This window comes from Balaenoptera acutorostrata, chromosome 1 (genome assembly GCF_949987535.1).
Source record: "Balaenoptera acutorostrata chromosome 1, mBalAcu1.1, whole genome shotgun sequence".
NCBI lineage: Eukaryota > Metazoa > Chordata > Mammalia > Artiodactyla > Balaenopteridae > Balaenoptera > Balaenoptera acutorostrata.
In genome coordinates, this window is record NC_080064.1 from 19,347,682 (window position 1) to 19,450,181 (window position 102,500).

A 102,500-nucleotide genomic window follows, 5' to 3' on the forward strand; every position below is an offset into this window, starting at 1 on the left:
GTTGAACTGAGTTTTCTTAGTAGTATTTTCAATAAGTATCACATTTAGGTAATAACACAAAAGGCAGAAAAGTGAAATATTACGTTTGATTCTTTAACTAGATCCCAGCTGGACATTAGTGCTGTGTTTGTGCCCAAGTTAAAGGTGGTGACTCACCGCTGACTCTGGTTTGCGTTCGTCACCAAGAAAAGTTTTTACCCTGGTTTGTTCCTCAGTTAAAAATGATTTGCTCTGGGAATTCCCTGGCGGTCCATTGGTTGGACTCTGCATTCTCACTGCCGAGGGCCTGGGTTCAATCCCTGGTCCACAAGCCAGGGGGTGTGGCCCCCCAAAAATTTGGTTTACTCTTGTTAAAGGCTTATTTTCTGTCTTGGTTAAAAAAAAAAAATTTCCAAATCAAAATGTTGAAGCTAAAAATGACTGTAGAGGTTATCTAGTACAGTGATTTTATATATATATACACACACACACCAGTTTTCAAGCTGTTGAACTCTGCTCTTTGTTCAGAAAAAGTCTTATGTAAATCCCAGTGTAAAAGTGATTACCAAAAACAAAGGTAAACAAAGCTGCTCCTTTTGAAGGGAGGCAGAGGGAGGGGAGAATGGGGACCCACAGTCCCCTCCAGCCCCTGTGAGAGCTCATGGAACAGTTCAGAGCACTCCACAGGGATCTATTTCAGCAGCCTGCACACCCCTGCCCCCATGCTCCCCACTCACACCTTTACAAGCAAACGGCCCAAGAGACATTGCCAGGTTCATACATCTGGATGGTAGGCCACCTGGGACTAAAATCTCAGTTTCTTGCCCCTGTCCCAGGTTCTTTCTACCACACTCTCCTACTCTGTTAAACTGAAATCCTTAATTTTTCAGGAGAAGACGTATCACGATTCAGAGGTTCTTAAAATTATTAGTGTTTTTCTTTGTTTTAAAAGAACTAAGCCAGAGTTGTTGGGGACGTTGCCATTGTCACACACGCTTTTGAAGCTGTGTTCTGGGGAGCGGCCTCCAGGTGGCGCTGAGCCTCCAGGTGACCGGGGCCTGGCACTCTTCACTCTAATCTGTTGCACATAATGGCCTTAAAATAAGATCTCACTGGAGCTAAGGATTCCTTGGCTGAAACAGCAAGTTGGAAAACCACTGCAAATAACCTAAAGGTAAAACATTCTTTTAATGCAGGATAGAAAATACAAGAATAAAGGTTTAAGTAATTTACCTCATAAAATTAGACTGAGATAAAAGATTTAAAAAAAGAGAAAAAATAGACTGACTTAAAAGTTAGATTCAACAATGTGTGTATCGGGGTCCTATTATCACCAAGAAACATGTTGGAACAGATATGGGGAGTGAGCAGTAACCCACTATGCTTTCATTGAACGCATCAAAATATTGTTCCAATCTAGAAAGAAAAAAGATTTAAATTCTTAAGCTCATAGGAAAGATCTCAAATCTTGCCAAACTTCCCCTGGTCTTCTGAGACATAGAAGGTATAAATATAAGTAATTCATGGATTAGGTATTTAAATAGGGTGTATCAAAATTCGTTATATATTTGGGAAAAGTTTGTGGTCTGAAATATTTGGAAAAGTTAAACAGCTTCTATATTGCAGTGCTTCTAGGAACTTCTTTTTTTCATCAAGCATGTTATTTATTTATTTATTTATTTATTTATGGCTGTGTTGGGTCTTCGTTGCTGCGCACGGGCTTTCTCTAGTTGCAGCGAGCAGGGGCTGCTCTTTGTTGCAGAGCACGGGCTTTACGCGCACAGGCTTCAGTAGTTGTGTCACGTGGGCTCAGTAGTTGTGGCTTGCGGGCTCTAGAGCGCAGGCTCAGTAGTTGTGGCACACAGGCTTAGTTGCTCCACAGCATGCGGGATCTTCCCAGACCAGGGCTTGAACCTGTGTCCCCTCACTGGCAGGCGGATTCTTAACCACTGCGCCACCGTGGAAGTCCCACTTCTAGGAACTTTTAAATTTGCACATTCTGAGTCTCCAAGAGGATAATACTGTACTTATCAAGTCTAATAAACTGTGGAGCCATTTTGCCCAGAAGTGTTTCATTGCACTGGTGTGCAAAGAACATTTAGAGAAACTTGCTACTGAAATCCTGACTTTAACTTAATCAGTTAAAGGATAGGTTTGCAAATTAAAATTTCTTTATTAATTTCTCTAAACAAGAATATTATTAGATTGGGGCATCAGAAGGAGCCTTCCTGGTTTAATGAATGGAAAAACCAATGTGATTATTAGACTCTCTAAGGAGGTACAGCAAAGTTGCCAAATGTAAGAATTACTTAGAAAAATTGGTATCATTTCCTTCCACTATCAATAGCCAAACTGTAAGCAATAAGATACCATTCGGGCCAATGCAGGGGACACGGGTTCGAACCCTGGACCGGGAAGGTCCCACATGCCGCGGAGCAACTAAGCACATGCACCACATATACTGAGCCTGAGCTCTAGAGCCCACGAGCCACAGCTATACTGAGCCCACGCGCCACAACTACTAAAGCCCGTGCGCCTAGAGCCCGTGCTCCACAACAAAGAGAAGCTACCGCAATGAGAAGCCCGCGCACCGCAAGGAAGAGTAGTCCCCACTCGCCGCAACCAGAGAAAGCCCACGCACAGCAACGAAGACCCAACGCAGCCAAAAATAAATAAATAAATAAATTTATTTTAAAAATAATAATAATAAGATGCCATTCATAATTGCAACAGAACATCAGTGGAAAAAACTTTCAAAGTCTAATAAGAATATGGTTAATTATCTAAGTAATGCTTTTAAATGGGGTAGCAATATTTTAGGAATGTCAGATTTTCTCCAAATTAACCTATAAATTTAGTGAAGTCTGTCAAAATTCCAGCTCTATTTTTATAATAAACTCATTAAGCTTATTCTAAAATGTTTATGGAAAAATAACAAAACAAATAAGACAACCTTAAAAAGAAATAAATGGAGATATGCCTTACCAAATATTAACCAAAAAGTCAAATGAGATGGGTACAAAAACTGGCAAATAAAGTTAAAAAAAAATAATGGAGACCAGCCCATGTACATATAAGAATTTAATATACAATAAAGTGCCATCATAAATTTATTTTATTTATTTATTTTTGGCTGCATTGTGTCTTCGTTGCTGTGTGCGGGCTTTCTGTAGTTGCAGCGAGCGTGTCCACCCTTTGTTGCCGTGGGTGGGCTTCTCATTGCGGTGGCTTCTCTTGCTGTGGAGCATGGACTCTAGGCGCGCAGGCTTCAGTAGTTGTGGTTCACGGACTCTAGAGCACACGCTCAGTAGTTGTGGTGCCTGGACTTTGTTGCTCCGCGGCGTGTGGAATCTTCCCGGACCAGGGCTCGAACCCATGTCCCCTGCATTGGCAGGCGGATTCTTAACCACTGCGCCACCAGGGAAGCCCCTAAAGTGCCATCATAAAAAAAAAAAAATGGAGAAAGACTGGATTGTCTAGTAAATGGTGTTGGGGAAACTGGCTTAGCATATGTAGGTAAATAAAAATTGGTTCCCATCAAACACCACATACAAAGATGGATTCCAGGTGAACTTAAGACCTAAATGTAGAATGTAAAACTATAAATGTAACAACAAATTGTAGGAGAATGCCATTGTGACCCAGAGACTGGAAAAGACTTCATAAAACTTTAAAAGCATTGCTGTAATGTAAGTATAATTTGACTACATTGACATGAATGATTTAGGTTCAGTGAAGACTGCCATGGCCAATGTTGACAGACAATAGGGAGAAGATATTTGCAATCCTAACATGGGATTAATAAAAATTTGGAAATCAAAAGGAAAAGCAGCCCAATAGGAAAACTGGCTAAAGGATACAAACAGCATTGACAAAAACGGAAAAAGTGAGCCTATGAAGAGATACTCCAACCCAGTAATAAGTGTAAATTAAAACAAGATCCCACTTTACACCTATTGGATTCTCAAAAATGTGAAAAGCAAATAACGCCAAGTCTAGCCAGAGGGTGGGGATATAGGAAACCTGATATAATACTGGTGGGAATGGAGACTGTTATTCTGAAGAACTAGCTGGTAGTACTTTGTCATATCAGTAAGAATAAAGCTCTGGGGACTTCCCTGCCGGTCCAGTGGTTAGGACTCTGTGCTCCCACTGCAGGGGCCTGGGTTCAATTCCTGATTGGGGAATTAAGATCCCGCAAGCCATGTGGTATGGCCAAAAAAAAAAAGAATAAAGTCTCTGACTCAGCAGTTCTTCTGGAGATATATATCCCAAGAGTATCCCAAAGATGTTCTCATGCAGGTCCGTAAGGAGACGTCTTGAAAATGTTCATTGTGCCATTATTTATGGAGGCAAGCTGGTGTCCCCAACTGGGAAATTGACACTGTGGAGAACTACACATTAAGAGAGTACCCATGTACACAACAGCATGGATGGGTCTTAAAAACAGAGCTGAATGACAAAAGTGAGAGTCAGTGAGATGTATATAACAGTTACATTACATAAATTAAAATACAAAGACAGTAATCACTATGCAAGAATATATACAAATAAAAAGACATTAAACACATATATACATACATAAGAGGCATCCTGCATGGATCAATGATGATAATGTGCTGGGAACTGAGAAGTCTGATTTACTATTAGACTTTACATAACCTTTTTTTTTTTTTGTCAGTGTTTTTAAATGCCACTTTTTATTGACAGCCATTGAGTGGGGATGAGGTGTGTTTTATGACACTTGGCCGAGGTGATGGTTGGCCCATATTATTTCATATTTTAAAAAAATTTTTATTGGAATATAGTTGATTTACAATGTTGTGTTAGTTTCAGGTGCACAACAAAGTGACTCTGTTACACATATACATATATCCACTCTTTTTTAGATTCTTTTCCCATATAGGCCATTACAGAGTATTGAGTAGAGTTCCCTGTGCTATACAGTAGGTCCTTATTAGTTATCTGTTTTATATATAGTAGTGTATATATGTCAATACCAATCTTCCAACTTATCCCTCCTCCCACCCTTACCCCCTGGTAACGGTAAGTTTATTTTCTACATCTGTAACTCTGTTTCTGTTTTGTAGATAAGTTCATTTGTACCCTTTTTTTTAGATTCCACATAAAAGCAATATCACATGATATTTGTCTTTCTCTGTCTGACTTCACTCAGTATGACAATCTCTGGGTCCATCCATGTTGCTGCAAATGGCATTATTTCATACATAACCTTTATATAGACTTTAAGAAACTACTAATACATACCTCAGTCTCTTTCCTCCCTTGATTCTACATTAAGTTTAAAATTTGTATGTTAATTTTTCTTTATTATTGCTCTAGAAGAAAATATTTTGCTGTGATTTGTTTAGGTGAAATGCAGATTTTATTGGAGGTATTTGCCTTTTAGGATAAATATTTCAGAAAAATGTCAGGAATGCCTATTCTGATGCTAGATGTGTATATATTAATGCTTTCTCCAAGTAAGTTACATAGATTCTTTATTAACTGTACTCCCATATGGATGGAAAAAGATGTACCCACCGTTCATGGTTCTCTGAGCTACAGATAAGCATTGCATGTGGTTTGACTCTAGATTCACCATTTCCTTTTGCTTCAAAGAAGTAATCAAGTTATTTCTTGGCCTGGTGCTGCCTTTCTTCCATGTGTTTTGAATAATTGAGATCTTTAATGGAAAATTACACAGTCTCCTGTCCTGAGAGATCTGAGTAGGCCCCCTGGCCCCAGAGCGGGTAATTAGACCACAAATGATTTCTCAGAGGTTGCCTGGGTAAGTCCTGTGAATAAAAGGTCTTTAATGGGCCACATTTACAAGTCTTCTATTTCTTATTTCCTTGATAACTTGAGTCATTTCCTAGACTATTTATTAGAAATTTCTAACAACTGTTGCAAAGTCTAGAATGGAGATTTGTCTCCTTTCCAAATGAGAAGCAGCCCTTGGGCACTGATTGACCAGTGCCACCTGCTAATTCTAATGAATTAGTGGTTTCCTTTGTGAAAGAGACAGAGCTGCCCTCCAACTCGGTTCCAGTCTTCAGTTTCCCTTCACCATGCATACAGGAATGGAGCACCTTAAAATGTGTTTTCCTGGAGAGGGGCTTATGAATTGTTCATGCTGGAATAAAATTAAACTGCAGGCTTAATAAAAACCCATTGAGGAGCACATTAGTTATCTACTACTGCATAATAAATTACTGCAGAATTTAGCATCTTAAAACAACAGAGCATTTATTTATTATCTCACAGTCTCTGAGAGTCAGGAGTCTGGGGCTGTCTGAAGGTGAAGGCTCAGGGTCTCTCAGAAGTTTCCATCGAGTAGTCAGCCTGGGCTGCAGTCACCTGACGGGACTGCAAGACCCGCCTCCGGGCTCACCACAGGGCTGTTGGCCGGAGGCTTTGGTTCCTCACCACAGGGCCTCCCCGTAAGTGCACACAGGGCATGGAAGCTGGCTTTCCCCAGAGTTGAGGGATCAGAGAAAGCACCCAATATGGAGTCTTTTTTTTTATAAAGTATTTTTATTTTTATTTTATAAATTTATTTATTTTACGGATTTATTTTTTGGCTTTATTGGGTCTTCATTGCTGCTCACGGGCTTTCTCTAGTTGCGGCGAGCGGGAGCTACTCTTCGTTGCGGTGCGCGGGCTTCTCGTTGCGGTGCGCGGGCTTCTCGTTGCGGTGCGCGGGCTTCTCGTTGCGGTGCGCAAGCTTCTCATTGCGGTGGCTTCTCTTGTTGCGGAGCACGGGCTCTAGGGTGCGCATGCTCACTAGCTGTGGCGCACGGGCTTAGTTGCTCCGAGGCATCAGGTATCTTACAGGACCAGGGCTCGAACCTGTGTCCCCTGCATTGGCAGGCAGATTCCTAACCACTGTGCCACCAGGGGAAGCCCCTGGAGTCTTTTTATAACCTAAACTCAGAAGTGCTATCCCATCACTTCTGCCGTATGCTGTTGGTCACACAGACCAAGCCTGGTACCAAATGGGAGGAGAGAAAGGGTGCTCAAGCAATCCTGAGAGGGAAATGTAAAGCTCTAAACACCTAGGTTAAGAGAAGGGTAAAGAATTAGATCTTTCCCTTCATCTCTCAGCTCTCCTTATTCTCTCCTTAGTGGTCACTTCATCCCCTCTTATGGCAAAAAGGACTTTCCCCTCAGAGTAGAGAACAAGGCAGTGAACAATTCAGGTAGAAGGAGAACTTTCTAGAGTCCCAACCTAGGGGAGGATTCTTATTGGCTAGGTTGGGTGACATGCCCATACCTGTGGCCAGGTGGTCAAGTTCTTTACCCCAGAAAGGGAAACAGAAGAAGGGCAGACAAAAACACCATGTATGTACTTCAACATACTGATGAGTGTTATAAAGCCTAAAAGGTGACAGCATTTTACCGATTGGTGAATTGGTCAGATTTTAGCAATCTAACAGATAAGCAGTGTTTGTTTTTTAATCTGGTATTTATGTTTTACCATCCAACTGATTCCAGGCAAGATATGAAGAGTAAGTTTTAAGTGAGTCTTTTTTTTTTTTTAATTAATTAATTTATTTATTTATTTTTGGCTGTGTTGGGTCTTCGTTTCTGTGCATGGGCTTTCTCTAGTTGCGGCGAGCGGGGGCCACTCTTCATCGTGGTGCGCGGGCCTCTCACTATCGCGGCTCTCTTGTTGCGGAGCACAGGCTCCAGACTGAGTGCAGGCTCAGTAGTTGTGGCTCACGGGCCCAGCTGCTCCACGGCATGTGGGATCTTCCCAGACCAGGGCTCGAACCCGTGTCCCCTGCATTGGCAGGCAGGTTCTCAACCACTGCGCCACCAGGGAAGCCCTTAAGTGAGTCTTATAAACGTACCCAAAATAACTTGTGATACAGAGGTTTCTGACACAGATCTTCCATGATAATTTACCACAGAACTTCCTTAGGATCTTGACGTCAAGTGACAGGCAACACCAGTACCACAGTCTTCCATGTTACACTGAGAGACATGTACTCAGAATCCATGAAGAACGTTATTTTATCACTACTCTAAATTTTTGATAGGGTAAGTCACTTTATATTATTTCACCTATTAAATACTTAAAGATCCAGAGAAGGAAACATCACAGCTGTTTTTTGTTTGTTTGTTTGTTTTTAATTTATTTATTTATTTATTTTTCGCTGAGTTGGGTCTTTGTTGCTGCACACGGGCTTTCTCTAGTTGCGGCGAGCGGGGGCTATTCTTTGCTGCAGTGCATGGGCTTCTCATTGTGGTGGCTTCTGTTGTGTCAGAGCATGAGCTCTAGGCACGCGGGCTTCAGTAGTTGAGGCATGCGGGCTCTAGAGCGCAGGCTCAGTAGTTGTGGCACCCGGGCTTATTTGCTCCAAGGCATGTGGGATCTTCCTGGACCAGGGTTCGAACCCGTGTCCCCTGCATTGGCAGGTGGATTCTTAACCACTGTGCCACCAGGGAAGCCCTCACAGCTTGTTTTTATTTAGATTTTCTGACTGTATAAAATTTTACTCTCACACTGTATCCTTCCATTCTTTTTTCTCAGTGTAATTTTTATTTACAAGTTTGCAAAACTATTACCAGCATCTAATTCCAGAATGTTTTCATCACCTCTAAAAGAAACCCTGCACCCATAAGTAGTCACTACCCATTCTCTCCTGCCCCCAGCTCTTGGCAACCACTAATTTATTTTCTGTCTTATAGATTTGCCTATTCTGGACATTTCTTATAAATGGAGTCATACAATATGTGGTCTTTTGTGTCTGGCTTGTTTCACTTAGCATGTTTTCAAGGTTCATCCATGTCATAGAATGAATTCTTCATTCCTGTTTGTGGCTGAAAATATTCCATTTAATGGATATAGTACATTTTGTTTATTCATTCACCAGTTGGTGGATTTGAGATATTCCCACTTTTTAGTTATCTATAATGCTCTCATGTACATCCTATTCAAGTTTTTGTGGGGACATATGTTTTTGATTCTCTTGGATAGATATACCTGGGAGTGGAATTGCTGGGCCATGTGGTAACTCTGTGTTTAACTTTTCGAGCAAATGCCAGACTGTTTTCCAAAGGTGCACCATTCTACATTCACCCCAGCAGTGTATGAGGGTTCCAATTCTCACCAACACTCTTTATTAGCTGTCTTTTTTTTTTTTTTTTTTTTTGGCTGAGCTGTGCAGCATGTGGGATCTTAGTTCCCCACCCAGGGATCGAACCCATGCCCCCTGTACTGGAAGCTCAGAGTCCCAACCACTGGACCACCAGGGAAGTCCCTTTAGCTGTCTTTTTGATTTTAGCAATCTGAGTGGGTGTAAAGTGGTGTCTCATTGTGGTTTTGATTTGCATTTCCCTGATGACTAGTGATGTTGAGCACCTTTTCATGTACCTATCATAAGCTATTCGTATATCTTCTTTAGAGAAGTGTCTATTCAGCTCTATAATGGATTGAGTAGTGTCCCCCCAAAATTCATGTCCACCTGGAACCTTATGTGGAAATAGGGTCTTTGCAGATGTAATTAAGTCAATGTGAGGTCATACTGGATTAGGGTGGGCTCTGAGTCCAGTTTGACAGGTGTTCTTATAAGAGGAGGGAAATTTGGTCATGGACACACACAAAGAGAATGACATGTGGAGACAGGCAAAGAGACTGGAATGACGTTCCACAAGCCAAGCAATGCCAAGGATTGCCAGCAACCACCAGAAGCTAGGAGAGAGACGTGGATCAGGTTCTCCCTCAGAGCCCCAGTAGGAACCAGCCCTGTCAACACCTTGATTTCAGACTTCTAAAGCTGCTAAAAGAGTGAAAGAATGCATTTCTGTTGTCTTAAGCTATGCCGTTTGTGGAAATTTGTTACAGCCACTGTAGGAAACTAATGCAAGCTCCTTTGCCTATTTTTAAATTGGGTTATTTGTGTTTTTATTCACAACTTCAACTTATAACCAGAACATACTACATAGGACTTAATTCTTTCCTTACAGTTAAAGTTTTTAACAAGAGTCTGATTTATATCACTAGCTTTAAAAGCAAATTTTTGTATTTTGGTTTTAAAAGGACTATATTTGTGCTTATCTCTTTATGTTTATTTTTTTCCCACTTGTCCTCCTGATACTGACCAAGGTTCTTGGCCTTCCCCAATCAATAGAAATTGAGTAGAGGCCAGACAAGAAATTCAGACAAGGCTTTACTGGGCCTCCTGAAGCTGCAGGAAGGAGTGAAAACAAGTAACAGGTTCCCTTGCTCGCTCCCTGAGTGGGGGCAAGCTGGTCCCTTATGGGGTGAGGGTAAGCTGGTTCCTTATGGGGTGAGGGTAGGGGTGTGACCAGGGCTCTGGCTGGAGGGGTAACTTAGGTGGTTTGCCCACCCCTTTGGTGGTGTTGTGTGCAGGGGGCATGCACAGTACTCTGCTTTTGCTCCCAACACCCCGTTTCGGTTCCTAGCTCTTCAGAAGTGGCAGTTGGGTTTTTTGGTCTTTCTGTATCTTTTTGTCCATAATCTGCCCCAACTGTGCATGCATGCAGTTATTTTTGGTCCCTTATAGTTTCTTTGTATTTTGTTGCTTGAGGAGAGGTGCATTCAGGTGCAAGCACTGCAGCAAAGGGTCCCAGCTCCCAGCCTGCCTCACTCCTATCCTAAGAATGACTTTAAACACGTGTTATTATATTTGTTAGGAAAAGTCACACAATTTGTAACGAAATGTAAGAGAGAAGAGAGAGAGAGGATGAATGTGGCTGAGCTCCTTTGAGTAAATGCCTGACTCTGTTCTTGGCTCCCATTCATTCTTCATTCATTCATTCATTCATACAACAAGAATCTATCATATGTCTTCTCAATAGATGACTGAGGCATCTGTTTTGCCCCTGAGCATGCGTTCTAGTGGGGGAAACACTAGAATGCAGACACATAAACAGATATTCACCGTCATTCACAGAGTTAGTTACTGTTATAGACTGAATGTTCATGTCCCTTCAAAATTCATATGTTTAACTACCAAATGTAAAATAGATAGCTAGTGGGAAGCAGCCGCATAGCACAGGGAGATCAGCTCAGTGCTTTGTGTCCACCTAGAGGGGTGGGATAGGGAGGGTGCGAGGGAGATGCAAGAGGGAGGACATATGGGGATATATGTATACATATAGCTGATTCACTTTGTTATACAGCAGCAACTAACACAACATTGTAAAGCAATTATACTCCAATAAAGATGTTTAAAAAAAAATTCATATATTTAAATCCTACCCCCCAACACAATGGTATTAAGAGGTGGGTGGGGCCTTTGGGAGGGAATTAGGTCGGGAGGGTGGAGCCCTCATGAATGGGATCAGTGCCCTTATAAAAGAGACCCTAGAGGGCACCCTAATCTCTTTCACCATGTGAAGTTACAGCAGAAAGATGGCTGTCTATGAACTAGAAAGCTAGTTTTCACCAGACACCAAAGATTTATGGAATCTGAGTCTTGCTTCAGGGAAAGCAGGATATTTAACCATTATGTATTTTGTGATTATATTTTGATCATAAAAAAGAATGTAGTTAAGAAGTAAAAATAAAAACCATTCCAACAAAAATAATTTTCACTGGAGGGAAATCTTTAAAAGTGTGGCTTTCATGTAACCAGTTTAGGACAGGAAAACCGTTCTCACATATCACCCACAGTGGAAGTACCACTGTGGGTGATAAAATGTTCGGAAAATACAGGTAACCTGGCAGAATAGGGGGAAGTCAGGTAAGGAAATATAAAAGAGAAAAGCATATTAATATTTTTTAAAATGTAGTATCCCAATCGCATCTACTGCATTCATGTGACCTTGAATGTGTGCCTTTGCCTAAGTCGGTTTCCTGATGTGTAAAATGCAGATGCAACATCTGCCCCATATCTCAAGATGTTGTTAGACTCAAGTGAGATGATGTATATGCATGTGCAGAAATTTTATAAATTGCAAAGTGCTGCACATATAAAAAGAATTGTTATGCCTAGATACCAACTCCTTGAAAGCAGAGGACATAGTAATCTTGTGTCTCTCATAGTACCAAACTCAGTTCCTTGCCCCTCATATACTCTCAGTGTGTGCTTACTTAAATGAATCCACATGTGGCTGAGTTAACACATGTGTCCTGGAAAAGGTGACTTCCACTCCCCATAGAATAAGTTTAACAAAAGCCAACTCTATACATCAGGAGGAACTTTCTAGAAGCAGTTTGGTAGTTTTCCAGATGCAGCCATTTCTACAGAAATTGTTTTATATTTAGAACTGTAGTCATATATAACTCTAAAGACATGCCTGTATTAGTTAAACCAACAAACTTAAACTAGGTTTAATACCAAATATTTTCCCAAATCACATGAACCTGAAATTCATTTGGGTTAGTTTCTATTATATTTCTGAGAATTTATATAAGCCCTTAATCTTCTTTAAACCAATTAAATGAAACACTTTTACAAATTAATTTTGGCAATGCCATCCAAAGGTAGAAAACATCACATCTACAAGACACATAACAGACGCAAACAGAGAACCCATAGCTCCTGTTCCAAAATTTCAGCCATGAATCAGGTACAATAACATAAACCCCACAAGTTACAAAAGAGGTTTGATTCAAATTGGATTTCTGGCAGATGGAACAAATCAAGGTCATCTGTTCAGATGGCTAAAGCCCTTTTTACTAATATTTGTGGAGGAAACTTAAGATTTGCATTTCTCCTTGACAAGTCAAGCTCCAAATGACATTTATCCCTTTTGGGGGTTTTTTTTTGATAAGTTACCTTCCTGAAATTTGCATTTTTAAATAAATGGCCTGGGGACTTCCCTGGTGGCACAGTGGTTAAGAATCCGCCTGCCAATGCAGGGGACACAGGTTCGATCCCTGGTCCGGGAAGATTCCACATGCCACAGAGCAACTAAGCCCGTGTGCCACAACTACTGAGCCTGCGCTCTAGAGCCCGCAAGACGCAACTACTGAGCCCGCACGCCACAACTATGAAGCCCACGTGCTTAGAGCCCATGCTCCGCAACAAGAGAAGCCACCGCAATGAGAAGCCTGCACACCGCAACGAAGAGTAGCCCCTGCTTGCTGCAACTAGAGAAAGCCTGCGTGCAGCAATGAAGACCCAATGCAGCAAAAACAAATAAAATTTAAAAAATAAATACAAAAATAAAGAGATGGCTTGAAAAGAGTTCCTGGAGAAGATCAGGTAGAACATTTACATCTCAAAGGCACAGGGAGAGAAATGCAAGCTCCATGTCTTTGATCCATGAAGAGGTTATTTTTGTAGGTGGTGTGACGAATGAGGACATGGAGGTGCATGATCCGTTTGGGGTTCCTGTTTGTCTGAGGTATGAAATTTAGGTCAAGGGTTTTTGGTTTGTTGTTTGCTGGCTGGCTTGCTTGCTTGTTTGGGTGTTTTGCCTGCAGATGTCCGAAGGCCCTCCTCCCACTGGAAGGAGAGGCCATCTTTTTGCTTTTGCACTTTTGCCAAACATATGGGCTTGGGCATATCTTTCTGGGTCTCCATTCTGTTCCATGGGTGGATCCACAAGTCTCTGAGTCTGCCATCATCAATACGTACAAGCCTCTTAAGATAAATAGGGGAGGTTTGAGGAGTATTTAAAAAAAAATTGGTGGGCTTTGAATTGTTTCTGGAGCCATACCTCTGGTCCTGTAAAGACAAGATTTGTAAAACAAGGACAGCTGTTTTTAATTCCTCAAAGAATTAGGTGGCTACCTAAATGATACTAAAGGACTGACGCAACCATCCACTTATGTTTTTCTTTCTCTCTGGGTACATTTAGTTCCCAGATTAAATGCTGTAGACTCTGAGAAATTTTCTGAAACCATCCAGGCAGAGCTAAATGATATGCTCTCTGGTTCTCAAAGCCTTCCTTGACCATCCGCAGAAGTCCAGGTTAGGGCCCCTCCCATTTAATCGCACTGGAGTTCTCGCCCACCAGGCTGTGAGCTCCACTGGGACAGGAATCATGTTTCTCTCATTCATCACCACATTTCCATGGTGCTTGGTACACTGACATCACTTGAAATTGGCAAGTGCTGTTGAATTGGATTGTAATTACCTGCTCATAATTCTGTAGTCAGGACTGTGTCTCTATCCCTAGTGCCTATACTGTGCCTCAGATCAGTCAGCTCTGGGTGAATGGATGGATGGATGATGGATGAATGGATGGATGCTGTGGAAATTCTGAGGGTGGAGAGATCACTGAGATGTGAACTCAGCAAGAAAGTCCTCATGAGACTAACACACCATTGTAAAGCAATCATACTCCAATAAAGATGTTTAAAAAAAAAAAAAAAGAAAATACATTCAATCTCCCTAGCATTCAAAGAAATAAAACAAAAATAACAATGAGATGTCATTTTCACCTACTAAATTGTCAATGATATTAAAAATCATTATACAAAGTATTCAGGTGACTACAGTGAAAGGGAAGCTCCCTTGATAATGGTTAGAGGTTTTCTGAGCTGATTGTAAGTACATGCCTTTTTCAGATGAGGTTTGATAGTAAAGATTTTATTGGCAGTTTGTTGTTTTTGCTGAAAGTAAAAGAAGCCAACTCTGGTAGGCTTAAGCAAAAGAAAGCATTGTTGTCAGGGGATTATGGTATCTCAAGGAATCTAAAATGGTGCCGAGAAGCCAGGACTTGATGATAGCATGAATCTGGTAGCTCTAGGAAACTGATCAATAGAGGTCTTGACAATGGGAAGAATCAAGGCAGCTCTTGGAATTTCCTCTCTCTAGAGCACTGCCAATGTCACACTGCCCAGCCATGGCAAGGTGCTTATTATGTCTATAGCTCAGCTGTTTATAGACTATACTATCGGAGCCTATATTGAAGCCTTGTCATGTGTGATGAAGTATAGTTCTAGAGAGCTGAGCTGACTCACATGTCATTTTTATGTAAACTAAAATAGAGATAGGGAAAAGAAAGGAATCCAGTGAGAATGATCCACAGTCCTGCCACTGATATTAACTCACATCATAGAGCCAACCAATCTGTATTCATTTGGTTCTTACTTTATGTTGAGAATTATGCTAGGTACTACAAGTTAATGCACCTCATCTTTCATTATGGATAGTTTACTCTTTAAGAAAATTACACCTTGAGATCTTGCTAGCTCCGTTCTTTAGACGCCTTCATGCATGCTTTTCAGTGTCATGTTTTTGTGGTGGTTCTGCATGATTTTGCTTGCAGTTTATAAATAATATCTGGCTAAGCTTTATACTCCACAAATTCTATGTTTGTAATTTTTTTTAAAGAAAAATAGTGTTTGGAGTTTTATATTTGCTTGTATATGTTAGAAAAGTTTCAAGTGCCTTCAGTAAACTTTGAAATTCCTATTTATATAAAAATGTAAATTACAAATCATTCTCTAATAAAGGAAGCCACTTGGTAGGGTTCAGTCTAAAAAAAAAAAAAAAAAAAAAAGAAAGTCCTCATGAGAGAGAAAGGATGAGTTAGGCTGTGAAGAAAGAATAAGCCTAACGTAAGTAGAGAAAAAGAGGAAAGATCCTGCAGAGAAGAGGAAGACCTAAGCAAAGGAGCAGCAAAAAGCAGTCACTGAATTGGCCTGGACTGGACTTTGTACAATAAAGGAAACAAGCCTGGGGATGTGGGGGTCAAAGTCTGATTTGCGCAGGATTTGGACTTCACCCTGAGTAAGGTTTTCAGGAAGGGTGGAAGTGAAGAAGAATTGTGCAAGGTGGGGCTGCAGGACAGTTCATCTGGCAGAAGTGGGTGGGATACCCTGAGTAAGGAGGAGGCAAGGAGCCCAGGTAGGAGCCTTCTGATGGAGTCCAGGTGGTGAGAATCTCTGCAGGGGATCATAGGACCCAGGTTTTGGAGTCAGACAGACCTGGGCTCAGATGCTGATTCACCACTGTGCAACTTAGGACAAGACTCCTAATCCTAACCTCTGTAAACCTTAGTTTCCTCACCTGCAAAATGGGAATAATAAAATACTGCAGTAAGGGTTAATGATAATGAAACAGGAGGGAAGGAGGCAGGGCACAACTTTGAAAGAAAGACATAGCCCAAGGACATGACAAACTGATTAGAACCAAATGAGTCCAAAATGGCGGACAAGTCGACTTCCACTAGACCTTGAGCCTCAGTATACGCTCACATCAGCAAGCTAAATGCGCCATGACAGTTCGAAGACAGACCAGAAGGACCAAAAAGTGGGCGGTGGCCCAATTCCTGGAAATCCCTGCCCCTGTCTAAAATAGCTGGAATACTCCTCCCACTCATTAGCCCATGAAATTACCCACTCCTATAAAAACTGACAACCCCATACTCTGGTACCTTTCTCACCTTCTGAGATGGCCCGCACTGTCTAGTGTGTTTCTCTCTAAAAAAATCCACTTCTTACCTATCACTTTGTCTCTCACTGAATTCTTTCTGTGATGAGACATCAAGAACCTGAGCTTCGGGCTTCCCTGGTGGCGCAGTGGTTAAGAATCCACCTGCCAATGCAGCGGACACGGGTTCAAGCCCTGGTCCAGGAAGATCCCACATGCTGCAGAGCAACTAAACCCATGGGCCACAACTACTGAGCCTGTGCTTTACAGCCCACGAGCCACAACTACTGAAGCCCATGCACCTAGAGCCCGTGCTCTGCAACAAGAGAAGCCGCCGCAATGAGAAGCCTGCACACCGCAACAAAGAGTAGCCCCCGCTCACCGCAACTAGAGAAAGCCCTCGTGCAGCAACGAAGACAAAACAGCCAAAAATAAAAATAAAATAAATTTATAAAAAAAAAAGAACCTGAGCTTCATTAAGTCCTGAAACCAGGTGTGTGATCTCAGTTGGAAGACTGTGGGTTTTGGCTGGGTTCGAGTCCCAGACGCGTGGGTTCAAGTCCTAATCTGAGGTGCACGATTTCAAAAACACTTGTAGATCATCTAATGTAACAGGGAGGAGCCACTTTTGACTCCATGTTGGATCTGTTTCTTTGACTTTAGCCTTTGCTTTTCGTTGCTTTTGTTATTATAATCATGCATAATGGCCTGCCTCAGGGAACCCTACCCACCTGTGAATGGCTGCGAGAAAGAAGAAATTAACACATCCCCTCCCCCGAGGCTGGCCATTCCAGGAGATGTTCTGCAAGACTGATGGCCCTTTTTACTTCCTCCCCGCCTCTCCCTCTCTATTCTGCCTTTTTACTTTCCTTCCCTCTCTGATTCTATAAAGGAAACTGGCATCCAGACCCCATAAGATGGTTTTCTTGGGGACCCTAGTCTGCCATCTTCTCGGTCTGCTGGCTTTCCGAATAAAATCGTATTCCTTGCCTCAACACCTCGCCTCCCAATTTATTGGCCTGTTGTGCAGCAGGCAGAGCGAGCTTGGACTCAGTAACACTAGCAGTGTTCTGGTATCTAATATGCTCTAAATAAGTAATAACATTATTTTGAGTATTTGGTGGCTGCCCTGGTAGGAAGAGAAAAATCAGATCAACTTCTTTACATTATTCTGACTTAAGAGGCAGGATTATTCTCTCTGCTTCTTAAGTCAGAAGAAAAAGACTCTTCCTTGAAGGCTTTATATTTCCTTACAGTACAGAAGCATTAAAGATACCCACTGGGAAAATAACATCTTTGGTTGAAATCTAAACAAAGAGCCACCAAGTTTTACAGAAGAGAAGCAAAACTTTGACCACATTCTTCCCAAGCGTATTTCTAAGAGCAGCGTCTGACCTCAAAATGCCATTCCATGATCAGTTGTGTAAAAAGAGCTCAAAGGATGCTTTACTTTATTTCCTAAGCAAGCCTCATCCTTGATTGACAGGCGTCCCTCAATTGCTGTTAATAGTTCCAGACAATATTGCCCCACAACAGATTCCACACTAGGCCGTAACACAGTCACGATGTTTTGTGTTCCAATCATTATGGGTCTAATTATTAATTACTGTAAATAATTTGACATTTGTACCTGAGAGTTTTCAAAGCATTTTCACAGTCGTTATCTCCTTTGGTCTTCACAGTAACCCAGAAGGTCAGCCAGGCATGTGTGATTACTGTTTAACAGACAAAAGCACAGTTGTTGAGCTCAACAGAAACTCAAGGAAGTGCCTGGGGAAGTCACGAAGAAAAAGAAGAACACAATGTGGATCTTGAGAAGAGGTGAGCACATAGGATAAAGAGGAGAGAGGAATGGCACTCCAGGCTTGGAGGAAAAGGGACCCAGGAGGACAAAGTCATGCTTAGGGTACCATCAACCCGTCTAAAAATGGGCTCATCTCAGAGACAGCAGTCAGCTTTGAAATAGCCTGCCTAGGGCATTCGGAAGAAGTTCACAGAGGAGATGGTATATGAACAGGAAGGGAAGATTTTAATATATATCATAAGATATATGGTAGACAAAAAAGAAATATAGATAACAAAATGTTAAATAAAAATTAAACAGCTTAATTACATATTATATGTAACATAAATATATATTGCATTACACAAAATATACCTTGTATAATAATATAATGTATCATGATATATAATTATGTGATAGATTATATAAATACATAGATTATGTGTGTATCTTTATATATAACTTTGTACCCCAAAAAGCACATTCTTTTCAAGCATATATCTAATATCACTAATGATTATCAAGTATTAGTCCACAAGGAAATTTTCAACAAATCACAAAAAGCAGAAATCTCATTGTCTTAATTTTTTCGGTCTGCTATAACAAAATACCATAGACTGGATGGCTTATAAACAACAGAAATTTATTTCTCACAGTTCTGGAGGCTAAGTCTGAGATCAAGTCACCAGCAGATTCAGTGTCTGATGAGAGGCCGCTTCCTGATTCATAGACTTCTGTCTTTTCACTGGGTCCTCACACAGTGGGAGGGGCAAGGGATCTCTCTGGGCACTCATTTATAAAGGCATGAGGGGACGTCCCTGGCGGTCCAGTGGTTAAGACTCTGTGCTTCCAATGCAGGGGCACGGGTTCCATCCCTGGTCAGGGAACTAAGATCCCACATGCTGTGTGGTAGGGCCAAAAAATATATATATATTATATATATTTGTAAAAAATATATATAAATATATATTTGTAAAATATATATAATATATATATTTGTAAAATGTATATAATATATATATTTATAAAATATATATAATATATATTTATTATATTTTATATATATATATTTATATATATATATATATATATATATATATATATATAAAGGCACCAATCCCATTCATGAGGGCTCCACCCTCATGACCTAGTCACTTCCCAAAGGCTCCACCTCCAAATGATATCACTTTAGGGATTAGATTTCTACATATGAATTTGTGGGGGAGAGGAGACACAAATATTCAATCTTACAGCACCCATGTGCCACATTCATTGACCATAATATAATAAAATTCAAAATTAACCATAAAAGCATAGAAAAACCAATCTAACCACTTGGAAATACAAAACTACCCCTCTAAATAGTTCTTTAGTTAAGAGGAAAACAAAACTGTTTTTTGGAAATGAACAGTGAGAATGCTCCCTAGTAAGACATTTGGGATGTGGCCATGGTTGTATTCAGAAGAAAATGCATAGTAGCCTTAAGTCCATGTATTAGAAAACAAAAAGAATTAAGTCTAAATAAACAACACATTCAACTCAAGAAGCTAGAAAAAAGAGCAATAAAATGAACCAGAGCTTACAGGAGAAGCAGGAATTTCACAAAGTGGGGTTGGAAGGAACGGCTATCAGGACAGAGGAAACAAAAACCTAAAGATGGTGTTCAGCATTTGGGGGAGCAAGTGTAGCTGGTTGAAGGGTTGGGTATAAATAGGTGCATAGTAGAAGGTAATGCTGGAGAGATGAGCTAAGGACAACTAAGGCAGGCCCTGAATGCTGACCTAATGACTGTTCTTGATCCTAAAAGCAACGGTGAGCTGGATGTTGGAAGGTGCTTCCATCAGCAGTGTGCTAAATGGTTTGGGAATTACTTTGATTTTGTGCCATGGCCTCTGAACTTGGCCATTATAAACTCTTCTGTGTTTTGCATTTGACAAACAGCAAAGGGCATGGTTTGAAAACAAATCTTGGTACATTTCCTGTTTGACCAATGTTATATTTGGGGCACTGCCACAGGCTTCTCAAAGCTGGCTGCTTCCCTGGGATCCCAGCAGCTGTCCTGTTGGATCGTCACTCACTACCTGCCCCAATTGGTGAAATGATTTTTCTCTGAAACAGGCTCTGGTTTCATTGGTCATGGGTTTTTACACTTGACACCTGTGTAGGAAAGAGCCAGTTGAATGCCCAGGTTCTAACCTGGACTCCTCCTGGCTCCCCAGGTGACCATAAGCAAGTCCCTTTCTCATCGGTGCAGTGGGAAGAGCTGAACTAGGTGACGCAGTCTAAGGAGACGCCTAGAAGAATAACCGGCTCCCCTTAAACTCAGTCTGATGGTATTTAATGGGATGTCAGTTAGGGGGTGGAGGAAAAGCAGGCTGGAGGATTTGTGTGCTTAAAATCTGGAAAGAAATTGGGATTCAGAGTTAAGTTGCTGTGCTTCAAGTTTTGCCTTCCTGGCATCTTGGCCACATCATTTTGTGGCCCTTTTTCTTGTGTGTAAAACAGGGGTAATGATCCTTCCTGCCTCACAGGTTAACCGTAAGAATAAGTGACCAAGGAGTGAAAAAATACTTGGCAAGTGCAGCTGGCCAGTGTCAGAGGTGCCCAAACTTGACCTGACCTGCTGAGTCTCCAGACTCTCGCTTCAGCAGAGTGAATGAGCTGTGTGAGCTGTACAAATGCCACAGAAGTAGAGGACATCGTCATTTGACCCACGCAGGCTGTTGCAGACTTGCTTCCCCTGTGCTGTGCCCCACTCAGTTCACCTTGTAGAGAGGGACAGAGAAGAAGGGTGAGGCTCAACCTGAACAATTCTCTAATCCGCCCATCCTGGGAGCAGACCCCCCCCCCCCCGGGGACACCAGTCTTTCTAGAAAATTCCATAATGTCCAGGACTGTGGGCAGCCAGGATTCTGTGATCTTTAGCACCCCTGGATGACTGGGTCCTTCCTGCCTAATTCCTCTGGGTGCCTGATAAGTAAATCCCAAAATGGTTTCCTCTCACTGGAATGTTTTGCTTTTCCATCCCAAGGCAGAGCAGTTCCAGGCAAAACGAGAAGCCATTGGCAAATCTTCGGATTGGTCCTGGATATCCTGTAGCCCTACCAAGCGTCTTCTGTCAATCCCCTGCTGGCTGCCTCTCCCTACCATGTCCACGGCTGGGAAAGGCCAAGTCCATTCAAAGGAGAGGGTGCTATAAGGCAAATGAGTTCATTTTGCAAACAAACACATTTTTAAAAATCTGTTTAACATTAAGTGCTCTGGGAGGGACTTCCCTGGCGGTCTAGTGGTTAAGACTCCGTGCTTCCAGTGCAGGGGGCACGGGTTTGATCCCCGGTCGGGGAACTAAGATCCCACGTGCTGCACGCCTCATGACACGGCCAAAAAAACCAAACCAAAACAAAACAAAAACCTAAATGCTCTGGGAAATATAAACTCAGACCTCCAAAGCCCAGAACAGAACAGGAGAGATGGGTCTGCAAATAGCCAGCTGTGGTGCAAGACAGAATCACAGGTGATGGTTTGGGGACAGACACAGTGCTAGGGCTCCCCAAGAAGGGGGGCCAGACTTTGGCTGGGGGCTTAGAGGGGCTTCATGGACGGATGTAGGATCTTGAAGGAAGGCCATTTGTGACTGGGAGGGGCAGGAGAGCATCTCTCTGGAAGGAATGGCCGGCTCTGACCCAGAGCGCAGGGCAGGTTTGAAGAGCAGAAGCCGCCCACGGGGCTGGGGAGAAGTCCAGATAAGACTGGAAAGGACAGCAGGCCCAGAGAGTGATGGCCACAGTGATGGGAGCAAGAGACGAACAAATGGTCAGATCTGGATCGTTAGTGAAATTGAGGATGGAGGGCATGTGTCCCTGAAGGTCAAGCACCATCTTAATCTCCAGACTAGACGGGCTCTTTCTGGTTCAACTCCTACTGTAGGGCTAACCTCATGGTGGGTAAGCCTGAAAGCCCTGGGGCCAGATGACCTGGGTGACCTTGGGCAAATTGTACTGACTTGTTCAAGCCTCAATTTCTTCATGTGTAAAATGCAATAAATAATAGTACCTACTTCATAGAATTGTCTAGACAATCAAATGACTTATGCATGTAACACATGCTCCCTAAACATGACCTATAATTTTAATTTTTATTATTCACTCTTACCCGATGATCCGAGAAACCCTGGCCAAAGACTGTATTTCATCTCTTGATTCATGACTTTCCTGGACATCTATTAAGTTTAGAGAATTGTGCTTGTTGCTGTGGAGGACACACAGGTGAACAGGACCCGAGAAGCTTATGGTCTATTCAGAGAGGAAGAATAACATCCACCCTGTCCATAACAGAAGCAAGTGAAGGTACATGAGATTGGGGTTATAAAAGTTCCCTGGGAACTGACAGTTGAGCTTAGTCTTAAGACTTGAAGGGTACACAAGGTTCTCAGGCTGCAAGGGAATCAAATACGCTTTCTCCTTCCAGTGCCGCAGCGGACGGGATGCCGCGTGATGTGACCAGTTACGAGGTGGTATGAGTTTGCTCGGGCTGCCAGAACAAAGTGCCAGAGACTGGGTGGCTTAAAGAACAGATATTTATTCCCTCAGAGTTCTGGAGGCTGGAAATCTAAGATCTGGGTCCGTTTCTTCTGAGAACCTCCCTCCTAGGCTTGTAGATGGCGGTCTTCTTCCTGTGTCCTCACATGGTCTTCCTTCTGCGTCTGTGTCCTAATCTGCTCTTCTTATAGGGACACCAATCACATTGGATTAGGGCCCAACCATACGACTTCATTTTACTTTAATTACCTCTTTAAAGGCCCTATCTCCAAATACAATCATATTCGAAAGTATTAGAGGTTAATACTTCCAACAGGAATTTTCTGGGGGTGGAGCGGGGAGTGAGTGGGGGTGGGGGGCGTGGGGGACAATTCAGCCCATAACAGAAATTGAAGTTGGAATGATCATCAGCCTGGCCATCACTGAGAAGTAACACAGTTTCTTAGCCTTCAGGTAAGAGGGCCATTCCGGCTTGCAGGAAGGTGGGAGGAGTGACCGAGACGCCGTGACAGCCCCGTGGGGGCTCCCAGCATGGAAGGGAATGAGGTGCTGAGTGGCACACAATGACACTGGGCCTGGGAGAGGAAAGATCTCAGGCCTGGGTACCAGCCTTTAGGCAAGTCACCCCCGTCTCTATGGTCAGATGCTGCTCTCGACCCTGATCACAGATAGCATCACAAGGGCAGCTTGTAAGAAACAACGTGAATGCCTGGCCCTGCCCCCAGAGACTCTGGTTCAAGGGAATCTGCAGTGTGACCTTGACCTCGGCAGTTTTTCAAAGCACCTGGGTGATTCCGAGGGACAGCCAGATCCCTGGGCTAGTGGATGTCCAAGTTCCCTTCCAGACCCAGGCCATGATTCAAGCTGACTTGGGTTCTCCATCCCTGGATCACCACATTCTCTGGGCCTTTAGGATCTCTGTAAATGCTTTCATTGGACAAAATGTTCATTTATATGTTATAATTATTCTTTATATTTGCACAGCCCATTACTGTTTGAGGAAGTAATTTTATGAGCATCAGCTCATTCACTCCTCATCACAACCCTTAGGGGTAGGCAGTAGGCAGCCATCACTATTCCAACTCCTTTTAATTTTTCTCCAGATCACTTACCACCTTCCGACATGCCATATCACTGGCTTATTTATTTTTATTGTTTTCCCCTCATCTCAGGATGTCAGCTTCATCAGGACAGGGATTATTGTCTCTTTTGTTCATTGCTGGTACATAGCAAGCACTCAGTAAATATTCTTTCAATGAATGAATGAATGAATGAATCATAGAAGAGTAAACTAAAGCCCAGAGAGGTTAGGAGATCTGCCTGAGGTCACACAGCAAGTAAATAGAGTAGCTTCTCTGTGTGTGTGTGTTCTTTCTACTCCTGCTCTGGGTTTCCTAGGGTGACTGTGATATTAGGGTGGACCCAGGAGGTACCAGGGGAGAGCGAATCCAGCAGCAGAGATAGCTGCAAATGGACTGACTGCTGTCAGGAATTGCTCCTAGAATCCCAGATAAAAGCACAATTTCCTTGCCAGGGTGAGGAAGGGCAGCTTCTGCTGGTGGCCAAAGGGCTTAACTTAATTTACAGCCTCTCATTTTCATTTTGGGAACAGAAGATTTTCCCTTGCAACCAGTGAAATTGAATCATGGGTTTCTTAAAAATGTAGCATAAAAATGAGGAAGCTGGGCTTCCCTGGTGGCGCAGTGGTTGAGAATCTGCCTGCCAATGCAGGGGACACGGGTTCGAGCCCTGGTCTGGGAAGATCCCACATGCCACGGAGCAACTGGGCCCGTGAGCCACAATTACTGAGCCTGCGCGTCTGGAGCCTGTGCTCCGCAACAAGAGAGGCCGCGATGGTGAGAGGCCCGCGCACCGCGATGAAGAGTGGTCCCCACTTGCCGCAACTAGAGAAAGCCCTCGCACAGAAACGAAGACTCAACACAGTCATAAATAAATAAATAAATAAATAAATAAAAGAACGTGAATAAAAAAAAAAAAAAAAAAAAAAAAAAAAAAAAAAAATGAGGAAGCTGCCAGGTAATGACCTGGGCTGGCTATTTAAAGGGGCAGTCATGACAGTCAAACTCACTGGAAGAGGCCTCAGAAACCAAACAGTCCAATCTGCCATTTTACAGATGAGAAAACAAAGGCCCCAAGAGACCAGGTGGCTTGCTGGGGGTTACAGAAGCCTGGCTCAGCCTTCGTCACTCTCTCCTGTCTTCACCCTCCATCACCCAGATTTTCTCACAGCTGAAATGGGAATTAACCCTAATGCAGGACTGCTGCTCAGCTTGTGGATCACATCTCTGGGTACCACAGGGTACACATTTATCTGGGTAGCAGTCACATGAAAAATCACACGGTGTGCTCTGTAGCTAATTAAGAACCATGGCTTCTAAGCCTTTTCCCCTTTGCTGCTCCCTCCATCCCCTTGGCTGAGAGGCAAGGAATTGATTTCAGAATCGACTGGCCTGGGTATGTTTGCTTCCTCTTTTTTCCTGGATGAATCAGTGTGGACCTGTATGTCTCTGGATTCATGATTCTCTGTGCTTCGTCTCCCCCTGAAATTGCCTTCTAGTCCTACAGGACATTTGTCTTGTTTCCCCAGCAACCATCTCAAAAGCCATGAATAGCAGATTAAGGCTTTGAGGGCAGAGGTGAGAGACTACACGGTCCCGGCCAGGAGATGAAAACCCGGGAGCTCAAAGGCTGGTTTGCAGCAACACCCTCTGCTAACAAGAAAGGGAAGGTTAGCTTGGTGCATCTGAGTATTTTCTATGTGGAAAGAGCAGTTTTTTTGTTATTTTTAAGCCTCTTGGTGCCTAAGCATCCATATGGTACATCTGAAACAGGGGTGGTTTGTTGGGTAATTTTATAAGCCATTTTCATTGACTTATAAAACTGTTTTACATAAATATCATCGTCTCTACAGAAAAAAAAGAACACGGAAAATCCCCACACTTTATTTACATTCCACCAAATTCCCTTCAAATCTTAATCAGTATATGGACATACATTTCATATAGTTGTCAGAGTTTGCACGTGCTGTTTTCATTTTCTGTTTATACACTCTTAGGTGAAAGTGTAATCTTGTGTCTCCTCTACTCTCAATACCCTGCTTTACTTCTGACACTTCTGACCATCAAATATGTGTGTCGGGGTGGAGGAGTGGGGTGGTTTTCTCAAGCGATTCTGCGACACCAGCTGGGTGTCCTACAATGTAACTCAATTCGGACTCCATCTACCTGGAGATAGCATCAGATCCCCCAGGTTAAGGGCTCAGTCCTACAAGACTGACCCTCACTTCAGATGCCAATCAAAGGTCCAGGTTATTACCTGTGCTTTTGACGACCTGGTATAAACCAGAGGTTCCTGTGACCCCCTCCTTGGGCTTGATTAATCTGTTAGAGTGGCTCACAGAACTCAGGAAAACAGTTTACTTACTAGATTACTGGCTTATTACAAAGGATATTAAAGGATACGAATGAACAGCCATATGAAAATATACATAGCACGAGGTCCAGAAGGGTCCTGACTACAGAAGCTTCTGTGCCACCCTCCCAGCACATGGATATATCCTTATTTGCCAACTGGGAGGCTCTCTGAATCCTACCTTTTTGGGTTTTTTATGGAGGTTTCCTTATATAGGGCACGATTGATTAAATCGTGGCCATTGATGATTGATTCAACCTCCAGCCCCTCTCCCCTCTCTGGATGTTGTTCAGGGAGGGCTGCACTGAAAGTTCCAACCCTCTAATCACTTGGCTGGTCCGGCAACTAGCTCCCATCCTTAGGTTACCTAGCGGCTTTCCAAAAATCACCTCATTAACATAAACTCAGGTGTGGTTGAAAGGGGTTTGTTGTGAATCACAGAAGACACTCATTTCACTTTTATCACTCTGAAGCTATCTTAGGAACTGAGGATAAAAACCAAATATTATAATTAAAGATGCCCCTATGGCTCTAATCAATTAGGAATTACAGGGTTTGGGGAGCTGTGAGCCAGAAATCTTGGATGAAGACCAAAACACATATTTCTTATGTATCTCCACAGTTGGAAACACCTGAGTATTCACATGTCTGGTGCATCTGTTATGAAGCACAATAGGCTAGGCCATTCTTTGTCGCTTGGAATTGTGGTCATTTCTAGCTTTTACATGCAGAATATCACTCGGTAATCCCTTTGCCTGGTGCGGCACCTTAGATGACCAGTTCCTGGTTTGCCCAAGGAATAAATCAAGGTCAGTGGGTCAGGCAGGCTCTGGACTGGGAGCTAGGGGACCTCTGCCTTTACCCGGGCACGTTTCCCCACCTCCCCGGGCTCACACTCTGTGGATGTAAGATCCGGGGGTCACCTGAAGGTCTCTGAGTTGCATCCAGCTCAGCAGAAGGAGGGTCAGGGATTCTGGTCATGGAAGCTTCCACTGCTCAGGGCATGAATTGACTCGGCAGCAAACAAACCACCACATGGCCTTCTTTGAACCTTCCTCTCCATCAGAAATTCCTGTCTGCCTGTCCTCCAGAATATATCGCAAATCTGATCACTTCTCTCCTTTTCCACTGCCACCCCCTGTTCCACACCTCCCTCCTACCTGGGCTCCCTTAATCTGTTCTTCTCAGCCAGCCACAGTGGTCTATTTTTTTTGGCCACACTTTGCAGCTTGCAGATTCTTAGTTCCCTGACCAGGGATTGAACCCACGTCCTCGGCAGTGAAAGCGCAGAGTCCTAACCACTGGACTGCCAGGGAACTGCCCAGAGTGGTCTGTTAAAAACATAGGTCAGATCAGGCCATTGCCTTTCTTAAACCCTCCCATGGTTTTCCGTGGTTCTTGAAATGAAATCTGAACTCCTCACTCTGACCTATAAGACCTCACAAGATCTGACCTCTGCCTGATTCTGACCTCATCCTGTCCACTCTGCCCTCTACCCCCACTCTGGTCCACCATACTGGCCTTATGGGCTTTCCCTCCATCCAGAGTGCTCCCCAGCCCCAGCCTCTCCCACACCAGCCTGCTTTTCCTTTAGATATCAGTTCTCCTGTCTTCTCCCAGCAGATGGTCCTTGCCCTTCCCTCCTTTTCTGAAGGATCCCCTACCCTCCCATGGATAATGATCAAAGACGGCATGTTATTTCCTTCGTAGAACTTTTCACAGGTTGTCTTTCTCTTGTGTTACCATCTTTTGTGCTTGGGTATCAGCTGTCCTCACAGCCCCACTGGAAGGTGAGGTCTACTGGGTGGGGCAGGGCCCCCACTGACTCTGCCCCACCTTGCAGAGTGCCTGGCCTGTAGTGAACATTCAGGAGGACTTAATGAATAAATAAACTGAGAGATGAAGGTTACCTAGAGCCTTTTTATGCTTCTGCCTCACTGAGGTTGGCTTGTGTGTCTGACCCTGGTCAACTCCTTATGGGGAAGGCTGGTGAGAGGAAGAGTTGTTACCGAACTGAACTCAGGTCTGCTCAGTTGGCACCAGCAAAGCCAATCTACTGGGTTGTGGTGAAGGAAAGTACAGTGTTTATTGCAGGGCATCAAGCAAGGAGAATGGGTGGCTAGTACTCAAAAGGCCTGAACTACCCTGGCCTTCAGGCAAGGGTTTTAAAAGTAGCATTAGGGGTAGGGCTGCAGGGTACATGATCAGCTCGTGGACATCCTTCTGATTGGCTGGTGGTGAGGTGATGTTTTTCAAATCTCAGTCATCAACCTTCTGGTTCCAAGCAGTCTGAGGTCTATGTCCCTGTGGTCAGCATGTAGTCGCCATGCTCCAGCAGGTGGGACGGGGTCTTAGTTTCTGTAGGACAACTCAAGGATATGTGTCAGATTGTTATCTATATCCCTTCAGGAGGAACTAGGGGTCCTTTGACTCTATTTTCTAATCATTAACTGCTTGAGTCTGCTCTTTGGAGCCCAGGGAAGGCCAAACAAGAAGTGGGGGACATGGAGGGACTTGTACCAGGGAAGGCCCTACAGGGTCCTGTTTGGTTTCAGAGTTTCATTCCCGAATCCCTCACGGCAGGTGTGTGCAAAGCCATTCTGACATGGCAGGTGTCCTATGGCTTGGTTGGCCTGGGTTAAGGGAGAAAGCAGAAGGTGGGGTATAGCCATGGATGACAGAAGTCTGAAGACCACTGAATTCCTCAGAGGGGAACCTAACAGAGATGCTAGGTCCCCTTTGTGTTGGCGTGTCCACCTCCCCAGCCCCTACCACTTAGCATAATAATTCTTCCATTTATCTAGACTTTTATAAGCATTGTTGCATTTTTTTTTCCACACACACACACTGTATTTTATTTTTACAAGAGATAAATAGACTGACACCAAGCATTGTACATGGATGACCACAACAAAAGCAACAATGATTGCAATTACCAAACATGAAACACACTCATACTATGTCATAATATTGACATTCAGTCCAGTAATCCTCCACTGTAACAGCTCCTTTACTTTGCAGTGAAAATTGATTTGTATATTCTTTGCCTCTGAGTCCTTGTGGGATTTTTTTTTTTTAATTCAGACAGAAAGTCACAAAAATTATACTCATCCTCATCAGTTCACTCAGTCCCATGTAACTAATTTTTTTTTCATCTTGATCTTTTGTTAGCACTTTTATGAGTTCATCAGTTTTTCATTAGAGTTCTGAAAATGCTTATTCATTCAGTTCAGCAGTACAGTCAGTTACCAGAAACCTGTACTTGTCAGAGTCTTTTCCATGAATTTCTTAAAGATGAAACCCTTTTATAGGAACATATTTGCAAGAGCATCAGAGTACACCCAGAACTGTCTGTAAATGACAAAAGACTTAAAAAAGACCACAGTTAAAGATTTGATGAAAGTTCATAATAAGTATTATCGCATTTTTAATTCTCACCACAACTATACTGAGGGAAGTATACTATCTTCATCCAACTGAAGAAACTGAGTCTCAGAGAGGTTAAAAACAACAACAACAAAAAACAAAAACCTGCTCCTGCCTTGCAATTAGTAAGCAATTGAGTCAGGATTGAAACTTGAGACCATCTGACTGCAGAGCCCTTGACCCCATGCACAGCCCAGCAAGAGCTTCTGGAAGTATCTTGAAGTGGTCTCATAGATCTCAGGTCTCAGGACCAGAGCAATCTCTCACGGGGCTCTCTCTGCCTTTTGCCTTCCTTCACAGCCCCTGCTTTGTGGACAGATCTGCCTCTCCCACCACAGAGAAGCTCTTTGAAGCCAAGGATTGTGTCTCATGTATTTGGTGAGAAGTAGAATCACAGGCTGCTCTCACTTTCCAAGACAACCTCATGCCCTGGGGCTGCTCTCGCCTTCTGAGATGGACAGCATTCTGCCTTTGGAATGTGTATCTCTCAATAAACCTGCTTTCACTTAAAAAAAAAAAAAAAAAAGTAGAATCACAGAATTACACTTCTTTTTTTAATTGAAGTATTGTTGATGTACAATATTATATAAGTTACAGGTGTACAATATAGTGAGCCACAGAATTTCACTTCTTAATCAATCCTTGTTAATAAACACCACCTGAGTTGCCTGTGAACACACAGTGGGCTCTCTCTGTTTTCAGCCAACTTGGAAGTTATCAAGGCTTTGACAGCATCTCACAGGCACCAGTGACATAGCATTAGGCCCCAAACCAAACACTTTCTAGAAATAATTTGAAAACACAATGGGGAAACCTGGCTGTACTCTTGATTCTGTCATTCCCCTGCTGTGTGATTTTGGGCAACTTATCTCTGCTTCCTGAGCCTCAGTTTCCTGTTTGTAAACGGGGAGATCCCCTAAGAGACCCCCTAAGATCTCTCCTCTCTTTTTATAAATATTAATTGAGGGCCCACTGTGTGCCCGGGATAGAGTACTGGGCTCCAGGGATCCAGCCGTAAACCAGTCTGATGCAGGAGACTGCCGGATCCTATAGGGCAGAGTTTTTGACATTTGCTAGCCCGCAAACCTCCTGGTGTAACATTCTGTGATTGTCTAGACCCCAACCTCCCCCCAAAGCCTTCAATCAAATTAGCACAATCCCACTTAATTAATTAATTTATTTATTTGGCCTCACCATGCAACTTTCGGGATCTTAGTCTCCCAACCAGGGATCGAACCCATGCCCCCTGCAGTGGAAGCGTGGAGTCCTAACCACTGGACTGCCAGGGAATTCCCAGCACAATCCCACTTTAAAGACACCTAAACAAGTACAGCCACCATGGAGAACAGAATGGAGGTTCCTTAAAAAACTAAAAATAGGACTTCCCTGGTGGTGCAGTGGTTAAGAATCCGCCTGCCAATGCAGGGGACACGGGCTCGATCCCTGGGCCGGGAAGATCCCACATTCTGCGGAGCAACTAAGCCTGTGCACCACAACTACTGAGCCTGCGCTCTAGAGCCCGCGAGCCACAACTACTGAAGCTCAAGCGCCTAGAGCCCATGCTCCACAACAAGAGAAGCCACTGCAATGAGAGGCCAGCGCACTGCAATGACTCAGCGCAACTAGAGAAAGCCGGTGCACAGCAACGAAGACCCAACGCAGACAAAAAATAAATAAAATGAAACTTTAAAACAGCTTAAAAAAAAACTAGAACTACCATATGACCCAGCAATCCCACTCCTACGCATATACCTGGAGACAACCATAATTTGAAAAGATATATGTACCCCAATGTTCATTGTAGTGCTATTTACAATAGCCAGGCCATGGAAGTAACCTAAATGTCCATCAACAGAGGAATGGATAAAGATGTGGTACATATATACAATGGAATATTATTCATCATAAAAAAGAACAAAATAATGCCATTTGCAGCAACATGGATGATCTAGAGACTGTCATACTGAGTGAAGTAAGTCAGACACGGAAGGACAAATATCATATGATAACGCTTATATGGAATCTAAAAAAGGGGTACAAATGAACTTATTTACAAAACAGAAGTAGAGTCACAGATGTAGAAAACAAACTTATAGTTACCAGGGGATGGGGGGGAGAGGGATAAATTGGGAGATTGGAATTGACATATACACACTACTATATATAAAATAGATAACTAATAACCTGCTGTATAGCACAGGGAACTCTACTCAATTCTCTGTAATGGGCTATATGGGAAAAGAATCTTAAAAAAGAGTGGCTATACGTATATGTATAACTGATTCACTTTGCTGTACACCTGAAACTAACACAACATTTTAAATCAACTATACTCAAATAAAAATGTTTTTTAAAAGGTTATAAATGGGCTTCCCTGGTGGCGCAGTGGTTAAGAATACACCTGCCAATGCAGGGGAGACGGGTTCGAGACCTGGCCTGCGAAGATCCCACATGCCGCAGAGCAACTAAGCCCGTGCGCCACAACTACTGAGCCTGCGCTCTAGAGCCCGCGAGCCACAACTACTGAGCTCGCGTGCCACAACTGCTGAAGCCCGCGCACCTAGAGCCTGTACTCCGCAACAAAGAGAAGCCACCGCAATGAGAAGCCCGCGCACCGCAGGGAAGAGTAGCCCCTGCTCACTGCAACTAGAGAAAGCCAGCGCGGCAACGAAGACCCAGTGCAGCCAAAAAAAAAAAGTCTATAAATATTATAAATTTTAAAAAAACAACAACAGACACCTACACAACCCCCCTGCAGCTCACACCCGGCCTGGTGTATTCGTTAAGGCCCCTTCTCCCCTTCTGCCCTGGCAGAAGTCTGGCCTGGGAGACGTGGCCTTGGTGGGCTGAGCGCCTGGGGGTGGGGGTGGGTGTGCCAGAACCGGAATCTCAAGAAGGACCCAGGCCAGCATTAGCGCGAGGACACTGCGGTGAGGCGCCGCCCAGCCAGCGTCCCCAGCCTGGCGCCCCCAGGATGGCCCCCGAGGCAGTGACCGAGGGGGCAACTGGGCCCCTCCCCGGGATCACCTGCGCGGGGCGGGGCGGGGCGGAGCCGGGGGCGGGATCCCGGGCGGCCGGAGCCGGAGCGGCTGCGGTGGCGCCGGCGGGAGGCGGAGCGGCCGGCGGCCGGCGCGCAGGGCTCCCCCGAGCAGGTAGGAGGCGCGGAACGCCGGGGACGCCGGGTCTGCGGGGGGCACGGGCGGCCCGGCTCAGGCGCAGCGGCTCGCTGTCCACCTGCCGCGCTCCGCGGAGGGGTGACGGGAGAGGGAGGGTGAGGGGTTCCCAGTCCCACCCCCACCTTCGTTGGAAGAGGTGCCTGGGGTCTGCGCGCGAGGGCGGTGGGCGGTGGTCCGGGTGGAGGGAGGGATATCGGTCACCTTTTGCGGGTTTTGGAAATGGGGATGGGGCATGCGTACAAGTGCCCGGAGTGCCGAGCAAGCTCGACCCTCGCGGAGAAGTGCCCCGAGCGCCAGCCTGCGTTTGGGGGGTTGATATTCCGGACATCCCGCAGGCAGGTCGTTTCCTTGTCCCACCCCCCTCACCAAGCCTCCGGCTGAGGGTCCGAGACTCCCCGGAAGAAAAGGGAGCGGACTCGGCCAGCCAGGAGGTAAAGGGATTTTGAACCACTCGGGACCTGTGTTGGCTTCATCTGTGAAATGGGCGTCTGGATGGGTGAGCCCTGTGCGGAGGCCCCTCCAGGAGGAAGATCTGCGATGAAAACCCACAGCAGGGGGAGGAAACCAGTGTTCTAGCTCAGATCAGCAAACTCAGCAGCTCCGGGGTGGCTCACTGGACTAGCTGCTCCAGAGGAAAGAGGTGGGGACACGTTCTGTGGTCTGGATATCTGGCAGGAGGAGGACATGGGTGTGTCAAATACTAGACCAGGCTTAGAGGGACCGAGGAAGCCGTCTAGTCTGGGAGGAGGATCTGGAGGGGCGCTTGGAGGAGGTGGGATTGAGTAGGGGTGGGGAAGACAGCATAGTGCTGGTGCTTTAGAATCAGTCAACCTGGGCATTGGAATCCCTGCCTTGCCCCTTAGGTGGCCAATAACTTAGTCTTGGGAAGGACCCTGCATTTCTCTACAGTTCCCTTTGCTCCGTAAGTGAAGCAATTTCTTTGACAGAGTGTCAGCTAGTCCATATAAAGTGCTTAGTACAAGGTCTGTATATTATAGGCACTCAGTAAATATAAGATGTTACTTTCCACTAGACTGTAGCTTCTTTTTTTAATATATAAATTTATTTATTTATTCATTTATTTAATTTTTGGCTGTACTGGGTCTTCGTTGCTGCACGTGGGTTTTCTCTAGTTGCTGAGAGTGGGGGCTACTCTTTGTTGCCATGGCTTCTCTGTTGCGGAGCACGGGCTCTAGGCGCGCGGGCTTCAGTAGTTGTGGCACGTGGGCTCAGTAGTTGTGGCTCGTGGGCTCTAGAGCGCAGGCTCAGTAGCTGTGGTGTGTGGGCTTAGTTGCTCCGCGGCATGGTGGGATCTTCCCGGACCAGGTCTCGAACCCGTGTCTCCTGCATTGGCAGGCGGATTCTTAACCACTGCACCACCAGGGAAGCCCTAGGCTGTAGTTTCTTGGGGGCAGGGGCCATGTCTCTTTGGTTCACCATTATATGGTGCCTGGCATATAGTAGGTCTCACTACATATTGGTTGAATGAATGAACAATGAATGAGTATGTAGTACAACAGTTGGCATGTGGTAAGTAGTCAATAAATAGCAGTGAATTTAGAGATGATCAGATCCTAACAGATGGGATGATGTAGGAGACGGTGGTTTAGGTGGATGGAGCAGTGGAACAGATTAAGATAAGCCCAGAGTAACAGATTTGGGGCACCCCCTCTTATGGGGGGCAGGGGAGTAACATGATAAGCTCATCCAGAGCACAGAGGTAGGGAGGGCACACAAAATCTTGGAATCCTGAGTCCCAGCAGCCACATGGGAGTAGATGAAGGAGCTGGAACTCTAGGTAGGTCAAATACCTTTCTCACATCCTCTAAGAGTCCACCTCCAAGTTACAGGGGTAAGGGGAGGCGGGGGGGTGGGGAGGAAGACACAGCAAAGGACTGTGGGTGCCTGATGGGAACGGAAGATGAAAAGGGAAGGGGGCTCCCATGGCCCCTTCATGGGGGTGGGACATTCCTCACCTTGTCCTGCTGTCACCTGGCTGGTGGTGAGGTAGCTGAAGGGGGCAGTGTGGTGCCAGGTGGGCCAACTACTGTGGGTGCGCTGAGCCAGGCTCACAGTGAGTTGGGCTAGGGGAACGTGTTGGGTCTTTGGGGGAATCTGCTGCAGTGGATTCAAAGCTTATCCCCGTGGCCGGTTCCCACACCCCTTATCACCCCTGTGGACAGTGGCCACTGATGCCTCAGGCTGGGAGGGAGCTATGTCCTTGAGGTGGAGCCACTCTTAGCAAAGTTAGGGACCTTCAGCCTGTCTGACGTCCTGGCAGGCAGCCTCATTGGGTTTCCATCTCCCTGTGGTGACTAGGAGTCTGTGAGAAGCAATTGAAAAGTAAATGTTTAATGGAACATTTGATGAAGGAGGAGGTGAGAATGAAGTGGAGGTGAGAGATTTGGGGGAACACATCAAGAGGAGATGGGAGCCACTGTATCCCTCAAAAGAGCCAAGTTCGAAGCTTCTCCTTTTAGCACTTTCCATAATTGCTCATAATCATTTAATGTCTGTGTTTCCCACCGACTGTAAACTCTGTGGGAACAGGGAGCAAGCCTGCCTCCTTCCTGACTGTATCCCCACCTACGACAGTGTCCCGCACGTGGTAGGCATTCGGTGAATGTCTGTGGAATGCACAAACCTGGGCTGAGGACTGGGGCTCTTGGCATTGAGAGAGGAGAGCACCTCCTGACAGAACTGAAGTAAGCACCGCCAGTTCTTTTTCCCCTGTCCAATCCCTACCCCACAGCTTGAAGGGTGCGTCCCCCTGCCACATGTTCTGTGCCTCCACCCTCTCTCCTGCCCCCATCAGCGTCTTAGGGAAGACTCCATTACCAGTAGACATTTACACCTCAGGGGGAGGCCTAGGCACTGTGCTGCCGCTCCCAGCCCTGCTGCCCTTGACAGTCAGCCCCCCGGAGCCCCCGGGGCTTTGAGAGGAGGAAAGCAACATCCAAGCTGATCCCCATCCCATTGCTCCTGGGACTCAGGGTCACAGAAGGTAGGAGCTACAGGGACCCTTAAAGGTAACAGAGGGCTCCCTCCATTTAAAGGTGAGAAAACTGGGGTCCGGAGAGGATGAGATACACTCGATCGATGGAGAGTTAGGGGAGACCTCAAGTCTCCTAATCCAAGTGCTTTGTCACTACAGTGGGCTGTGAGAGTCTCTGGGAATTGTAAATCCTGCAACATTTCTCTTTACTTTCCAATCTTCCAATAAAATGGAATGGAAGGTTAAAAAAAAGAATGGTAAAGTGGATTTTAAGTTGCCCAATAAACCCTTTTAATTAAAAACAAAAACAAAAACCTCATATGATGAAAATAGACCCCAAATTATGTATGTTCACTTTATTTTTTAAAAGATGTATGTTTGATATTGGAGATAAATAATCCAAAATAGGAACCTCTCTAACCTAGGCTAAGTATTGCTGGCCAGCAGTGCCTGTGTTAAGATGCCCCCCTGCACGTTGCCATGCGAGAGCCTCTGAAGGCAGCCCAGAAGCAGCGGCATGTTTGTTTCTCCTGGACAACCTCCAAGCGCCGAGCACACCGCCCTATTGGGTTCCCCATCTCCATCCATCCGGCCTCCTGATGCGGTCATTGACATCTGGGCTTCTGGCATCCCACTCTTTGCTTTGGGATCTGGCAGGGTGGATCCCTCTTTGCCTTCTTTCAGAGGAATTCCTTATCAGGACGATAGATCCTCGGTGGGCAGGAGGGGGCAGGAAGAGGGGAAGGGGACTGGGCCAAGGCAAGAGCCTGCCAGCAGGTCTCTGGATTCCTGAGCAGGGCTGGGTGTAGGTAGAGTTGAGGGGGTAGGGCCAGTGGCAGCTGGGCTGGAACCTCTCATGTGGTTTGAAACTCCTGGGGGTGGTGGCTGCAGTTTGGCCTAAGGAAGGAAAAGAGGGTGTGCCAGTCTCCGAGACAGAGAGGCCTGTTCTTCAGCCAGCTTCCAGGCCTCTTGTGAGGGGCCTCCTGCCTGGGCCAGATACTCCTGAGCTGTTGGGGCCCTCAGTGGGGCTGCCAGATCCTATGGTACGTCCTGGGCAGCTTCAGGAGGTGGAGGGGGCGGTCTTAGAAGCTCCTGGCATCTCAAGGACCCGTGCAGACCCTGGACCGCCAGCACGCCTCGCTGCATCCGGGGCAGCCTCAGCCAGCAGTGAGGATGGGGCACAGAGCAGGGACATAGGCCTCTGCTTTTGAGCCGTGGGACCTTGGTCAAGCCACATCGCCTCTCTGAGCCTCAGTTTCCCAATGTATTAAAGAGGATACTATCCACAGTCCTCCCTTAATAAATATTAGTTTCCCTTCCCCTTCAGAGAAGCTTGTGTCTTGGGACCTGTCGAGCCAACTTTTAGGGCCAACAAGCCTCAGGATTTTTCAATTCCTTCAGAATTCATTCATCATTCATTCATTCATTCACTCACTCATTCTCCAAGGCTAACACCTGCCTCGGGCCTGCACTGGAAATTCAGCTGTTTTTCCTGGTGTTTGTCTGGTTTCTGGCAGACGCCGCCACACATGGCCTGGCCTTGAAGCTTCCATCTGTTCCTCCACTGGGGATGATCTCTTTCAGCCTGTCGTGCAAATTAAAAAGCAGTTGTGTAACTTGTTCCTCCGCTGCTGTCCCTAATCCCCTAAACCCTCCTCCAGGTTTCCTAAGGTTTTAGCCTGCGGGTCTCAGAGGGAAATAAATGGTTAACGTCTGCTTGCTGAGAGCCTGTGTTTGCTGGTGCCCACACAGCGCTAAATGCTCCACATGCCTCAGTCCCTTTAACACCCACGGCAGCCCAGGAAGTGAGTAGTATTATTCCCTCGGTCCCTGCTAAGGTTCAGAGACCACTTGCTGGTGGTCACAGAGCTTACCAGGGACGCAATTTTGCCTTCGTGGACCCCTTCCTCCCTAAAAAATATTAACAGTTATATTAATGACAGCATTGGTGTATTAAAACATTTTCTTCAACCTAAAAGTTCCTGTTTTCTTCTGATTTTGACAGAAATGAGAACATTTTTGTGAGCCCGGGAAAGTATTGTGAGCCCTGGCACTTTGTCTCCTGGGCTCAGGAGGGACGCAGGCCCTGAGGCTAGGGAGAAACAAGGCTGAGATTCCCGCCCACACTGTGGAAGTTCTAACCTCCTCCCTGTACTGCCCTTTAGCAATTAAAAAAAAAAAAAAGAACAAGCAAGAAACTGTAGAAAAGGGACTAGTTATCTGAAATCTTAATGCCTATGGTGGTATTAATAGTTCTCTCTGGAAAATGTAACTTGGCTTTTTTATTCACCTCCCCACCAAACTCCCACCCTCTGCCTCGCTACTTCTTGACCAAAACTTTTCAAAGAGCCAAGACCACTCTATCCTCTTTTGTGGAAATTCTAGACACCCCATCTTGGCCTTCTATCCAGTCTCAGACCTAAAGGGTGACTGGTTTGCCCAGAGGACAAAAGGGGATTCATTTATCTTATGGGAGCAGCTCCAAGTTCCTACCTAATCCCCAGAAACATTATCATTGGTCATGGTAATAATAACAACAGTAATTCATATTTTTGAGAGCTCTCAATGTGCTGGGCATTTGCTAATCACTTGGCATGAACTGTCTCATCTCCATTTTACAGATGAAGAAACTGAGACTTAGGAAGACTCAGTGAGGTGCCCAAAAGGAGGTGCCAAGATAGGGACCTTAGTAGGGAACTAAGCTGGGTCTGTTAGACCGTTGTAGTTACAGGTCCAAGCTCTCTCTGCTCGCCGCACGACAGGCCAATAAATCGGAGACGTTGAGGTGAGGCATAACGACTTTATTCAGAAAGCCGGCAGACCGAGAAGATGGCAGACAAATGTCTCCGAAAAACCAACTTATCGGGTTCGGATGCCATTTTCTTTTATAGAACAGAGAGGGGAAGGAGGTGAGGAAGTAAAGTAAAAAGGCCATAAGATTTGCAGCTGTCCCCTGGAATGGCCAGCCTCGGTGAGGGGACGTGTTAATTTCTTCTTTCTTGCAGCCATCCACAGGTGGACAGGGTCGGGATGTTTCCCTGAACAAAGGCACTTTGGTTTAACATTCAGGCAGAGGGGCAGGGTTCCCCAAGGCAGGCCATTTTGTAGAGACAATATCCTTTTAATGAACAAAAGCAGCTGAAAGCAAAGGTTAAAGTAAAAGAAACAGATCCAATCTGTAGTCAGATTTAGCTCTTCCCTGTTTCATTGTCAGAGCATGACCTCCACGAGGGCAGGGTCCATTTCCCACGGTCTCCCCCGTCGCCCAGCACAACTTTCAGTGTGGAAAGACACACTTTCAGTGTGGAATTAATGAATGGTGGACTGACCTCTCCACTGTCCTGCTCTCTAGGACGCTTACCACTTCCTGTCCCTGCTCCTTGTCTTGGGACAGTCTCTATCTCCTGCCTCTGTAGTGCAGAAGTTGGCAGCTACAGCCCTGGCGGGAGTCTGGGGCAGCTCAAAGCCCTGCTGGAGTAAGGGACTGACCAAAACAGGACAAGCTTCAGGCATTCACTCCCCCATCAATGCCCGTCCAACCCCACCACCCAGCCTAGCCTGTGGGATCCCACTGGAGGATTCTACCTCCTGCCAAGGCTGCTTCTCCCTGGAACTCCAAGGTGAAGCCTGACACACACACAGGCAGAGTGCCAATGGGAAGGAGGTGGCTGAGGGAGTCTGTGTGGCTCTCTGGCCCCGGGCTCATCTTTTTTCCTCTTAATGCCTTTGGCCCTTCCCCAGGGCACATTACCAGACTGAGAGCAAATACCCCCAGGGGGACATGAATTCACCCGCGAAAATAATCAGATGCCCGAGAAGTACAACTACTATACAAGAAAGACAATAAATCAAGCTGCATATGTCATCTAAAGCAGAATGATTGAAGTAGATGGACCAAGATTTTGAAGTAAAGCACGATAATTATGCCTAAAAAGATAAGGGAAGACATTTGTAAAATAACGCAAGGGCAAGAAGTCACAGGAGGGAACCAAGGCAAAAGATTAGCTATGAAAGATACACTTTTTAAAATAAAGGACACAGTAGATGGTATAAATATCAGGTTGGATACAAGTGAACTAACAACTAACTAGTAAAGAGGAAAATCAGATTGAGAACTGTCCCGGGATGCAGGAAAAGACAAAGAGAGAACAAATGGAAAAGAAAACCTAAGAGATGGAGGGTAGAAGTAGATGTCCCTAAAGGAGAGAAAAAGAAAAATGGAGAATAGGGAAGAATTGAAATAATGGAGATTAAATGTTCCAGAATTAAAGGAAAATGAACTCAGATTGAAAGGACTCATGGAGTAGCCAACAGTAGAAATAAAGAAAAATCCACACAAAGATATCATGGTAAAATCGAGAATATGACAGACAAAGAGGAAGGACAAAGAGAAATAGCATCCCTTACAAAGGGCCAAGAATCAGATTGACATTATACATCTCAATAACAGCCCTTGATCCAGGAAGTCAAAGAGTAATGTTATTACAAGAATTGAAAGAAAAGAACCCTTTCAATCCAGAATTTTAAAGCCAGCCAAATTGTCATTCAAACATGAGGTCATACTAAAAATATTCTTAGGCAAATAAAGCCTTAGAAGGTGGAATACACAAAGACCCACATTGAAAATACTCATGAAGGAAATACCTAAATAATAAAAGAAACAAGTTCCAGGACGTGCTGCAAGAGCTATGGGAAGTCAGGGTGTTTAAGTCAGGGGTCAGTGCAAGAAACAGAAGCAGAACTCAGCATTTTCGGTAGGAAGGGATTTTATGCACCTAATTCTTTTAAAATATTGGAAAGGCTGGAGGCTTCCAAAACAATACAGAACTGGCCAGACTGGAGAGCTATGGCAGCTGCCATAATCAGGAAAGTGAAGGAATCACAAGGCTGCCTGGAGCTGTTGAATTTAAGGATACACAACCATGGCCATGTGATCCAGGGATCTGGAAGCTGGTATGCTGTAACTACTCAGATTCTGGAGCTCAGAGTCTGGCTACAACACTTGCTCATCTTTTTAACGGAGGACCAGCCTTGGGCCCAGACACTTTGGGAGGTAACACTGTCCAGCTAGAGTTTAATGACATTGATCCGTTTCATCTATTTTATTTTGTTACTTTCTGTTGATGGCAAGTGACATTGGTTTTCCATTTTCAGAAATGATAGAACATTTCTGTTTAGAGCACACTTTTAAATGTTTTAAAGGAAAAGTGGGTCCAGGGATCTCACTGCAAAGCCATTGTGATTGGTGCAGACAATTATTATAAGTAGTCAGAGGTGGAAGAGGTGACCTAGGGAGGAGGGGACAGTTGGGTCTCATGACAGAGGAAGGTTTAGATTGGTGTAGCACTGGGAAGAGAGCACTGGACCAAAGGCCAGTGTGCTGATTATTTATCCCTGTGTAACCAACTACTCCAAGACTTAGTGCCTTGATGCTGTCTGTCGCGTGGTTTCGGTCAGATCTTCACATCTGAAGGCTCAGCTGGCCTGGGCGCCCACAGTGGCTCACTCATGTGGCTGTCAGTTGGGAGCACAGCTGGGGCTGTCAGCTAGCACATCTACCTGTGGCCTCTGCACGTGCCTTGGGCTCCTCACAGCATGTCAGCTGCGTTCCAAGAAGGAGGTTTCCAGGAGCAAGCATTCTGAGAGGCAGGAAGCAAAAGCTGCCACTGAAGGGCTATACCTGGAACTTCCAGTGTCACTTCTACCGTATTCTAGTGGTCCCAGCAGTCATAGGGCCCACCTAGATTCAAAGGAGTGGAAAAATAGACTCCACCTCTTCAGCGGGGAGCAGTGGGATGGGAAATACTGTGCAGCTAGCTTCCCAATGCTGGGAAGCATGGGTGAGTTTAGGAGACAGGAAGTCACTCATTCCCTGCCTAGGGCCGGGGAGAAAAGGAGGAGACAGGTGCTGGTGGATAAAACTGGAAAAATTTCATGGAACACCTTAGTTGATGAGACGAAGAATTAGGGCTTTATTCTGTAGCCAGCCGGAAGCGATTGATGGTATTGGAATGAAGGAGAGACACTGTTCAGAAAGCCAAGGTCTCAGCAATTCTTTCTGCAACAAGTGGGTCCGCAGGGAACAAGGCTGGTAGCTTCTGTTCCTTTACAGTAGAATATCCCAGCAGCACGATGGAGTGAAAAAACACACTGCCCTCAATCCACTAAGCATTTGTTAGACAGTTATCGTATGCCAGGTGCATGACCAGGCCAGGCATTGTGGAAGTAAGTCTACAATTCATAAACCACTGGACTATCCTGCAAATTCCAGTATTTCTACATTCATTCTATAGCTTCTAGATCTCCTCTTGGACTCCTCATGGACCCAAAATCTTTTGCTAGGACAAGTGTCCTGGGTTTTGACTAAAAAATTATGGTGCAGGTCCAAGTCCAAGCCCCATAAGCACCCAGAAGAGGGTGTGGCTTGCCCCTGGAGTCTGCATGGAGCTGAGCGAGGGCCTCTGATGGCCATCAGCAGAGCTCAGGCAGCCAGAGCCCAGAGAGTTCAGTGTATGTTCAAAGCCAACCCATCCTAGGGCATCTGTGAAAGCCCATCTCTTCCATGCAGCCTCTCTGTGTGCATGAATTTACTCCCCGTGGAGCTCCTAGAACAGAAGGGAAGACAGACCTGTCTACTAATTACAACACTTTCATATGATAAATGCTGTAAGCAAAGTACCTATGAGATGCTGTGACGTCTCAGAAGACATCGACCTACTTGAGATTGGCGGGGATGCTTTGGGCAGGCCTTGGAGAAGGAAAGCAGCATTTATCAGTGACCACTATGCATCAGGCACTCACTTTTCTAGAGGCTTGACATGCATTGCTAAATGACTTATACACGCAAAACCCTCACACGTTTATGTGTTAAGGCTAAGTAATTGGCACTTATTAACAATTGTTATCTCATTTGATTGTTGCAACCAGGAAAAAGACAGGAATCACCAAGCCCAGTTTACAGATGAGGAAACAGGCCCAGAGAGGTTAAGTCACAGGCCCAAGGCCACTCAGGCCGGAATTCAAGCCCATGTCTGACTCCAAACCTCACACCTCTGTCCGCGCCACCATACCACCATTTCGAGGGAAGGGGAGGACTTCCCGGGAGACGAACAAATCCTGTTGGGGGGGCGTGGGGGACCCAGTAGTCCCAAAGAGCCAGGGTTCGTAGTGTGTGGGTTCCAAGATGGGATGGGGGAGAAGGCAGGAGAGAGGGCTTTGAATGCCAGGCCAGGGTGCAGGGAGAAGGCTGGATTCTCTCCCCAGGGGAAGGTCCCACCACTCCCTAGCTCACACTGTAATCTCTCCTCCCAGGTCACTTGTCGCCTGACGTCCACGTCCTTCAAGTCAGGGCTAGGCCTGGAACACGGGCTCCTGACTCCCAGCCCAGAGCTCCTCACCCAGCTTCCTCCTTGTCACGGCGTCCCTTTCAGGCTGTGGTGTTTGCTCAGAACCCGAGCCCGGGGCAGAGAGCAGAGAAATATTTACTTATGTCACCGCCAACCCTGCCTCCTGGCGGCCCCAAGGGCTACCTCACAGAGAAGTTCAGTTATATAACCCCGAGTTGACACAGCAAGAAGGAGAAGGAAATAAATTATAATTATTCTTTTTCCTCAGTCTTGGACACACTTTGGATAGCTTGACATTTGCTTCTCTGCTTCCTCGTCTTATTGACCTGTGGTCTCCAGGGACCTTAGTGGTTCTCGATCAGCTGTTGATTTTAGCCTTGATTCTGGTGAGGCTGGGGATTTGGGAAGGTCATCCTAGAGGCCGGGGAAGGGAGAGAAATGAGATATCAAAGGGATGCTTTATGCCAAACTCTGCTGGGGCTTTGTATGCATAACGTCATTTTACTCAAGCAGGAGCCCAACGAAAGATGTCCCGTTTATTACCTCCCTTTTGCAGAAAAGGAATGGAGGCACAGAGAGGTTAAGTAACTTCCCAAAGGACACTCAGCAGAGCCAGGTCAGAAGCTCTGAGGCTCCTAGTTTTCAAACATCTCACATGGAATCCGTGACGTAGGGATCCTGGAGAGAGCAGAGCATGCTAGCATCTCCCTGTGGAGGAAGTTCCTCCATCGCTTAATCCCCAAACATCCCTCACATCTCATCTCCTCTCTGGCCTTCCCTGGACACTCAGCTCCACCGTGCTGGGACCCTCACTGTCCCACCCGCCTCACCAATCTCACACTTTCCTTCCTGAAAGTGTTCATCCTCACCCCTGCCTCCCAGTCTTCACACCCAATGTTCTTCCCAGCTAGAATGTCACTCCTCCCTTCTCCACCTGACAAAATCCCAGCAAAATAATAATAATAATAATGCACCTTCATAGAGCAGAAGCTGTGAAGTGGAGTGGTTAAAAGAATGAACTCTGAGTGTTCTGCATGGTTCCAACTAGTTTCATCACTTTTGCTGGCTGTGTGACCTCAGGCAAGTTAGTTGACCTTTCTGGACTTCAGTTTCTTCACCTGTAAGATGGAGATAATGATACCCAGCTTACTTTTAAGAAAGATAAAATTATGGGATGAAATGAGTTATAAAAATGATACAAATAAAAACTTACTTGTAAAGTTTTTAGAAAAGTGCTTGGCACCTAGTAAGAGCTCATCAAATGCTTATTCTTATCATCAAGGCTTCAAATGTGGAGCAGACTCTGAAGTCAGATTCCTGGAGTTCACATCCCATCCCAGTTGGTGACCTTAGACAAGTTAGTTAACCTCTCTGGGCCTCAGTGTCCTCTATAAAAAATTTAAAGTGTAATGTGCTTTCCACTTAGGGTGGATGAGACAATCAAATAGACATAAAGCACTCAGAGGGCTTGGCACTTAGAGACAGGTAAATATAATCTACTATTATATTACTGGGATTCAGACCCAGATCACTGACCCCAGAGCACAAGGGTTTAATGACCACGTGGTGCCACTCAAATTTTGCCTCTCCCGGCAGCACGCCCTCTTCCCCGGCCCCCTGCTCAGCACCCTCTCCCACTCCGAGCTCCATAGCACTCACGGCCTGTCTTGTCTCTTAATGTCATGTCTGCATTACCAGCGGCCACATGTGGTGGGAAAGCACAAGGCCCATGACCTGTGCTTGGTCCTTGTTCAATGAGGCAGTTCAGTCAGCTGCTATTAACCCCCCACTGCTCATTCACTTAGCGGGGGTTGATTTCATTTGACAACTATGTGTTCATACCTGCAATGTGCCAAGCAGTATTTGAGGAACTAGGGATTCAAAGGGTGAATAAAAACTGACACATCCCCTACACTCATGGGGCTCAGAGTCTGATACGGGACACAACCATTCATCAAATGGAAGGTGCTAACTACAGCCAGTGGTGACAGAGGGACACAGGGCTGTGACAGTGCACAGCATGGGAATTTGAAGTGATGCTTGGGTTGAAGTATCAGAAGTGTCAATAAATGAGGAAAGACTGCTCTGGCATATGCAAAGGCCCTGTGGCAGTGACGGGACAGAGTGACAGAGGGCAGAGCTCAGACAGGGAGGGGACTGGAGGGGTCTGAAGGATCCAGATCCTGTACAGGGGACTTGCTGACCATCATAAGTTCTAGTCTGAAGTAGTCTTGAGGTTTTTAAAGATTGCTGCAGCTGCTGTGGAGAAGGGTTGCAGTGGCCCAGAGCAGAGGCAGCCTTGGCCTGTTAGGAAGCTATTGCAGCATCCAGGTGAGAGAAGACAGAAGCCTGGACCTGAACAGGGATGGGGAGGATGAGAGAGGTTAGTAAGAAAATGTATAAGACATGAAGGTAAATCTGAAACGCCTTGATGATGGGGGTGGAGAACTGGTGACAGGTGGTGACTTTAGGTTTCTGGCCTCAGAGGCTATGTGAGTGGCAGTGACATTTCCTGCAATGGGGAACCCTGGAAGAGACCAGATTCTGTGAAGTGCTGGGGCATGACAAAGCCCAAGACACTGCCTGGGCCCTCAAGAGGGGGAAAGCAGACATATAATAACAACGACGATGGTGATAACAGTAGCTAATTGAGTGCAGGATTTGAACCGAGCAGTCTGGCTCCAGAGCCTCTGTTGTAACACCCTCTACTCTACAGCCATCATGCCATCATCTTTATTTTCTAAGTGCCTACTAGGTGCCAAGAACTGTGCTAGGCCCTGGGATGTCAGCTCTGAACAAGAAAGACACTAGCCCTGCCTGGCCGAGCTCCCTGCTGGCTCAAGACGTACCAGCCCACGGAGGCAAATGCCGGCACGCTGACCTACCGGCGGCCTCCTGCCCTGCTCTCACAGAGCTTAGGATCTGGGGGTTGGATGGGTCACAAACAAGACAGTTTCAGCTGGTGGTTATTCTGTGAAGAAGGTTAAAGAGGGTGAGACAATTCCTGGGGTTGTAGGGAAAGGGATAATCTTAGAGTGGTGACATTTAAACTGACACGATAGTAAAATTGCATAATCACACAGTTAATAGTTCAGAACCCCAGCACGGAGTGGGGGTGGGAGTGAACAAACTGCATGAGGTAGATTTTTTTTGTTTTTTAAAGTGTTAGAATTTTTTTTTTTAATAAATTTATTTATTTATTTATTTATTTATGGCTGTGTTGGGTCTTCGTTTCTGTGCGAGGGCTTTCTCTAGTTGCGGCAAGTGGGGGCCACTCTTCATCGCGGTGCGCGGGCCTCTCACTATCGCGGCCTCTCTCGTTGCGGAGCACGGGCTCCAGACGCGCAGGCTCAGTAATTGTGGCTCATGGGCCTAGTCACTCCGCGGCATGTGGGATCTTCCCAGGCCAGGGCTCGAACCCGTGTTCCCTGCATTGGCAGGCAGATTCCAAACCACTGTGCCACCAGGGGAGCCCGATTTTTTTTTTTTAATTGAAACATTTGACATAAGTGCTTGAAGTGTTTGACGGTTTGGGTTTTGAAGTGTAAATAGGAGTTCACCAGGCAGACTGGGTTAGGAAGTCGTTCTAGAGAGAAGCATGAATATGAGCAGAGGCAGGTAATGCTATGCGATGTGTGTGTGTAGAACACAAGTTCTTAGGTATCTCTAAAGTATAGTTCATAAGCTCCATGTGGGCTCATGCCTATATTGTTTCCTTTTTGTCTCCAGTGTTTAGCACGTAGCTTATGATTAATGAATCTTTACTGAATGAATAAATGCATGAAGAAATGAACAAATGAATGAGCTAGTGTTGATAGGAGAGGCAGCAAAGAGGGAAGGACATAGTATAAATCGGTGTTGTTCAATATAAATGAGCCACATTTGTAATTTTCAATGTTCTAGTAGCCATGTTAAAAAAGTAAAAAGAAACATTACATTTTGATAATATATTTTATTTAACCTTGTACATCCCAATATTATCAAACATCTAATCAATATTTAAAAACTACTGAGGTATTTCACACTCTTTCATTTTATGCTACGTCTCTGAGTTCCCGCAGGTATGTTACACATACAACACACCTCAATTCAGACCAGCCACATTTCAAGGACTCCATAGCCACGTGTGGCTACCGTATTGGCGAGCACAGGTCTAAATGCTGCTGGGCGGTAAAAAGCCTGCTGAGGGGTTTGGACTTCATTCGCCTTAGCTGGTGAGAGGCCGCTGAAGGCCTCTATGCAGAGGTCAGCACGGTCAGGTTGGTTGCTAGAAAGCTCTCTGGGGTAGCTGTGCAGCCGATGGCCTTTGAGACAGAGAGTCCCTTTCCAGCCTCTCCACTCTGGCATGGAAAGGTCACACTCAGGGCATACTCCACTCCCCCTGGCTGTGGTGTGACTGGTGTGGAGACGGGCGCCCTGTCCCCAGCTAAGAATCTCCCTCCGTTGGCGAACGGCAGAGCCCAAGGTCCCCAGCCCGCAAGCAGCCACATTCTCCTCTGCGAATCTGAGCTTCTCTTTCCCGAGGCAGTCAGTGCTCGCTGAACAGCGCGGCATCTGCTGTGGTTTGTAGCGAAACAGACATGGCTCTGGGCAGTTCGGAGAGAAAATGAAGTGCCTGTTAGCGTGTTTTGCAGTAGCCCCGCCTGGCCAAGCACCTTGCCGGCTCAAGACACGCTGGCCCGTGGAGGCAAATGCTGGCACGCTGGCCCCCGCCCTTGCCCCTGCACAGCCCCCCACCCCCCGGGGTACCCAGGCGCCCCTGGCGCGCTCAGTCCCTGACACACCCACTCCCTTCCCCACCATGCTCTCCTGCTCACTTTCATATTTCCTTGGACCCCGGACTCACACTTGCCCTGCATGTTCTGCACGCCCTCAAAGCCTGCTTCATGTTCCCTCTGACTCTTCAAGGAGGCTGGGGTGGGTGCTGGGAGGGCCCTGGTTTGGGAAGCAGAAGACTGGGTCCCAAGCCTGCTCTGGTAGCTCTGTGACTTTGGGTGAGTTACTCGGCCTCTCTGAGCCTCAGTTTCCTTGGGTGTAAAGCGGAATGGGTATGACGAGGGGTAAATGAGATTATGAACGTGAAGCCCCAAGCACAGTGCTAGACACAGAGGAGGTCCCAAAAGGGAGTGGTGGTGACCGTGAGTGGTAAGTGCCCATCGCCCCCCACCCCAGTTCCTTGAGAGCCAGGCCGGCTTACACACCCAGGGCCCCTGGATTCTCCCTGCCTCCACACCTGCCATGCTGCTGGGGCCTGTCATCCTCGCGTGACAGGGCTCGGAATGCATTGACACTGGAAGATTTGGCAAAACTGGAGGACCGTGGGCTCAGCTCTGGGGTGGGAAGCATCAGTAGTGATCCACGGGAGATTCTTCAGAGACGGCACTGGGGGCTCTGCCCAGGACAGGTCAGCACTGAGAAGACCCTGATCCAACATCAGGCCGACTTCTCCGCCGGGCACAGCAGACACAAGGCCCACAAGACTTTCAAGGGCCCCCAAAATGTTTTAATTTCTTTTAAAATCGGCGGAGGGGGGAAAATCTCATTTTAGGGCAGAAGAAAATGTTTCCATTTTTTTCTCACATCAGAAAAAATAAACTGTTTAGAGCCCATGAAACTTTATTACGGTGAAAGCAGCCCTGCGGCCACACTGAGGCCCTGACCAATTCTTCATTCACTCAAATGCATTTTTTGGGCAGGGTACGTTGCATCTGTTCTTTTTTGTTCTTTATGATCTTGTCTGGCTGCACACACATCTTTTTTTCCCTGAGATGAGGAAGATGAGGCTCATGGAGGGTAAATAAATTGCCTATAACTTAGAGGTGACAGAGGTGGGATTTGAACCCAAGTCCACCTGAGTCCAAACTCGTTTCTTCCCTAGACCACGCTATTTGCAAGTTCATCATCTGATTTGATTTACAGCATAAGGGCAGGATAATCAGCTTTTTTTTTGCCTCACTGCGCGGCTTATGGGATTTTAGTTCCCTGACCAGGGATTGAACACGCACCCTCGGCAGTGAAAGCGCGGAGTCCTTACCACTGGACCGCCAGGGAATTCCCAGCCCCATTTTAAAGCTGAGGAAACTGAGGCCTGGAGGAGAAGGGAGCATCTTGCTCACGAGTCCCTTCCTCCTAGTCAGTGAGGGTGGGGAACCAGCCCCTCCTTCTGAACCCTCCCTACTGCCCCTGCCCTGTCCAAAGCCCTTCCTGTGCCCCCCACACACTGTCCCCTCCCCTTGGCCACGCCTCGTGCAGCCACCCCGCACACGTGTCTCCCCTGCCCTTCTTCCCACCTTCCTCCTTTTGTCCGGTTTCCCAGCCCTTAGAGGGGCTGCTCAGGTCTGCATAGCATCTACATCCCGCCTCCTAGCAAAGCTGGGGGCTGGCGCTGCCACCTGAGAGGGAGGGAGGAGAGAGAGAGCGAAGGTTTAGATGAAACCATGGGTCTCCCAGACAAATGCCCCTCTGTATCTCAGGGCCTGTTGTGACTGGCTGCGGGCCAGCTCTCCCCGCGGGCAGCTTGAATGGCTGGGATTGTTCCCCCGCCTTCTGTCCTGTCTGCCGCCCAGCGCCTGCCGCCCAGCGCCTGCCAGGCCCCAGCTCGGGCAGGAAAGGGGAGGGCTGTTCCTTCTGGAATGGAAGGTGTAGGAGGCAGGCGAGCCTTGGGGAGGGTGAGGGGCCACGTCCTGAACCAGACTGGGAGGCGGGAGAGTCACACGACGGAAGGAGCGTGAGAGAGAGGTCACCGGTCCCCGCCGTGCAGTTTGCAAGAGAGCAAACTGAAGTCCAGACAGAACAAGTGACTTGCCCAAGGTCACACAGCAAGCAAGTAACAGAGGTAAGACTTGAACCCTGAGCTCCTAACTTCCAGCCCAGGGTTCTTGCCGCCCCCTACATCAGGCCTCCCTGTCAGGGTTTTGGTGGTGACCCTGCTGGACAGGTGATGTAATGAGCTCCATAGCCCGGGACACTGAGACTCAAAGAAAGAACGTCACGTGATAAGCTTACACAGAACTAGGTTCCCTCGAATTCCGAATTCCGTAGTAAAGTGCAGATGCTCGAAACAGAGTTTACATCCTTAACTCATTCATTACAAAGACCTTGAGGTTAACCAAGCCCTTGGAAAAGGCAGAGGAAGAGGCAGAGAATCAAAGCGAGGCCCCTGAAAGGTCAGCGTTAGGGGTAAACTCAGATGATTGGATTTTGTAGGACGGCATTTGCCTGGGTTCTTTAAAAAAAATAATGAGTTAGCCAGGGGCACTGGGGGTCAGGGCATCTGGTTCCGAGGAGACTTGGTTTTTTCCCCTGCACTCCCACCCCCCATTTTTTTTCTTCCAGAGGTTCACAGTGGCCTGTCCATGGTGTATACAACTCAGGTACATCTCTATGTTCTTGCTTTCATAGGTGGCAACGAGAAGTAACTCAGAAACCTCAGCTGGTGTGTTTTAGAAACGTAGTGCAGTTACCAAGCGGGGTGGTTGAGGGCAAAGCTGAGGGGGAAACGCAGGGCCCGGTGGCACCTCATCGTGCTCACGGGCCAGAGTCCCTTCGGGTTGTCTTTGGTTCTTGCTCTTGTTATTACTGATCTTGTCTTGAATGAATCAGAAAGGAGTTCTGGAAAACGTACCAAATGAACTACCAATGAACCTTCCTGTCTGTGTGCCCTGGGCATCCCCACCGGCCCTCAGCTTCCCCGTTTGTAAGGAGAGGGCGGTGGACTCAGCAGTTTTCAGACGACTTCCACCAAATCGTCTGATCACAGGAGTTGCCTCCTAGGGCCATCGCAGAGGGTGTGGGGACCAGTAAAGAGAAATTGTGGGGGGAGGAGTAGAAGGGAGCAGTTTGGCTCCTTAAACCTTTTGGAGGAGCTGAATTTTCCATCATAATTTCATCCCCCAAACTCTCCAACGGAAGAGTAGATCTCCTTTCACTCCGGACAAACACATAGAAAGTCTACCGGTTTCACTTTTTCCTGGCTGGCAGAATCCCTCTGCACCTCCCTCCTCCCCCTAGTTGGACTGGCTACCCCCAGGCTCCTGCGGGGCACTGCCCTGGGAACTCCTCGATCCCTGGGTCCCTTGAGCTTCTCATGTTCATTCGCTCCTCCACGTTAGTGGGGCACGTCCTACAGGAGCATCCCAGGAAAAGGTGCATGGGGTGGGATGGATTTTTTGTGAAGCTTCCTATGTCCCAAAATGTTGTTCTTCTACCCTTACACTCGATATTTAGTTTGGCTTCTGTCCACTTCTAGGCTGGAGATTATTTTCCCTCAGAATTTTGGGGAGTTATCTCAGAGCTTCCCTGCTGCTGCTGTCAAATCCACTGCTGTCTGGTTTCATCTGAGTGTTAATCCTTTTAATGGTATTTGACCTTTTTTGTGTGTGTTATCTATAGATGTGTGTGGGATATTCTCTTTAGGCCCTGTGTTCTGAAAGGTCATGATGATGAGTCCCACTGCGGGTCTTTTTTATTCATTTTTCTGGGGACTCCGTGAGTCTTCTCATTCTGAAAATTCATGTCCTTCATTTCCAGGAAATTTCCAGGTATTCTTTGATAATTTCCTCCCCTTGATTTTTTCTGCTTAATCACTTCTGGAACTCTTATCATTAGAATGTTGGACCTCCTGGAGTAATTTGTTTTTGCCCCTTTTCTCTCCCAATCTTTTTTTGTTCCGCTTTATGAGACATTTCTTCAACTATCTTCCAATGCTTCTATTGAATTTTTAACTTTCTTTTGTCGTATTTTAAATATCCTAGCACTCTTTCTTGTTCTTGGAATATTCTTTTCTTATAGCATTCTGTTCTTGTTTTATTGATGTAGTATCTCATCTCTCTGAGGATGTTGAAGTTTTCTTCTGCCCTTTGAAGGGCCCTTCTGGCCTTCTGTCTCTGTTTGCTTTAAATGCCTCCCTCTGTTCATTTGTTTGCTGTCTGTTCATCGTGTTTGAGGCTTGTACCCTCAGAGGTCTGTTGACCCTTAGCTATCTGTTCCTATTTAAGAGTAAGCCACTAGAAAGCTCATTGAATAAAAAAAGTTCAGGGGAAGCTCTGAGTGTGGGGGCCGGCTTATCAGCTAGTGGCCTCCCCATTGGCTGATTGGCAGGAACCTGGTCATTTCATTGGAGGATCGTGTAACATCAATCAGTATCTGTCAGTCTGTTCTCTTTAGCTGGTCAGTCTCCCAAGAGCCTCTAATTTCCTGCCTGGAGGTTAAGCCCAGTGGCCCAGGGGGTTAAAGGGACTAATGAGCCCCACAATGCAGGACTTTACCTCAACACCATTTTTTAGCCAGAGATTAACCACCACCTTCCTTTTCCTTAAGTCTCAAAGTCAAACGTGCCTATGAATCACCTGGGAATCTGGCTAAATAAAAGGCATATTCTCATTCAGCAGGTCTGAATGGAGACTGAGATTCTGCCTTCCGAACAGGGTCGGAGGGTTGCCAGCGCTGCTGATTCAAGGACCGCACTTTGGATGGCCAGGGTCTAGAGCCATGCCGTCCAGTGGAACCTTACGCAGTGGTGGACACGTTCTAGACCCACACTGACCAATACAGGAGTCGCAAGCCCCAGTGGATGTTAGCACTTGAAATGTGGCTAGTGCGACTGAGGCCCTGAACTTTTAATTTTATTTAATTTTCCTTAATTTCATTTAAATTTAGATGGCCAGAGGTTTGAGCCTCGGCCTTTGCCAGGCTGCTAAGTCACACTCAGCCATGAGCTTTTCCAGCTTTCAAACCTTGACTGGCCTCTCTCCAATGTGGTTGTCGTCTCTCCTTTCTCTTTGGCCTTACGGATCCATACGTCTGAATTCCTTTACTGTCATTCATGGGGGGGGGGGGGTTTCAGAAGGAAGCAGAGATGAAGACTTGTGTTCCACGTGCTCTGTTGGACCAGAATTCCCTCCCGCATTTTTTAAAAGACAAAGATAGATCCCACACTTTGTTTCTCCCAGGATGAAGCAAACCAGAGTTTTTCCTTCTTACCTGTCATCTTCCTCTGGGCCCAGAGAAACCATTTCTGAGTCACTGCAGAGCCTGAGAGCTACTGGAAGAGGTAGAAGGCTCTGCCTGTCTTGGGGGAGAGCCCGGCTCACCCACTCGGTGTGGTTTCTCTATTCTGTAAAGGGAGGGGTGGGCTCATGGAGGGGCCAGGCAGCCAAAGGACATCCTTGCAAACCAGAGCTGGGCAGGGAGTGGACTTATAGAACTAGAGACATTCTAAGCCCTTGGCAGGGAGGAGATTTGTCTGTTCAGGCAGGACAGGGCAGTGGAGGCAGGAGTGGATTAAGTACAAACCTTGGGGTCTGACAGATTAGAGTCTGAATCCTATATGCTAGCTCCCTCAGCAGGGAGGAGATTTGGACAGGAAAAATTGAGAATGGTCACCATTTAATTGTGCGAATAAATCCCACCGATGGGACCGAATCCCGGCAGGCAGGGGCTGGAGTAGGGTGGTCCTTCAGGACAGGATGAACTGCAGATGTATTCGTAGTTAGTTTGGAAGTAGGTGCTGAGACATGTGAAATCAGCTCGTGCAGCAGGGATGGAATCAGGCCTGCGCGGTTGCCTCCTGAGCCCACGCCCGTACACCCCTTCCTAGCTGGCCCAGTGTCTTCAGGACCCCTTCTCTGCTCCTCTCACAGCACCAGCACCTCTCACATACTACCTCCTGATGTGTGCTCATGACCACCACTCCCTGGACGTGTCTGATCAACCTCCGCATTCCCCACAGCACCTGGCCTGTGGCATGTGTCTGAACAGACACAGGCAGGGCAGGGGAAGCAGGTGTGGTTTGAATACAAACCTTGGGGTCCAACAGAGAAGAGTCTGAATCCTATATATGAGGCAGAGTAATGCCCCCTCAAAGATAGCCACATCCTAATCCCCCAAACCTGTGCCTATGTTACCTTGTGTGGTGAAAGGGACTTTGCAGATGTGATTAAGTTAAGGATTTTGAGATGGGGGATTATCCTGGGTTACCTGGGTGGGTCCAGTGTAATCACAAGGGTCCTTATAGGAGGGAGGCTGGAGAATCAGAGAGAGAGAAAGAGATGTGAGGTTGGGAGCAGAGGTCAGAGAGAGAGATAAGAAGATGCTACACTGGGGACTTCCCTGGTGGTCCAGGGGTAAAGAATCTGCCTTCCAACGCAGGGGACGCAGGTTTGATCCCTGGTGGGGGAGCTAAGATCCCACATGCCGTGGGGCAACTAAGCCCGCACGCCACAACTACTGAGTTCATGCCCCTCAACGAGAGAGCCCACATGCCGCAAACTACAGAGCCCACGTGCCCTGGAGCCCACACGCCACAGCTAGAGAGAAGCCCGTGCGCCTCAACAAAGATCCTGTGTGCCACAACTAAGACCCGACGCAGCCAAAAAAATAATAAAAGAAAAAAATAATAATAATAATTTAAAAAATTAAAAAAAAAAAAAGAAGAAGAAGATGCTACACTGTTAGCTTGAAGAGGGAGGTAGGGGCCACAGGCCAGGGAATGCAGGTGGCCCACAGAAGGTAGAAAAGGCAAGGAGACAGTCTTCTCTAGAGCCTTGAATGGAGCATGGTCCTCCCAACGTTTTGAGTTTAGCCCAGTGAGTCTGATTTTAGGCTTTGGACCTCTAAACTATAAGAAAATAAATTTGTGTTATTTTAAGCTGTAATTTGTTACAGCAGCCATAGGAAACGAATGCATCCTAGCTCTGCCATACATTAGCACTGGGACCTTGGATGAGTTACTTAACCTTTCTGAGCCTCACGCCTTTTTTATCTGGAAAATAGAGAAAAGGTATGTGAGAAAATATGTATAAAGTACTTAGCATGGTAACTGACACATAGTAAGCATTTGCTAAGTGGTAGCTGCTGTGTTTGTGGGCATCATAATTGCCATCACCCTTGCTGTTATTGGTTGCCTACCCACACATGTAAGTACAGGCTGGACATTTTCCTGTTTGTCTAGACCTTTATGGAGAGAAAGGATAGGAAGCTGTTATGAGACAGGCCCATAATTCAACTCCAGTAGTTCTCAACCAGGGGCGACTTTGCCTCCCAGAAGACGTTTGGAAATGTCTGGAGACATTTTTGGTTGTCGTAAGCGGGGGATGCTTCTGGCATCTGGTGGGTAGAGGCCAAGGATGTTGCTAAACGTCCTGCAATGTACAAGATACCTCCACGACAAAGAGCTGTCTGGCCCAAATGTAAACAGTGCCAAGCTTGAGAAACCCTTCCATTCTCTGAGGTTTTGTGGTAACTCTTGGGCTCAAAATAACGACATGTAGTAAAAATAGTGAGCAGGGTCCTGCTGCAGCAGGGCTGCTGAGCCTCGGAGTGCCCGCAGGAAAATTGCTTACCTCCTGGAAGACTTGGCAGCCACCACAGTTTGGAGGTAGATCTGAATTTGAGAGTCAGCGTCTCCACTCATTTGCTGTGAGACTTTGGGCAAGTCAGTTAACCTCTCTGAGCCTCCATTTCTTACCAGCAAAGTGGAGATAAAAGACCCGCCTTGTCGTATTGATTAAGTGAGAAAACGTATGAACGCACAGCGTCTGAGTCTTCATCAGCGTCCCCTTAAATGTTAGTTTCCCTTCCTTCCTGATCAGAATGTCGGGGTGGAATTATTTTCCTCTGACATATTCACTTAGGGGCATAAACTCTTTAACCTTGTGCCTATTTCCCTTGGGGACAGTGGGACACCTGGAGATTTATGTAGGAACTCGGGTGTAGTTTGAGGACTCCGTGGCTGGGCCCTTGGCTTGAGCCCAAAAACTGAGGGGCAAGTGGAAGGCATAGGTCACGTTCCAGCTCTCGGTCAGTCTCAACCAGGGTACCCACTGGTCTCTTCCTCCCACTGACTCCTGGCACGGCCTGTGCCACCCTATTGGCACTAGGTGTAAATCTGCCTTGTGACAAGTTTCATCTGGGATTTCTATTTATAACTCTTTGTCCATGAAACTTATCAGACTTTAAGGTCTTGGGCTGGAAGCTCCTTGAGGCACCTTTCTTTACAACGTGGGCCACAAAAATAAGAAACAAAGGATGTTCAAGCCAGAAATTGACAGATGGGTAAATAAGACTTTGTAGATGTGGTGGGCCTGGAACCCAAACTTCCAGAGTCACAGGCCACTGCCTTTTCCATAGGACTTCAATCTGATGTTGATTAGCCACCTCTCTGATCAGGCTGGACCAGGCGTGAGCCCCACTAAATATTGATGGAAGGAAAGATTCTTTTTTAATTTTTTTTTTTTAAATTTTTGACTGTGTCGGGTCTTGGTTGCTGAGCGTGGGCTTTCTCTAGTTGCGGCGGGCGGGGGCTACTCTTTGTTGCGGTGTGCGGGCTTCTCATTGCGGTGGCTTCTCTTGTTGCGGAGCAGGGGCTCTAGGCGCACGAGCTTCAGTAGTTGTGGCACGCGGGCTCAGTAGTTGTGGCTTGCAGGCTCTAGAGCACAGGCTCAGTAGTTGTGGTGCACGGGCTCAGCTGCTCCGCGGCATGTGGGATTTTCCCCGGACCAGGGCTCGAACCTGTGCCCCCTGCATTGGCAGGCGGATTCCCAACCACTGCACCACCAGGGAAGTTTCAGGAAAGGTTCTTAAAGGAAATAATTCCATTTCTCATCCTCTTTGTCTGAGCTCTAGATACATGATCCCCATGGCCCATCTTTGAATCGTCTCAGAGCTGTGTACATGGTGGGCGCTGGCTGAATGAATGACAGGGAAAATGGACAGAACAAGTGGGAGGATGAATGTGTGCACAGTGGGTGGGTGGGTGCATGAGTGGATGGGAGGATAGAAAAGTAGATGGATGAATGGAACAAGAAATGGGCTTCCTAATTTCTGGGAACCAACCACAAGGAACATGTATTCAGTATGTAATTGTGTCTGGCCCCAAGTTCAAGATAGCATTATGCCAACTCAGACCCCACCTTTGGAAGCTGTGACACACAATGGGACAGAGCCAAGCACAGGCAGGGCAGATGGAGTGGGGGGAGATGATGTGGAACCCAACAGGAATGGAGGGTGTAGGAGGGGCCAGCTAGGATTCAGGCAGACTGGGGTTACTATGTACTCAACAGAGCATTTGGAGTTTCCTAAGGGTCCCGTGTGCAATGCTGCTGCCATGTCAAAACCCCTCTGTGGAGTTCTTCTCAGTTTGTTCTAGTCTCACATGCCTTCCAGCCTGAATTGTACACACTGTCTCCCAATATCCCCCAAGTAGGTAGCTACAAAGAAAGATGAGCTTTTGGAAGACACTGGTTCTTGACGTAAGCTATGAATGGCTGGTCCATGCAATAGAACCACAAGTTGGAAAGGCCCTTAGAGATCGTCTCCAAACTGGGCCATTTTACAGGTGGGAAAACCAAGGTCCAGGGAGGGGAGATGACTTTCCACAGTTGTATGGCAAAGAGTAACAAAGGGGACCCAGGTGTCCTGATTCTCACCCCAAGTTATGAGTTCATTATTGCTCTTTTGCTGCATACCCAGCAGCCCCCGTGCCCTACCAGTCCCATTAGGATTTTTGCCTCCCTGGGGGTGGTTTCACTATTTCGTCTGTCTCTACCCTCAGCGGAAATGAAGGAGAAGGTCAAACCTCTGGAAGTTCTGAGGTATCCCTCCTCAAATCACCTCCTTGGGACATCAGCCTTCACGGCCTGGCTCCTTGACCTCCCTGTTCGTACTTGAGCTTGAGCAAACGCAGCAAACACTTGGCCAGGTGGAGAATTGGGGGCTCCAAGAAGAGCAGGGAGAACACAGACTGGGGACAGGGAGGAAAGGAGAAGAGGGGCTGGGATGGACATTCACCCATCACCCACCATCCAGCAGGCACCGTGCTGGACAGTTATAACATCTCATTTATTCTCGTAACCCCACAAGACAGGGAGTGTTATTCCTGCTTTATAAATGAGAACACTGAAGCCTAGAGAAGTGGCTTGGCTTGTAGAGCTGGTCAGCAGGGAGCCCAAGATTAAAACCCAGGGCTACCTGACCCCAAAGCCCTTGCTGGGCCCTGAGTTCCTAGACAACATGCTCTGTCACAGTCCGTCAAGAGTTCTCAGGAGCCACCCAGCAGGAGCTGGAGTTTCTCTCCTGAGGGCTCAATCAACAAGGTCAAGGCTGACAGGGATCAATGCAAAGTCCTGCCCTTAAGTTCAAAAAGACAGCTGCACAAGAGTGTAATGGAGTTCTGGTTACTGGACCGCAGCTCATCATAATACTGTCACCATGCATAATGCGGCTGTTATTACCTTCTAGTTCCATAGCACTTTGAGTGTAGAAAGCCCTTGCACTTACCGATCTTAGGGCTTTGACCGTAAACAAGCACAAGAATAAGTCAGAAGAAGGTTTGCGGGTGTCCCAACAGGGTATGGGTGGAGCAGTGTGCTGTGTCTGCCTGTAAAGCTAATGAGCTATTTGTCTGCGTTAATCCAGTGCAATATCAATGGGTTTTGTGTGCAGCCACTGTGCTAAATATAGCACATGTTTTATCTCATTTAATTCTCACACAACCCTATGAACTTTGTAATTCCTGTTTTACAGATCAGAAAACTACGAAGTGAAGAAAGTTGACGGAGGTCACACAGCTAGTAAATAGTAGAATTCAGGCTCAGGTCTGATAATTGTCAAGAAAAATGTCATTCTGGAGAGTTCAGGCCCCCTCTGGAGTCATGTATCCAGTTTGGGGTGTTATATTTAAGGAAGACATTGACATACAGAGAAACAAGGAGCCCATCCATGAGGGAGACTATCACCCTAAAGATTGTTTGAAGGAGCTGAGAATATTTATCCCGGAGAAGAAAATCACCAGAGAACATACAGTTGCTGTTTTCAAGGGCAGAAAGCTCCTCTACTTAGAAACAGGTTGGGTTCACGGGACATTTGCCAACGATTTGTTGGTTAAGTCCAAAAGGACATACTCTAGCCAACTGCTATTGCCACCTACTGGTGGGAGGTAAAATTGATGTGCTGATTTCAGCACAAATGTAGCAATTTTATTTTTTTTAACTTATTTATTGTATTTGTTTTATTTTTGGCTGCATTGGGTCTTCGTTGCTGTGCACGGGCTTTCTCTAGTTGCAGCGAGCAGGGGCTACTCTTTGTTGTGCTGCAGGGGCTTCTCATTGCGGTGACTACTCTTGTTGCAGAGCACGGGCTCTACGTGCACGGGCTTCAGTAGTTGTGGCACATGGGCTCAGCAGTTGTGGCTCGCGGGCTCTAGAGCACAGGCTCAGTAGTTGTGGCACACTGGGCTTAGTTGCTCCACGGCATGTGGGATCTTCCCAGATAGGGCTGGAATCCGTGTCCCCTGCATTAGCAGACGGATTCTTAACTACTACACCACCATAACTGTTCCATTCGTAGAACTTTAACTTTTCATACATAGAAGGACTTTTAAGCATGATCACTGCCATGTGTAAGAAGTAGAAGATTACCCTTGTGGGAAGAGAATTAGGACCAATGGGTTAAAATCACAAGGGGAGAGCTTTTGGTTCCAAAATGAAAGTTAATTTTCTGATAATGAAAACATAATTATCAAGGGACTGCTTGGGAGTAGTGAGGTTCTTGTCTGTGGAAGAAACTAAGTCATGCTGAATCTCCCATCTCTCAGGTGAATGGGAGAAATTGATCCCAATGTTTTTGTGGGTCTCAGGCATTCATGGCTTACCTATTCTGAGCTATAGTTGGACGTTTGGGTAGGGGTCTGCCAGGGTTGATAGCATCTGGGTTGTCTTATCCAGGGAGGAACTTTTACGCTAGGCCAGAGGGAAGGAGGGTACCACAGGGGCAGAGCAGAAGGGGGAAATATTTTGGACAGGTGGGGTCTGGCAACATTTATCCTCCAGTTATGGCCCTTACACTTGACCAAGGAACTGTCAGAGAGGGGTGGTTCAGTGAGGTTCATGACCCTCCATCGCTTCCCAAACTGACCTCCCACACGGGGCCATTTGTAAACAACCCAAGGAAAAAGTTTCTTATAGATTCTGCAAATGAGATTAAGGCTCTGCTGGAGACAGAGGTTCAGAGTATAGGCAAGGTCAGGGACCAGTCAGGTAGGACCAGTCTGGGTCAGGGTTAGATCAAGGGCTCTGGCTCTCTCCGCCACAGCCTGTGAGGTTTTTCTCATCAAAGCCCTACATTGATTTGGGCCCCAGATTCACTGGGAGGCAGTCCAGTGAGAGTTTATGGAGAAGGGGCTGTGAAATCAGACAGACCCTAGCGTGAATCCTAGCATGGCTACATATTAGCCTTGTGAGCTTAGATTGATTTCTTCTCTGATCTGAGTCTCAGTTTCCTCATCTGTAGAGTGGGCACAGTGACTGCACCCTCCTAACCAGAAAGGTATGAGGATTAAATGAGACCTCCCATATAAATCACTGAGTGCAGTGCCTGGGGCACATAGTATATTATTATTATTAATTATTAAATTAACCTCTGTCAGTAAAAACTAGCTTCGCCCTCCCTGTATGCTCCCCCATTTTCTGTGGCCATGGATCCTGGTCATGGGCACCTCTGATACTGAAATCCCCTGCTGGATCTCACTTGGTTAACAAGAATTGCAGGGGCCCTACACATGAAAACACCCACATCCTTGGCCATCAATGCTCCACCACCCTCCCTCCCACCTTCTCTGATGTGGCAGGAACAGAGACGTAATTTAGAGCCCTCGGTCCTTAGATGGGGCAAGATATGCTCTGGGATTACTCACTGTTCTCTCAGAAAGAAGAGTAGCTGGGCCCATCCGAAAAGGAGTCACACCTGGAACTTGGCACCCAGGAGGTCACCCTGAAGGACCTGCAGAGGAGCCTGTGTCCTGGTGGCCTTAGGCGGCTCCATTACGGGTCAGTGTGTGTCTGTGAGTGCATGTGTGCGGGTTCCTGTAGTGACTGTTCATTCCCCCCTCCCCACCGATGTGTACCAGGGGCAGGTGGTGTAGAGGGAAGGATACAGTCTTTGAAGTTTGCAGAGCCAAGTGCATACGCCAAGCCTGCAGCCTCCAGGCCGTATGAGCATGGAAAGTCTCAGGGTCCTCATTTGAAACAAGGGGAGAGGAAAACCTACTTTACATGGCATTTTCTAATTAAATCAGAGGATGGATAAAAAATATCTGGCACAAGGTCTTGGCATGTGGCAGACACTCGGATGGTGGCTTCCGTCATCTTTGTGCATGTTGGTTTAACGGGGGATGTGTCCATGGTAGGGTTTAGTTTATCTAGTGATTATGCCATGCCTGTCTCCTTAAATGACCTGTGACCAATGGCCACCTATTTGCCTCTTCTTTCTGTTTTTGTTTTTATTTTTGTTTTTCTCTCTTTTTTGTGTTTAAAAGGAATTGTGAGAAAGCGTTACTGGTGAGTGTTCTCAGCTTGATATTGGTGGGGATAGAAGCAGAGGGTCTGGGAAAATGCATATTAAAACTCTTTATGTGCTGAGATGGGGAGTGTGTGTATGTGTGTGTTGAGGGAGGGGTTCAGGCACCTCTCCTTAGGAGTAGGAGTGGAGGTGGGGGGCTGGGGAAGACTTTTATTCCATGTTCTCAAATTGGTCCATACCTATTTTTTTTTTAATAAATTTATTTATTTATTTATTTATTTCTGGCCGCATTGGGTCTTCGTTGCTGCGTGTGGGCTTTTCTCTAGTTGTGGCGAGTGGGGGCTACTCTTCGTTGCGGTTCGCAGGCTTCTCATTGCGGTGGCTTCTCTTGTTGCGGAGTGCGGGCTCTAGGCACATGGGCTTCAGTAGTTGTGGTACGTGGGCTCAGTAGTTGTGGTGCATGGGCTTAGTTGCTCCACGGCATGTGGGATCTTCCCAAACCAGGGCTCGAACCCGTGTCCCCTGCATTGACAGGCGGATTCTTAACCACTGAGCCACCAGGAAAGCCTGGTCCATACCTATTTTTATAGAAAGAATTTTTTTTTCCTGTTTTGAGCTCCTGTCTCTAATTAGTTCAGCAAGTATTCACTAATACCCAGTAAAATCCTGAGGGCTATCTACCATTTATTGAGCACTTAAAAGCACTTTCCATACTTAACCTTGAACCCTCAGTTCCCTTGAGAAAAGCTACCTCATTTTACAAACAGCAACCCCAGCTGGGAGAGGTTCAGCCCCTCACTCAAGTCCTTCCACTGGCAAAGGTGAGGAGAGCCAGACAGGAGTGAAAAGAACCAGAACCAGTCTCTACCTCAAGGACCTGACAATGAACGTGGAGAGTTGACTGCCAGACACAGCAACTGAGACACAAGCTGTGGTGGTGCTTCTTTGCAGGGCACTGCTATGGGAGGATGGAGGGTAGCATCGCTAATTCTGACTGGCGGGAAGTCTTCCTGAAGGTGACTGGGCTGAGTCTGGAAGGTTCTGTTCCTTTTGGAGGGGGAGCGGGCAATGGAGCGTGGCCAGCAACCCAGGTCTGTTTAAGGTAGTCGGGAGTCAGGAAGCCCAGCCAGGCTGAAAGGTTGAAAGGTTGGCCGGCGGGGTGACGTCAGAGTCACAGACACGTCCTTCAGGAAGCCTGAGTTGTGAACGTCCTGAGGATGGGTGTTTGGGAGGAGGGGACGGACAAAGCTGGGGGTGCGGCAGTAGTTTAGGCAGGATCTCAAGGCTTAAAGGAGGGCAGAGAAAGTAAAGGCAGAGCCTATCCTGTGGATCAACAGGGCCTGGCCACACAGGGTCATTCTGAGGCTGAGGCCCTTGTTGGGAGGGTTGGCAGGGGAACAGGTCATAGCCACCAGAGCCCCCAGCCTGGCTGCAGATGACCTGACCCCACTGGAGGGGTGCTGACCCCTGTTTCCATCATGAGCTGGCAGAGTTGGGGGACCTGGGAGGCCAAAGCCTGGGGCCACAGCCTAGAGACAGCAAAGACCAGGAACGACGGGGGAGGATGGAGTGGCCCGTTGTCCCAGCAATTTGGCAGAGGTTGGTGGGAGGAGCCAAGAGGCTGAAATGGAGGGTGGAAACAGCCAGTGAAGGGCTTTCACTGCCAGATATAGAAGTGTGGGTACTGGGGAGATGATGGTTTTTTGAGCCCGAGAATGCTATGGTCAAACCTACTGTCTCTCTCACTCTCACCAGAATGTGAGCTTCCGGAGGCAAGGAGTCTGCCTTTGGGCCAAGCTCCACGTCTTCCTAGCTGTGTGACTTTGGTCGATTCACTCAACCACTCTGAGCCTCAGTTTCTCAGCAGCAAAATATGATGATTGAGAGGATTAAGTGAGCTGACAGATGTCATTTGTGAAGGCACCTACAACAGCCTTGTGCATGGGAGATGCCCTCTTCCCATTGAGGGTTTTGCGCAACCACACCTGTGTTCTCCCTCCTCCACCCCCATCCCCAAACCACACTCATCCTTCAAGGCCCATTCAAATTGATCTCCTCCTTGAAATCGTTCTTCACAACCCAATGGCTCATGTCACTGACTGCTTAATAATCAAGTAACCATAATTTTTTCATTTGCTTTCATTCTTTCCTCCTTAGATTGTAAAGCTTTTGAAAGCAGGAACACAATTTCAAGCACGGTTGTGGGGTGGCCAAAGTCCCACTAGCATGGGAAGTAGACGCCCAGGGTTCAGTTCTTCTAGGTAAACTTGGGGCTCCACATGGCACTGGGGGCTTCAGTTTCATCAGTCAAATGGCAACAATAACCTCCCTCACACTTTCCAGAAGATCAATTTAGACATTCTGTGTGAAACATAGTTAGGAGGAGTTGAATAAATATTGTTGAATGAATTGAAAGTGCTTTGAAAAATGAAGTTCTTTACAAATGTCAGACCTTATTTTTAATTCCCCATGGTGTATAGTAAAAGGCCTTATCTTTAATTGCTGCTAAGAGAAACTGCATGCTTAAATATTTTCTCCTGTCATCCAGATGAAGACCAAAAAAGACATCATACAGGGGTTATAAAGATTACTCTGGTTTTAAATGATATTTCATCTTCCTTCTCAGCAGGTCGAGATGACCACAGCTACCCCTTTGGGGAGTACCACCTTCTTCTCATTGAACATGACCACCAGAGGAGAAGACTTTCTGTACAAGAGTAAGGTCAACTTAGCTTGGTGGCCAGGGGAGCGAGGGCGGGACAGGTGTTGTGGTCAGCTCCTGGTGTCGAGGTCAAGAGCGTGGGCCCTGGAGACAAACTGCCTGGGTCTCAGTCTCAGTAATATACCACTTGCCAACTACATGACCCTGAACACATGACTTCACTGCTCTGGGCTTGATTTCCTCATCTATAAGATGGGAATATTAACAAAGCTGCCACATAGGTAGGTGTGAAAGCTAGAAGGAATAATCCATGTAAAAAACTTAGAATAGCCTCTGTGCGTATGAAACATACTAAGTACCTAATGAGTATTATTATTATTATTACTATTACTATTATTTTCATTAGGGAATTTTGAGGCTTAGAAGGCGATGGAAATTTGTATCTCTTGTAAGATGGCCCCACACGAGTCACCTTAAGATGCAGCTACTTTCGTACTAGTTTTGCAAAGCAAAAACATCCCGTCAATTTACCAAGGAGTAAATGAATGTAGGTAGGAAGAGTTAGTCCTGGGGAGACATTTGCCAAGAACGAGGGGTCCCTAGAAGGAAAAATTTGAGGACCATTCTTCAGAAAACCAACTGACTGTATTAGGTGAAGTTTGGGTCCATTTCAGTCATGTCAGGTGACTTGGTACGTACCTCCATGAATGGACCAGGCCTCCCGACACACATGGAGCAGTGATGAACAGTGACAGACAGCTCCAGGCTGGGGTACCGGCAGGAAGCTGGGTTAATGGCAGGATGTGCCTCTTCTATGGACACCCAGAGAGGGTCGCTCTTGGGACAGGGTCCCACATGTTAGCCTGCTCTTTTCTGGGTGGGGAGACCTACAGAGGCCTGCTGAAATATGTCTCAAAACAGTTCTGAAGTGAAATGCAGGGTAGATAGAATCGCTGTCAGCAAGATGGGAATAATACTGTTTTTATTTAACTAAAAGTCATGGTTCTCAACTAGGCAATTTTGCCCCCTAAATAAGGTTGCCAGATTTAGCAAATGAAAGTACAGGATACCCATTAAATTTGAATTTAAGATAAACAATTAATAGATTTTTAGTATAAGGATATACCATGCAATATTTTGAAATTATTCATTGTTCATCAGATATTCTAATTTAATGGGTATCCTGTATTTTATCTGGCATCCCTACCACCAGGAGACACTTGGCAATGTCTGAAGACATTTTTGCTTGTCACAGCTGGGAGTGTGGGAGGAGAAGTGCTACTGGTATCTAGTGAGTACAGGCCAGGGATGCTGGTAAATACCCTGCAAGGCACAGGACAGTCCCCACAACAGAGAATTATCCAGCCGAGGTTGAAAAACCCACTGGACTCCCCAGGAAGGAAAGAAAAACAAGTAACTCCATGATGGATTCCCCACCCCCTCCCTTTTTCCCTCTGTCTTTCTTCCTATGAATAAATGCACAGTTGTTGTTGTTTAGTAAGTAAACTTTTTATAAAAGCATTACATGAGTTCCAAAAAGTGCCCAGATGATAAGTGCACAGCTGGACGAATTTTCACAAAGTGCACACAGCTGTGTAGCCAACCCCCCAGATGAAGAATCAGGCCACCATCAGTGTTCCAGAAGTTCTGGTGCCCTTTGCAATCACTATCCCCCACCCACTCAAGGGAACCCACTGTTCTGACTTCTACCACCATAGATTAATTCTACCTTGGTTTTGAACTTCGTATTCGTGGAATCATACCACACATACTCTTTTGTATCTGACTTCTTTTGTTCGATGTTATGTCTGTATGCACATATTTAATGGTTGCAACATAATGTACATGTATGTATATGTGGATGTGCACATAATATCATATTCTATATTCCATGCTTTTCTATCATCGAAAGTGTTCCATGTACCATAGTCTTCATAATTTTTATTTTAATTACAGTATATTTCATGGGATAAGTGTGCTATACCTTATTAAACCCTTCCCATATTTAGAACATCAATAATGTAATAAACACTTTCATTCATGTAGCTTTTTCTGTATTTGGGATTATTCCCTATGATCAATTCCCCAGAATCAGATAGATCGGTTTAAAGTATGAAGCTTTTTTATGATTCTTGATGTTTTCCATATCAATTCTGGCAAGGTTGTTGATCTTGAACCTAATATTAGAGTTTGACTTTGGGACTGGGAGCTGATATTGAAATTAGAATCTGAGATATTAAGCTACAAGGACACTCATCACAGCCTTGTTTTTAAGAGTGTAAAATTGAATGCAACATAAATATCCTCAGTAAAGAATTGGTAAACAAATTATGGCACAGGCAAACAATGGAGTACTATACAGCCTTCAAGAGTCATGAAGAAAAATATGTACTTACATAGCAAGAGGATCAGGGTATTTTGTTGTAAAACGGTATACGGAATATGGTTCCATTTTTATCGAGTGCATATTTTTCCATATTTATGAATATTTTCTTAAGATGGATTTTCAGACATAGGATTAATTATTCTAAAAGATGATAGATAAATATGCACATATGCAAAAACATGATCACATTGGTGAATATATACGTATGTAGACTATCAGTGGTTCTTGGGGTAATGAGGTCTTCATCTTCCCCTCCTCTTTGGCTTGTATGTATATTTTCAAAATTATCTACACAGGGCACAGGGCTATTGTTGTTGCCCATGCGTGTCCTGTAGGAAAAAAAAATTATCTACAAAAACCACATATTACTTTTATATTATCTGAAAGAAGGAAGGATGTTTTACTTCACAAAAGAAGTTCGAAGCTATCTTGGGGGCGATAAGAGCAGGACTTAGCCTAAGGCAGGATTTTGGCAGGGAATGTGCTGAGGATATGGCCCTCCAAGTCCCATTGGAGGTAGAGGTACACTGCCACTCTAGATGTGACTCTGTCCTGGGGTCAGCAGTGAGTGTGCCAGGATTTCACATTCTCTCTCCTTGACCCAGTGAGGATGCCAGGTGTTGTGTCTTCCTCCCAGGCTCCGAATCCTTCCTTGCATTTCAGTTTGCACATTAGCCATCTCCACTCCTCTCTTCCTCGTAGGTTCTGGAGCCATCGTTGCTGCCATTGTGGTGGTTGTCATCATCATCTTCACCGTGGTTCTGATCTTGCTGAAGACGTACAACAGGTATGGGATGCCCTGGGCTTTGGAACTGTCTGGTCCCTTCAGTGATGCCAGAATGAATGGGAACTAACGTTTGTGGGTGCCTATTATGTGCACAGCAGTATCTATGAGTCCATCATCAAATGCTCTAACCCTTTGTGGGTCCTTTTTTGCTGTCTGTTCTACTGGAAGAACATCACATTGACCATATATTTTTGTATTTGGAGAAATATTTTTAAAATATAATAATATAATGAAAATGATAATAACCTTGAGCTGTGTAGTAAACTCTTATATGTAATTTACAGATAATAGAGGAGTGTTTCAATCCTCTTCTCCTGGAGAGCCCTCTGCTAGGTTGTATTGTGTGGACCACATGAGTATTTGAGGTGACAAATACTGAAATGCACATACCTGCGACTTTACTTTCTGGGACCAAATAAAAGGAAATAAAATCATATAAATTGATTGTAAGAAGAGTAACTGCTGTGTTATCACCTTATCTGTTATCACCTGTAGTCACAGCTTTGCTAGATTATTCTTTTCAGTGAATAAATCAAAATTAAAAGACTAAATTCAATTACATCATAGAAGACCTGGAAGCCATTAAAAAATATTGTAGAAATGTATAAATTGATGAGGAAGGTTGTTTACAACATATTGTCAAAATTTACAAAGCAGTATGTACATCATTTTTTAAAAATTAATTTATTTTTTGGCTGCATCAGGTCTTAGTTGTGGCAGATGGGATCTTTTGTTGCGGCTAGTGGCTCTTCGTTGCGGTGCGCGGCTTCTCTCTAGTTGTGGCGCACAGACTCCAGGGTGCATGGGCTCAGTGGTTGTGGCGCGCGGGCTTAAGTACCCTGCAGCATGTGGGATCTTAGTTCCCCTACCAGGGATCGAACCTGTGTCCCCTGCATTGGAAGGCGGATTCTTAACCACTGGACCACCAGGGAAGTCCCTAAAGCAGTATGTACATTATGATCATACACATGGGTTACACACATGTACCCAGGAAAAATTCAAATGATATACCACAAGGTGTTAACAACCAATATGTCTGCATGATGGGATTGCTAGTAGGTTAGTTGGTTGGTTGGTTTTTGCAGGGTCAAGGGGTGTGCTTCTTTATTTCTGCATTGTTTTTATAATAATATTAATGTATTTATAAGTGTAGCTAACATATATTGATCTCTTACTATGTGCTGGGCACAGTTCTAAGCTCTTTACATGTATTAACTCATTGAGTCTTCATAACAGCACCACAAAGTGGGTGCTTCTATATCCCCAATTTTATAAGTGTGAAACAGGCACAGGAAGATTAAGTAACATGCCTGAATTTACTCAGCCCTAATTGGCAGAGTTGGGATTCAAACCCAGTTCATCTCGTTTCAGAGAAAATACTCCCACCAGTACACATATAATAACAATAATAACATTTCATATGTTATTTTTAAAAATCTTTGGGCTGTTACAATTTGGGTCTATTTCAAACCAGGAAGTGACATCAGACCCCAAGTTCTACCCGCCATTCCTCTCCATCATTGCTGGAGCTCTCAACCCCTTTTCTAGGTTGAAATTTGGATGGAGACTCTACTCACCCCATCCTGTTTACAATGATACGTGGGCTGGGAATTGAGAAACCTGGGTTCAGTCTTTGGTCTGTCAAAAGTAGGCAAGTTATTTAGCCTCTCTGTGCTTTGATTTTATCATCTTTAAAATGGAAGTGTCTCTAAATAGACATTTCTCCAAAGAAGACACACAGGTGGTCAATAGACACATGAAAAGATGCTCAACATTGCTAAATATTAGAGAAATGCAAATCAAAACTACAATGAGGTATCACCTCACACTGGTCAGAATGGCCATAATTAAAAAGTCTATTGGACTTCCCTGGTGGTCCAGTGGTTAAGAATCCACCTGCCAATGCAAGGGACATGGGTTCGATCCCTGGTCTGGGAAGATCCAACAAGCCATGGGTCAACTAAGCCTATGTGCCACAACTACTGAGCCCGTTCTCTCGAGCCCGAGAGCTGCAACTACTGAAGCCCGTGCACTCTGGGCCCACGTGCCGCAACTACTGAGCCCGCGTGCTGCAACTACTGAAGCCCGCACGCTTAGAGCCCATGCTCTGCAACAAGAGAAGCCACCGCAATGAGAAGCCTGTGCACCTCAAAGAAGAGTAGCCCCCGCTCGCCGCAACTAGAGAAAGCCCGCATGCAGCAATGAAGACCCAACGCAACCAAAAAAAAAAAAAAAAAATCAGTTAAAAAAAAAAAGTCTACAAATAATAAATGCCGGAGAGAGTGTGGAGAAAAGGGAACCCTCCTCCACTGTTGGTGGGAATGTAAGTTGGTACAGCCACTATGGAAAACAGCCACTATGGAAAACAAGTTCCTTAAAAAACTTAAAATAGAGTTACCATATGATCTAGCAATTCCACTCCTGGGCATATACGGAGAAAACTATAATTCAAAAAGATACTTGCACCCCAATGTTCATAGCAACACTATTTACAATAGCTGAGACATGGAAGCAACCTAAATGTCCATTGATAGATGAACGGATAAAGAAGATGTGGTATGTATACACAATGGAATACTACTCAGCCATAAAAAAGAATGAAATAATGCCATTTGCAGCAACATGGATGGACCTAGAGATCATCATACTAAGTGAAGTAAGTCAGACAGAGAAAGACAAATATCATATGATATTACTTATATATAGAATCTAAAATATGATACAAATGAACTTATTTACGAAACAGACTCACAGACATAGAAAACAAATTTATGGTTACCAAAGGGAAAAGGCAGGGGTTGGGGGAGAGGGATAAATTAGGAGTTTGGGATTAGCAGATACAAACAAAATAGATAAACAACAAGGTCCTACTGTATAGCACAGGGAACTATATTCAATATCTTGTAATAGCCTATAATGGAAAAGAATATGAAAAAAATATGTATATGTAACTGAATCACTTTGCTGTACACGAGAAATTAACACAACATTGTAAATCAACTATACTTCAATAAAAGAAAAGAATAGGAGGACTTCCTTGCTGGAGCAGCGGTTGAGAATCCGCCTGCCAGTGCAGGAGACACGGGTTCAAGCCCTGGTCCAGGAAGATCCCACATGCTGTGGGGCAACTAAGCCCGTGTGCCACAACTACTGAAGCCCGTGCACCTAGAGCCCGTGCTCCGCAACAAGAGAAGCCACTGCAATGAGAAGCCTGCGTACCGCAATGAAGAGTGGCCCCCGCTTGCCGCAACTAGAGAAAGCCTGCATGCCACAAGGAAGACCCAACGCAGCCAAAAATAAAATTAAAAAAAAGAATAGGCAGAAATTTTAATTCAGCAACAACAAAAATGGAAGGTTCTTAAAGTGTGATAATTGTGTTATGGTTACATTGAAGAATGCCCTTGTTCTTAGGAGTATTTAGGGTTGAAGTGGCATGATGTCTGCAACTAACTCACAAGTAGTTCATGATTTTTTTAAAAACTGTGTGTGTGTGTGTGTGTGTGTGTGTGTGTGTGTAAATGGGGCAAGGAAAAGAAAGAAAGCAAATGTGGCAAATTGTTAACAATTTGTCAATTGTTTAGTGAAGGGTATTCAGGTATTAGTTGTACTATTTGTGTAACTTTTCTGAGGATTTGAAATTTTGAAAAAAGAAGCATGATAGGTCAACAAGATGAAATTTCATGTAGACTTTAGAATGAATGATTGTTGTTAGTTATTGAATTTTATGGCATATGAAATGAAAGCTAGGATATATGTTTTAAGTCCATTGTCTTCTCAAATATGTAAAAAGTTCTTCAATACTTCTAGCAATAAACTTAGCAAGCATAATGAGGCTACAAAATTTCACTCACATTACAACTTTGAACAGAAAAAAAAATGTAATATATTCATTTTGTCTTCAAAATAGCCACCTATCTGCTACTTTACTCATTAATAGGAAAAAAATAAAATTAAGTATCCAACCTAGGTTAAACAAAAAAACTGAAGGGTCAGACTACCTGATGTCTAAGATCCCTTCCAGTTGTAAAATTCTGTGATTGGCAATTAAGCAACATGATTTAATGATGATATATATTAATTTCATCACTGGAGCTCTAGTCACAGAGCTCATTCCCCAAGGCATATGAGGGGGAAGGCTCAGCCATGTGTGTGTATCTCATTACAGGAAAATGAGGACAAGACGGGAGCTGGAGCCCAAGGTCCCCAAGCCAGCCTCCCCTTCTGCCCTGGGCCCAAACAGCAACAGCAGTCAACACCCTGCAACTGTGACCTTCAGCCCTATTGACGTCCACGTGGAGACTCGGTGACCCCCCATCCTGGGTGCTGTCTTGGCCACTGTCCAAAGAGCCTTCAGTCAAGACCAAGAAGCACATTTCTCCTCTGGCAGCTTCACTATGAGTTTGTTCCGGTCAGGTCAACAGGGGCATCTCTTATGCAATCCCTGATGCTTCAGGCAACCCCCAACCCCATCCTGCTGGGCCCCACCCCAGGTACGTCCATATCCCTGCTGCCACCCTTCCAAAAAGCTGTGCTATTTTGGGAATCCACTGCTGTGGGTTTAGCTGTCTCCCCCCAAACACAATAGCTAGACAGACAGACAGACAGGCAGATAGCCCAGGAGCCTTCTGGTCAGGAGTCAGGGGTCAGGGCATGCTCCTGAGAGGGTCTGCCTGAGGTCATATCAGAGGAAGAGCCATATCCACAGCTTTGTAGAGCAAAATAGTCAATCCCATAATCAGACACAGGGGAACTAACTTGGACTAACTCACCAAAAACCCAGCTTGTTAATTTATAACTTGTTCCAGTGCTGAATGACCGCTAGCTAGCTCATGATGATTGATCAGCACATTTCTCCCTCTTTAAGAAAGGTTTTGGGAAAAACTGGATTCTTCTCCAAAGGTGTCTACTTCTTTAGTAAAGAGTCAAAGTCAAAGACATAGGATGACCTTGAGGAAGAATGGCATCTAGGATGAAAGCTTGTTGTAGTGTCCATGGGCCTGGAATGAGCCTGGTGTCTGGTCAGGGCCCCTCCCCCCCCACCCCCCCATGGGGGCTGGATTAACCTTGACTCAGTCTCATTTCTTGGCTTCCCTCTATTTGGATTCTGAGCAATCCTCACTCTCCAGTTACCATCTTACCTCCAAGGTCCAGTATTTGGAGACTGATTAGATTACGACTCTATTTATGTTACCTCTGCCCTTCCTGGTCACCTTGCAAAGATTCAGGGTATATTCAAAGTACCACATTCACAAACCATTCCTCTGGACAGAACTCATCTCTTTGACACTTTAGCCTGGAGAACAATCTACTGAAAGAGGAAAGCATTTTGGAATTAAGAAGACCTGCCTTCCAAGCCCTATTTCCTGGTTTTGTGGCCTTGGGAAAGTGACTTGACCCTCCATATTCTGTTCCCTAACATGAAATGGGAATAACGTCTGCCTCACTGGGTGACTGTAACAAGCCAAGGACTTAGTAAAGCAGCTTAGGTAGTGCCTGGCACCCAGCAGATGCTTTATAAATGGGAGCCAGCATTATTATTATGAATTTCTTCCATTGTAAGACATACACTTGTTCCCATTTTAATGATTCTGAAATCAGAATATGTCCTAAAATTGATGGGTCCACTAATAAGGTTGCATTTTTTTCTCTCTCTCTCTCTCAAAAAGCTGTTTTTTAGCCAGTTGTGCATTTTACAATTGAAGGCATCTTGGAAACAAGGTAATAAATCTGTATTCTGTTACAGACAGTGACACACTCTGACATTTAACCTTAAATTCTAGGAGTGTCTCCTTCTGAGGGAAAACTGAGGGTCAGGAGGTAAGAAGACTGACACAGGGTCACACAGTTCATGTCATCCCACTATAAAAATGCTCACTTGAATGTATCTGGAGAAATACAGGCAAATTCTTTCTCCCCAGACATCTCTTCTCCCTCCTATGTTTAAATATCCACCAGACACTTTGCAAGGTGCTTTTACATAAGTTATGTCATGGGATTTATTTTTCCCAATAACCCTGGGAGGTATTATTTTTCCCATTTGCCAATGAGAATTTCAAACTCAAGAAGAAAAAATACTCGCTCAAAGTCTCACAGCTTGTGAGACAGTAAGTTGCAAAGACAAGACTCAAACCCTGGTCTCTTCGACTCCAAAGTCCATCTTTTTGTTGTATCACACTCTTCCCTAACATCCCGGCTCAAAGAACATGGTTTCTTTTGTGAGCTGAACAAGAGGAGGACAGGCTTACCCATGTGTCTGAGTGGAGGTCGGGGGTCAGCTCCCACATCAAAAGTGGGGCAAAGTCACTTTGGTAGTCTCCTTTGGGCTTCCATGATTGTAGCCAAAGATGCCCTTTCCAAATCCATCCAAGCTCTGAGGATTTCTGCTTCATTCCCCCACCACTTAGGCCCAAGGGGCAAGGCATGAGATGGCCTCGAACCAGGGCAAAGCCATTTAAGGACTCAAGCCCACATAGATATGTTTCCCAGATGTATTCTGCTTTAAAAAAAAAAAGATTGTTTGGAGTGTTCTAGCCCTAAAGCCAAACTCTTCTGTCCACAGTGGAATCTTCCTGGAGGAAAGAAGGACATATCCCTCTAGTATAAATGAAAACTTGGAAATGGAAGGGGGAGGTAGAGAGGTGAGGGGGAGGCAAAGAAAAGTGTTGTGTTTTGTTTTTAACTGATGACGATTAACTCAGTAAACATCCTTTAAGGGCTCCTGTATGCCAGTTGAGGTGCTACTAAACACAGTAAGCATGGTCCCTGCACTCGGGGAGTCTGCAGCTGGCCTCCTGAGACAGGGATCTTGCAGCACAGTTGAATTTCATTTCTGACAGGTGCCTTTCCTAACGGAGCAGATGCTGCCTTATTTGGCCACTGAATCAATAAATGATATTAAACGCTTAAAGAAAAATGTCTAAAAATAAAAAAGTTTAAATCAAACATTTGTTGAGTTGATTTCAATTCAGTTTAGAGATAACAAATACCTTTTTTAGAAACTTCCTTTCCCTGACAATGTAGACAGGGCCCTAAGGGAAAGCCGGAGCTGTTTCAAACATTGCGTTCTCACTTCTGTAGGATGGTGGAAAAGATGGGCTGCTCTGTGAGGTAGAAAATGTGTTAACTTGATGAAATATTATGCAGGGAATCCCATTTCACAGCAGGCTGAGAAGCCAAGGTTTGGGGACCCCGGGGAGTGGAGGAGACATTAGAATGGAACCCAAATCACCAATAATGATGTTTACCATTAACTAAGCTCCTACTGTGAGCCAGGCATAGGATGGGTCCTTTCTACCCACCAGCTCCTTTAACCATTACAGCTCCCATGCATAGAGTGATCATTATATCTATTTTTTGGATGAGGAAACAGGTGCAGGGAGGTAGCTTGTCTGTGGGTGATATCATGGACATGTGTCCTTCTTTTGGTGATGTTGAGTTCATTTGACTGGTCTAATTATTAAATATACATAAGACATATTAACAGGAGAAAAAAATTAATTTATGTGCATGGAGGTCTCATAGAAATGGGACCCCTGAAGTGACCAAAGCAGGCTGTTTATGCAATATCATTTTTAGACAAAGAAACAATTATTTGTGAATATTCAATGAAACAAAGGGGCTGGTGCTTGGTGTAGCAGATGAATAAAGAAGTAAAAATGTTTGTTTATACGGCTTTCTTAGCCTTGAATTCCCTAACTCTGGTGATAAGGATGCTTTCTATCCTCCTGGTATAAGGAGGATACCTTCACATGGGAGATTTATTTCCCACTATCAGGGAGAAACAGGGGGGTCAGAGAGGTTTTTTTTTAGTATCATTTTTTTTTCTACCAGCTGTTTCTCAAGTAACTTTAATTTAAAATAATCAATATGCCATCATGGCGTATCTTGGGCAGGCTACTCTGAGCGCCAACAGTGACCGTTCCTGTGTTTGGGAAGTCCTCTGCTTTAAGAGACAGGACCACCTCCTGCTATAAAAACTGGAAAGGCCAGACACTCATTTTCTCAGAGTCTCTTGCAGCTAGGGGGAGGTCACATGACCTAGGCTTTGCCAGTCAGACACCTGTGCCGCAGACTTTGAATCCTGAAGTTGGCAACCTCAAGGGATAGGAACTGCAGAATCTGCTCTGGTGGCAGGTGTGTTGGCACCCTCCACTTCAAGAGGAAGCCACATCGGGGATTCTAGCAGCAGTGGCAGGGGCATTCTTGAGTCCAGACCCAGTGCCCATTGGAGTTGACTATGTGAGCTGTGCCCGACAACATCAGCCATGGTATCTGTACCAAACTAGTTCTGTAGTAGGATTTTAAGCACCACACCTGGCCTCATATCTCTGAGCCTGGTTCTAGCCTTCCAGGAATTCTAGCAACTACCTGATTCCCTTTTCTGCTGAAATCAAGAGTCACTTCCTGTTGCTTGTAGCTAAGTACTATATGGCTGTGGGGGACTTGCTCGTGGCCACCCACATGGGAAGTGGCTGGCACTAGAACCCAGGTCCCTAAAGCTCTTGCTCTTTCCATGCACATGCTTCCAGGCAAGTGATCAAAGGATCCCAAAGTGCTGTGAAATCATAGAGGAAGTAAAGTCACCACCAATTACTCTTATCCCAGAGACTTTGTGACTTTGTAAATGTTAATGAGGGAGTATTTAAAAAGAACCTGGAAGAATGGGTAGGATTATTTAAAGTTTTTTGAATTGAAGTGTAACACACATGCTCGTGTGTGTGTGTGTGTGTGTGTGTGTGTGTGTTTGCAGCTCAAAAAATGTTCACAAACTGAGCATACTTGTGTAACCGACATGAAAATGAAGAAATAAAGCATTATCAGCACCCCAGCAGCCTCCCTTTTCCTCCTCCTGCCCTATTCACCTCCTGCAAAGAGTACCCACTCTCCTGACTTTTACCACCATGGAACAATTTTGTCTCTAAGTAGAATTATACTGTAAACTCTTGTTTCTGGCTTGTTTTGCACAACATGGTGTTTGTAATATGTGTTGATATTGTTACCTGTAGTTGAAGATCATTGATTCTCATTGTGGTAGTATTTCATTATGTGACTATAACTACATGTTATTTATCCATTCTACCGTTTGATGTACATAAGAGCTGTTTCCGGTTTGGGTCTGTAACAAGTAGTGCTGCTGTGGACATTGTGGTGGTCATATATGTATTTCTGTGGGAATATTTCTAGCAGAGTAATTGCTGGGTCATAGGGTATGTATATATTTAGCCTTTGTCAATAGTGCCAGTTTTCCAAAGAGCTGCACAAATTTACAGTGGTGTATGAGAGTTCCACCTGCTCCCCATCTTTTACTAACACTAGGATATGTTCAGAATCTTCCATTTCACTCATTCTGATGTGTGTGCAGTGGGTGCTCATTATGGTTTTAATTTGTATTCCCTGATGATTAATGGAACTGATCGCTTTTTCATGTGTTCATTGGCCATTTCAATTTCATTAGGTTTCATCTTTTATGAAGTTATGTTTCCATTTGCCCATTTTTTGTATTTGCTTCTTTCCTTTTTCATTACTGACTGGTCAGAGTTTTATATGTATTCTGGATATAAGTCCTCTGTCAGCTTGCGGCTTGCCTTTTCAAAAACTAACGGCTTTATTGAGATATAAATTGCATACCATCAAGTTCACCCTTTTAAAGGTGGTTTTTAGTATATTCACAGAGTTGTGCAGCCATCACCCCTATCAAATTCCAGAAAACTGTTCAGTTCCCTTGTTCCTTCTCTGTGGCTCACATTCATAGATGCACACCAGGTACTGGAGAGATGATGATGGGCAAGATAGAAGTGGCCCCTGACTTCACAGAACTTCTTGCGTAGCAGGGAAGACAAACAAACAACTGCAGTATAGAACAATTATTCTTGTGATAAGAGGAAGTTCAGGGTGTTATGGAAGCCTCTTGCTTGGGCACCTAGCTCAGCCCGAGGTTGGCGCATAGGGAAGAAGTCTCCGCAGAAGGAACAACATCTATGTGAAGAGAGAAAGACTGAGTAGGAGTGAGCAGGGGAAGAGTGGGAGGAGAGGAAGAGAGATGAAGAGGGGAGCCCTGCTGGAGAGACAAGCTGCAGCTGAGCAGATGGCCAAGGAAGCAGCAGGAGATGGGTGAGGAAAAGAGAAGAGAGGCTCCAGGATGAAGGATCTTGAGGGCTTCACTCTTTTAAAGGCAATGGGGCACTTCCCTGGTGGCACAGTGGTTAAGAATCCACCTACCAATGCAGGGGACACGGGTTTGATCCCTGGTCTGGGAAGACCCCCACATGCCGCGGAGCAAGGAAGCCTGTGTGCCACAACTACTGAGTCTGTGCTCTATAGCCTGCAAGCCACAACTGCTGAGCCCGTGCACCTAGAGCCCATGGTCCGCAACAAGAGAAGCCACCGCAATGAGAAGCCTGTGCCTCGCAACGAAGAGTAGCCTCCGTTCGCCGCAACTAGAGAAAGCTCACGCACAGCAACAAAGACCCAACGCAGCCATATAAATAAATAAATGAATGAATGAATGAATGAATGAATGAATAAAGGGCAATGGGGAGCCACAGAAGGTGCTGGAGCGTGGAAGTGACCAGATCAGATCTGTGCTTTAAGGAGATGAATCTTGCTATAATGTGCAGAATGGATTGGTGTGGGAGAGACTGGAGGCTGGGAGAACAGTTTCAAGTCTATTGCAAGAAGTAACAGGAGCATCTGTGTGTCTGTTAATTTTTAAATGCCTTTTGTAAATAGCCCTCTAATTGTGAAGTTTTGTTCTTTTCCTTTTTTTAAGTAGCTATTTGTGGGTGTGTAGTAACCCAACAAAAATGTCTCCAGGAATCCTCTCGGGCCCACTGGATGGGAACACACAGGGGGGCATTGTATCAGCTCTGTAGCCCTTTGTCCCAGGACACCCATTCCCCATACAGAAAATTTCCTGGCAAAGAGGCGAACTACTGTGGTTCAGCAGATGCTACTGTCCTGGACTCTTGACGGTCTGCCCACGTTTGGGAGAAGCAGGTAAAAACAAGAATGACCTTCAGGTCTCTAGTGACATGAAACCCTCTACCTGATCACAGCCCAGATAGTAGCAGAGAGGGTCCCTTCCTGGCTCAAACTCAATCTCCTGAATGAATGTTACCTGGGCCCCCAGCTGTTCTTAAAGATGCTGCAGTGCCTTAATTGATCTCAGAGAAATACAACAACCAATTTAGGCATTCTTTCTAGCTTTCCAGTTCTTGTCTTAGGAGGCATATGGAGTAAAAAAGATTAAAAAACTTTAATGTCTCAGTATTCACAACCTTGACTGGAAGAATCTGTGAATTGGGCAGTTTGTTCTGCATAATAAAGGAGGGGAGAAGAGGGTGGTGTTTGTTTTGTTTTGTTCTGTGTGTTTGCTTCTCCTCCCTGCCTGGCCCCTCCACCATTCTCTCCAAGTTCACGGCACTGTCCTCTCTGACCAAATGAGCCCCTTCTTATTTTATGTTTTCCACTTCACCCTGAATCGCCACTCCTACTTTTCATCTTCCACCATAGACACTCCCTTTCATTTATTTAATTTATCTCATTAAAAAACACAAGCAAAAACTTTCCATTGACCACTCAGGCCCCTTCAGGCACTGGGCCACCTCTCTGCTTTCCCTGATAGCAAAATTCTTCAAAAGTGCTGTGTGCGGAATAGTCTTAGGAAGAGTCTTGGGAACAATGAGGGTGGGGACAGAATGGAATGGAGGAGCGACCATAGAAGCGGACAGAGGGCATGAGCGGAATAAAGCTGACCCCACGCAGGTATAGAGCTGAAGGTCAAGTGGAGTCACTGTCTCTCTCCCTCTGGTAAGCTTGGTGGCCTGAGGCCCAGGGACCCGCACTGGGTGGCTGTGGGACTGCCGACCTGGGTGGCCTCGGGGTTTCTGGTGGCCAGACACGAGGGTCATGGAGGCCTGCATGAGAACTTCTGTGGTCACAGCCGCAGGCACCCAGGTGTGGATTTCCACCAAGGACAGTCATGCCTGTGCCCATGGCCACACTCTCAAGAGCATCTGGCGTGGGCACACCCCCGGTCACGACCATGGAGGATTTGCCCCATGGCCATAGCCATGGCCACTCCCATGACGGCCTCTCCCACAGAGGACATGGATATGACCATGAGCACAGCCTATGCGCTGGGGCCACGGTGCTGATCTCTGCAGCTCCATTTTTCTTCCTCTTCCTTATCCCCGAGGAGTCCAGGTCCCCTGACACTGATTTCCACTCCAGATTTTACTCAGTTTTGCTTGGGGTGGGCTCCTGGGAGATGTCTTCCTCAACCTCATGCCCCCTGCCCTGGAACCTCTTTCTTACCACTGTCTGAAGCACAACGGGAGGGCCCTATGCTGTCTGCAAGATGGTGGGTCCTCAGTGGAACTATCGCCTCTCTTTGCGAGACGAGGCGGGAGGAGAAGCACATGCTCTGGATCACACATGGAAGTCACGGATGTGGAAGACAGGAGCATCCCCTGAAGGAGAAGCAGAGCTCAGAGGAAGAAGAAAAGGACGTGGGGGGGATGGGTCTCAGAGGAGGAGAGGAGGGAGCACAGGGCGCAAAGATGGGCCCAGGAGACCTCAGAATTCGGAAGGGGAAAAGTCAGGTTCAGACCTGCATGTACTGGAGTAGCTGAATCTGGCTGCTGACTGGCACCAACCTCACAGGTGGTCTGGCCACGGTGCTTCATTTCGGGGGGTCGGGGGCTGGAGATCCTGACCCCACTGACTGTCCCACTGCAGGAAGTGCCCCAAGAAGTCGGAGAGTATGCCTTGTTGGTCCAGTCTGGCAATAGGGGCGCTGGTGTGTGCAGCCTTACGGTCCTAACTCAAGGAGGGGCGTGGGCAGGAAAGTGCAGGCGGGGCGGGTCCTGGCTGGGCTCTGCCACTCACTGCTTTATCTACAGAGCAACTACGTCCCATGTCCGCCTGGCCTGAGTTGTTGAGGGAGATGTCACCATTGCAATCCCTTCCTGGAGATGCTGGGGCATGTTGTCAGAACGGTGCTGATGGTCCACTCGAGGGAGAGGTGGGATAAACTGCCCCCACCCCTGCCCCAAACTTCTAGCCTCTAACTCCTCCAGGTCAGGGGTCTGTGGAGGTTGGAGGCCCTGGCCAGGGAGCTCTGCTAAAGGAAAGAGCTGTATCTGAGGGAAGTGGAGGCTTTGGCACGAGGACCGTCAGGGTCTGGCAATCTTACAGGGGCTGTAGAGGCGAAATTGAGAGGCCAGGGGGACAGTGCCATCAGGCACGGGCTGGCCACGTTGTTGGGTTTGGAGGGCTACCTGGGGCCACGAAGAAGGCTGGAAGAGAGAGAGGGGATGGCAGCCCACCCCGTGTCCCCACCCCGCCTGTTCTCGGAGGACCAAGCTGCCACACACAGGCTTCTCCAAGGTCTGCCTCCCTTCTCCCACCTGGTGGTGGAAGCTCCAGGGAAGACCAGAGCCCTGGACAGAGGGGGAAGCAGGAGGAGGTGAGGATAAACATCAATTAAACTTCAATCACGTGACCTGATCCAGGAGTGACGGGAGGAGGGGATTTAGCTGCTAATCTCGTGGCTTGATTTGTGTGTGTGTGTTTCTATTCTTTTTATATTACTGTTTGAATGGAGAGTAGGGGTGATGAAATAAAGTCCTTGGATCTTCAGCCCCACCAAAAAAAACAAAAGTGCTGTCTCTGCTTGCTTTACCCACTTCTTTTCCTGGTCTCTCTAAAGCTCTCTCTAGCAGTGAGGCTTTCAACCCCATCATTGCACTAAATTATCTTTGCCAAAACTATTCAGTCCTCCTCGCTCATTTTATCAGCTTATCAGCAGAATCGGGCACAGCCTATTGCTCCTTCCTTCTGGAAATGGTTCCACCCTCTCTTGGTTCTCTTCCAACCTCAGCGGCCATTCTTTTTCGGCCTCCTTTGCTGGCTCCTCACCACCTTCCCTCCTTCTAAATAATGGAGTGTCTCGGGGCTTGGTCTCAGGCTCTCTTGCTGTTGTGGTCTCTAGGTGACTTCATGTAATCCCATGATTTGAATACCTTCTATCTACTGCAACTCCCAAAAGTGTATCCTCAGACCTTTCCCCTGAATTCTATTCTAGATAAATGGCCAACAGACTTCTCAGTACCTCCACTTGGATGTCTAACGGGCATCCCAAACATAAACCAAACCAAACTCCTGTTTTTTCCACCTAAACTTACTCTTCCCCAGTCTTTCCCTCCCAGTGAACCGTCAGCAACATCTGTGGTTCCTCCTGTTCCCTCACAGCCATTTATTAATAAATTGTCCGCTCTTTTTAAAACTCTCTCTGTTCTCCCAGTTTGCAACTTGTCTTTTTACTCTTGGTGGTATCTTTTTTTTTTTTTTTAATTTTTTTCTGCCTTTATTTTTTATTTTTTATTTTTAAATTTATTTATTTATGGCTGTGTTGGGTCTTCGTTTCTGTGCGAGGGCTTTCTCTAGTTGTGGCAAGCGGGGGCCACTCTTCATCGCAGTGCGCGGGCCTCTCACTATCGCGGCCTCTCTTGTTGTGGAGCACAGGCTCCAGACGCGCAGGCTCAGTAGTTGTGGCTCACGGGCCTAGTTGCTCCACGGCATGTGGGATCTTCCCAGACCAGGGCTCGAACCCGTGTCTCCTGCACTAGCAGGCAGATTCTCAACCACTGCGCCACCAGGGAAGCCCCTCTTGGTGGTATCTTTTGATGAACAAATGTAATTTGTTTCTTTTATGGTTAACACTTCTGAAAATACCTTGTTTGAAATATTTCCCATCCCTAGTTCTTGAAGATACTCTCTGGCAGCTTTTCTTTTTTCTCTAAAGATTTGCCTTTCACATCTCTCCTACCACCCTATTCTAAATTACCAGCACCATGTCCTGGATCACTGTAACCCCTCCTCACTGCTCTCCCAGCCTCTAGTCTTGCCTCTGCACAATAACCATGGTGATCCTGTAAAAACAAGCCAGATGGTTTCACTCCTCTGCTAAAAAGCGTCTAATGGATTCTCATTTTGTTCCCAGCAAAACCCTCAGCACTTACCACAGCCTGCAAGGCCCTGTGTGACCTGGCCCACTACATCTCTCGCTTCCTGTAACTCCCTCTCTCACTCTACTCGGGCCATGCACTGGCCTCCTTAATGTCCTAAAACATGCCAAACATTCTCCCACCCCAGGACCTTTGCACATACTGTCCTCTTTGCCCGGAGTTCTCTTCCCTCACATAACCAGTCTTGTTCCTCTTAAAGCAGGCTTCTGCCCCCAGGTCTCCTTATCAGAGAGGACTTCCACAGCCGCCCTGTATAAAATAGCACATCTCCTCCACCCGCAGTCTCCATCCTGTGTTCCTCATTTATTTTACCTTGTCATCTCTCTTCTTCTAGTAGAATATAAGTTCCATAAAAACCACAGTTTTGCTTAGTGTGCTGCTATATTGCCAACGTCAAGAGTGGTGCCTGACAGACAATAAGCATTAAAAAAATACTACTGAATACATGATGGGATGAATGAATGTGTCTTGAAAAATATACAGTGTTCATTTAAGAATAAATGTTTTGAATGTACGTAAATTTACATAAATGTCATGTAGATATTCTGCTTCTTACTTTCTCACTAAACATATTTAAGATCGAACCGTACTGCTGAATGTAAATCCAGTTCGTTATTTCTGACCACTGCATAGTGTGCCATCAAATGCCACATTTTCTCATCCGTCTCCTTAATGATGGACACGCAGTTTGCCTGCAGCTCCAGCTATATACACAGCATGAAATAAACTTTCTGCAACTTACACCTTATGAATCTGTGTGAAAGATCTTTTTGGTATTTTGGGGGTGGGGAGTGGAGGGAATGGGACGGTATGTATACTCAGGAGTAGAATTGGTGAGTCACAGGACAAACATAGATACGCTTAATTCAACTAAGTACAGCCTAAGGGCCTGCCAGGGAGAAAGCACACATAATTTATGCCTCCCCCCATCAGCAATTTGTGGAAAATCCTGTTTCCTCCATATCCTTCCTGGCCCTTTGAAGTACCTTGAGTTTCTAATTTTTGGCATTATTACAGATATAAAATATTATCTAATTGTTGTTTTCATTTGCATTTCTCTGATTACCAGGTAAGAGCACATAGAGTTTTAGTTCTGACATTTGCAACCTTCGGGTTCTTTTGTTGTTGTTGTTTGTTTTTTTGTTTTTCTTGAGGGGGAGAGGGAGGGAAGGGGAGAAATCACTATTTAGACACTAATAAAATTTATTAAGTCATTTATTCTCCTTTATTCCCCATATCTCATTGCTTTCTCCTGGATTCAGTTCTCTTCTTGCTCTATGCTTACTTTAGGAGGGATTTCAAAGAAGCTCTTTACATGGCAACATTTCTGAGACCTTGAATAAATATTTACTTTCCTCGAGTATTTAAATGACAGTATAGGACTTCCCTGGTGGCACAGTGGTTAAGAATCCACCTGCCAATGCAGGGAACATGGGTTCGAACCCTGGTCTGGGAAGGTTTCACATGCCGCGGAACAACTAAGCCCACGTGCCACAACTACTGAAGCTCGCGCGCCTAGAGCCCATGCTCTGCAGCAAGAGAAGCCACCACAATGAGAAGCCCGCACACCGCAATGAAGAGTAGCCCCCGCTCACCGCAACTAGAGAAAGCCCGTGTGCAGCAACGAAGACCCAACACAGCCAAAAATAAATAAATAAAATAAATAAATTTATTTAGAAAATAAAAATAAATAAACAAATAAATAAATGACAGTATAACCAGAGATAAAATTCTAGTGTCAAAGTTCTTTGCCTTCAGCGCTTTGAAAATATGAGTCCATTGTCTTTTGCATCCCAGCTATTGAGGTCAACGATCTAACCATATTGCCAGGAGTTTTTCTCCCCCACATTGTGTTGTATTTGTAAAATACCAAATAAAATATGTAACATTTAAAAAAATGGCTCTGAACCGCCCTAACTGAACTCGAGTTGGAGCATTACCAGTGCTGTTTAATAATCTACCTCTGTGTTCTTTCCCTATCATATTCTCTATTCTCACCCACCCCGCACCAGGGAAACAATTTCCTGAATGTTCCTCATTTTAAAAATAAATTTGTCAAAAAATAAATAAATAAATAAATAAATAAATTTGTCATAAATGTGTGCTTCCCTAAAATAATACATTGTTTAGTTTTGGAGTTTTTTTTTCAGCTTTTCATAAATGAGCTCATATTGTGCATAGTCTTCTGTAACTTCTTTTTTTTTCACTCAACTTTATATTTCTGTTTCATCTGTTTTGTTGCATGTAGCTGTACCTAATTCTGTTTCTTTCTGCATAATATTCCACTTTGGAAACATGTTACAATCTACCCATTATCCTGATGACAGACATTTAGGTTTACATCAAAGTTTTTGCCAGTAGAAAGGATATTGCTATGAATATTTTATACATATCTCTTGGTACATGCATACAATTGTTTGGAGTAGAAATGCTGGGTCATAAGGTTTGCACATCTTTAATTTTATTCAATAATGCCAACTTGTTTTCTAAAGTGTTTGTAAAATTTCCTCTTCCACCAGCAGTACATGAGAGTTCTGTTTAATCCACATCTTCAACACTTTGTATTACTAGACTTCTTAATTTTGAGTAGTCTAGTAGATGTAAACTGGTACCTTGTGATCTTAATTTGCATTTCCTAGATTTCTAGAGAGGTTGAGCATCTTGTCATATGTTGATAAGTTCTTCTGTGAAATGCTGGTTCAAGTCTTTGCCCATCTTTGCATTGGGTTGTGTGTCTTTTTCTTATTTGTTTATGGTAGTTTGTAACAGTATCTATTCTAGATGTTAATCTTTTCTCAGTTTCAATAATTTTGTTGCAAATATCTTCTCCCAGTTTACAACTTGTCTTTTGACTCCCTTTGTGATATCTTTTTTTTTTTTTCAGGCCACACCATGTGGCATGTGGGATCTTAGTTCCCTGACCAAGGATCAGACCCATGCCCCCTGTATTGGGAGTGCAGAGTCTTAACCACTGGACTGCCAAGGAAGTCCCATCTTGGTGGTATCTTTTGATGAACAAACATTTTTTACTTAATGTAGTCAAATTTATTCATATTTTTATTTTATAGTTAGCAGGTTTTTTGTATCTTGTTTAAGGAAATTTTTCCTATCCCTAGGCCTTAAAGACATGCTCTCGAAGCTTTTTTTTTTTTTTTTTAATTTATTTTTGGCTGCATTGGGTCTTCGTTGCTGCGCACGGGCTTTCTCTAGTTGTGGCGAGCGGGGGCTACTCTTCATTGCGGTGTGCAGGCTTCTCATTGTGGTGGCTTCTCTTGTTGCGGAGCACAGGTTCTAGTCTTGCGGGCTTCAGTAGTTGTGGCATGCGGGCTTCAGTAGTTGTGGCTCACGGGCTCTAGAGCACAGGCTCAGTAGTTGTGGCGCACGGGCTTCGTTGCTCCGTGGCATGTGGAATCTTCCCGGACCAGGGCTTGAACCCGTGTCCCCTGCATTAGCAGGCGGATTCTTAACCACTGCGCCACCAGGGAAGCCCAAGCTTTTTTTTTTAAGTTTTGCCTTTCACATGAAAGTTTTTAATCGTTAGGAATGAACTTTTATGTGTAGGGTGAAGTATGAATCCAATTTCATTTTTTCTATATGCATAACCATATAGTCTCGGTGTCACTCATCCTTTCTCTAATATCTACAAAGCTGCCTCTGTCTTATATCAAATTTTCATATACATGTGGAGCTTTTTCTATGTTATTGTTTTCTTTGGTGAGTTTGTCAGTATATTTGCTTTTTTGTTGTTGGTTTTTTTGTTGTTTTTTCTAAATTTCATTTATTGAAGTATAGTTGATTTACAATGTGTTAATTTCTGCTGTACAGAAAAGTGATTCAGTTATACATATATACACATTCTTTTTTACATTCTTTTCCATTATGGATTATTACAGTATATTGAATATAGTTCCTTGTGCTATACAGTAGGACCTCATTGTTTATCCATCCTGTATATAATAGTTTGCATTTGCTAATCCCAAACTCCCAATCCATCCCTCTCCCATGCCCCTTCCCCCTTGGCAACCACAAGTCTGTTCTCTATGTCTGTGAGTCTGTTTCTGTTTCATAGATTAGTTCATTTGTGTCATATTTTAGTTTCCACATATAAGTGATATCATATGGTATTTGTCTTTCTCTTTCTGACTTACTTCGCTTAAGATACTGCATTTTCTTAATTAATACAGGAGGTCAAGGCCTCCCACCTTAAATTGCTCTTTAGCAGTGGCTATTTTTGGACATTTGTCTTCATAAAAATAATAGAATCAGCTTGCAAGTTCCTCAAAACTTGTGTTTGGATTTTTATTAGATAATGGACAATAAAAATAAATCTGTTTGGAGAAAACTGACATCTTTACAATGGTATAATTCCACTTACACCCCTACTGTCCTTTGTCGTTGCCACATATTTTATGTCTACATGTCTACATGTGTTAAAAAAAATCCCAACTTACACTGTTTAGTTTTGCTTTAAAGTCAACTGACATTTAAGAAATTTAAGAACAAAAAGTTGTATTTTAAAATATTCATCCACTTATTTACCATTCCCATTGTTCTTCCTTCCTTCCTTTTTTTTTTTTAAACGGGAAAACAATACATTTATTAAGAGGCATGAAAATGCATAAACTCACTTATAAATAAATGTAGCATAATTTACCCAGTGAAAAAATAGCTAAAATCCATGAGTAAACTGGATTTTATCTTTGAAAAGTTTACATATTTGATCTCTAATAATTTCCGCCTCCATCATGATCTCTTAGTAGCAGCAGTAGTAGCAGTAGTAGTAGCTGTTACCAGTGATTATCATATGGGAGGGAAATATTTCAAGAATTTTCTTTAGAAATGAACTAGTGCAAACAAATTCAGATTGTGAGGGATACAGTAAGACTTGGGGCTTATCTTCTGAAAGGTAGAAAATAAAAATCCCAAACATTCATTAAGAAATGAAAAAGCAAATTACATTTTGATCATTGAAAAATAACACATATGGACATTATAAAACATTCTTAACCAGTGATTGCAATAATTACATTTTAAAATGTTCATTCAAGTACTGGTGATCAATAAACATTCAAAGTCTCATTAAAAGTAACACTAGGCATAGATACATGTGAACAATGCTTCTTTTGATTTAACAACAACAAAAATCATGTCAACAGGAGACAAGTTACCCTTAAAATACTGTATTTTTTTTTTTTGTCTGTAAATGATTTTCCACAGTCTGTATATTTTATTTGTGAGGAACCAACGAACATCTCACAATGGCTAATTAAGAAGTCCTTTTTATAAAATGAATCTCGATATTATAGAGATAAACATTCTAAAACACAAATTCAGCTTAAAAATAACAGTGCAGAATCAGTTTTCTTTGGTAAGAAATTGTTAATTCCTTGCCACTGTTGGTTTAGCTGTTGTGCAGACTCTATCAGAACACTTCTTTGATATTTACCAAAGAGCTATTTAATGAGCTGAAAAGATTTCATAAACTCTGGTACCAGGATAGCAATGTAGAGTTTACGTCAAAATTGCGCTGAAATCAACATCATTTCCTTCATTACTGTTGTTAATGAATCTTCATTCAAAAAGCTCCCTCCTCATTTTGGCCTGAGTCTCAGGCTTTAATAAAAGTTCCTTTATCTGTTCCACTTTGGACTGCAGACCCATCCTCTCTCCGCGCAAATCTTCATTAATTAAGTCCCGGATTCCAATAGTTTTCTGGCCTGTGGGAAAAAAATTATATGATACATTTTATGTGCAAATGCCAATGAAAAACATTAAACATGGCACACCGACTTATCAAAAGAGGGTTAAAAAGAAACCTTTAAATGCTGCCCACATTTATAGAAAAGGTTGCATTTCACCAAAAATATATCATTTACATGAAACAAGATCACTGCATAGCAACAGCCCACATAGGACAAACATGAAACATTATGGACTAAGTATATGGATAATAATTTCAACAGTGATCATTTTAATCGTAGCACTTGTTAGCTCTGTGTGTGTTTTGGTCTCAGATAAAGTAGTCAAATGCCCTGCTAAGCAATATAAATGGCAGTATTCCATTTACAGCAAGGCCCCTTCCATGGCCTTTAATTTGAGTCCACGAGGCATAACGCAAAATCCTCTCTCCCACAGCCTCGGCTGAGGGCAAGTGAAACCGGGGCCATTCTTCCTTCATAAATTAATTTCCTCTGACAGTCCCAGCACTCCATTTCTCTTCTGTTGTGTTTCAGGAATGCAAAAAACACATCAATCATGAAAGTATTAGGCAATCTCCACAGATTGGACAAGAGACACTTAAACAGCACAATGCAAATTAGCCCATTGACTCGGCAGAGGGAGCAGGGATGCTTCTCACGGAGCGGCGGGGGCCTGCCTGCCTTCAGGTCTCGTTTCCTGCTGTTGCCACTGTCAGTGCCATTCTTATCAGCCTCTTCAGTTTTCACAGAGCTCGCATCCCCTGGCTTGTTTTTGTTCTGTGTTTCTTCCAGATACTGCTGGACAGCCTTGAGCACCTCATTCTCCACCAGCCTCTTACTGAGCCTTACCAGTTCAGCATCATCAGGCTCACCTCCATTCTTATCACCTGCTAGTGATGGAGGGTCTCCTGCAGAGGCGGGGGTCAGCTGTGGCTCACTGCAGGGACAAGGACACTGGCAGCAGAAGTTCTGGGAAGCTCTCCCTGGCCTGAGCCCTCCTGGAGTCCACCACCAGCCCCACCAAGGACCCTGTGGGTTCCAGTGCTGAGTCACCGCAGGCCAAACAACCAACAGGGAGGGAACTCAGCCCCCCTGCCTTCCTTTCTATAGATCTAAATTTCCAATTGCTATCACTTCTTTTCAGCCTACTTAATGTCCTTTAGAATTTCTTGTGGTGAGAGTCTGCTGGTGAAAAATCGGTTCAGCTTTGATTTATCAGAAAATATCTTGATTTCACTCTCAGTTTTGAAAAATTTTTTTACTAGATATAGAATTCTAGGTTGACTTTTCTTTTTCCTCCAGCCCTTTAAAGATGTATTTCCATCACCTGCTAGCTTCCAATCCAATAAGAAATCAGTTGTCATTCTTATTGCAACCCTATTTGCAATGCAACTATTTTCTCTTGCTGCTTTAAATATTTTCTCTTTATTTTTGATTTTGATTTTCAACAGTTTGATAATGATGTGCCTAGGTGTGGTTTTCTTTGACTTTATCCTCCTTAAGTTTTGTTGAGCTACCTGGATCTTTGGGTCCTGTTTTTTAAACCAAATTTTTGGCTAGTGTTTCTTCAAAAAATTATTTTTGCCCTATTATTTCTCTCCTTTCTTTGTGAGACCCCAATTCCTGAAATGTACCTGCCTAACAAAGCATGGTCAAAGTGATCTGTCAGTAATTTAACTGCCTGCTAGAATAAAATAACATTCTTCAGAGGAAGATAACAGAATACAGTTTCTATGACATATCATCCACAATGTCAAGTATATAATAAAATTATTAGACATTCAACAAAACAGGAAACTGTGACCTGTAATAAAGAGAAAGATCAGTCAATATAAAGATACCCACAAATGACCAAGACATTGGAATTAGCAGACAAAGAATTTGAGATAAAATTGATAAATTTGTTAGAGTCTACAGGAGAAGGCCTACATAGTGACTGAAGACATAGGAAATTTCGAGAGAGATTTGGAAACTATAAAAAAAAAAAAAGAAAAAAGAAAAAAGAATGGAAATCCCCAAACTGAAAATACAGTATCTGCAATCAAAAACGCTTTGGATGTGATCAACATTAGGTTGGATACAACCAAGGAAATGATCAGTGAACTTAGAAACAGATCAATGGATGGGAGTTCCATGGTGGCTTAGTGGTTAGGATTCTGGGCTTTCACAGCTGTGGCCTGGGTTCAATCCCTGGTCGGGGAACTGAAATCCTGCACGCTGTGTGGTGTGGCCAGGGGGAAAAAACAAAACAAAAACAAAACAAAAAACAGATCAATGAATATCATCTCAACAGAGAGAATGAAAGACTGAAAATCAGGGAAAAAAAGGAAAACAAATTAATGCCCAAAGGGCAATAAAACCATAATCTTTGTGGTTATCTTTCCTGGTAAAATTTTTTTGTATTGCCATTGGACAAAAAGCATTTGCATTGCTCTCAGTCTTCTACAAATTAACATCTAGGCTTTCAGAGTTTTTAAATGTTTTAATCAATAGTAAATAATAAATGAAATAAAAGTACACTCCTCTAAAGAATTGGATAATCACTGATAGGACTTGCTAGGCAATGCCCCCAGAATATTAAAAAGAAATGCAATAATTCCTTTTAGCCTATTTCCAAATTTTGAAGTTTTTCTTAACAAGCGTTAAGCGCTAAGGCTTAAAAAGAGAGAAATGTAGCTTCTAATAACTTTCTCTTTCTTCTTTTCTTCTCTCTTTCTCTTCCTTTTCTCTCAAAGACTTCTAAAGTTTTGTATATACCAAGGACTATGCTAAACATTTTAGAAATATAAACTTATTTAATCATAGTAAAAGATAAATTGTCCCAAACTTGATCTAGGGAAAAATGCTTCTGTGGGATCTAATTCACAGCTTTCCTCTAGGAAAAACAAAAACAAAATTTCTGAGAAAATGTTTAAAACAAGTTTCTGATGAATTTTAATGGGATTAAGACTTATTCTGGAAACTAGCTACTCACCTACCCAACTGACTTCTATCTGAGAGTCTGAGCATCTTCTATCAAGAGTCTAGAAATCCTTTTTTCTTTATCTGATCAAACAATGATTGTCTATCCATTTTCTTTTTTCCATAATGGAGCAATTTTTTTTTTTTAACCTTTTGGCCCTGTGGGATCTTATTCCTCAACCAGTGATCGAACTGCACCCCCTGCATTGGAACCACAGAGTCTTAACCACTGGGAAGTCCCTGGAGCAAATTTTTTTATTTAGCCCACTAAAAAGCCTTTTCCCTTGGAACAAGATTATAATAAAATTTGACATATGCTATTAACTAAATTATCTATAAAATCCAATTTTCTTTAGCAACCCTCATTACAATCCAAGAGATCTAAATAGGACTCAACCCTCCTTTCCCACCCAATTTTTGTGGCTCAAAGCTTCAAACACTTCCCTTTCCCAGGAAGATGACATCACAAGTCAGAAGTTTATGGCAGACACAATACACATGTTTGGATGTGTATGGGGGGGTGGGGGTGGGGGGAAAAAGTGATCTGCCTTCAGTTCACACCAGAGTGAGCACAGAGGACCATCTATCAACGTGGTAGGATATTTCCAGAGGTTCAGATATCCTGGAGAAATAACCTTGGACTTCAAGGCAGCCTTTGTAAGCAGATTAGCTTAGGGGATCCCTGGAGAAAGAGAACCAGGAATGGCTTTCTCAACATAAGAGAACCCATTTTGGCCTAAGCCATTTTCTTTTTTTAAATTTTTTAATTTATTATTTATTTATTATTTTTATTTTTGGCTGTGTTGGGTCTTCGTTTCTGTGTGAGGGCTTTCTCCAGTTGCGGCGAGTGGGGGCCACTCTTCATCGCGGTGCGCGGGCCTCTCACTCTCGCGGCCTCTCTTGTTGCGGAGTACAGGCTCCAGACGCTCAGGCTCAGTAGTTGTGGCTCACGGGCCCAGTTGCTCCGCGGCATGTGGAATCTTCCCAGACCAGGGCTCGAACCCGTGTCCCCTGCATTGGCAGGCAGATTCTCAACCACTGTGCCACCAGGGAAGCCCCTAAGCCATCTTCTGATCTAAGCCTGTCTGCAATGCTTGCCCTTGAACAGGTCTCAGTAATTAATGATCTTGAGGGAGGGAATGCAGAAACAAGGGAGGAGCAGTCGAGAAACAATAGTACTGCCTTGGGGCAGGGTCCTGGTTCCTCAAGAGATATATATAATAATATATCTTTGTGTTCTGCAGGAAGTAAGGTCCCCACCCACATGGAGGATGGGATGATGATGTTGATCCTCCTGACTTTAATCAACTAAAGCTTGGACTCTGTCAACCTTTGCCCCAATTCTATGCTGAGTTCTCCTCTGCTCAAGCCCCCTCATGAATATGAATATACCCTTAGCTTAAAACTTCCCCAGTCTTGACAGTAACGGTTCTAACTTCATAAGGTAGGTGTAAGGATTAAATAAGTTCATGTAAAATACTTAGAACAGCTCTGACATATGCTAAAAACTCAATAAATGTGAGCTGTTACCACCATCATCGTTATTCTTGGTATTATTATCATTGTTACAAACTTGTCCTAGACGATCTTAAAAGATGTGCATAAGGGCTTGCGGAAAGAGTAGCTTTCACCCTAACTTGGGTTTATATTCTGTCCGTAGTGTTAAAGAATTTCAGATGAACCCCGTAGACATTTGTTATATGGCATCTATACTATACAACTGATAACATTTTTTTACTATATGGATATTTTCTTTATGTGATGAAACATGCAAATATCTGGTTCACCTATTAAAAAACAAACAAACAAACAAAAAACTTCCCCAATTTTGCTGTTTCGGGAGCCACTGCTTTGGGAAAGATCCCCGGTGTTCTCCTTACTTGCTGCAAGTAATAATAAATCCCTCCTTCTCCCAATCTTTGGCTTGGTTGTGTCTATTGGCTTGACACCCACCAAGAGGCAAACCCAGTTTGGGGGTAATATTCCCAGAAACAAGACTGTCAAATGGAGCTCAGACTTGAGACACCAGTTCTTAGAGAGCTGATAGTGATGCCCAAAACTTTAGAAGACCAGACCCTGATAAACGAGGTCCTGAAGAATAGCAGGTAACCCCTCCTTATCAGGAAAATCCAGAGGCAGCTTGGGTTGTGGCAGGTCAAATTGGGGACCACTTTATTCCTACTGTTCCTCTTCTCTTGCATTTCCCACAGCTAGCAATTGTCCTTGTCAGGGACCAACAGCAGATTGCCCCAAACTTTGAGGGGCTGTGGTTATGTAAGCAGATAGGGTAGGGGGTCCCTGGAGAAAGAGAATGAAGCATGGCTTTCTTGACATAAGAGAAGCCATTTTGGGCCTAAGCCATTTGTGATCTAATCCTGGCTACAATGCTTGCCCTTGAACAGGTCTCAATAATTAATGATCTTAAGGGAACAAAAGAATGCAGAAACATTACCTGCTATCAGGCAAGAGAAGTAACATTAGCAAAGATAACATATCAGTTGTGAAGACTCCCAGTTATCTTTCAGTGGTAAAGGTTAGCCTGAAGCACTCAACCACCAGATCAACCAGAACCTAAGGGACGATGATGTTGACCTTTTCTGACCCTGGTGACTTCAATCAACTAAAGTTCGGACTCTGTCAACTGTCCAAGCCCCTTCATAAATATGCATGTACCCTCAGCTTAAAACTTCCCCAATTTTACTGTTCTGGGAGATGCTGCTTTAAGTAAGATCCCCAGTGTGTTCTCCTTAGTTGCTGCAAGTAATAAATCCTTTCTTCTCCTGATCTTTGGCTTGGTTGTGTCTTTTGGCTCTATACTCACCAAGAGGTGGACACAGTTTTCCGGTCACAACTGAAGGGGGTATTTGGCAGTGATCTGCAACCGTGAGGGGTCCATTATCTGGGTCAGAGGCCCCCAGTCTTCTCTGAGGTTTGAGACAGGGGGCTTTGATGGCTCCGCCGTCCCTCCAGAGCCACCCTGGAGAAATTATGTTTACTCCACAGGAAGAGAAAGCTGTGGGAGGGTGAGGTTTGGACTACATGTAGAAGGAGCCTCTGGAGGACATAATAAGCATTGGCCTTTCCTTGTGGAGCTCTGCAAAGATTTACCAGGGGAAAACTGGTAATGGGACATAAATTACCCTGAGAGTCTAAAGCAGAGGATTCTGGCTTTAAGAATCAGCTCTCAGGGTCTTCTTAGTGAAAAATCAAAACGGTGTTTCCCAAAGTAAGATTCCCTATCAGAATTTCCTGGGGATGTTTATTCAAAATGCAGATTCCTGCCTTCCACACAGATCGCAACTCTGGGGGTGAGGCCCAAGAATCTACATTTTTTAATCAGGCTGCCCAGATTCACCATCTTGAGGAGCTTGGGGTGAAGCAGGAAGAACAGTCCAGGTGTGTCTCTTAAATGTTCAGGGGAAATGAAAATTAAGCCTCTAGGAAAGAACAACTCTAGGGTGTCAAACCACAGAGTGTCTGTGCAGTGAATTGTTTTGTACTCAGTTGGCTTTAATATAAGAAATAGAAACAAACCAGAGGTAGCCTTTTAAAAATTTTATATTTTTTATTATAGGATTATTTAATACAACAAAAGACTTTCCAATATAAAATGTCTAATCTACCTATTCTAGACTAACATTTCTATTAATTCACTTTACATTTACACATACTTCTTTGGCGTGAGGTTGAAGACCACAGCATCTCAACCTATATTGGGTGCCTGTGATGGTCCATGAGTTGCCTTGCAGGTATGGAAGCTCCTCACCCTTTTTCCAGCTGCTGCCTGGACCTTAGGAGAGTGGAGGAATGCCAGGCACTCCTACTGTGGGAGTAGGTGTCTAGATATGATTAGTGCACATGCTGGCCCTACTACCCCCACTCATCTGGTTGTAGGTTCGTTTAAGTTAGACAATCCTGATTTGTTGATAAGACATGGTGACCCTCCTTGGGATGTAAGCAATGGGTCAAGTCATAATTCATACACTCTACACCTGGCCTAAATGTCTTTATCCATTGCCCATGGGTCACTGGACCACAACCCCTCAGGCATTCCCCAAGGCCGAAAGGGAAGGTGTGTGATCCAAATTTATATTTGCTGACTGGCTTCCCTGTGTCTGGTTTCTAGCTAGCCCTACATTTACAAGACAATGTGATAAGGACCTTGCCCAGCTAGGGAATTTGGGTGTGGGGGATATGTACCCTCAGCTTAAAACTTCCCCAATTTTAAAGAGAAAAAAGAAAGACCTCTTAGAATGACAGGAGTTGTGGCTCATTTTAAATGAAGTCAAGAATGATTTGCATCACTGACCACTTACGGCCACCACTGCCAGAAGAGTTCTGAGTCCAAAGGTGAAGAAAGTTGAGCCAGGCCTCTCTGGCTTTCCCTTCCTCTCACCTGGGTGAGACTGGGAGGCATTCACTGACCAGATTGAGGAGGCTTGTTTGCTTACTGACTGACCAGTAGGATAAGGTCTGTCTACATTCCCTCCCTCAGTGTCAAGTCGTTTGTAATGTTGTGGTCTCAGCCCTCAGCAGATAAACCAAACCCTGAACTTGAGTTCTGTTATATGCTGGCTGTGTGATTTTCGGCAACTAACTTCTCCTTCCTCGGTCCCACTTTACTCATCTCTAGAATGGGGATAATACCTCTGCATTAGCTTGTGAGGGCTGCTCCAAGAAAGTAACACAGACTGGTTGATTTAAACAACAGAAATTTATTTTCTTGAATTCTGGAGACTAGAAGTCTGAGATCAAGGTGTAGGCAGGGTTGGTTTCTTCTGAAACCTCTCTCCTTGGCTTGTAGATGCCCACATGTTCCTCTTTCTATATGTGTCTGTGTCCTAATTTCCTCTTATAAGGGCACCAATGGTATTGGATTAAGGCCCACCTAATGACCTCATTTTAACTTAATTATCTCTTTAAAGACCCTATCTCCAAATACAATCACATTATGAGGTACCCGGGGTTAGGACTCTAACATTGAATTTTGGGAGGACAAAATTCAGCCCATAACAATCTACTAGGTATTATTGTGAGGACTGAATTATCTAAGGCGTTTAAAGCATTAACATAAAGCCTGACATAGTATGCCCCACAAAATGGTAAATGCTATTATTTTGAGGCCCTACATAAAAGAAAGATACTGTCATCGAAACACAAGAAAACATAGATGGGAAAGAGAATTCTCCTAATTATGGCTCCTATTTCCCATCTGATGGACACTTCTGTTGCTCTTCAGGCCCTTCTTTTAAAAATGTGCCGGGGCTTCCCTGGTGGCGCAGTGGTTGAGAATCTGCCTGCCAATGCAGGGCACACGGGTTTGAGCCCTGGTCTGGGAAGATCCCACATGCCGCAGAGCAACTAGGCCCGTGAGCCACAATTACTGAGCCTGCGCATCTGGAGCTTGTGCTCCACAACAAGAGAGGCCGCGATAGTGAGAGGCCCGCGCACCGCGATGAAGAGTGGCCCCCGCTTGCCGCAACGGGAGGAAGCCCTCGCCCAGAAACGAAGACCCAACACAGCCATAAATAAATAAATAAATAAATTTAAAATAAATGTGATTTGAATAAAAAAAAAAAAATGTGCCGACACAATGTCTGAACATAGCATCTGTGGGGGACCTTCTAAGGGCTAGAAAGCAAAGCAGACAGTTACAGTTTTCTTCTTTGCCTGTTGCTGTTATCTTTCTGGCTATAAGCTCTCTGAGGACTGTCTTAAACTTCCTTTGTATCTCTTACTATATCTAAGAATACCATGCTGAGCACAGAGTAACGCTCAGTAAAAAAACAACAAATCAAACCATATGTCTTTGTGATAGTTTACTTATTTCTAGAAACAAGTCCTGGCCAAAGAGGTATGTTATCCTGAAAGGGTAGATCGCCATCTAGCGAGCCTTGTTATTAGACTAGGAAAGTGTGAGGTTCAGAAAACCCCAGGTTGCTACTTCTATGTCTTATACGTTAGATATTTATATATGCAAACACAAACAGAAATCTTCTTATAGTTTGACAGCTTGATCTATTATTGATAAATTCAACTAAGCTTTTATTTTCCTTTATTCCCAAAAGATTTCTTCATCAATCTCAAAATGAAACAAATTTACCAAACAAGCTACAGACTAAAATAATCTCATAACTGAGATAAAAATGACTGATGGATAAAAGCTGATACATTTTACTCTGGAAAGTGTCTTTGAGCACAGCGGTGAATGTATTTTCAGTAGGAGTGAGTCTAGAGGACAGAGACAATAGGCAACAAATGAAACCCCTATACCATTAACAGCAATCAACAAGCAATGAGGAAAAGCAGTAGAGGAAATGGAGCCTATACCTAGAGGATCAGCACCAAGGTTGGATGCCTATTAGCTTTTTGAAGTTCAGTTTATTTGAGGAATTAAAGACCAGGCATAGCAAAGAGCCACCCTGGGGATGGCTTCTTGGCTTGAAGGCCCATCTTGATCTGCACAGCATCAGAGTTTACAGGAGACGGTGTCTGCAAATACCTTCACTGCCAAGTATTGTAGTTCTCCACTGCACCTCTAGGGAGGAGCCTTCTCTGCCTCAACAGATTTTTCCATGTGGACTTTTCCTTATAGAATCAATGGTTATATTTCAAAGACCAGACTCACTCATTGGTAGAAATGCTTTTGGTGACTGAGCCTTAGACTCTCACTCATACATTCATTCAACATATATTTATAGACCTCCAAGAATGTGCTAGATACTGTTCAGACACTAAGGTTTTAATGGTGAACAAGAGGACAAGATTTTTGCCCTCATAGAGCTTTCTTTTTTTTTTTTTAAGAGGGCAAAGACAGTAAGCATGTAAACAAAATAGATAACAATGTCAGGTACTATGAAGAAAAAATAAAGCAAGGTAGGATGGGGTGGTGGTAAGGGTTCTATTTTCTGGAAGGCTGCTCAGGAAAGGCTCACCTGAGCAGGTGACATTTGAGTCACTTCTTAGTCTCTTTTGGCTTACTTACCAACGTACAGACAAAAAACTGACTTTTGAAACCTAACCTGTTCATCATTAGACTAGTGTCTGTAGTTCAGTGTGGCTGCAGTTTAGAAGTGAGACACGCTGGGGGGGTGGGGATGGTGGTGTGATGAATTGGGCGATTGGGATTGACATGTATATACTGATGTGTATAAAATTGATGACTAATAAGAACCTGCTGTATAAAAAAAAAAAGAAACCGACATCTATGTTGATAAAAGAAAACAAATGGCAAAAAAAAGAAGGGCAACCTGACTTTTCCATAAACCTATTACAAACTGTACCATGTGAGATGTACAAAACAAATTGCTCCTGATACCATGTTTCTTCTCCTTTTGGCTTCTTAGCGTTGTGACAATACCAGGGAGATAGAGACTAGTTTGACTTTCAGAATCCTATGCAATTTTATTGGCCTCATGTTATTTATATAGATGTTGCTATCACAGAAATAGGTGATATTTAATTAAACCTTAAAGCAAAAAAAAAAAAAGAAGTGAGACACAGGGAGAGGGAGCAGATTAACTCAGGAGATGAGTCTGGAGAAGGGAGCAGTAAACAAATCATAAAGGATTTTGTAAGTCACAGTAACTAGTTTGGGCTTTATCTGGAGGACAACCGAGAAGCCACTGATGAGTTTTTTTTTGTTTTTTAAAAATTTTATTTATTTATTTATGGCTGTGTTGGGTCTTCGTTTCTGTGCGAGAGCTTTCTCTAGTTGTGGCAAGCGGGGGCCACTCTTCATCGTGGTGCGCGCGCCATGCCTCTCACTATTGCGGCCTCTCTTGTTGCGGAGCACAGGCCCAGACACGCAGGCTCAGTAATTGTGGCTCATGGGCCCAGTTGCTCCAAGGCACGTGGGATCTTCCCAGACCAGGGCTCGAACCCGTGTTCCCTGCATTGGCAGGCAGATTCCAAACCACTGTGCCACCAGGGAAGCCCAGCCACTGATGAGTTTTAAACAAGGGAGTGAAAGAATCAAGATATCATCTTGGAAAATCACTCTGGATATAGGATGGCGACAACAACCCTGAAGGCAGGGAAAATGGTTAATAGGTCAGTGCAATGATCCAGACAATAATCCAAATTGCCTGAATTCAAGAGGCAACGGGGCCAGAAGGAAGTTGACTGAGGTGAGAAGGCAAGATGTGATGGTTATAGAGTGTGAAGAGAAGAACGATGACAAGGAGAAATGTGTGCTCACTCATTGAGAATGGGAAAAGAGAGGGTGAGACAGGTGACAGAAGATGAATTCAGTTTGAGGTGCCTACAGACATCCAAGCGAATGTCAGCAGGAAGTTGAAAATATAGGTCTGGGGCAGACCTGTGCCTGGTATATACAGATTTGAGAGACAAAAAGGTAACTGAAACCAAGAGAGGACAGATAGGTCACCTTTTCTGAGGGAAATGACAAAAGAGTCAATGACAGAACCAGACAGAAAACCAGCATTTACAAGATTGGCAGCAAAAGAGCAGAAACAGTGAAGGAAGGATAAAACAGAATGACTAATCAGAATCATCGAGAATACTAATAAGATGTGCATTGTGATTTCATAGTTCCATCTGGTTAACTTGCTTGTTATGTGGAAACCAGTTACTTCCCCATCTTTGACCCTCTGACAAAGCTTTTGTTCATTCCGCAAAATTTATTTGAGCCTGTACTATGTGCCAGACACTGTTCTAGGTGCTAGGGTCATATCAGTGTACAAAAAAGACAGACGCCCTGACTTTATGGAGCTTACATTCTAGTGTGGGGAACAGATAATAAACACATTGAAAATAGGTAAATACTAGAAGGTGATAAATGCTATGGGGAAAACCAGAGTAGATTAAGCGACATCAGTGGGGGACTTCCTTGGTGGTCCAATGGTTTAGAATCCGCATTCCAATGCAGGGGACGCGGGTTCAATCCCTGGTCGGGTAACTAAGATCCCACGTGCCATGGGGCAACTAAGCCCGTGTGCGGCAACTACAGAGCCCACGTGCTCTGGAGCCCGCTCAACGCAACGAGAGAGAAGCCCGCGCACCGCAAGGAAGAGCCCCCGAGCCGCAACAAAAAGATGGTGTGTGCCACAACTAAGACCCAACGCAGCCAAAAAAAAAAAAAAAAAGAGAGAGAGACATCAGGGATGTAGAGACAGTATGTGAGCAATTTCCAATGGGGCAGTCAGGGTAGCCTCATTGAGTAGGTGATACTTGAGTAAAATCTTGAAATTTGCAAGTAGCTATCTGGGGGGAAGAGCAGAAGTTACCACTACGAAGGTCTTGAGGCAGGAGCTAGCTTAAGAAGTTCAAGCAGTGACCAGTGTTAGGGTACTAGATGAGATCAAAGAAGAAATAGGGGAGCATCAGGTCGGATTCCACTTTTGCTCTGAGAAAAATAAGGGACTATTAATAGGGAGGTTTTGAGCTTAAGAATGATACGCCTAAGGTATTCTAACGGGATCACTCTGCTGCATTTAGAATAGATGCTGAGTGGCAAGGGCAGAAGCAGGGAGACCAGTTAGGAGCCCAGGGCAGAAGTTCAGGCCAAAGGTGACAGTGCTTTGAAGCAGGATGATAGCAGAGCAGGTTCTTGACAGTTTGGAAGCGGGATATAAGAGGAAGAGGAGTCAAGAACGAAACCAAGGCTTGTGTCTTAAAGAAAAGGAAAGTACTGCCATCAACCGAGGCAGGGAAGACTTTGGGAGGAGCGGGTCGGTTTTTCGGCGGGGTGGAGGGTGCTCGGGAGACAGGAGGAGGAACCAGGAGCCGTCTAGCCAAGTGGAAACGTCCCGGAGAACGCTGCCAATACACGTTTGAAGCTCGAGAGAGAGATCTGAGCTGGAAATCTATGACGTTGTTAGGAGGCAGTTGGTATTTAAAGCTACGAGAGTAAACACACAGTTTCAAGATGAGTGCTGTGAACAAAAAGCAGCAAAGGGAGGCTAGAGTGTTTGCGTGTGCGCGCGCGCGCGCGTGTGTGTGTGGTGGGGGGTATTTTACAAAAGATGGTCAGAGAATGGTCACATGCTTCCTCTCAGAGAAAAAGAGAGCGCTTAGGGCAAGTCCGGCAGAAGGCATCCGATGCCGGAGCCCTCGCAGCCGGAGCAGGGCGCTGGGGAGGCAGAGCTGGGCCGCCGAGGCGGAGGCCGAGGACTCCGAGGGCCCCGAGGCCTGGAGGCAGGCCGCTTCTCCGTCAGGCCCTCTCCGGGGGCCACGTTTCTCCTCAGCTTCCTGCCCGCTAGCGTGGGGACGCGGCAGCCGAAACCGAAATTCATGTAAACCACAGTTCCAGCTTCTCCCCAAAGCTAAGGAGTTGTGCGGAGACGAGAGGGAAAGCCGAGGGAGCGGGGCCAGAATGCAGATTTCACTCATACTGCATAGCTCGACTACTTCAGGGCCGATCTCAGTAACTGGTAAACTCGTAAAAACAACACAGTCACAACTTTCATAACGACACGGGCGGCCCCACTAGCGTCACTCTGAGGTAACAGCTTTTCTCTTCAATCGCTCCATGGGCCCCCCAGGGCGGGAGGCCTCCGCCACTATGGGTGGACGGATGGGTCAATTCACGCTCCGGGAACAAGGCCGGTTGAGCTCCACAAAAGGATTCGCAGGGCGGGGCGACCCGACGACACTCTCTCTCTCTCTCTCTCTCTGTCTGTCTCTCTCTCTCTGTCTCTCCCCCACCCAATTTGCTGCGATCGCGAGGCTTTCCTCCCTGACTGGCCACTGGGGAGGCTCTGAGCCTGGTAGCAGCCCGCCTCCCTGAACGCGCGTGCGCACGCGTACCGGGCGCTCGCCACACTGAGCAGGCGCGGCCTCGTGTCGGCTGGTGGGGCGGGTGGAGCGGCCCGCTCTGCGTCCGGGCGCTCGGCTTTCCCTGCCGGTCCCGCCCTCCGTCGCGGCGGCGCGGTGCACCTTGGGACAGGGAGCGATCTCCGAGCGAGGCAGCAAGATGGACGCGGGATTCTTCCGCGTAAGTGGGAACGCGGGGATCTGGGGTGAGGTGAGGGGTTTATCGGTAAAGCCCGGTAGGAGGCCTGAGCTCGGGACGGGGTAGCCAGCGAGCGGAAGCTTCGAAGATCCTAAGGGTCCTCGGTGCCAGCGGACGCTCTCCTCTGCTCTGCGGCGGGGACCGGTGCGCCCCTGCGCAGTCTCCTCCTCCGGAATCGTCCCCCCCTACGCGGCGGCGACGGTCGCCGGAAAATGGCGGCGGGAATGGCCCGAAGCGGTACCTCGTCGCCCGCCCGCCTGCTTGGCGGGGGCCTGCGGGCCGAGCCGCGCGCGTCGCCGGGTCCTGGGGCCTAGCGGACCCGCGAGGAGGAAGTCCCTGGGGGGAGGCCGGAGGGAAACCCTGCGGTGACCGGCGGCTGCAGGGTCCTGGGGAGGACGGGTTTGGGGGTACCGCCCCAGGAGAGCGTGGACCGGAAGCAGCGTTAAGCCGCTTTTCTTGAGAAAGCGGGCGCCGACCCCCCCCCTTCCTGGTCTAAGCCTTCGCGAAGGCTCGGGGTCAGAGTTCGCGGGAGCTCCCGCCCAATTTGATATCCCTTCAGGGAGGGGAACGCCGATAATTTGTGGTTAGAACGTTTGAATCTGAGACTCTCGGGGCAGAGGGTGCAACAAAAAGTATGCGCGTGTGTGGAGGCGGGGGAATGGGGTGGATCAACTCTTCTTCCCGCTCAGCGTTCCTCACCCCTCACCCTCCCCGTTTGTTTTACTCTT

At 45.2% G+C, this 102,500-nt stretch overlaps 2 protein-coding genes and 1 pseudogene across 17 annotated transcripts in view; all 3 read left to right on the forward strand.

Moving 5' to 3' along the window:
• Positions 1-32,563: 32,563 nt before the first annotated feature.
• NCMAP (non-compact myelin associated protein) lies at positions 32,564-74,014 on the forward strand. Of its 3 annotated transcripts, none has more exons than XM_007178703.2 (4): positions 32,564-32,614; positions 63,903-63,990; positions 67,024-67,108; positions 71,274-74,014. In XM_007178703.2, the coding sequence occupies exons 2-4, from the start codon at positions 63,909-63,911 to the stop codon at positions 71,413-71,415; spliced, it is 309 nt and encodes a 102-aa protein (XP_007178765.1). In that variant the 5' UTR covers positions 32,564-32,614; positions 63,903-63,908; the 3' UTR covers positions 71,416-74,014. The 3 variants fall into 3 exon arrangements, with proteins under 3 accessions (XP_007178765.1, XP_007178764.1, XP_057411587.1); XM_007178702.2 differs by having other exon boundaries at positions 32,571-32,614; positions 63,900-63,990; XM_057555604.1 differs by lacking the exon at positions 32,564-32,614 and adding an exon at positions 49,791-49,814 and having other exon boundaries at positions 63,900-63,990.
• A 4,773-nt stretch (positions 74,015-78,787) lies between these two features.
• LOC114237254 (zinc transporter SLC39A7-like) lies at positions 78,788-80,178 on the forward strand (annotated as a pseudogene).
• Positions 80,179-101,595: 21,417 nt separating this feature from the next.
• Positions 101,596-102,500, forward strand: part of SRRM1 (serine and arginine repetitive matrix 1) — a 31,230-nt gene continuing 30,325 nt past the window's right edge. For 13 of the 14 annotated variants that reach the window (XM_028165564.2, XM_028165565.2, XM_057546132.1 and 10 more), the window contains exon 1: positions 101,596-101,754. In XM_028165564.2, coding sequence (XP_028021365.2) covers positions 101,734-101,754 — 21 coding nt within the window. In that variant the 5' untranslated portion in view covers positions 101,596-101,733. The remainder of the gene's footprint in view (positions 101,755-102,500) is intronic. The other variant, XM_007178701.3, reaches the window with a different exon arrangement.

What these genes read in the sequence shown, in the direction of transcription:
- NCMAP (XM_007178703.2), top strand. Translation starts at nt 63,909, where the DNA reads ATGACCACAGCTACCCCTTTGGGGAGTACCACCTTCTTCTCATTGAAC. An exon ending in AGAAGACTTTCTGTACAAGA is followed by an intron (nt 63,991 to 67,023) that starts GTAAGGTCAACT and finishes TCTTCCTCGTAG; the next exon opens with GTTCTGGAGCCATCGTTGCT. An exon ending in TTGCTGAAGACGTACAACAG is followed by an intron (nt 67,109 to 71,273) that starts GTATGGGATGCC and finishes ATCTCATTACAG; the next exon opens with GAAAATGAGGACAAGACGGG.